General features: G+C 49.3%; 5 protein-coding genes across 8 annotated transcripts; all 5 read left to right on the top strand.

Annotated features, from left to right (window-relative positions):
- Window positions 1-51616: 51616 nt before the first annotated feature.
- LOC146766352 (axonemal central pair apparatus protein HYDIN-like) lies at window positions 51617-129839 on the top strand. Its single transcript, XM_085589338.1, is given in 52 exon segments — window positions 51617-51640; window positions 52743-52820; window positions 54512-54529; window positions 55523-55872; window positions 57477-57610; window positions 57946-58170; window positions 61113-61241; window positions 62257-62317; window positions 62413-62528; window positions 62657-62790; window positions 63310-63435; window positions 66145-66264; window positions 68033-68167; window positions 69600-69799; window positions 72880-73004; window positions 74285-74493; window positions 76943-76953; window positions 77273-77456; window positions 78566-78665; window positions 80232-80395; window positions 81221-81441; window positions 83359-83426; window positions 93085-93356; window positions 96330-96568; window positions 97731-97983; window positions 98533-98676; window positions 100196-100336; window positions 100823-101139; window positions 103915-104329; window positions 105841-106023; window positions 111657-111747; window positions 112360-112481; window positions 112569-112760; window positions 113119-113271; window positions 114323-114398; window positions 115935-116108; window positions 117198-117337; window positions 119469-119488; window positions 120230-120399; window positions 120544-121151; window positions 121633-121791; window positions 122197-122248; window positions 122511-122724; window positions 122786-123082; window positions 124335-124494; window positions 124600-124768; window positions 124771-124849; window positions 124929-125127; window positions 125823-125922; window positions 126470-126569; window positions 127052-127220; window positions 127497-129839. Coding segments are annotated over 52 exon segments (8736 nt in total). The 3' UTR covers window positions 127893-129839.
- Window positions 106653-111739, top strand: LOC146766355 (axonemal central pair apparatus protein HYDIN-like). Of its 2 annotated transcripts, XM_085589385.1 has the most exons (3): window positions 106653-108537; window positions 109055-109230; window positions 111611-111725. In XM_085589385.1, the coding sequence occupies exons 1-3, from the start codon at window positions 108327-108329 to the stop codon at window positions 111614-111616; spliced, it is 393 nt and encodes a 130-aa protein (XP_085445511.1). In that variant the 5' UTR covers window positions 106653-108326; the 3' UTR covers window positions 111617-111725. The 2 variants fall into 2 exon arrangements, with proteins under 2 accessions (XP_085445511.1, XP_085445510.1); XM_085589384.1 differs by having other exon boundaries at window positions 109055-111739.
- On the top strand, window positions 111767-116418 carry LOC146766354 (uncharacterized). 3 transcript variants are annotated; one of them, XM_085589383.1, is made up of 4 exons: window positions 111767-112760; window positions 113119-114487; window positions 114900-115014; window positions 115481-116418. In XM_085589383.1, exons 2-4 carry the CDS (start codon window positions 114440-114442, stop codon window positions 115843-115845), a joined length of 528 nt encoding a protein of 175 aa, XP_085445509.1. In that variant the 5' UTR covers window positions 111767-112760; window positions 113119-114439; the 3' UTR covers window positions 115846-116418. The 3 variants fall into 3 exon arrangements, with proteins under 3 accessions (XP_085445509.1, XP_085445507.1, XP_085445508.1); XM_085589381.1 differs by having other exon boundaries at window positions 113119-114562; XM_085589382.1 differs by having other exon boundaries at window positions 111767-114562.
- Window positions 116587-119442, top strand: LOC146766353 (axonemal central pair apparatus protein HYDIN-like). Its single transcript, XM_085589380.1, has 3 exons — window positions 116587-117900; window positions 118177-118381; window positions 118875-119442. Exons 1-3 carry the CDS (start codon window positions 117616-117618, stop codon window positions 119018-119020), a joined length of 636 nt encoding a protein of 211 aa, XP_085445506.1. The 5' UTR covers window positions 116587-117615; the 3' UTR covers window positions 119021-119442.
- Window positions 129840-130798: 959 nt separating the features above from the next.
- LOC146766351 (uncharacterized) lies at window positions 130799-138643 on the top strand. Its single transcript, XM_085589337.1, has 7 exons — window positions 130799-132508; window positions 133098-133346; window positions 133689-133831; window positions 135869-136029; window positions 136527-136650; window positions 136846-137561; window positions 137977-138643. Exons 1-7 carry the CDS (start codon window positions 132310-132312, stop codon window positions 138236-138238), a joined length of 1854 nt encoding a protein of 617 aa, XP_085445463.1. The 5' UTR covers window positions 130799-132309; the 3' UTR covers window positions 138239-138643.
- The last annotated feature ends 1703 nt before the right edge of the window (window positions 138644-140346 follow it).

Raw genomic sequence — 140346 nt, 5'->3', positions numbered from 1 at the left:
TTCATTTGATCTTTGTGTGGTTTTTCTTTCCTTCTTTAGTTTTTTCTTTTGTAGTAGTAGTTTAATACAGTTTTTGTCTATTATTAAGCTTGGGCCTGCTTTGCTCTGTTCTAGACTCCACTTCACAGCATTCAAGGGAGGGATCACATTTTCATGGGGGCACTGGCATTGTGCCAGTGTCAAACCATGACATTGGAGAATAAGTTAAACAACACAGCACAAAACTCTTGCAGCTATCAGCTATGATTATATCCTTTCTTCATTAGGGGTGAGAGCCAATAATACGTAGCAGATGAGATTAATCCAATGGATTAACGGCCCGCACAAGGGAAAACAAGATATTAAGTATTCACCAAGTTCCTTTTATGGTTGTCAGACTGACCTTAAAAATGTTACCTGTCAAAATGAATGTGTCCTGAAGCATATGAAGATATTTTGTTACACTTCCAGAGAGGGATTAACACACATTTTTGAGGAGCCTGAGAAACACCTTCAAGTGACCATAGATGGTAAATTAAGGTCCCATTCAGGGGCTATGAAGGAAGCCCTTCCTTCCGTGGATGCTTCCTTCCAGTGCCTGCTGCTTCTGAGCCAGCAGAAACCCCTTTTTGAGCAAAACAGGCATTTCCTGCATATAACCTGTGTCCTCCTCTTCCTTTTACAGGGCATGCACTGAGCATGAGGACATCTGCTCCTGTTACCTTTCAACAAGGCAGAAATGTCACATTCTGTGAGTTTAACTCAGCTCAGGCTGGGGCTAAACATTATCTTGGCAACACAATGACCCGCTTCATGAAAGGAAGCTGAAACACTTTCATAATATTGTAGCTAATGACATTTCATCTGACTGTTTCTGCATTTAATTTTTCAGTTACAGATGCAATTTTGTTTACTAGGGTGAGGGTAGGAGTCATCATTTTTAAACTAGGTTCATATTTCTGAAGAGCAGAGCTCTTACATGGTGCTGAACTAGTGATTTTGTTAATATTCCATTTCCAGAGTTTCTTGTTCTTGTTCAGGTTATGCTTTGGAGCACAACCTGAAAAAATCCTTATAAGTAGCTTTAAAAACTTTTAAGTACCAATGTAAACATGGTGAGAAACTCCCTGGGATTTTTTCCAGACAAAATATTTTCTTTGGAGATAAATACAGGAAATTTTCCGATAGAATATATGCATGTGTGTGTCTGTACATTGCACCTTGCCTGTATCAGGGGGAAAGAGGCCGCAGTAAAGGGAGTGTTTATAGAGAGCCAATAAATAAGGGTAATTTCAAAGCAACGATTCATTACATTGATATCCAGCAATAATACAATACCATGAGCAATGGGTAGTCCTTAATTGCTGTCAGTCGTTAGCAACAGGTGTCCAGTGGAGGAGTTCTTAAGTTTCCCATAAAATGCCAGTGGAAGGAAGCCCATGGCCCAGTCCCATACAGGCTGCACTGATAGCCCTTGATGGTCCCACTTGCAGAAATCAGAGGTGAAAGCTCATCAGCAAGAAAAGCTGGAAATGAAGGAGGATTTTTTTGTTTTTTGCGGCCTGCAGTTTTTCATCTGTCCTTAGTGGTTTCTTTTTCCCACAGCATCTTGTCACAGTTCTTTTCACTTTGTAGTCTTGGAATTCTGGTTTTTGCCAGGCATGCTTCTCCCTTACTCCGCAGGATCACTTTGGTTTGATGAGACACTTTCTGCATTTTCTGCAGGATAAATTTGGTTTTCCTGGACATCCTTCCTGCCTGCTCTTCATGCTTTGTCTTCTGTGCCAATTTTACTGCTTGCGGATGTTTTCCTCTACACTATTTGTGCAGTTGTACCCTAAATCTCTGGATGCCCAATTTGCAGTATATGTGTACAAACATACATGTGTATTCATTGATTGAGTTATTTGTTAGCTGTGTTACATAAAAGGTTGGTTGCTTGGTATTGTTATTCTGATTGTCACTGTGTTACAAGAGCCTTACTGACTCCCCATGGTTCAGTTGTTTTAGTTTTCTGAGGTCTAGGTTGGAGACAAACTAATCTTACTGATATTTTAGTCTGGTTTTATTCTAGGGACTCATCATGCCTGTAGTCTGAGACTTTGGAAAAGTCTGCCTTTTGTTTCTTCCAGTTAATATTTTGTTACTTGATACTTACTGGACAGAAAGAAAAAATGTTAGATCTTTTTTGTCTTGCTGTTCAGTTAGAATGCCCTTATTTCCTGTCTCTCTTAACCTTTCCGTGTTTTGCTCCACCCTCACTATGCCTAAAAACATCCCTTCAGTGTCTGGATTGTGTAGATTCTAAGTGGAATCAGTGAGATTTTTTTTTCCAGTAATGCTTTGGAATTAGGCCCCCAGCCTTTTTATTTTGCTTACATTACCTCCTTCCTTTAGACGAAATTCTCTGCTCAAGAATCTTTAAAGTGTAATTAGGGTCAACTTGTGCCAAAGCTGTATTTGAACAGTTAAATTGTGCACGCATACAGGTCTGTAGGTGCGTGTATATGAATAGAGACAGGGAGTTTGTAATGGTCTAGACCTACACACACCTATATTTACAAACACTGCAGAAATCCCACTGTTCCACGACTGGTTCCTAGTGCTTCCCTGTCACCGTAATTCAGTTGCATCACGTGCCATAAGCTTTTCCTCCACAGAGTTTTAGGTCACCTGCATACTTGGTCGAGGCACAGTACAGCTCTTTCCAGTCTTCATAAATATTAATTATGTTAATTAAATATTAAATCAAATAGTAAATCATAATTAAAGGTGAAATATTAAACATTTACGGAAGGAGATCCAGTGTTGGTGACTCTGAGAGCACATACGCAGACATTTCCTTCTAGTTAATGTTGTGCCATTTATAATTGTTAGGTAATGGTCCAGCAGCCAATGATGTGTTTCAGACAGCTATCTTCATGTTCAAGTGACATCATTCTTTCTCCTTGAAAGAGATTTGTTGAGCTATATTGAAAGCACTGACAACATTTCTGCAGCAAATTTCTGGTTTGGAGAACGATGATTGCAGCACACAAGACCTGAGAATTATTCTGCTCAAAGCTGAGCTTCCTCTGCAGTTCAAAGGCTGCTGGCCCTGGAACTTGGATTTGGAGTAGTTTAGAACATAGTGAAGGAATGTTGTATTTTAACCTAATCATCGCTGGGAAGGGGGAAACTCCCACCTGATTAAACTTTCTGCTCCTGGAATTTCATCCTACTTGTGGCACTGGAGTTGGTATTTTTATTGACAAACTGTCATGAATTTACATTTGAACATGTAAGTTATAGTAGGATGGGAAAAAGTCAGGTCAGTAATGCCCGTACTGTTTATTTTTTCTCTATTTATGCTGTTTGTTTTGAAGTGTTATAATTTTCACATATTTAACTGATTTTCAAATATTCAACAAACCTGTCAGATTATTTTCACTAAATCACCATTCTGAAGAAAAGTGTAAAGAATTCACACAGTTCCAGCATTAGAATCATAGTGTTTGACAAGATATCCTACCTCTTTTATGAGGAGACAGATCTCAAAAGAGGAATTTATTAAGGATCCTTCCTTATAAAATGTTTCAGCAACTGCATTAATTTGTCGTGTTCCTGTGAACAGGTATTGGGAAAAACCCCATAATTACACTTGTGTTCACCATTTGAATTGCAATTTTTATGCCTTAGGTGGCTGTTTCAGAACCTGTTTCCCAATAGTACATTGTAATCAGTTTAATGCATGTTAAAATCTCATTGTTTATTTGGGTACACTTATCAGCTGATGAAATTGCCGCTCATTGAAATTCAGTTGTGAAGTTAGCCATCTTCATCTGCAATCAAGCTGTACAAGTCTTGTTAAAATATTTTATTTTTAGTAAAAACATCTGAGAAGAAATAAACATTAAAAAAAAATATAAGTGGACAAGAGTGTTACAAAGTAGAAATTTTATGAACCTTGTGCCACACTATTAAAAGTGATATTTTTGATATCTCCTTTTATGCTTGCTTTTCCAAACATATATGCTCCAAATTGGACCATTGAATATTTGTTTGTTCCTGTAACTTCTATTACATCTTATTATTTTCCTTCAGTACACTGTTGCTCACTAAGAAATAGTCAAGTTCCCTTTTTTAGAATCATTGCTGTATGCAAGTGAAGGAAGGTGGGGAAAAAAGCTTTAAAAAAAAAAATAGTCTTGTTTAATGAAAGAGCTGCATGCTAATAACTGCTTGGTTAGGGATATAAATGTATTTTTATGTAAGATATATAGATATAGATATCTATAAACCTACAGAAGCAGAACTACTGAAATACGAAGGGATCCTTTGCACCAGAAGTTCTGCTGTATGCTCTAGAATTTCCTTGGGGTTTTACCCTCCATCTCATGAGCTGTTAGAGACAGCAGTAATAGGGGCACCAGGAAGTGCCTCCGGGGCTCTCGGGCTACGTGGATGGCTGATTTCAGGTGCTCTGGGCCTGCCTGGGGCAGAGCCAGGGCCAGGGGCCATGGCCAGGCTGTGCCGTTGGGTTCCGTGCTCAGCGGCATCACCGTTGGCAACCACGGAAGGGTCCCCGGGAGCTCCAGGGACAGCGGCCGGTACCGTTGGCTCTCACTGCGTCTCGAGGCAGCGGCGAGTGCAGCAGGCGAGAGGAAGGCTCTGCTGGACAAGGGTTGGGGCGGCAGGATCGGCAGCCATGGTGAGTTTTGGGGCAGGGGTGAGGGTGCAGGGGCCACCTTGGGCAGAGCAGGGGCCACCACGGGGCTGCAGGGATGTGGCCTGACCTTCCCCTTGAGCTCCCTCTCCCATGCATTCCCAGGGCCCTGCATGTCCTGCCCCTTAGCCCAGGAGCCATCTCCCTCCCAGCCCTGCTGAGCCCCTTCTGTCCCTCTTCCTCCAGACCATCGGTGGAACTCTCACCAAGATCGTGGTGATGCTGGGCGCCTTCTCGTTCCTGTGTAGGAGGGATGACCAGACCGTGAAGGTCACCGAGGAGCTCCTGCGCCAGCACGAGGAGCAGCGCAAGCAGGAGATGGCCATGCTGCAGGAGATGGGGAAGAGGATCCAGGAGGTGCCCGAGATCACCGAGGACAGCCTGTTTCTCTGGGCCATTGAGCAGTGGTGGTTCTGGCCCTCTGTGGAGATTCTCCTGGTGCTCTTTTCTATCTACAGGTTGCCCAAGCAGGACAGGTCTGCCAAAGACAGCTCAGCCTGTGGAGGAGCTCCAGCGGTGCCCACAAGGAAGAGAAGGATGACGAGGAGGAAGAGGATGCGTGCCGTAGCCGACTTCTTTGACAAGCTGGATCAAGTCAGCCTTCCAGATGCGCGTCTGGAGTCGAAGGACGGCAGAAGTCTGAGGAGGGTTTGGAAGGGATGGTCAACACATCTTCCAAGCCCTTCCCACAAGCGATTTTGGGACAGAGTTGCAGCCAGGGAACACAGTAATATTCATTCTTAGGCTGTATGTTTGTATGTTCCCAATACCAGATTATATTTTAGACGGTTAAGAAGTTTTCATTTTAGGTATAGCGTATAAGAATAGTATTTCAATTGTTCATAAATAGGAAGTAGTGCTATTGAAGCAGCAACTGTAATGCTATATAAATATGCATAGAGTTCAATCTAAGGAATAGAGTAGTAATCATTGTTAGATTATATAGGTTACCTTTCCAAATCCACATTGTATTTTAAATGTTTAAGAGTTTTCATTTTAAGTATAGACTGTAAGTGTATTATATAAAATATCTTACTAATATAGGAAATAATAAAATTGTTTATAAATAGGATGTAGAATGTGCTGTGCTATCCACTAAAATTCTTGTTCATTGTAATGTCCCTAGTACTTTACTCAATTAAACCTTTGTTTTGTTTCAATGTTTGCAAGTTGTAGTTTTTAAAGATGTTAGAATCTGTAAATAAATACATTTGCCTTGTTTCACAAGTGTCGTACTTGATGGAATTTTGTCCCGTACCCCAGCGGTGTAAGACATTTTTGTAGGAAACAAAGGAAGCAATACAATTTCTTCCTTGCAGCGACAGCTGGTTTATTGGAAGAGGTGTTCAGCAGTAGCACGCAGAGCCCGTTGTCACGGAGCCGCCCCTCACGCCGTGAAGGGATGCGCTCTCCAAGGGCCCGAGGCTGCGCTCTCCCACCTTTCCCTCGGGCCGGCAGAGCCGCGGCAGCACGAGGCGCGCACTTGTCCGGCTCCTGCCTGAGAGGGGCCGGCTCCGGGCACGTTTCCGACGGCAGCAGCGGCGGCAGCGGCCCGGGAAGCCGCGTTCCCTCAGGCCAGGTGTCGGAGGGTGCCTTTGCCGAGGCCTGCGGGCAGCACGGGCCCGGAGCTGGCTGGGGCCCGTCTGGGGAGAGCGTTTGAGGCCGCGCAGCCCGGCGGCTCCGGAACGGCCGCGCGGCAGCGGCGGAGGCGGCGCGGGGCGGGAGAGGCGGCGGAGGCCGCGCTGAGCCCGCGCCGGCACCGCCGCGGCTCCGGGCGGGCGGGGAGGCTCCCGGCGAGGGGCCGCAGCTCCCGGGCAGTGCCCGAGATTCCCACCTGCGGCCAGAGCTGCTCCACGAGCTCCCGCCCTGCCGGGCTTCTCTTCTGGGCAAAGGCTGAGCCCAGCGGGGTTTGGCCGCCGCTCCCCCTCTGCCTCCCCACAGGCGGGGCCATCGCGGGAGGGGCTTGGGCCGGGCTTGTTCTCCTGGATCCGGGCAGGCCGCCGCGTTCAGCAGCTTTGTACCTGCTGATTATCGTTATTTAATGCCTACTGCTCTTTCCTTTCCTTTTTATTTTCTATTTTTTTTTTTGTTTTGTTTTTTGTTATTTTTCCCTTGTGCCTACTCACATTCGCCTCTCCTTGTTGATGAAAAAAGATTGGATAAAATTAAAAGGGGAGCAAACCTCTTTTGGAGTGTCCGATTCTTAAATTAAAGCAAGAGAGTAGATGAAATAATTTGTACTTTTCCCAAGTCCTGCAGTGAAGTCACAGAGTGCTAATATTGAAATGAATGTCTGCTTCTAGCACTAGAAACAGTTTTGGACTTGATATTATAAAATTGTGAGCAACTGCCCCCAGAGTGCAATGAAGATGAATGTAAGGTTATAAATAAATATTACAGTATTCCTAGGTATTAATGCCAATCATGAGCAGGACTGTTGGATCAGAATCAGGTTGCACAAAAAGCATTTGCAGCTTCTGCTGGATTTTGGTTAGGACCATCTGCTGGTTTGGCTGGTGAGAAATGCAAATTGATGAATTTGGGTAGGAATTTTTCATAGCCTTTTTTCATGATGGGTAGAAGCTAGATCGTCATGTATAACGTTTGGGGAGGATTGGAGCAAACCTTTTCCACTTTGATGTCCTTTTTTTCCCCCTGTACTATATAATGCCCAACTTCTGCTTATCCTTTCTATGTTAAATGCATTATGTGCTTCTGAGCTATTTTTTAGTTTTGGCTGTTGTGGTTTGACACGGAAAGAGAATTTTTTCCAGAAGGAAGAGGTCAATTTAGATATTGACCAATTAAAGGTGGACACGCCTCTGAGAACACAGAGGGTTAAAAGCAGAATTCCCAGGGGAACTCGCTCTCTTTGGTTCCGGTCAGCGTGCAGTGTGGGCTCTCCCCTGCCCAGCAACGAGCTGGGCGGGGCAGGGGAAAGCCCCATGGCCTGATAAAGGTAAGGCCGAAGGGTGGAAGGACTGGAACCGGGCTGGCCCCCGCAGATGGAAGGGTGGAAGAAATCTGGGATGTCTCCATTCCCCCCCAGCGGGAAGACAGCGGCAGTTTGTCAGCAATTCCACCGCGAGGAAGGAGGAGCGGGGTGGGGGGGGAAGCTGCAAGGTGCCCAGTCGCGTGGGAGTTGCTGGATGTCTGGGCATCGAGCCGTCCTGGGAGTTTGGACTTTTAACCCTTCCTTGAGAAATGAAAGCTTTGTGAATTTTCCTTTCCCCTCCTCGAATTGAAAGAGAGGAAAGAGGGACACCTTGGACCCTGGGATGTTAGAAGGAGGAATTCTAGATGGAAGGGGGACAAGGAGTGGCTTTGGCTGGACTTTTCCGTGTTAGCCACAACCTGAACCAATCTTCTCCTCCAAGAGGGACTGTGTTTTGGGAGGATGCCAGTGAGTCAAGAGACCTGCTTCAGCTGGGAAAAAAGACAAAATTGGAGTGAACAGAGAAAAGGTTAGGGGGTTTGTGGTGGCACCCCCTTGTCCTGGAAAGGAAAGAGAAGAGAAGAAGATCTCTGTTCTTGAGCCCTCGGCCCCAGGGGAAAATGGGGGGGACTGTGGTCCCAAACAATGAAAAACTGAACTGTTGTTTTCTCCCCTCTTGGCAGGGCATCCTTGAAAGGAAAAATCCTAAAAGCAGTCGGTCCATCCATGCATTTGGCGGTGAGAGCACTGTGCATGGAAAGGAGAAGGGTCACCATGGCAAACTTTTCCTCCGGGCGGTGCCATGTGTGACATGGAAGCACAGGATGTGGAGCTGTGTTTCCTTGGGGGGTCTGTGGCACAGGAGAGACTCTGTTCCCTCGATGGACTGAGTATTGATTGTTTGGGGGGTGGAAACATGATTGGGGTCAAGGATGAAAATTGGGAACAGTACAAGGTTAGGCAGGAGCAGGGGAAGGGACGCCCAGGCGAGTACCGCTGTTGCCGAGAAGATAATTCACCTCGCGGCTTGAAGCACCCGAGTCGGCGAGCGAGGCAGAGGGGAAAAAGCCAGGTCCCCCCCCAATGGAATAATGCTAAAATGCTCCAACTATTGCCAACCGAGTACTAGGTTCCCCCAGATGACCAGTCTGATTGCTTCTGAAACACCAAAAAGGCAACAAACCCAAAAAGGGAAAACAGGATATTATGCAGTAAAAACAAGGTCAGGACCCCACCCTTATTGGCAGATTATAAGTATTTTAATGCTTTGTATCATACATAAAGGGGAGGGTTCCTCGGCTCTGCACCAGCCCTTTAAGTGGACGCTAACCAGAATAAATGGCAGGGTAATTCGGAGTCAGATAACATCCGGACCCCCTAGTTTCACCCCACAGTTATGTGAACTAGCCCCTGTAGAGCCCTGTTTTAATACCGCAGGATTTTACATGTGTCCAGCATCAAACCCAGGGAAAGGGTATTGCAATTACCCTGGAGAATATTTCTGTGGGTACTGGGGGTGTGAAACAATAACCTCAGACTGGAAAGCAGCAGGAGATAAATTTCTTAAAGTATCATGGGGACCCTATGGGTGTACACCTCCACAAAAAGATTCTAGTGGCGCCTTCTTGGGCGGGTGGAAAGGGACTTGCCAATTTGTGCATTTAAACATAACTGAGCCCATAGACCCAGGATGGATGGTGGGAAGATCATGGGGCTTTCGATACTGGGAACCTGGAAAAGACAGAGGGAGCGTATTTACCATAAAAAAAAAGGGCCTGTACCAGCAGACACACAGGCAGTGGGCTCTAATCCTGTAATAGTTGGGGATTTAACAGCTAGGAACCTGATAACGGATAACCAAACTACAACTCCTACAACACCGCCAAGTGGGGATTCCCAGTTTAACACTCTCTGGAAGTTAGTTGAGGGAGTATATAAAGTCTTAAATGCTACTCAGCCAGAATTAACAGAACACTGTTGGCTCTGCTTTGATATTAGGCCTCCATTTTACGAAGCTGTAGGGATATCTGAAAAGGCGAGACGTCTTAACGGTAGCAATCCCCCACAATGTAATTGGAAAGATTCCCGGGGTAAAGGAATGACTTTGGCTTCAATAACAGGAAGGGGACAATGTATTGGCAGAGTACCCACACACCTGGAGTATTTATGTGAGACTGTTACTAAAGCTAAACGGGAAGATACTCCAGCTAAATGGCTAGTTCCTGCTAAAAACACCAAGTGGATCTGCTCAAAAGGAGAATTCACCCCCTGTATTTCCCTAGAAATATTTAACAAAACCTCTTTCTATTGTATACAGGTAGCTGTGATTCCCAAAATTATCTATCACCCCAACGAATATATGTATAATGTAAAAAACATCCCAGAACACCACATAGGAAAACTAGAGCCTTTCACCGCACTTACAGTGGCAGTTTTAATGCTTGCAGGGGGAGCAGGTATCGGTACGGGAGTAGCCTCCCTAGTAAAACAAACAAAGGAGTTTAATTCCCTGAGAATTGCTGTAGATGAGGATTTGGAATGTATAGAACAATCAATATCAGCATTGGAAAAATCAGTAAGGTCTTTATCAGAAGTAGTTCTGCAGAATAGAAGAGGACTAGATCTGCTATTCTTACAACAGGGAGGACTGTGTGTGGCTCTCCGGGAAGAATGTTGTGTGTATGCAGATCACACTGGGGTGGTACGAGACACCATGACAAAACTAAAAGCAGGACTTGAGAAAAGGAAAAGGGAAAGAGAGGCCCAGCAGAGCTGGTATGAGACCTGGTTTAATCACTCCCCTTGGTTAACTACCTTGCTATCTACAATTGCGGGTCCTTTAATATTATTAGTGTTAGGATTAACATTTGGCCCATGTATATTCAACAAGGTAATTGAAATAGTAAAAAGAAGATTGGAAGCAGCACACCTGATGCTAATCAAAGCCAAATATGAAACTCTCCCTGGAGATCCTGAAGTAGAAGAGACTTTGATTCTAGCCCACCAAGAAATAAAACGATTTGATGAACAAAATGATAAATGAGAAAATGGGGGACTGTGAAAAACTGCATTGACTTGTTTGTTCATCAAAAGTATGAAATTAGGATAAAAGGGGTTGGGGGGGGGGGGGCGGTCAGGGCATGGAATTTGCAGGCTTGGGCAAGGCTGGTAACCACAAACAAAGATTGTGAAAGATCTTGCAGGACTGGCTGGAACTGATAACCGCAGCGGAAGGAGACCCACCACCCCGACTTGTGAAACCAATTGCTGCTGGAACTGATAACCACAGTGGAAGGAAACCCATCACCCCCACTTGTGCTGGCTAAAAAGGGACTGAAGAGAAGGAAAGGTTGTCAGCTTTTGGTGGAGCCAGACTCCCCAGCTGCACCTAGCGCTGTTTGCTTGCTATCTCTTGCTGTAATTAATAAAATTATTAATTGATCTTAAAAGGCTGAATCAAATTATTTGCCTCAATTTATAACAACATGGAGCCCAAAGGGAGCGACCCAGAACGGGACTGGGGCAGTTCCAGGCCCGGCTGGAGGAAGGAGGTGTTCCTGTGGCATTCCCATGCCAGAGCCGGTGCAGGAGGGGCACGGTCAAGACGAGGGCATTCCTTCCCACATCCCCAGGATGACACAGACAGAGAGGGGGCGAATCCAGGCTGTGTATGCATTTGCAAGAGTGATGGCGAACACAGGAGTAGCTGAGAATGAGGGCGCTGGGGTCGGAGAGGCAAATGCCAGGCAAGAGCTCAGCACAGCGGACACCGGGCGTGAGCGAGGAGGGGGCGAGCAAGAAAGAGGCGCAGCCATGCCGAGGCAGGCGGAAGCGGGGCGTGACTGCACCAGAGACGCTCCTCTCCACACCCTCACGCCAGTGCAGACTGGGCCTGAACAGAGCCAGGGCAGGGATTCCCTTTGGTCACCGCCTCTCCACAGCGGGTGCGAGCGACGCACCGCCCATTTCCTTCCATCAGCGGCGGCGGGAAAACAAGAGAACTGCGTCGTGGCAGCGGCAGAGCAGCGATGCTGGGATTTTTCCACAGCATCGGTGAGTCTGCAGTCGCATGGTTCAGCTGCAGCGCACATCCAAAAATTAACAACAAATACACAGCAGTGCCCAGAAACCACAGCAGCCAAAGCAAACAACTTTTTACAAGCGCAGTCATTGCATCAAATACCCTGCGGCAACGCTGAGGGATTGGACCTCAGCATTCACCCTGAAATGAGATTCAATCAGTCGCCTTTTGAAACCAGTGCAACACAAGGCCTTTCCCAAACTTCTCCAATGTTTCTAACATCAACCCCAGACCCTTCAGTTAGGTTGACACGACCTGGCCAGCAGCCACACTCAGCAGGTGGGGCCGACAGCGTCATCCAATGACAGAACAGCCAAATCACAATGGTTGTTTCATATCATTAATAATGAACATATTTCCAGAGACACTCATCTGCCACATTTTCAGGAATAACACCAACGGAAAGACATGCGGAACTCATTACACTTCTTCTCAAGAGCAACAACAACCTGTGTCATCTGAGATTCCACCAGAATCTTTTCCATTTACAAGAGACTTTTTGCTACAATCTTTCCTCTGGTTAACAGGCTGTGCTCTGGAACTGTGTTTGCATTTGGCAATGCATTTTTCCCAATTGTTCCTTCCAGCAGAAGGTAGCCATACCCTTCCCATATCATATGTAAATATTCCTTCTTCATCAGCACCCAGGCTACCTGCTGGACCGACAGCAATTTCAGCTGTGGTTTCCCCTGACTGTGCTGCACAGGGACTGTGTGCTTTAAGTAGTTTTAGCAGGCTTTGGTGGAAGCTCCTCTCAGACCCTCACATTTCACAGAAGAAAAGTCAATTTGCCTTTTGACCTCAGATTTGCCAGGGAAAGAATCAAAGCCACTCAGCTGCCTCAGCTTAGACAGCAGGTCTGTGCTGCATTCCTGACCTCAGCTCCTACAACAAGACCTCTGGGATTAAGTAACCCTCAATTCACCACCAGCCAACTGAACCGGTTTCCTTGCAGATACGGTGTAAAAATGCATTGCCCTCTCCAGTTCAGCCAACAGGAGAAACACTGATTTTTCTTCTGAGACTGACAGGACAGCACAGGCTGTCCACAGCACAGCTGACATGAGGCATCTCATGAGAGGACCACTGGAAAGCCACGTGCCTGTGGCCTCCCAGAGAATGGGTCTATTTGGCTGACAGTGGTGAGTAAGCATTTCAGAAGCTGCTTGTGCTCAGGAGGGTGCAAGCCAGCTACTAACATGTTCCAGCACCCTGGAGGAAATCTGGGACAGAGAAAGCTCAAAGGCTGCATGCTGCTTAAAACATAAGAAGCAACAGCAAACCCCACACATCCTGCCCATTTCCAGTCAGGGCTGCAGGGCAGTAGCTGTGATGCTCTGGTTCCTTTTGTTGCTCTTTCCCAGCCCTGTTATCATCCAAAGGTGTTTTGAACTGCCTTACCTCTGGGTGCTCAGCTGGAAATGAGCTGCCCAGTTACTGACATTGCAAACCAGCAGAGTCTTCTGGCTGCTGTACTTGGTTGGAAACACTGGGAAGTCCAGCTGGTCAGGGAAGTCCAAGATAGCTTGGGCACCAATGGCTCAAATTGGCACAGTGAAGTCTTCCCTTTTGGTGGTGCAGAGAAGCTGGTGGAAATAATCCTGCAATAAAATAAACTGTATAAGCACAGAGCATTTATGCCCATCTTTTGCATGGGCAAAGAGTATCTCCCAGTTCCAGATCCAGAGCAACTCCAACAAAACCAGCAGAGGTCCTCAAAACACAGGCCAGATGCCCTGAATCCAGCCTTACAGGTTCATGTTCCCCTGAAGTCACCAATCTCTTGGGACCTCCAGACTCACCTTGTTCTGCCCAGGGGTGAAAAGGATGCAGACAGTTGTATAGTAGCCCGGTGTTGGGGCGTAAAGGCCCACTGGTGAAGGGCCGAAAGGCCCAGTGGTGAAAGGGTTACAGCCCTCCCTTGGAGAGCCAGTCCTTAAGCCACTGACTTCCAGTTATGGTGAGAAGTGCTCACACCCAAAGTGCCTTGCACCTTACGTGGTAATTCTTTGTTACTCATTGGCTCAGCTTCTCTCATCCCACCTCCTAAGTTAGACCTGATTCACTACTGTGTTTTCCCCACCCGTGCCTTTCCCTATAAATACCCCATTCCCTTTGTGCTCGGGGAGCTGGCTGTCAGTGGCCCTTCACAGAGGTGCCCCTGCACTCAGTAAAGGCTTTCTCTGTGGAAGGCCACACAATGCTGTAGTCTCTTACTCCTCGTCGCCCCACAAAGAGCTGAAAATCACCAGCCGGGCTGGAACACGTGCCTGTGCAGCTGGGCAGTCCTTTTCAGGACAGCTTCTTCAGGGATTGGCGCGGCACTCCACCGTCAAACCCCGCCGTGGCAGCCCAGTGGCACCTTGCGATATACACCACTGGGGCCCACCAGCCAGAAACAAGGTGAGTTCTCCAAGGTGACCTTCACCAGCTGAGGAACTTGCGAGAAAGACCTGGTATGATGGTTTTGCCACTTGTGGAGACAGGTGGACATGCTCTGTTGCCATCCTTTGTGGAGTTGTGTTTTTATACTTTATTGTATTTCTTACTGTGTTTCAATTTTAAAATGGTTTGTCCCTTTGTACCCCCTGTGCCCCTTTGGTTTGTCCCTAGTTTTCCCTCCTCTCCTCATGTGTCCATCACCCTAAAAGTGCCAAGTCATTCCCCTGTCTCCACCCAGGTGCCTTGTCCGTCACTCGATGTCCCTTCCCTTACATCTGGAAGCTTCCATCCAGGGCGTTGGGTGACTGGATGAGGGCCTGGGGCCCCTCCCCTGTTCCTCTCTCATTGGATACCCTGTTTGTCAGTTCGTACAAGAGCCACGCCCTATTGTTCTCCCGTTGGCTAGTCGTTTCCCCTCCCTCTCCGTATTAATCTGTGGTTTGCACCTCTCTGGTGCTCTTGTCAGCAGGCTATGTTCGGGTGCAGTTGGGCTGTTTGGAGCTTCAATAAAGCTTTGGATTTCTACCCCTGTCAAGAGACTCTCCGTCATTCGCCAGTGGGGTCAGCTACGCCTCGGGAACCACGGAGGCACTCCCTAAAGCCCATCTGGGTCCAGCAGGGAGTGCTTCTTGCTGCCCTACTCACCCTTTGACTGAGTGGATTTGGGATCTTTGGTTGGGGTGAGGATGTGGCAATCCTTAACCACCCTTCTCTGCTCTCCTCTTCCAGCATAGTGTTAAGCCTCCACATCCTGGCACTTACCTTGTCCCTGTTCCTCAGAACCACCAGCACTTCACAGACCTCACCAGGAGTGTAGTTCCGAAACACCACCTCGGGTGGGCAAGGTTGAAATGAGCTCTGCTCTGGGTCAGGTGCCGAGAGCTGCAAGGAGAGGAAAGAGAGAGCAGGGAGAGCTGGTCAGCTGCTGGGAGGAAGGTTCACGAAGGAAAATCTTACACTGATCCCCAGTGAAGTACAGACTCTGGGTGAGTACATCTGCCCAGCCCACACTGGGCAAACAGCAGCTGATCAAACACTCCTGGACCACACTGAGCAGGCTCAAGCCAAGCTGCTCTTTCGGCACCCTCCTCAATGATCACGTCAAACAGCAAGGGCAGGGAAAGGCTACCTTGTGATGGGAGATCTCATGCTTGTCTTGAGGCTGGACAATCTGAGGCAGACTCAGCTTCTTAGCTCTGGCCAGCCTCTGCTTGGTAGTGAGAGACATCTTCTGGAAGGCAGAGGAAGTCAGCCTCAAAAAAAACCAAACCAAACCAAACCAAACCAAACCAAACCAAACCAAACCAGCAAGAGCCTCAGAAATGCCCTTGTTCCTAGAGGCTTTTCTTGTTCACTTGCCACTGATGAGTAATTTTATGATCACAGGCACTAAGACAGTCCTGGAAGCCCTGGAAGTTATCTGCTGAAATACTTAGCATCAGTAAATTGATAATACAGAGTGGAATACAAATGCTCCAACCACATGGCTCTGTCCTATTAGCTTGTTTGTGATCTGATGTGACATGTTTGGGGTTTTCTGCTCTTTGGTCAATTGTTTCCTCTTATGTTTCACTGGATTGAGGCAGTTGTTGCAGATAGGTTTTATGGGTAATTTTTTTTCTCCATAGGGAGAGTAGAAAAGAATACAGCAGCATGCTTAGTTGGTTTATTAAAATCAATGAGTTAGAAAGTAGTAAGCAGCTATGGAACTGAGGAAAAGAGAATATTAATAGACCATGACAAAACACTGTGGATGTGACAGCCTGGTCAGAGAGCAAGAAAACTAGATAAATTTCCCCACAATTGGTCTGAGAGACTTTAGGGAGTTAAAGAGAAACAATGATAGCTTATTATCATAAACAAGCTGCAGGTGGTGTTTTCCTACTCTCTGTTTCCTTGTTTTCCTCAAAGATGGTTTATAAGAAAGGCATCTTGTTAATTAGCCAATCAGGCAAAATGTATTGATTAATTGACCAACCAAGTCTATCTGTATTGGAACAAGGTATAAAAAGAGGATCCAAAGTAAAGACACACTCTTTGTGCAAGCCAGCCTTCTGGAGAGTCTGTGTCATTTCTCACTCGGAAGCGAAATCTGGTGACCAAGCCACGTGTCATCGGTCTGCCCTTAGTGGATCGCGGGACGGACGAAGAGACGCCCTGGAGCCCCGCCAGAACTCTGCCAAGACCCTGCGGCACCCACGTAGCCTGCCTCCATCTGGACACCCTCTGTTCCTCCAGAGAGGTGACAACCTTTCCCTGCATCCTACTAGAATGGACTGGGGTTGCGGTTTTGCCCTGATAGCTTGGAAGCGCAGATGGGAATGAATTCCCCAGCAAAGCAAACAGTCCATACTTTTTGCTGGAGGTTGCGGGCCAGTGTTTTCATGATAGGGAGTCAGGCTTCTAAAGAAGAATGAGGAATTGTTTCTGTGTGGAATGACATGATTTCCTTAATGGGAGTTTCTGTGTCGAATGATTCGCTCTGCACTCTGTTAGCCTGGGCCAAATCTCATGACTTTCCACTAGATGTGGAAAGTCCACATCTCACCTTCCATGCTTGTGGGAGGCATTGGGCCACCAGCTCTTGGAAGAAATTTCTAAAGGGAATTCCACCATGCCTCGACTTATGCTTGTATGGGGACTCCTCTCCCATGTCTTCCAAGGCCACACCCAGGGGGACAACAAGTCGGAAATTGGGACCTTGGAGGGTGAAGATGCCGCCTATGGGGGCACCAACACCCTGGGGGAAGGATTGCCAGACTGAGTGACTGCCGGCTTTTTTTTGGCTCCATATGGACTGACAGGGGACGTGGGGACCCACTGTGGAACCTATCTCTTGCCTAGAAATTATGTTCCGTGGCATATCCTTATCCCTACGACTCTGAGAGGCCGATGTCTCCTCCTCCCACAAAACCAACACCACCGAGAGCCATAGCTGCATCTTGGCTGCACCCAGGAGACAGCCCCTCCCCATTTGCACCACTTTTAGCCCCTTCATCACCACTGGCAGCACCAAAACTATTGCTGCTGTGGCTGGTGGGTCGGTCTTCTCCTGCCCTGCAAAACCAGCTGGCGAGCCGCTGCGACAGCTGGCTCCGCTCATGCCTGCCTCCATTTGGCAGGGGGCAGGGGGGTGGTCTTGTGCTTCCCAGAAGCTTCTTGGCCCTGCCGGCCAGTCCCACCTTTGCCCCCCCCACACAGTGGGGACCTACCCTTTCACGGCTGGCAGGGCTGTTATTCCTGACTCAAATTCCTTCTGCCACATCGCAGGTGAGGGTGGAGCCATCTCCATCGTTGGTGGCTGTCATGACTGTGGGTCTCAGATTCAGTCAAAGAGAGAAATGGAGAGTTTCTAACCAGGCAGAAGCCTGGGAAAGAGTTGGAGAAGAATGTAAATAATTTTTATGTCTCTTGTTCACATTGTTTATAGTGAAGTTCTATCACTGTGTGTCAGGCACTCTGCACCAATGGGGTGAGTTGTTTCCATTTCAGGACCAATGGAATTTGTCATAACAGAGCTCTGTATAAAAGAGCGGTTTATTTTGAATAAACGAGAGTTTCACTCTCAGCAGCCTTCTGAGTCAGTCTTCTCATTCCCGTCCTGCCTCAACAGTGACACATGACCACACTGGTCACTCTGTGATCTCCCTTCTTTTCAGCCTCAGAGCCTGCGCAGATGTCCCTTCCATGCCCATTGTCAGCACCTGCTGGTGGGTTTTTGTTCCAGCTGACGTCACAACCCTGCTGGCTTCCCCCTCCTTTTCCATGGTGCCTGCAGATGACAGCAGTTGTCATTGCAACATCAGCACTATCTCTCCGAGTGGTAAATTACACAACAGGAGCTGTGTCCCCTTTTGCCCCCCACCTTTAACTGCGGAACAACTGCCTTCTCCTCCTCCCTGTGTGGTGGCTGACTTGGTTGACTTAATGCCTTTTGCATCTTTGCCATGGCAGCGCACAGCGTCGCTGGCCATGGCTGTGTTGCCCACTGCTGCGCCTCCAGCCGGGTCATCTGCAGCTGGGCCCCCAGCCACCCCCACGTCTGGGCTTGTAACCAGCCCCTCAGCTCCGCAGTCGGCCCCTCAACTTCGGAGCCTTCGGGCAGCCCACCACTCCCTGCTGCCTGCAGGCTGTTCTCCCCATCCCTGCATGGGGACGGTGACAGTGATGAATGCCAACAGCCAGCCCCCCGGCAGGGGTGTGCCCTGGTGGCAGAATGCCAGCACTGACAGGCAGCATCATCGTCCCCAAGTAATCTCTGGACTTTGCCCCCCTGTTGGGTGACCGTATGACCCGAGAACCCTTGATGCTTTTGGGAAGCAGTTAAGACGCGAGCTTCAGAAACTGGGGGTGGCGACCTGTTGGACAGGGTGGGGATGCTGAAGTGTGAAGCTGACAGCACACTATGTCCGACAGAAGGAGCCACGTATGCCTGTCAGGCAGTTAATCTAGCATCAGTGGAGGAGACACAGGTGGTTCAGGAAGACAGTTCTGCCACAGGGAGAGGTTCACGCTTATCCCATGTATAAAGCTGTCCCAAACTCTGGACACGCTGACAGGCATGATGTGATTGCCTGGCGGGTGATCCAAGATCTGCAAGACAAGGTTGCAGAATATGGCCTTGGCTTTGTTATGCACATTCTCAAGAGTGCTAAACACAGACCTGTTTGCTTCATTTGATATTAGACGTATAGCTCAGGCACTGTTCCAGCCTGTGCAGTTTAGGGTTTTTCTAGATAACTGGGAGCAGGCTGCTGAAAGGGTTGCAGCAGGCTACAGGCATTTGCCTCAAGGAGGATCCTAGGTTTTGTGTGGGGGTGGACACTCTCCACGGAGAACAGGCCTTTTCCAATCCTGATTTTCAGGCTACCTGGTGCCACCATGCCCACCTGAAGCCCCCTGGCTTTGCCTGACCAGCTCGGGCATGGCTGGCTGCAGGTGACACTCTCCTGTGCCTTCACGAGGTTCAGGGAGCAGCTAAGGCTGAGCGCTAACGCAGTCAGCCCTGATGAGGAGGAGATGAGGCGATGATCTGTAGAATAAAGGAGCGGACTCACCGTCGAGGTAACAGTCCAGAGTTTATTACAGGGCTCTGAGGAGTCCTGCACTTCAGAGAATACAACTGGTGAAGAGCCCTCAACTAGCTCTTACCACAACTTATAAAGGGGGGGTGTAAACAGGGGGAAGGGATCACCCACCGACCAGTAAGGGGATTTAGGGGACTGGAAGATGGGGGAACAGACAGCTACAGAATCCAATGGGAAAGGTTTAAGGCAGGGACTCCTGGCCCTCACCCAATCACTTGATACCCAGGGTAAAAGTTCTGGAGAAGTGGGATGGTGAGCCAAGTGATGGACAAGGCACCAGGGAGGGGACAGGGGGGTGACTTGGCACTTTTAGGGTGATTGACATTAAGGGAAGAGGCGGGACATTTAGGGTACAACCACTGGGGAAAGCTGAGGGGTAAAGGGACAAACCACATACATAAAACATGGAATGTAAAAACACAATATAACATCCTGGGACTCTGCCGTTCTTGAGCAGAGTCAAAGGGTAGCATTTATTATATTGTTAAGAACTATTGAAATGGCCTCCCCCAAGCCATGATATATATCAATAACTCAAGGAGCAGTTGAACATTTTTTGCCATTTGTCGAGAAGCTTACAGCTGCCCTGGAGAAACACGTTGACGATGATGACTTGAGACAGGTTTTATGCAAGCAGTTAGCTCAGGACAATGCAAACAATAAGTGCCGGAGGATCATAGATGTTCTTCCAGGTGACCCAGGCATGGTTTCAACGCATGTGCCAAAATAGGTGCTGTAGACCAAAAGTGTCTGCTCTGACAGTTGCTTTACATCCAGGCCAGAAATCCTCAGGAGGCGGACAACAGAAGAAGAGCAAAAATAAGGGCAAGAAAAAGCAAGGAATGCACAAGCAAACAGACCCAAGTACCAATTCCTTGTGCTCTAGATGCCTAAAGGCAGGTCATTATGCAAACCAATGTAAGTCTTAATATCATACTAATGGCTAATCTCTGGTAGGCCTGGGGAAATGGGAGGATGAGCACACAGAAGAATTGTGTTCTGACACAAGTGATTCCTCAGGGCATGGCACCGGCTCAGGCCCAGCAGCTCGGAGGCTCTGCCAGGGTAGATGTATGCACTATGACCACGGTCACCTTAGAATCCTATCGTGAACATAAGGTTCCTTTGGACGTGTTTGGACCTTTGGGACAAGGACTGGGTGCACTCCTTGTGGGAAGATCTAGTGTCACCCACCAAGGAATCTTTGTTCACTCAGGTGTCATTGACTCTGGCTTTTCAGGTCAAATTTATGCTACGGTTTCCACTCCCGCTCCCCCCGTCACTATTCCAGCAGGGACTCGGATTGCTCAACTTGTGCATTTTCAGTCGTGTCCCCAGGACTGGCCAGCAGATTCATGGGAATGGTGGCTTCGAATCCACGGGACTGCCACAAGTCTTCTGGTCTGCAGATGTTTCTGCTCAGCAACCACAGATGACGTGTACCCTGATTCTTCTGGGTGGCAGCCCACCTCAGATCCAGCTCCGAGGTTTGCTTGACACAGGGGCAGATGTGACAGTCATCTCCCTCTCTGCATGGCCTCCTAAGTGGCCTTAGGATCCCTTAGGGTTGGCCATCGAAGGGGTGGGAGGTCCAGCACATACCTTGGTAAGCCAGTGGTCTGTGAATGGGCAGAGAGCTGCAGTTCTGCCCTCTGTCACTCCAGCTCTGTCACTCCAGTTCCACTCAGTCTTTGGGGGCAGGATGTATTGGCAGTCTGGGAGGTATAAATTGGGACAGATTTTTAATTGGGGCCACTGCGTTGAATGGCAGAAGATATCTTACACTGCCTTTACGGTGGCTGGTGGACAAACTCATTTGTGTTCACCAGTGGGCCCTGACAAAAGAAAAACTGGTTGCCCTTCATGATTTGGTTCTGGAGCAACTTCAACAGGGATACATTGAGCCTTCTACTAGAATACTCCTATATTTGTGATAAAGAAAAAATCTGGGAAATGGAGGCTCTTATAGGACCTCTGAAAAATTAATGCAGTGATGGAAAGCATGGGGGCACTGTAGCCTAGTATGCTCACCCACCATGATCCCCGTGGGATGGGAGATCTTGATCATGATTTGAACGATTGTTTTTTTTACAAATCCTTTGCATCCTGATGACAAGCCAAAATTTGCCTTCACAGTGCTTTCAATCAACAATGCCAAACCTGTGCAGAGTGTCCTGGGTTGTAAGATAAGCTTGTATTCTATTTGCCATCTGTCGAAGGTTGGGCAGGTTTGTTATCTCTCCCAAAGACAATGGTTTGCCCCGTAGAGGTAATGGTTTGTTTATGCACCATTGACTGACTCACTGCAGGGCTGGTAAATGTAACACCATCCCATTGTGAGGGGTCCCACCCAGAGGGGGAAGCCAAGCACTCTATTATTGTATAAAGGGGTAACTTTTTGGGGAGATGAGGCAGCTCTCTCTTTGTGGGATTCCCAGAGAAGCAGCTCGCTCTCTCTTTACGGGACTCCCAGAGAAGCAGCTCTCTCTGTGGGGGGATTGCCAGAGAAGCAGCTCCTTCAGCGGCACTCGCAGAGAAGCGGCCGGAGCGCGGTGAGGCAGCGGCGGCAGAGCTCAGAGGCAGCTCCGGCGCAGAGGAAGACTGACCCGACTGCCACCAGATCTTCAGAAAAAAACTATACCCTTAAAAAGATCACCACTGCAGCTGCAATTCATCAGCCACTGCAAGAGGAGCAGCTATCATTTCCACAGGACTGCTACCACCACCCCGAATCCTCAGGTTGTGGACTTTTTCACTAGTTTTGTTTGTACTGATTGCATTTGCCTTTTTAAATTGTTATCTAGTTTTCTCCTAGTAAAGAATTGTTACTCCCATTCCCATATCTTTGCCTGAGAGCCTTTTAATTTAAAGATCCTGGTAATTCAGAGGGAGGGGGGTTTGCCTTCTCCATTGCACAGGAGGCTTTGCCCTCTTTCACAGACTCCTGTCTTGTCAAACCAAGACAGATTTTGGCGCATCAATGTGGGGCACAAGGGCATTGAGAGGGAAGAAGGATTAACAATTCTTAAGTAATTTGGTTTTGTTTTTTGTTGTTGTTGTGTGTAGAAACATCTTAAGCATCACCATGTGGTCTAGTTTACCTTGGTTTGGGTGGCATGTGATCGTAGCTATACTTTTCCCATTTGCAGACCCTTATCTAAAAATGGGTCCTATAACTAAGGCTACGGTGTCTGTTATCAAGTTTGGCTTCTGGGTTAATTGGGTGAGGAATTCATGGATCTTTAATTTCCTCTGGAAGGCAGGTACATGGATTCATAGCTATCACACATTAACTGTATGTTTTTGGGGTTACTTTAATAACGGTACCTACTGCGAGGAAATAGCACCTGGGCAAACTTTCTCCCAACCTTTTACCCATCTTTTTGGGTCTGCTCCACCAGTTCTCAAAGGGTTAAGATCCTTTCTAAGTGCTAATGATACCATACAATGGGTGGTGTTGCTGATAGTCCTGTTATATTTAGCATTCAGAGATAAGGGAAGATTAACCTGGATAACTACCCTCACACCTACACCAGAGACTCGAGATGCTGCTGCTCCAGAGCCTGACCCTGCCCCACAGCCCACCTCAGAAATGAACCGCCCAGATTGGGTGAGGGTTCTGGTTAAGGAGATACGAGAGATGCTGAAGGAGTGCATTTCCCCAGCTGGTGAGAAACCGGCCCTTTGCCTTGAGGAGGGACAGTCTAATAGTACAGCTGTGGAACCCACAGATGTTACAACTGTCCAGGTTCCAGCTGAACCACAAAGGCAGTCACGGTCAGCAGCAGTTGCCCCGGTAGAAACAAGGAAGTCTAAGGTGAAAGCAGAGCACCCTGCAGATAGGGACAGGAATGGAGGAACCTCACAACCCACAGGGGACCCAGAGATTGCTATCATCACCAAGTCCCTGACGTACGAAAGTCTTCGTAATCTGCATAAAGACATTGTGCGACGAGGGCGTTGGGCTTATGCTACCTGGCTACTCCGGGTTTGGGATCTTATGGGTACAGGCGTGCAGCTGGACGGTGGTGAGGCAAGGAACTTGGGACCCTTGACCCAGGACTCGGGTATAAATCAGGTTTTTGTAAGGGAACCAGGGTCCCTTTCTCTCTGGGAGCGGCTCTTAATGAGTGTCAGGGAGAGGTTTGTCCACAGAGATAGAATGCAAGAGCACCATCATAGAATGCGCTGGAAGACCCTCGAGGAAGGGATCCAACAGCTGAGGGAAGTGGCAGTATTGGAGGTACTCTTTGGGAGGGATGGACGACACAATAATGACCCTGACAAGGTCAGGTGTACGGGACAAATGCTGTGGAGTCTGGCAAATCTTGGGCCATTTCAATACACCACCTTCATTGCAACAATCAATGCTGACGCTCACCGGGAGACAGTGGGTTCTGTTGCCAACAAACTTAGGAATTATGAGAGTATGATTAATGGTCCAATGCAAGCTCATATCTCAGCTGTGATTAAGGAGTTTAAAGAGGAGATGAGGGAGGAGATAAGGAAGGTTAATACAGCACCCGTGAGAGTCACAGGCCCCAGAATCAGCGCCCAACAATCCCCAGCTAGAGAGAGAGGATACACCCCAAGGGCTAATCTGTGGTTCTTCCTGCGTGACCATGGGGAAGACATGGGGAGGTGGGATGGGAAACCCACTTCTGTCCTGGCAGCACGGGTCCGTCAACTTAAGAAGGGAAACTCTAACTGGGGGAGTTCCACCAAAGTGAAGGTAGCCTCAACATCCCATGACCAAGCTTGTGGGTACGATCTGTCAGACCCCCTTGAAGGGACCTCTAGTATGTATGCCCAGGAAAGGAATGATAACCAGTGTTAGAGGGGCCCTGTCTCTAGCCGGGGAGAGGCACGGGAAAACCGGATCTTCTGGACAGTGTGGATCCGATGGCCTGGCACATCAGAGCCACAAAAATATGATGCTTTAGTTGATACTGGTGCACAGTGTACTCTGATACCATCGGGACATGTGGGGGCAGAGCCTGTTTCCATTGCTGGTGTGACAGGGGGATCACAACAATTGACTCTGGTGGAAGCCGAGGTGAGCCTGACTGGGAAGGAGTGGAAGAAACATCCTATAGTGACTGGCCCAGATGCTCCGTGTATCCTAGGCATAGACTTCCTCCGGAACGGATATTACAAAGACCCAAAGGGACTCAGGTGGGCTTTTGGAATAGCCGCTGTAGAGGCAGAAGACATTAAGCAATTGAACACCTTGCCTGGACTGTCAGAAAACCCCTCTGCAGTAGGACTCCTAAGGGTGGAAGAACAACGTGTGCCAATTGCGACCTCGACAGTGCACCGCCGGCAGTATCGGACGGATCGAGATGCCGTGATCCCCATCCACAAAATGATTCGGGAGCTGGAGAGCCAAGGGGTGGTCAGCAAAACCCACTCACCCTTCAACAGCCCCATCTGGCCTGTGCGCAAATCTGACAAAGAATGGAGATTGACTGTGGACTATCGTGGCTTAAATGAAGTGACTCCACCGCTGAGCGCTGCTGTGCCGGATATGCTGGAACTCCAGTATGAGCTGGAGTCCAAGGCAGCAAAATGGTATGCCACCATTGATATTGCTAATGCATTTTTCTCCATTCCTCTGGCAGCAGAATGCAGGCCTCAGTTCGCTTTCACCTGGAGGGGCGTGCAGTACACCTGGAACCGACTGCCCCAGGGGTGGAAACACAGCCCCACCATCTGCCATGGACTGATCCAGACTGCACTAGAAAAGGGTGAGGCTCCAGAACACCTGCAATACATTGATGACATCATTGTGTGGGGGAGTACAGCGGCAGAAGTGTTTGAGAAAGGTGAGAGGATCATCCAGATACTACTAGAAGCTGGCTTCGCCATCAAGAAGAGCAAAGTCAAGGGACCTGCCCGAGAGATCCAGTTCCTGGGAGTGAAATGGCAGGACGGACAGCACCAGATTCCCACTGAGGTCATCAACAAGATCACAGCTATGTCCCCACCAACCAGCAAAAAGGAAACGCAAGCTTTCCTGGGTGCCATAGGTTTCTGGAGAATGCACATTCCTGAGTATAGCCAGATTGTGAGCCCTCTTTATCTGGTTACCTGAAAGAAGAATGATTTCCACTGGGGCCCTGAGCAGCAACAAGCCTTCACCCAGATCAAGCAGGAGATCGCTCATGCTGTAGCCCTTGGACCGGTCAGGGCGGGACCAGAGGTCAAGAATGTGCTCTACTCTGCAGCCGGGAACCATGGGTTGTCCTGGAGCCTTTGGCAGAAAGTCCCTGGGGAGACTCGAGGCCGACCACTGGGATTCTGGAGCCGAAGTTACAGAGGGTCTGAAGCCAACTACACTCCCACAGAGAAGGAAATCTTGGCTGCCTTTGAAGGAGTTCAAGCCGCCTTGGAGGTAATTGGCACAGAAACACAACTCCTCCTGGCACCCCGACTACCGGTGCTGGGGTGGATGTTTAAAGGAAAAGTTCCCTCTACCCACCATGCCACTGATGCCACATGGAGCAAATGGATTGCCCTCATCACTCAGCGTGCCCGTATTGGAAACCTGAATCACCCTGGGATTTTGGAGATAATTACGAACTGGCCAGAAGGTGAAAACTTTGGTCTGACTGATGATGAGGAGCAGGTACAAGTGGCAAGGGCTGAAGAAGCTCTACCATACAACCAACTACCAGCAGAGGAGACCTGCTACGCTCTTTTCACTGACGGTTCCTGTCGCATTGTAGGGATGAACCGGAAGTGGAAAGCAGCCGTATGGAGCCCCACACGCCAAGTTGCACAAGCTACCGAAGGAGAAGGTGGATCGAGCCAACTCACTGAACTCAAGGCCGTTAAGCTGGCTCTGGACATTGCTGAAAGGGAGAAGTGGCCAAAGCTCTACCTTTATACTGATTCGTGGATGGTAGGCAATGCTCTGTGGGGCTGGCTGGGAAGGTGCGGGAAGGCCAACTGGCAATGTAGAGGAAAGCCAATCTGGGCTGCTGATATATGGAAAGACATTGCCTCTCGGGTGGAAAAGCTAACGGTGAAAGTCCGTCATGTAGATGCCCATGTCCCCAAAAGTCGGGCTAATGAGGAGCACCGAAACAACGAGCAGGTAGATCAGGCAGCAAAAATAGAGGTGTCAAAGATAGACTTAGGTTGGCACCATAAGGGGGAGTTGTTCCTGGCTCAATGGGCTCATGATGCCTCAGGTCATCAGGGCAGAGATGCCACCTACAAGTGGGCACGAGACCGAGGGGTGGATCTAACCATGGACAGTGTTTCCCAGGTTATCCATGACTGTGAGACGTGTGCTGCCATCAAACAGGCCAGGAGAGTGAAGCCCCTATGGTATGGTGGGTGGTGGTCCAAGTACAAGTATGGGGAGGCCTGGCAGATTGACTATATCACACTGCCCCAGACACGCCAAGGCAAGCGCTACGTGCTGATCATGGTAGAAGCCACCACTGGATGGCTGGAGACTTTCCCTGTACCTCATGCCACTGCCCGGAACACCATCTTAGGCTTGGAAAAGCAAGTCCTGTGGAGACACGGCCCCCCTGAGAGAATTGAGTCTGACAACGGCACCCATTTCAAGAACAGCCTTATGAACACCTGGGCTAGAGAACATGGTATCGAATGGATATATCATATTCCCTATCATGCTCCAGCTGCCGGCAAAGTTGAACGGTGCAACGGACTCCTTAAGACTGCCCTGAAGGCACTTGGTGGGGGAACATTTAGAAACTGGGAAATTAACCTGGCAAAAGCAACCTGGATGGTCAACACCCGAGGGTCTGTCAATCGAGCTGGCCCTGCCCAGTCAGAACCCTTACACACAGTAGATGGAGATAAGGTCCCTGTAGTACATATGAAAGGTATTTTAAGGAAAACTTTGGATTAATCCCACCTCAGGCAAAGACCAACCCATTCGTGGGATTGTCTTTGCTCAATGACCTGGTTACACTTGGTGGGTAATGCAGAAAGATAGGGAGACCCGCTGTGTACCACAGGGAAACTTGGTCTTAAGTGAGAACTGGGTGTAAGATTTCATGGTGTGCAGATGGAAATAGAATAAGGGGTGGATAATGTCCTGAGTTGTAAGATAAGCTTGTATTCTATTTGCCATCTGTCGAAGGTTGGGCAGGTTTGTTATCTCTCCCAAAGACAATGGTTTGCCCCGTAGAGGCAATGGTTTGTTTATGCACCATTGACTGACTCACTGCAGGGCTGGTAAATGTAACACCATCCCATTGTGAGATGTCCCACCCAGAGGGGGAAGCCAAGCACTCTTTTATTGTATAAAGGGGTAACTTTTTGGGGAGACGAGGCAGCTCTCTCTTTGCGGGATTCCCAGAGAAGCAGCTCTCTCTTTGGGGGATTGCCAGAGAAGAAGCTCCTTCAGCGGCACTCGCAGAGAAGCAGCCGGAGCGCGGTGAGGCAGCGGCAGCAGAGCTCAGAGGCAGCTCCGGCGCAGAGGAAGACCGACCCGACTGCCACCAGATCTTCAGAAAAAAACTATACCCTTAAAAAGATCACCACTGCAGCTGCAATTCATCAGCCACTGCAAGAGGAGCAGCTATCATTTCCACAGGACTGCTACCAACACCCCGAATCCTCAGGTTGTGGACTTTTTCACTAGTTTTGTTTGTATTGATTGCATTTGCCTTTTTAAATTGTTATCTAGTTTTCTCCTAGTAAAGAATTGTTACTCCCATTCCCATATCTTTGCCTGAGAGCCTTTTAATTTAAAGATCCTGGTAATTCAGAGGGAGGGGGGTTTGCCTTCTCCATTGCACAGGAGGCTTTGCCCTCTTTCACAGACTCCTGTCTTGTCAAACCAAGACACAGAGATATCAATGGAAAGTTTTGCCACAGAGCTGTCAAAATAGCCTATTTGTCAATGGTATGTGGCTCAGGCCTTGTCTGGGGTCCGCAAGCAGTTTCCTGACACGTGTTGTTATCATTACATAGATGACATTCTGGCGGCAGCACCCACCCAGGATGAGTTGCTGCAAATGGCTCCAGAGTAGGTTCAACAGCACCCTCCTTGGAGATATCTGTGAGTCAGAATTTTTGACCAAACTATCCAGCATCAGAATGTGCAATTCTTGGATTCTATTAATATCTTGAATGATGCCCAGAAACTGATGGGTGTCATCAGTTGTTTGCATCCCTACTTGGGACTAACCAATAAACAACTGTCCCCACTGTATGATACTCTAAAGGGGGACCCTGACCTGAGATCACCTCAGGAATTGACTCCTGAGGAGCAATGAGTGCTTGGGGAGGTTCAAAAGGCTGTTTCCTCCCGTTGTCGAGTTCATTGACTTGACCTTTCTATTGATATCACTGTCATTATTACCAATCCAGATTTTTATCCTATGGGGTATCATTGGCCAATTGAGTGACAAATGGTTTGATCCTTTGCACATTTTGGAACAGGTCTTCTTGCCCCATCAACTAAAAAAGACCACACCCTCATTATTTGAGCTGATCACTCATTTGATAATCAAATGCTGTCAACGGTGTTTGCAATTAATGGCAGCTGATCCCACAACAATCATTCTGCCGGTAAAATGAGAAGACTTTGAATGGAGCTTTGCTAACAGGGCTTCTTTGCAAAGTGTGCTTGTAAGAGGTCATCTGAAGCCTCCTTCATTCTCCTTTTGCCTTCCGATTGCCACGAGTAGGAGCCCCTTCCCCCACTGCAGTTCCAACTTGGAGGAGATGACAATGCAGGTGCAGCCACTGTACCGTCACGCTTGCTGTTCCAAACAAGGCCTGACAAGGACTTGGCAAGGAGTTGGCAAGGAATTGGCAAAGACCTGACATGGACCCAGCATGGGGCAGCCTGCTGCAATGCCTGCTTCACTCTCCACCTTTAAGCCAAATGAACTTTTGGGGTGACTCTGGTGGTCTCTCACTGAAGACCCCTCATCTACCTTGTTACCTCATGACAGACCGAGATTGATGACCCTCCTCCTGAGGACTGAGACTGAGACCCCTACCACAGGGAATGAGGGAAATGGTAGTGTGACCACTATTGACATGACCTGTTCTTGTCCAGTAACTCCAATGGACTTATTCTTCATTGTGTTCGTCCTGCCTTGGTGGTTTCAGTGGACTCACCTGTTCCCCCGCAGCAATTTCAATAGACTCTCATTGTCCTGTATGTTCTCCCCTTTTTCCTTGGTGGACTATAACTAAACCAGTAGGTTGAGCAGGACTTTGGAGACTCTCCCTGACACAACAAGATGGATCCCCATCCCTCCGGACCAGTGAGGATCTTGCCTGTGTTGGTAGCTATTTCCATCCCCCTCTTTTCTCTCTCTTTATGCTTTTATCTCCTTTCTGACCCCACTATCACATTTATTGTTCTGGCTCCTAATAAAAGTGCATTTGTTGTGATTAAACTGATAGTCCCCTGCTGTTTGCCTTTTTGCACTTTTGGGATCGGTTAACGAACTATCACGACACCCCGCAACAAGCAGATCATGACAGTGCTGCAAAACTTTTCAGGGCAGATCTCCTATCATATGCCCAGTCACAAGTTGTTGAAGTTGGCAAAAAAGACCAATCTGTTGTTGCGGCCAAAACGCAGCTGGGTGCCAGTGCAAGGGCCCATTGTCTTCACTGATGGTTCTGGAAAAACAGTCAAAGGCATTGTTACCTGGAAGGATGAATCTGGATGGCAAATGCTGGAGGGCCATGAGCTTGGCCCAACTGGTTGAGTTAAAAGCCGTTGCCATGGCACTCCAGAAATTTTCTCACGTGCCTCTGAACTTGGCCACTGATTCTGCCTGTTTTGCAGACAGAACCAAGCGTTTGGATTGTTCACTTCTGAAGGAAGTAAATAATGCAGTTGTGTTTCAGTTATTGAGAACTGTGTGGAGTGCTTTTCAGGCCTGAGTTCATTCATATTACATCTTGCACATTCGGAGTCACACCAAGTTGCCACATTTCGTAACAGAAGGTAATGCCAGGGCTGACAGGCTGGCTAACCCTGAGTAGGTAGCGCCTCAGCTGACAAGATTGTGCAAGCCAAAGCATCGCATGACTTTTTCCATCAAAGTGCACATACCTTGCAGAAACAATTTCACTTAATGCCAGCTGAGGCTCGTGACATTGTCAGTTCTTGTGCTAATTGTCATGGACTTGCTGCACCTTTACCAGCAGGGATGAACCCCAGAGACATAAAGGCCTTGCAGCTTTGGCCAACAGATGTTACTCACAGCCCTGAATTTGGCTGACTTAAGTATGTGCACGTGTCTATCAACACCTTCTCTGCCATGTGGGCCTCTGCTCACACTGGAGAAAAGGGTCACAATGTGACTGCCCATTGGAGGATGGCTTTTGCAATCTTGGGAATATCTTCTTCTGTGAAAACTGACAATGGCCCTGCCTATGTCTCACAGAAGATGCAGCAGTTTTTACGTTTATGGGGAGTGTCACACAAACTTGGTATTCTGCACTCTCCAACGGGCCAGGCCATTGTTGAAAGTGCTTGAAGCATGTTCTGTTCAAACAAAAATGGGGAATGCCTGGGGAAACCCCACATAGTCAATTCGAAAAAGCTTTATATACAATCAATCATCTTACAGTGCCACAGAATTCAGAGAATCCTGTTAGTCTAAATAATTTTCTCTCATTGCACTCTTCAGGTGAGATGCAGCTACCTTGAGTGAAAATCCAGATATGGTACCTAGTCACTAGTAAGTGGGAGGGCCTGTACGACATTATCACCTGGGGACGCAGGTATGCATGTGTTTCCACAGATACTGGAGTACACTGGGTACCTGCGAGGTGTGTCCACCCTGATTTGCTACACCAAAACCAGAATATGGCCAACAGGCAACCTCTGAACAATGATCGAGATGTTTGTCAATCATCAATCACATGGCCCCTCCACGAGTGGGGAGTGAACATTCCATCCTTTGTTTCTAAAAAGGACTGTTGACAGGCTAAGACTGTCAGTTCTTTGAACAAATTAATGATAAGTTGTTACTGTATTAGATTTAGTATTGAGATTGTATTAGAATAGGTAATATATTTTAAGATTAATAGTGTATTTCTTGTAAGAGGGAATCCCAAGATTTGATCTGTCCAACCATTTCAAAATGGTGTCCGATTGAGGTTCTGATTGGTAATTATCAACTGATAGAGGAACCTCTGGAGCTGTGTTTCTTTTGCTTTCTGAAAGGATCCTCACAGAGGATTACAAACACTGCCTCCTCCTTTAAACACAAAGTGGGACCTGTGGATGTGAGAGCCTGGTCAGAAAGCAAGAAAACTAGGTAAATTTTCCCAGAATCGGTCTGAGAGTCTTTAGGGAGTTGAAGAGAAACAATGATAGCTTATTATCATAAACAAGCTGCAGGTGGTGTTTTCCTGCTCTCTGTTTCCTTGTGTTTCTCAAAGATGGTTTATAAGAAAGGCATCTTGTTAATTAGCCAATCAGGCAAAATGTATTGATTAATTGACCAACAAAGTCTATCTGTATCAGAACAATGTATAAAGAGAGGACCCATAGTAAAGATTCGCACTTTGTGCAAGCCAGCCTTCTGGAGAGTCTGTGTCATTTCTCACTCAATAGGGACAAAACACTCCACAGAAAACACAATTATGCTAAAGAGTATCCTTCTCCTTTCTGCAAAAGGCCCATCACAGAGGGCATAACCAGGGTGGCACAGAAAGCTGCATCAAGAGCTTGTGGTGGGAAGGAGAATTCTTTGTTGAAAGGGACTTGTAATGTCTATGGAAATTCTGTGCAGTGACAGAGCTCTTGTAAGAGGTGCAAATTGGTACAATGCCTTCAGGTTTAAATTCAAGCTACAAGAATCCCTGCTCCCAGAGCAGCTACCTTTCTGTCACTGCTCTTGGACTGAAGCTTCAGAAATAGGCAAAACAGACCTTATCTTTGAAAACCTAAAAGCTCGTTTTGGGTTCCTCAAGCAGATTCAGGAACCACCTGAATTATACATGTAACTACTTAATATGAAAAGACAAGTGCCTCAAAAAGGCAAAACAGCTTGGTAATTTGTAGAACATAAATTTGATCAAAAAGAAAATGTGTTAATAGATCGTTCTGAAGATGACATTCACAATTTTCCTGGTGATATTGTGCACTGTACTGTAACAGTGGGTAACAATTGGACATGGCCAGTAGAATAACTGTATATGCTTTTCAAACTTATTCTTAGTATTCATTGAATTATTCATTGAATTCTCATCCTTTTGTACACTTGAGCTCTGCTGTAAATTTCAGAGACACTTTTTCACAAGCTTCTAACAAGTTACTCTGGATCCATAATTACTGAGACCAAACTGAGTCAAAATGCCAAGTGGGATTACTCTTTCTCAAAGCCTGGAGTCACACAGAATGAAGCAGTACTTAAATCCTTATGTGCATCCCATACACATAACAGTTCTGTTACTGATCATGTGCAGTAATTTTTTTACTTTTGCTACAAATGAAAGAATAAGCTACAAATAATATCTTGAACCTGTGTAAATTAAAGGATGGCTTTGCAATACTCTAAAATATTCCAAGGGCACCCAATGCTGGTGCAGTAATACAAGAGAACTGTAAATATGTATTATAGTTATTATTCATATTAGGTAAAAATGGCTCAACTCAGATTTACAAAGCAGGAAACAACTCATGGAGAGTTGAAATGATGGAGCTGGGACAATGTATCCAGTCTGCTTTTTGTGAGACATGCTCTAAAGCAGTGGCAGTAGCAATGTACTCATCTCCTGTAACTTTTCTCCTTGTGATCTACTATCCATCTCTCCAGATTTTCTGCTCTTTTTTTTCTTTATTTCTTCAGCTGAGTACCAAAAGAAAACACAGAACTGCAATGTTTCTACCAAAATGATATATATTTTTTTCAAACTAAAAAATACTCAGAGCTTTTAGAAAACACAACAGAAATCATAGAAAGTATAAACAGTACAAGATACTGAACGATATTTTTACATCATTCTACATTAGCCAAAAAATGGATAGTAGGGCTTGAGGAACAAGGATATAAATTAAGTTTTGTTAAAAGGGCTTTTTTTGGTCTCTGTGACAACTGTCATCACCATGATGTAAATACTTCACAGTCTATTTAAATATTCCTATGTTGTATTATTTCACGATCAGCTATGATTTATTTAATTTCTGTTGTGCCCATCACTGAATTATCTGAGCACAATCTCCAAACAAGACAAATGGTAAAGTAGCAAAGGGCTGCAATAACTGAGCAGCCAACAGGATAAGCCATATTGGCTTTGCTGAATCCTCTGTGAGTGCTTTCCTTCCTTTTCCTCTTTGGTTTAAAATGCAATACATTTTCATTACTTCTGATGACTCATTTCTGAAAGAAAAAGGCAGTAGCTGTTTTTGGCAGGGTAAGTTGCATTTACAAATTGGATCACCTTGTTGGCAGTAGAACTGCATTTTTTCTTATAAAAGCTGCTCATCAGCTTGAGTGGGGAGAAGGCGCAAAGGATGAGAGAGGCTGGTGGAGCTCTGATGGTCTGAGGATCCAATGGTGCAAAGAGCTGGAAGGTGAAATACCTTTCAATGAGTTCAGGGTCATTAGGGAAAGGGAGTGTGTGCCTGAAAGCTCAGTTCTGTCAGCCATATTCACCTAGTAAAAGGTTTTTTTCCTGCACCAGTGTGTGTGGCCAATGCCAAGGGATGGCAGCTCTTTCTGTTGTGGGGGCATTGCAGCCTCCAACTGCAAAGTACGCAAATGAGCTGCACTGAAATGTGTTCTCCAGTTTTGGGGCTGATCCTGGTTAACATCTTTATTGATGAACTGGGGGTGGGGATTGAGAGCACTCTCAGTAAATTTGCAGATGCTCAGTTGGTGGGAGTGTGGATCTGCTGGAGGACACAAAGACTCTGCAGTGAGACTTGGACAGACTCGATCAATGGGCCAAGGACAAGGGCGTGAGTTTCCACAAGGCCAAGTGGCACATCCTGCAGGTCACCAGCCGCCTCAGTGTGAGCCAAAGTGTGCCCAAGGGGGCAAGAGGCCAATGGCACCGGCCTGTCTCAGCAGCAGGGTGGGCAGCAGGACCAGGGCAGTGCCTGCCCCTCTGCGCTGGGCACCACTGAGGCTGCACCTCGAGTGCTGTGCCCAGCCTTGGGCCCTGGTGGAAAAGGACATTGAGGGGCTGAGCGTGTCCAGAGAAGGGCAGCAGGGCTCACAAAGGGACTAGAAAACATGTCCCATGAGGAGTAGCTGAGGGAGCTGGTTTGTTCAGTCTGGAGAAGAGCGAGGGACCTCACCGCTCCCTCCCACTCCCTGACAGGAGCGTGCAGTGGGGGGAGGCCACTCTCTCCTGCTGGGCCTGCAGTGAGAACCAGAGGAAGTGGCCTCACATTGAGAGGAAATTCAGGTTAGATTTCACAAAAACAATTTTTCACTGTTCAGGCGTTCAGGCCTGGGAATAGGCTGCCCAGGGAGGTGGTGGAGTTGCCATCCCCGGAGGTGCTAAACAGGCCTCTGGATCTGACACTGGGAAATGGTTTTGGGTTTGCAGTGGCAGTGCTGGGCTGAGGTTGAACTGGATGATCTTAAAGATCTCTTTCAGCCCTGCCGGTTCTGCAATTCCGAGCGCTTCCCGCCTGGCTGAGGGGAATGCTCAGAGCTGTCCCAGCCCGGAGGCGCTCGGGCGGCGCTGCGGCTGCGGCGCCTCCTGAGGGGCCGGGCCGGGGGCTGCCCTCAGCCCCGCGGGATCCCAGCCCTCAGCCCGGCGGGGCCTCCGCTGTGCTCCAGCCTGGAGAGCCCGCTCCTCAGCCCGGGGATCCCAGCCCTCAGCCCGGCGGGGCCTCCACTGTCCCTCATCACGCAGATCCCAGCCCTCATCCCGCAGATCCCACTCCTCATCCCACAGATCCCACCCCTCATCGTGCAGATCCTAGCCCTCATCCCGGCCATCCCAGCCCTCATCCCGCAGATCCCAGCCCTCATCCCGCAGATCCCACCCCTCATCCCGCAGATCCCAGCCCTCAGCCCGCAGATCCCACCCCTCATCCCGCAGATCCCAGCCCTCATCCCGCAGATCCCACCCCTCATCGCGCAGATCCCAGCCCTCATCCCGGCCATCCCAGCCCTCATCCCGCAGATCCCAGCCCTCATCCCGCAGATCCCACCCCTCATCCCGCAGATCCCAGCCCTCAGCCGGGCAGCGCTCGGCACTGAGCGCTCGCCTCGCCTCGGGGTCTGCCCCGAGCCGCCCGCGCCGCCGGGTCGCAGGTACCTGAGCTGTGCCCATTTCCCCCCTCGGGACTCCCCAGCCCTCTCACAGAAGAATGCAGCTGCTGTTTCATCTTTAGACTGTTGCCTCCCCCCACACCCCCCTTTTTATTTTCAATCTTCTATATGTTCTTTCCCTTTTGTATTTGGGCTGATCTGGAGTGGTTGCTAAGACTTCAGAGTGGAGCTCTGATAATGAGCTGTAAATCACACACGGCTCATCTGAGGGAGGAGGGTGCGAGGGAGCTGAAATAGGCCAGGACATTCCCGAGTCCTGTTGCACAGCGCAGCGTCCTCACGGCCTCCGCTGCTGCTGTGGGGTTTGGTTTCCACAGGACGCCAACAACCCGCACTTCTCCCCTCTGGGGTTTGGTCCCTGGGTTTCGAAGGACAAGTCCCGCCGAGGCTGGCTGGTCTACTGACCGTGCCAGCCATGTGCTCTAGGGCTACTGAGCACACAGACTGACAGATCTGCACTTCTCCAGGAGTGGTTTCTGCGGTTTGAAGCGATGTTACTGGGTTATTTTGCATAACTGATGGAGAAGAGTTTTATATGCAACATTTGTGCGATGTTTGTTGAAGCAAATTTACTTTCTTGTCTTTCTACCTAGCCCTGTGATGCAGCAACAGAGGGTGAGCTATTTGCATCTAATTAATGTAGGCTGGCTTATAAATACTATTTTGTGTACTTTCTGTATGTTGCAAAAGTAAAAACGATCCAGGTGAGGCCAGGATGTGTCCTTGTATACATTCAATTTTAAACCCTTTGTGCTTCCTAAATTGTATAATTGTATAAACATGTATTAAATTAAACTCTTCTGAAATGCAATTAGCTCCAGAGTGAACTCATTTTTACAGCCTTCCTTTTGTTTGGGTGGTTTTTGTTTTTTCTTAGGCTGGTGGGGTGGTGGCAGTAGGACAGAAAGAGGTGAGGAAGGCTTGCAAGCTTTTCCTTGATGTGGCAGGGTTGGATTTGCAGGAAAATGAAATGCATGTCTGTTCTCACTTCTGAAAGGCTGCGGGGAGATGAACTCTCTCAATTCTATGGGGGTGATCAGTAACTCTGAAGAGAAAGCAGGGCTGGCTGTCTTCTTTAAGATGACAACGATTCTGCTTTGAGCCTTTGCTCCACTTTGAGAAGGAAAACAAATCCATTCTTAAGCTGGATTCAGCATTGATTTAAAGTTCCTACCTGAACTAAGTAATTTTTTGAGAAATTGTAATAGGTTACTGTGATGCTTGCATCAACCTTCTGTGTTTGGGACTTGGGGCATGTTATGTATAGTAAATATAATTCGCGCCATTCCTTGTATGAAATATGTAATATTGGATGCTTGTTAAATCATGCCCGTTGTATTAGTTCCTCCCCCCTTCCCCCCCCTTTTTGTAGGTGAGACTTGAGTGTATACTGGAAACTGATTTACAAGTAAACAGATGTGGCTCGGCCGGGAGATGGGCCGTTGTCTGCTGATCGTCTGTGCTGATCGTCCAAGATGGATATCATGGAAATACTCAGACAGATCCATGTGAAAGAAGCCTTCCCGTAAACGCCCAACATTGAATTTTTCTCCTCATCACCAAAAAGAAATCCTTATTAACATATGGACTCCGAATAGAAGAAAGGACTGATTGCTAAAACCTTGGCCTCAGGCAGAATTTTCCCTATAAAAACCGCCTGTGCCAGGATGGAGGTGTGTGGGCATAGGGGAAAACCTCTGCTGAGGCTGACTCCTTGTTGCACACCCAGGGTCGACCCTGGGCTCGGCTCTGTCCTTTCTGTGTGGCTGGCTAGATAGAATTTGACCGCTAATAAAATTATTTTTATTTTTTAATCTGGCTAAAATAAACTCTCGTTTATAACAATCTTGGTGACCCCGACATGATCTGGTTTGGGGGTATCCAGGAGTTCCCCTATCCTTGATCCGGGCGGTGCCCCGCTGATTTCAGCGGCCGGACAGGACTGAGAAACTCCACGGGACCAACCAGATTCCGAAAACAGCCGAAAAGCCACGTTAAGGAAAGGGTATAAACGGGCCCAGAGCTCTCGGAACTCGGAGCTAAATTTCCGAGGCTGCAGCAGGAAACTTTCACTCGTAAAATCAACATGCACGAAGAATCCACGCGGGAAAAGGAGCCGTGAGTATCGCGTGGTTGAGTGGGGCGTGAGTGGGTGTGTGTGAGACGTGACATAGTCATGGCGCGAGAGCGGACCCCAACGAGCCGCAGTTCCACTAGCCCGAGAGGGAGGTGGTTGGCCACGGGGGAAGCGAAAGTATTTCAGTATACTCACAACATGCATACGACCTGAAACTCAGGGAGTTACGGGGATCCACCCACGGACGGGTCGGGGGAGGGAAGGTACGTTCTCGTGGATTCGAGAAACTGGTAAACCTCACTGGCCCCGGGCTCGGGGAGCCCGACAAAAAGGTAAAAGAGAGCTCACTGTTCTTCCAACTGAAAACCCACGGATCGGTTCGCTGTGCAGTAACTAGGTTGGCAAGGTTCGGTCAGGAACAGACCGGTTTAAACACTTGGTGTCCTGGGTTGTAAGATAAGCTTGTATTCCATTTGCCATCTGTCGAAGGCGAACCGGTTGGACAGGTTTTTGTTATCTCTCTCAAAGACAATGGTTTGTCCTGTAGAGGCAATGGTTTGTTTATACACCATTGACTGATTTAATGAAGGGCTGAAAAAATGTAACACCGTGAGGGGTCCCACCCAGAGGGGGGAAGCAGCTCTCTCTTCTTCTTCGCGGGACTCCGAGAGAAGCAGCTCTCTCTCTCTGCGCGGGATTCCCGGGGAAAGCAGCTCTCTCTCGCTCTCTCTTCGGCGGCACTCGCAGCGAAGCAGCCGGCGCGCAGAGGCGACGGCAGCGGAGCTCAGAGGCAACCCCGGCGCAGAGGAAGACCGGCCCCCACTGCCACCAGATCTTCAGAGGAAAATTATACCCTTCTAAAGATCACCACTTCAGCTGCAACTCATCAACTATTGCAAGGGAAAGCAATTGTCCCAGCAAAACTGACACTGGCATTCCTCAGGTTCTAGACTTTTTCTTTCACTGGTTTTGTTTGTACCGATTGCATTTGCCTTTTTTTAAATTGTTGTCCAGTTTTCTCCTAGTAAAGAATTGTTACTCCCACTCCCATATCTTTGCCTGAGAGCTTTTTAATTTAAAGATCCTGGTAATTCAGAGGGAGGGGGGTTTGCCGTTCTCCATTGTACAGGAGGCTTTGCCCTCTTTCACAGACTCCTGTCTTGTCTAACCAAGACAGAATTTGGCGCCCAACGTGGGGCCCGAGGGCATTGAGAGGGAAAAAGGATTAACAGTTCTTAAGTAATTTGGTTTTGTTGTGTGTAAAAACATCTTCAGCATCACCATGTGGTCTAGTTTACCTTGGTTTGGGTGGCATGTGATCGTAGCTATACTTTTCCCATTTGCAGACCCTTATCTAAAAATGGGTCCTATAACTAAGGCTACGGTGTCTGTTATCAAGTTTGGCTTCTGGGTTAATTGGGTGAGGAATTCATGGATCTTTAATTTCCTCTGGAAGGCAGGTACATGGATTCATAGCTATCACACGTTAACTGTATGTTTTTGGGGTTACTTTAATAACGGTACCTACTGCGAGGAAATAGCACCTGGGCAAACTTTCTCTCAACCTTTTAACCATCTTTTTGGGTCTGCTCCACCAGTTCTCAAAGGGTTAAGATCCTTTATAAGTGCTAATGATACCATACAATGGGTGGTGTTGCTGATAGTCCTGTTATATTTAGCATTCAGAGATAAGGGAAGATTAACCTGGATAACTACCCTCACACCTACACCACAGACTCGAGATGCTGCTGCTCCAGAGCCTGACCCTGCCCCACAGCCCACCTCAGAAATGAACCGCCCAGATTGGGTGAGGGTTCTGGTTAAGGAGATACGAGAGATGCTGAAGGAGTGCATTTCCCCAGCTGGTGAGAAACCGGCCCTTTGCCTTGAGGAGGGACAGTCTAATAGTACAGCTGTGGAACCCACTAATGTTACAACTGTCCAGGTTCCAGCTGAACCACAAAGGCAGTCACGGTCAGCAGCAGTGGCCCCGGTAGAAACAAGGAAGTCTAAGGTGAAAGCAGAGCACCCTGCAGATAGGGACAGGAATGGAGGAACCTCACAACCCACAGGGGACCCAGAGATTGCTATCATCACCGAGTCCCTGACGTACGAAAGTCTTCGCAATCTGCATAAAGACATTGTGCGACGAGGGCGTGAGGCTTATGCTACCTGGCTACTCCGGGTTTGGGATCTTATGGGTACAGGCGTGCAGCTGGACGGTGGTGAGGCAAGGAACTTGGGACCCTTGACCCAGGACTCAGGTATAAATCAGGTTTTTGTAAGGGAACCAGGGTCCCTTTCTCTCTGGGAGCGGCTCTTAATGAGTGTCAGGGAGAGGTTTATCCACAGAGAGAGAATGCAAGAGCACCATCATAGAATGCGCTGGAAGACCCTCGAGGAAGGGATCCAACAGCTGAGAGAAGTGGCAGTATTGGAGGTACTCTTTGGGAGGGATGGACGACACAATAATGATCCTGACAAGGTCAGGTGTACGGGACAAATGCTGTGGAGTCTGGCAAATCTTGGGCCATCTCAATACGCCACCTTCATTGCAATGATCAATGCTGACACCCACCGGGAGACAATAGGTTCTGTTGCCAACAAACTTAGGAATTATGAGAGTATGATTAATGGCCCAATGCAGGCTCATATCTCAGCTGTGATTAAGGAGTTTAAAGAGGAGATGAGGGAGGAAATAAGGAAGGTTAATACAGCACCCGTGAGAGTCACAGGCCCCAGAATCAGCACCCAACAATCCCCAGCTAGAGAGAGAGGGTACACCCCAAGGGCTAATCTGTGGTTCTTCCTGCGTGACCATGGGGAAGACATGGGGAGGTGGGATGGGAAACCCACTTCTGTCCTGGCAGCACGGGTCCGTCAACTCAAGGAGGGAAACTCTAACCGGGGGAGTTCCACCAAAGTGAAGGTAGCCTCAACCTCCCGTGACCAAGCTTGTGGGTACGATCTGTCAGACCCCCTTGAAGGGACCTCTAGTATGTATGCCCAGGGAAGGAATGATAACCAGTGTTAGAGGGGCCCTGTCTCTAGCCAGGGAGAGGCACGGGAAAACCGGATCTTCTGGACAGTGTGGATCCGATGGCCTGGCACATCAGAGCCACAAAGATATGATGCTTTAGTTGATACTGGTGCACAGTGTACTCTGATACCATCGGGACATGTGGGGGCAGAGCCTGTTTCCATTGCTGGTGTGACAGGGGGATCACAACAATTGACTCTGGTGGAAGCTGAGGTGAGCCTGACTGGGAAGGAGTGGAAGAAACACCCTATAGTGACTGGCCCAGATGCTCCGTGTATCCTAGGCATAGACTTCCTCCGGAACGGATATTACAAAGACCCAAAGGGACTCAGGTGGGCTTTTGGAATAGCCGCTGTAGAGGCAGAAGACATTAAGCAATTGAACACCTTGCCTGGACTGTCAGAAAACCCCTCTGCAGTAGGACTCCTAAGGGTGGAAGAACAACGCGTGCCAATTGCGACCTCGACAGTGCACCGCCGGCAGTATCGGACGGATCGAGATGCCGTGATCCCCATCCACAAAATGATTCGGGAGCTGGAGAGCCAAGGGGTGGTCAGCAAAACCCACTCACCCTTCAACAGCCCCATCTGGCCTGTGCGCAAATCTGACAAAGAATGGAGATTGACTGTGGACTATCGTGGCTTAAATGAAGTGACTCCACCGCTGAGCGCTGCTGTGCCGGACATGCTGGAACTCCAGTACGAGCTGGAGTCCAAGGCAGCAAAGTGGTATGCCACCATTGATATTGCTAATGCGTTTTTCTCCATTCCTCTGGCAGCAGAATGCAGGCCTCAGTTCGCTTTCACCTGGAGGGGCGTGCAGTACACCTGGAACCGACTGCCCCAGGGGTGGAAACACAGCCCCACCATCTGCCATGGACTGATCCAGGCTGCACTAGAAAAGGGTGAGGCTCCAGAACACCTGCAATACATTGATGACATCATTGTGTGGGGGAGCACAGCGGCAGAAGTGTTTGAGAAAGGTGAGAGGATCATCCAGATACTACTAGAAGCTGGCTTTGCCATCAAGAAGAGTAAAGTCAAGGGACCTGCCCGAGAGATCCAGTTCCTGGGAGTGAAATGGCAAGATGGACGGCGCCAGATTCCCACTGAGGTCATCAACAAGATCACAGCTATGTCCCCACCAACCAGCAAAAAGGAAACACAAGCTTTCCTAGGTGCCATAGGTTTCTGGAGAATGCACATTCCTGAGTATAGCCAGATTGTGAGCCCTCTTTATCTGGTTACCCGAAAGAAGAATGATTTCCACTGGGGCCCTGAGCAGCAACAAGCCTTCACCCAGATCAAGCAGGAGATCGCTCATGCTGTAGCCCTTGGCCCAGTCAGAACGGGACCAGAGGTCAAGAATGTGCTCTACTCTGCAGCCGGGAACCATGGGTTGTCTTGGAGCCTTTGGCAGAAAGTGCCTGGGGAGACTCGAGGCCGACCACTGGGATTCTGGAGCCGAAGTTACAGAGGGTCTGAAGCCAACTACACTCCCACAGAGAAGGAAATCTTGGCTGCCTTTGAAGGAGTTCAAGCCGCCTCGGAGGTAATTGGCACAGAAACACAACTCCTCCTGGCACCCCGACTACCGGTGCTGGGGTGGATGTTTAAAGGAAAGGTTCCCTCTACCCACCATGCCACTGACGCCACATGGAGCAAATGGATTGCCCTCATCACTCAACGCGCCCGTATTGGAAACCTGAATCGCCCTGGGATTTTGGAGATAATTACGAACTGGCCAGAAGGTGAAAACTTTGGTCTCACTGATGATGAGGAGCAAGTACAAGTGGCAAGGGCTGAAGAAGCTCCACCATACAACCAACTACCAGCAGAGGAGACCTGCTACGCTCTTTTCACTGACGGTTCCTGTCACATCGTAGGGATGAACCGGAAGTGGAAAGCAGCCGTATGGAGCCCCACACGCCAAGTTGCACAAGCTACCGAAGGAGAAGGTGGATCGAGCCAAGTCGCTGAACTCAAGGCCGTTCAGCTGGCTCTGGACATTGCTGAAAGAGAGAAGTGGCCAAAGCTCTACCTTTATACTGATTCATGGATGGTAGCCAATGCTCTGTGGGGCTGGCTGGGAAGGTGGAGGAAGGCCAACTGGCAACGTAAAGGAAAGCCAATCTGGGCTGCTGATATATGGAAAGACATTGCCTCTCGGGTGGAAAAGCTGACGGTGAAAGTCCGTCATGTAGATGCCCATGTCCCAAAAGTCGGGCTAATGAGGAGCACCGGAACAACGAGCAGGTAGATCAGGCAGCAAAAATAGAAGTGTCAAAGATAGACTTAGATTGGCACCATAAGGGGGAGTTGTTCCTGGCTCGATGGGCTCATGATGCCTCAGGTCATCAGGGCAGAGATGCCACCTACAAGTGGGCACGAGACCGAGGGGTGGATCTAACCATGGACAGTGTTTCCCAGGTTATCCATGACTGTGAGACATGTGCTGCCATCAAACAGGCCAAGAGAGTGAAGCCCCTATGGTATGGTGGGCGGTGGTCCAAGTACAAGTATGGGGAGGCCTGGCAGATTGACTACATCACACTGCCCCAGACACGCCAAGGCAAGCGCTACGTGTTGACCATGGTAGAAGCCACCACTGGATGGCTGGAGACTTTCCCTGTACCTCATGCCACTGCCCGGAACACCATCTTAGGCTTGGAAAAACAAGTCCTGTGGAGACACGGCACCCCTGAGAGAATTGAGTCTGACAACGGCACCCATTTCAAGAACAGCCTTATCAACACCTGGGCCAGAGAACATGGTATCGAATGGATATATCATATTCCCTATCATGCTCCAGCTGCCGGCAAAGTTGAACGGTGCAACGGACTCCTTAAGACTACCCTGAAGGCACAAGGTGGGGGAACATTTAGAAACTGGGAAATTAACCTGGCAAAAGCAACCTGGATGGTCAACACCCGGGGGTCTGTCAATCGAGCTGGCCCTGCTCAGTCAGAACCCTTACACGCAGTAGATGGAGATAAGGTCCCTGTAGTACATATGAAAGGTATTTTAGGGAAAACTGTTTGGATTAATCCCACCTCAGGCAAAGACCAACCCATTCGTGGGATTGTCTTTGCTCAAGGACCTGGTTACACTTGGTGGGTAATGCAGGAAGATGGGGAGACCCGCTGTGTACCACAGGGAAACTTGGTCTTAAGTGAGAACTGGGTGTAAGATTTCATGGTGTGCAGATGGAAATAGAATAAGGGGTGGATAATGTCCTGGGTTGTAAGATAAGCTTGTATTCCATTTGCCATCTGTCGAAGGCGAACCGGTTGGACAGGTTTTTGTTATCTCTCTCAAAGACAATGGTTTGTCCTGTAGAGGCAATGGTTTGTTTATACACCATTGACTGATTTAATGAAGGGCTGAAAAAATGTAACACCGTGAGGGGTCCCACCCAGAGGGGGGAAGCAGCTCTCTCTTCTTCTTCGCGGGACTCCGAGAGAAGCAGCTCTCTCTCTCTGCGCGGGATTCCCGGGGAAAGCAGCTCTCTCTCGCTCTCTCTTCGGCGGCACTCGCAGCGAAGCAGCCGGCGCGCAGAGGCGACGGCAGCGGAGCTCAGAGGCAACCCCGGCGCAGAGGAAGACCGGCCCCCACTGCCACCAGATCTTCAGAGGAAAATTATACCCTTCTAAAGATCACCACTTCAGCTGCAACTCATCAACTATTGCAAGGGAAAGCAATTGTCCCAGCAAAACTGACACTGGCATTCCTCAGGTTCTAGACTTTTTCTTTCACTGGTTTTGTTTGTACCGATTGCATTTGCCTTTTTTTAAATTGTTGTCCAGTTTTCTCCTAGTAAAGAATTGTTACTCCCACTCCCATATCTTTGCCTGAGAGCTTTTTAATTTAAAGATCCTGGTAATTCAGAGGGAGGGGGGTTTGCCGTTCTCCATTGTACAGGAGGCTTTGCCCTCTTTCACAGACTCCTGTCTTGTCTAACCAAGACACTTGGTAAGACTCGGTCCAGGACAGGACCAAAATACACATTTTAGCACGCGGATTGCTGACTTCTTGGAACGGCTGGCAGACACTGACTTGGAATACGGTAAGGAAAACTTTAATATGGGACAAAAAAACAGTAAGGTGCAGGGGGTTCCAAAAGGAAAAAATCCTAAACCAGGAAAGGGTAAACACCTGACAGCAAGAAAAGGTAAGCACTCAAAACCAAGGAGAGGGGAAACAGAGGAATTCCCTGAGATTCCGAGAGAAAGTCCCCTGGGGTGGATGTTAGAACACTGGGAGGACTGCTCTGTGAGACGGAAAAGGTCCAAAGAAAAAATGGTACACTATTGTGTAGAAGTATGGGGAAATATGGAAATTGGAAAATACCAATACTGGCCCGTTTTTGGTACCTTCAAAAATAAGCTCTGCCAAGCACTCTCGGACCACTTGTACGAGGAGGAGGAGTGGGACGATGAGGAATTGGACTATGCCAGGCTATGGGAGTATGCCAGTGCATGACTGTTCCCTATTAAGACCTCTGGTAAAAGGGTAAGCTCGGAAAAAACCTGGGAACCCCTAGAAAACCTGCCCCCCCCATACCAGGTTCCCCCAGCTCAAGCACGGGTCCCGGCAGCTCCCCCATCAGCGCCCCCGGCTCAGCCTGCACCGCCACATAATGTACAAGTCCCGATGCAGGTGCTCTGGGACCTTCTCAGCCCCCAAACCTCCCTTCCACACAGCACGGGGACACACACACACACGCACACACACACACACCACAACGGGGAAAACACATCTCCTCCTGCCAGTAGGACCCGGCAGAAAACGAGGAGAGAAAGGGACAGACCTAATCTATACCCTTTAAGGGAAGTCCCCACAGCTCCCGGAATCATCGGGTTTGTAAATGTTCCCATCGACACCGGGGATGTAAGGGCTTTCAAAAAGGAAATGGGGAAATTAATGGATGACCCTTTGGGTGTGGCGGAGAGGTTAGATGAATTTTTGGGAAATAGTATATATTCATATGATGACATCTCGGCTATATTAAGATCTTTGTTTAATGCTGAAGAACGAGCTATGATAAGGCAGGCTGCCATAAAGGATTGGGAATTCAGAAACCCCCAGGGTGGGAGCGGGGTGGAAAAGTGGCCAGAACAAAGACCGTCATGGAACGCTCAGGCGGAGGCAGACCGAGCAAAAATGATCGGATTAAGGAACATGGTAATACAAGGTATTCGGGGAGCAGTCCCCAAGGGACAAAACATTAGCAAGGCATTAGGGGAATGCCAGGGGAAGGATGAAACTCCTACTGAGTGGCTGGAGAGGCTCAGGAAAAGCCTTCAAATGTATTCTGGTACAGACCCTGAATCCCCCGTGGGGGCGGTCCTTTTAAAAGCACAATTCGTGGCTAAATCATGGGAAGACATTCGGAGGAAGTTAGAAAAAATAGATAATTGGCAAGAAAGAAGTTTACAACAACTATTGAGTGAAGCACAAAAGGTATATATGAGGAGGGATGAGGAAAAACAAAAGACACAAGCCAGGGTGTTGGTGGCAGCAGTAAGGGAAGCACAAGCACAAACGGCTGGGACGTCATCTCCAGCCCCGGGGCACCAGGGAAAGCCGGTGCACACACAAAAGACAAAGAAACGGGTAAGTGCTCCTGAATGTTTTTACTGTAAAAAGAAAGGACACCTCAAGAGGGATTGTAAGAAACGAATAAAGGATGAAATAGTCTTTCAAGAGGAATAGAGGTGTCAGGGGCTTTACAATCTGGGGCCAAGGACATCTAGAGAGCCCTTGATAAAATTAAAGGTTGGACCCCAAAAACAAGAACTAACCTTTTTAGTTGACTCTGGAGCAGAAAAAACCACAGTCAAACAACTACCTCCTGGGTGCATCAAAGGTAAAGATTTTATGACTGTGATCGGGGCAAAAGGAGAACCTTTTCAGGTCCCTATCCTAAAAAATGTAGAAATAGAATCGGATAATAAAATCTGTGTTGGAGATATTTTATTAGTGGAAGAAACAGAATACAATTTACTGGGAAGGGATTTTATGGTAACATTAGGAATAAGTATAATTGCAAAAGACTCACAACTCACAGTAAGTTTATACAACCTAACTACCGAAGATGAAAATAAAATTGATCCCAGGGTCTGGCACACTCCCGAGGAAGCTGGAAAATTAGACATGGAACCAATCCACATTGAAATTGAGAGACCAGAAGACCCCATATGTAAAGCAATATCCCATCCCTCTAGAGGGAAGAAAAGGATTAAAACAAATAATCGAAGATTTAATAAAAAGAGGCACCTTAGAGCCTTGCATGTCAAGACATAATTCACCTATCTTGGCAGTTCAAAAATCAGATGGTAATTATCGGCTAGTACAAGACTTAAGAGCAGTAAATCAAAGAACAGAAACCCTATTTCCCACGGTCTCTAATCCATATACTTTGCTGAACAATGTGTCCCCGGATGATAAATGGTATAGTGTGATCGACCTAAAAGATGCCTTCTGGACTTGTCCTCTAGCTGAGGAAAGTCGTGATTATTTTGCCTTCCAATGGGAGGATCCAGACACCCACAGAAAACAACAACTAAGATGGACTTCCCTCCCTCAAGGGTTTGTAGACTCACCAAATCTTTTCGGTCAGGCCCTTGAAAAGGTGCTCAGTGAATTTGTGCCAGTCCCCGGGACCAAACTATTGCAATATGTAGATGACTTATTGGTAGCCGGCTCTAAGGAGGAAGAAGTCAGGGCTGGAACCATAACTTTATTAAACTTCCTGGGAGGACAAGGGTTAAAGGTTTCAAAGTCTAAATTAAAATTCACTGAACCTGAAGTAAAATATTTGGGGCACTGGCTGACAAAAGGGAAAAAGAAATTAGATCCAGACCGGGTGGCAGGAATAATTGCATTACCCTCCCCTAAGACAAAAAGAGAAATCAGGCAATTGCTGGGACTTTTGGGCATTGCAGACAATAGATCGAAAGATACAGTGAAATGGTAAGGTTTTTATATGACAAACTTACCACAGACAGACTTAAGTGGACTGAAAAAGACGAAGAGAGTTACCAAGGATTAAAAGAGACCCGCATAGCTGTGGAAAAATGACGGGAGACAAGTCCATTCTATAATGTCAACAAGTCTCAGTTTATTTCAAGCACACATGTATAGTTATACCCGTTATAATGAAGCTTATGCATATTGCAAAATTTAAGCTCATCCTTGGTGTATGAAAAACAGGTCAATCCTGCCTTTGGAGCTTTCTAAGCTTGCTTTGTTTTCCCTTACATTTATCTTTTTGCTGAACATTCTACTGTTGGGAACCAGCTTAGCCAAGGACATAAGATATTATTGCTACATCTGCTATTGCTGCACTGTGCAATTTTCAGCTACTGCTTCACTAACTGCACGTAGTCATGTCCTTTCTCACGAAGCCATTCATCCACAAAACTCTCCATATTTCCCCCGTTTTTGTTTTGGACCATTAAGTTAGTTGTCCACATCTTTTGAACCATGCGTTCTACCAGCTTCTGAAGACAGTTAAACAGGCAGGGCAAAATCAGCAAGAGTAGGAAAACAACAATCAAGATTCCTACTGCATACATGATAAAAGTTCTTAGCCAAGGACCGATCCCTAAACCTTTAAGCCATTCTTCTATCCCCAGACCATCTTCTTCTTTTAATTGATGAAGGCCCTGTTGTAGTTCTTTAATCTTAGCATGTATTGATACAGAATGATCAGAGAGATTCATGCAACACATTCCTTCAAATTCCTCACATCCATGTCCCTGGGCTAACAACAAAAAATCAATTGCTGCTCTGTTCTGTAGTACAGCATGCTTTACACTTTGTACATCCATAGCAAGCATAGCTAAAACCTCTGATGTTTTGTTAAGTTCATCTTTAGTCCAGCATCCCAATTGTTCAGCTAACACCATAGCCTTTTTGGCAGCTCCTCCTGGTAACAGGGTTGCCACTATTACCTGTTTTAAAGTACTCCAAAATTGAGGTTGTCCAACCTGATCACATTCTAAGTCATGCACATCACGTCTCTTCCTTGTCTTCCCTAGCCTGTCCCATTGCATTAGCAATGATATATTAGGATGGAACAGCGCTAGCTTTCCTAGGTAACAGGGTCCCCCTTGTGGTTTTACTGGTATTCCATTCCAAGCTCTATCTCCACAGATCAAAAATACACCCTTTGGCAACCTTAAGGGTTTCGTTATCTTGGAACCATCACAGTTAGAATATAACTGTGATGCTACCCTACCTGAGTCCAGTGAAGAGTCCAGAGAAGCCCATTTGTTTCTTGGGTTATTTACACTCTGCAAATTCAATGGAACAAAGCTAAACCATCCTCCTGTTGAAACATTCCCTAAACTAGCATTAGCACTTCCAAAGAGATCTAATTCTTCTGGTGGAGATTGCAATGTTTCTTTAAGTGACAGTACCAACAAACATTGCCTATAGCCATCTCGTTGAGCTTCTGTGTAACCAATATTCTTGTCTGGCCCTTTCACCTTTGCAAGATTTTTGCAAAGCATCTGATTCCTTATTAATCCACAAAATTCTTCTGGTCTCCAGACAGGAACACCTGTTAGGCAGGTACGAAATGGATTTGTCACTCCTCCCAAGCTAAGGCATAGCGAACTTTGATTAGTCATGTTAGCCAAGGTTACCCAAATATTTTCTCTGGGCTGATTAAATTGTATTAGTCCGTGACAAAGATTAGTCAAAAGAACAAGATAAATTATCCACCTTATCGCCCTCATGATTTCTTTTGCTTGAATTTTAATTTTAATGTCTGCGCATATTTAATAAGCTTATCTAATTCTATGTCTGGATTTCCTACTACTGGTTTTCCTAAATAAGATCTTATAGATACCTTCACTTGCTTTTGACACCTTGTTGATAAAACTTTTGAATTTGCTTGCTTAATTAATCTATCACAAGCGTGTTCTGCTTCCCACCTATAAAAAGCTAATATCTTTTGTTCTGGTGCTTCAAATAACTGTAAAGCTATAGCAACTCCTAAGCCTGTGTCTCGTATTAAATCTTTCTGCCAAGAATCTCCTCGTTTTCGAAAGTCACAATGTTTACACCAAAAAAGTCGTTTTAAAAATACTTGATCTTCCCAGTATGTTTTTCCACAACCCCCACAAACAAAAGCAATCCAACTGTTACAATTAAAATTCCCACAACTAAGACACTCAGGATTCTTTGGTCCTGGAATATGAACAGTCTGTAAAGCCTCAATAGCTGTAACAATTGCCGTAAAAGTTAACTCTGAAGGCAAAAATTGATCAATCACTGGGGAAAGTCCTCTTATCTCTTGAAGAATAGGTCCCACTGTGCGAATCAGCTTCTCTTCAATTCTCCTCTGGTCCTGATCCGTCAGGCGAGCTAAGAGACGACTCATCCAGAGCTGGTTTGGTCCACTTTGCTGGCACCCAGAGTGAACCTGTAGGGGTGGAAACACAAAGATATCCCCTTCCCCAATATAGGACCTTTGCTGGGTTCTGCCGAATACCTGTTTTAGGGTCCCTATACCTGACCCATACTTCTTTGCCCTTTTTGCTTATTTCTTTTTGTCCATAATGTACCATTGCAGGTGGTGCCTCTGAATCCCCAAATACACACAAATGATTAAGAACAAAGAGCACTTTCATTAATCTTTCCTGAACATCTCCAATCTCTCTATGTTTTTCCAGATATCTCTTCAAAGTTCCATTTGCCCTTTCTACAATTGCTTGTCCAGTGGGAGAATGTGCTATTCCTGTAATGTGCTTAATTCCCCATGATTTTAAAAATCTATTCACCCTGCCACCAATGTATGCAGGACCATTGTCTGTCTTAATCTGCTTTGGCACTCCCATTACTGCAAAACAACTACACAAATGCCTTATAACATGTAATGCTTTTTCTCCAGCTTGAGCTGTTGCCCAGATGTATTTACTATATGTATCTATAGTAACATGAACATATTTCAAGCGACCAAAACTATTTACATGAGTAACATCCATCTGCCAGAGTTCATTAGATGAAAGACCTCGTGGGTTAACTCCCCATCCCATGCCATGACCCCCATTATGATGACTACAGGTAGGACAAGCTCTCACTATAGCAGTAGCATTCCAAACTCCCGTTGTAACCCTTTTGCATTCTGATGAAACATAGAATGTGCCTCCATAGCAAGCATTTGCCCTGATAAAGGAGAAGTTTGAGTCACTGTGACGAGCTTATCTGCCCGGGCATTACCCTCTCCTAAGCCAATTTCCCATTTGTGACTTCTTATATGAATGATAGCATAAGGATGTTCTTGGATTTTTACTGCTTTTTGAAGTTGTATGAACAGTTCAAATAGTCTCTGATTTTGTACTTCCTTGATAGCAGCATCCTCTATTCTTTCCACAACACCAACTACATACAAGGAATCTGTAACAATATTCAAAGGCCCCTTCAGGACTGTTAGAGCCCAAACCACAGCTGCTAACTCCAAGGTCTGAAGGGTATCTGAGTCATTTGCAGTGAGAATTTCATGATTCCAAACTCCCTGCTCCTGCCATGTAATTGCTGCTGTTCTTGACCTCTTCCCTGCATCTGTGTATGCTGTTATTGCACCAGGAATTGGCTCCTTTTCTCTCTGTGGCCGAACCATCCAACTCAATTTTCCAATCCACTGTAATGGAGGATTTTTTAATACTTTCAGTTATGACAGCACCTCCTATTCCTAGCAGAGCTTCCTGCAGTTCTTCACTATTGAACAAATACCATTGTAAAGAGTCCTTTTTCATTGGAATCTGTATTAATTCAGGCTCTCGCCCATCAACCTGCAAAATTCTCGCACGACCTCGTTTTATCAAAGCTGCTAACAGTTCAATTTTTTGAATTAAAGTCTTTGTTTGCTGAAGTGGAGGGGATAGCCATTCCAACACCCTTATCTCCCCCGTTTTTGTGTCTAGCTGGGTTAAAGCTCCCAGCAAATGTTTTTCACCACACCATATAGTGAGATTAAGCGGGATTCCCAGTATTCGCCGATGTACACGACCCTGAACCACACAGTCTGTAATTTGCTGAAGAGTTCTTTTCTGCTGAGGATTAAGGGTCACTGGTGCTGTTGGGTCTGTGCCCTTCAATAAGGGTCTAAGAGAATCTAACAGTTCATTTGGAAGGCCCACTATAGGTTTAAGCCATTGTAAATCACCTAGTAATTTCTGAGCATCATTTAAAGTAACAATCTGTGTTTTCAGTTCTAATTTCTGAGGCGTTACCAAGCTTTGAGACAATGTCCATCCCAAGTATTTCCAAGGAGAAGTTAACTGTATTTTCTCTGGGGCCACAACAAGCTGAAAACGTCCCAGCAAGTTTTGTACATGTTTAACCTGTTGACTCGTAAATGATTTAGGCTGAGCAATCAAAATATCATCCATATAGTGATAACTGATAGCTTGTGGCCACTGTTGCCTCAATGGTTGTAATGCAGAATCTACGTAAAGCTGACATAAAGTAGGGCTGTTATGCATACCCTGAGGCAAAACCGTCCATTCAAATCTTTGATCTGGACCTTCTCTGTTCAGAGCTGGCAAAGTAGATGCAAAGCGCTTTGTATCCCTGTCATGCAAAGCTATTGTAAAAAAGCAATCTTTGAGATCTATTATCAATAGAGGCCATCCTTCAGGTAACATTGCTGGATTAGGCAGACCTGACTGTAGTGCACCCATTGGCTCCATCTGTTTATTAACCTCCCGCAAGTCATGTAACAAGCGATATTTCCCTGACTTTTTCTTTATTACAAAGATAGGGGTATTCCAAGGACTTGTAGACAATTTCAGATGCCCTTGTTGATATTGTTCAATGACCAAGGCATGAGCATGTTGCAGACTTTCCCTTTTTAAAGGCCATTGCTTTACCCATATAGGCTCATCACTTTTCCAAATTATGGGAATCGGGAAAGTCCAAGCAATGGCTATTATCCCAAAGGGTGCTCATTTGTCAGGACAACCCCTAACTGTGTTAAAATGTCTCGCCCAACTAGGCATTGCACCGTAGGTGGTAACTGAACAACAGAAAATATTGCCTTTATGACTTTACCATCTATTGAGACAGTAAGAGGTGGCGAGCGACTTGCAAGAGTTAAACCTCCAACTCCTGTTACTGCTGTAGCAGCTGGCTGTAAGGGCCAATGTGCAGGCCAACACTGGTGCAATAATACTTGAATCAGCACCCGTGTCCAGCAAACCTGTAAGCATGCATTTTTGTCCCTTATACTCCAACAAAACCTCTTTTCTTGGTCTGTCATTCAGATCCAAAGTTAATAGAGTCAAGCCTCCTGTAGATCCAAATCCATCTCCTCCACGGCTTTTCCGTGAGGATACAGCCTTAGTAACTTGCTCCAGAGGAACCAATTGAACGATCCTTTGTCCTTTATTAATCCCAATAGGAGGAAATGGAGTATGAACCATAATCATAATTTCACCAGTATAGTCTGCATCAATGACACCAGGCAGCACAAATAATCCAAGCATAGAGGCCGATGATCTTCCCAATAACAAAGCTCCCATTGTCCTGCCCTCTATTATAATAGGTCCATTAACTCCAGTGGGGACCTTCTGTGGCTGTGGTGTCATTAAAGTCACTTCTACTGCAGCTGCCAAGTCCATCCCGAGGCTCTCTCTTGTGGCTGGACGCAAGATGTCCTGTTGGAAAGGCTGGAGCAGCTATTTGTGTCGGAGCGCGGCTGCTCTTGTTCGCGCTGTTTCGGGCGTTTCCCGGTCTCCTCTTACAGGCAGCAATGTTATGAGTATCCGATTTGCACTTAGGACACCATATTCCAGCAGCAGAGCATTCTCGCCGAACGTGTCCTGTCCCTCCACATCGGAAACATCTCATACGGCTGCCGTAAACATTTCCCTGGGTTGCTACTGACGCTTGGAGGGGTGCAAGAGCATCTAACACTTGTGTCTGTGAAGCTTTTGCCTGCTCTTTTAATCCCTCCCCCAGCTCTTTAATAGCCTCAACTAAAAATGCCTGCTGCCCCATTGGTATAGTAGCCATCCTCTCTAGTGCATCTTCTATAGTCCAATTAGCTCCTAATGTGTTTAACACACTTCTTGTAGAAGCATTACAATTTTGCAAAGCACACTGCTTCAACAATGATCCATGCATAAACTCAGGCACTCCAGCTCTCTCTATTGCTGCCGCTGCCTTATCAATAAACGCTCCAAAAGTCTCATCCCTTCCTTGTTTAATTCCCATATACGCTGGCAAACCTCCCGGGTCTTTCACCTTATCTATAGCCCTTCGAGCCAGTCGCATTGCCTCTCGACACTTCTCAGGTCCTAGCATAGCTTGTGCCTCAGTGCGAAAATATGGTCCTAAGCCCATCAATTCATCTACAGTTACTCCATGAAGAGGATCTCCAGGCTGCCTTTGTATAGCTACAGCTTCATTAACTTCTGCCTGCCAGTGTGCACCAAACAAAAGCCTCTGATGCGGCGAGAAAATAAGCTTAGCAAGACTTCTACAATCTCCTGGTAGCAATATATTAGTACTCCAAACATAATCCAATATCTGCCTAGCCGGTTCACTAGTAACTCCAAATTGACTCACTGTAGCTCGCAACTGTGACAACAACTTCCAATCTAACGGTGTAATCTGAGCTGTTAACCCTCCGCCTGCCTGCTGCTGAAAAATTACAGGACAAGCCAGTTCCGCTGCTAATTCCAAAGCCTGCCCATCTCCTTTGTCCAGCTCCTCTCTTGCCAAAGTCGCCCAAACTTCCCTCCGTTCCCTGGCCAGAGCCTCCGTTAGGTCAGACTCTGCCCTAGGGGTCGGCTTACTGACAGACAAACTTTGACAAACTGTCGATTTCTGTTCTGAGGGGGCTGGAGGAGCCGTGGGCTCACAACGTGACTCTGTTTCTGTGTCCTCAGAAACAGGTCGCAATGGAGGTAACTCCACTGTAGACACAGCAGGTGGCATGGAAACACCAGGCAACCAATCCTCCCTGCTAAAACCTCTATTTTTCTCTAGTGCTGAAGTTCTCTGCTCGGCAGCTTTCTTTTCTGACTGATGTTGTAATAACTCATTGTGAACTACCTTCCACCACTTTCCCAACTTTTTAGCTGTCTTATCATCATCTAAAACTTCCTCCCACACTTTATCCCCGAACTTATGCCACTCAGACAACTCATGTACTGTATGAGGATTTACAAAGAACCCCTTAGAATACCCATATGTTAATAACCCTGGCAGATCTTTTTGCAAATCAATGCCTTTAATCTGCCTTCTCTGCAAGAATGCAGTAAATAAATCATATGCTGCTTGCCTCTCCATACCTATATTGTCAGCGCTGTTGCAGCCCTCCGAGGCCGTCGGCAGCACGTATCGGCCAGGCTTGCCTCTGCAGTCACCTGGGGCACGGTGCACTCTATTTCAGTTCAGCACTTTTGCCGTCCTGGCTGCATCAGGACCCGAACCCTTTTTCGTCACTCCACCGTGGTGCCTATCACGTCGATCGGGTCACCATTTTGTGGAAAAATGACGGGAGACAAATCCATTCTATAATGTCAACAAGTCTCAGTTTATTTCAAGCACACATGTATAGTTATACCCGTTATAATGAAGCTTATGCATATTGCAAAATTTAAGCTCATCATTGGTGTATGAAAAACAGGTCAATCCCGCCTTTGGAGCTTTCTAAGCTTGCTTTGTTTTCCCTTACATTTATCTTTTTGCTGAACATTCTACTGTTGGGAACCAGCTTAGCCAAGGACATAAGATATTATTGCTACATCTGCTATTGCTGCACTGTGCAATTTTCAGCTACTGCTTCACTAACTGCACGTAGTCATGTCCTTTCTCACGAAGCCATTCATCCACAAAACTCTCCATACATAGCAGCTCCAGTACTAAGTCTCCCTGACATAAAAAGGCCCTTTCAGCTCTTTGTGGCTGTTAGTAACCACACTGCCCACGGGGTTCTGACCCAGGACTGGGCAGGGGCCAAGAAACCAGTCGGATATCTATCCAAGCGCCTGGACCCTGTCAGCAGGGGGTGGCCCACTTGCTTACAAGCAATTGTGGCAGTAGCAATATTAGTGGAAGAAGCCAAAAAGGTAATGTTCGGGGCTTCATTAACCATCTACTCCCCCCATAATGTAAGAAGCATCTTGCAGCAAAAAGCTGACAAGTGGCTGACAGATGCCAGGCTTCTGAAATATGAAGCCATCCTAATCCACTCCCAGGACCTGGAGCTAAAGACTACCCCGGCACAAAATCCTGCCCAATTCCTGTTTGGGGCAGTCCCAGGGGACCCCCTCCATAACTGTGCTGAGATAGTAGAATTACAGACCAAAATATGACCAGATTTGGAAGAAGAAGAACTCGAAGAATGGGAAAAATGGTTTGTGGACGGTTCTGCAAAAATTGTGGAAGGTAAAAGAAAGTCAGGATATGCAGTCATAGACGGGAAGACTGGAAGGGTGGTAGAATCCGGGCCCCTGAGTGCAGGGTGGTCGGCTCAGGCCTGTGAGCTGTATGCAGTATACAGGGCTCTGCTGGGACTTGAAGGGAAAAAGGGAACAATTTTCACTGACTCCAAATACGCATTTGGGGTAGTACACACCTTTGGAAAAATATGGGAAGAAAGGGGTCTGCTAAACACACGGGGAAAAGGGCTAATTCATGAAGAAATAATTAGACAAATCCTAAGAGCCATCAGGGGACCAGAAGCTACTGCTGTGGTCCATGTAAAGGGACATCAAACTGGGATGCAATTCAGGACTCGAGGAAACAATTTAGCCGACAAAGAGGCAAAGAGTGCTGCTTTGTTAAAACTGAGTACCCCAGAACTTGGGAAAGGAAAAGCTCAAGAATAATTCCCCCACCACCCCTCTGAAAAAGAGATAAAGGCTTATCAAGAGATGGGGGGACGGTTAGAAGAAGGTAAGTGGAAGCTATCAGACGGGCGGGAATTGTTATCAAAGGAATACACCAGGAAAATTTTAAAAAGATTACATCAACAAACACACTGGGGAGCCCGAGCTCTGGCAGAACAATTCCTAAGATTCTTTGGCTGTAGAGGTATTTATGAATTGGCTAAACAAGAGGTACAGGGGTGTATAATTTGCAGAAAAATAAATCGAGCAAACTCCCAAAAGTTAACAATGGGGAGTCGCCCAGCAGCTTACCGGCCCTTTGAAAGGGTCCAGGTAGATTTCACTGATCTACCTAAGGTCGGGAGATACAAATTCCTATTAGTCATAGTGGACAAACTAACCCACTGGGTAGAGGCTTTCCCAAGCTCTCGGGCTACAGCCCAAACAGTGTCAAGAATCTTATTGGAAGAAATTATACCACGATATGGGTTAGTAAGCTACATTGATTCAGACCAGGGAACACATTTCACATCAAAAATTATTAAGCAATTGGCATATGCTTTAGGCATTCGGTGGGAATACCACACCCCGTGGCACCCCCAGAGCTCAGGACAAGTTGAGAGGATGAATCAAACACTAAAAGCCCAATTAGCCAAACTGATGTTAGAAACAAGAATGTCATGGACAAAATGCCTCCCGTTGGCCTTATTAAATATAAGGACTATGCCTCACTCTGAAACAGGACTTTCACCTTTTGAAATGTTATATGGGATGCCTTATACCCACGGTATGCCTGTAGGGCATCCGAGATTAGAGGATACACAAATACAACCATACCTAATAGCATTAAATAAGAATCTTGAAGAATTGCGAAAGCAGGGGGTGATCATGCAGCACAGTCCTCTTAGCTTCTCGATACATAAAATACAACCTGGGGACAAAGTGCTTGTAAAAGCATGGAGGGAATCTCCATTAACGCCTCATTGGGAGGGACCCTTCATTGTTCTTTTGACCACAGATACTGCTATACGAACTGCAGAAAAGGGGTGGACACACGCATCAAGGATAAAGAAAGTCGAACTCCAGGATCAAGCACCAGAGTGGAAAATCACCTCCCGCCCTGGAGATCTGAAGATAACCCTGCATGGCAAAGTAACTGACTGAAAACATCCCAATCAAACTTTCTGGGCCAGAGTGTAACTATTATCCTTTTTGTATGCTTCCCCTATGAATACTGTTAGACTGCTCCAACTAAGTGGGTTATGTGGGAGTGCTTTGAGCAGGAGTTAGAGCTGACTATCCGTTTTCTGGTAATAGCCACAAGGCTGAGATTGTTTCAAATTAAATTCAATAATCTGATGTTTTCCCATATTAGAACGGATTAAGGGAAAAATTACTTGGAAAATTAAAATTATTATTGTTGAGTCTCATAGGTTGAACAACACACAGGCTCTGCTGAACTACACCAGGGAGGCATTTCTAAACAGGTATGCAGCTCAGCCTGAACATGAAACCACAGACGAAGATTCCTGCTGCCAAGAAGATGGTTTGCCCCGCCGCTGGAAGCACCCCAGTGGGCGCCGGGAATGGCAGAGGGATCCTAGCAGTGGGAGTAGTCTTAGTGAGCCTGAGCCTAGCCACATGCCTCAAGGGGGAACTTAGAGATAAATACCCAGAGAAGTTATCCCTCACCTCATGGAACTGCAGCAGGGGTAAGCCTGATAAACCGTGTCTTGAGACAAACACTCAACAAGGGGTATACAAATTCAAGGGAAAATCAAAAACATACCGTGAAAACGGACAGTCAGCTCATCAACTGCATCGAAGGAGCACAGGGGAAATCTCAATTCCGGTTTGTAATGAATGTAACAGTACTGTATGGGTTGGGGGAAGACAGGAGTCTATCTTTGTTGCTTATTTCCAAGCTAACCCAGTGTGTTACAATCCGAATAAAATTAGTATGTGTATAATGGGGGGAAAGTCCTCACAGCAGGGCGGCTGAGGCTTTAGCAAAATTTGAAAGGCGAATAAAGGGAAAAGAACAAAACTACAAAAATTACCAAGATATCCCAAATGTAGACTAAAAGCCAGTCTCAAGAATGAACAGAGGTAGAAATTAGGGCGCAAATTAATTAATCAATATAAAAGGTGGGGGATTGTTATGTATAGTAAATATAATTCGCGCCATTCCTTGTATGAAATATGTAATATTGGATGCTTGTTAAATCATGCCCGTTGTATTAGTTCCTCCCCCCTTCCCCCGCCTTTTTGTAGGTGAGACTTGAGTGTATACTGGAAACTGATTTACAAGTAAACAGATGTGGCTTGGCCGGGAGATGGGCCGTTGTCTGCTGATCGTCTGTGCTGATCGTCCAAGATGGATATCATGGAAATACTCAGACAGATCCATGTGAAAGAAGCCTTCCCGTAAACGCCCAACATTGAATTTTTCTCCTCATCACCAAAAAGAAATCCTTATTAACATATGGACTCCGAATAGAAGAAAGGACTGATTGCTAAAACCTTGGCCTCAGGCAGAATTTTCCCTATAAAAACCGCCTGTGCCAGGATGGAGGTGTGTGGGCATAGGGGAAAACCTCTGCTGAGGCTGACTCCTTGTTGCACACCCAGGGTCGACCCCGGGCTCGGCTCTGTCCTTTCTGTGTGGCTGGCTAGATAGAATTTGACCGCTAATAAAATTATTTTTATTTTTTAATCTGGCTAAAATAAACTCTCGTTTATAACAGGGCATGTTTGAGGGAGCATCTTTCTGCCTCCAAAGCTGAATGTCACTCTGCTGCTCTGCTCTCAGAGGCTGCCACGTTGGGTTTGTGTAGAATCAACGCTGTGGGGTTTTGTGGGTTACATGGTTCGTGTAATGTGACAATGTCTTTGGTGAGTTTAATGAGTTCTCACTGTAAGGAACATGTCTCTGTGCTCATAGCCTTTGGTTTGATCAGTCCTGGCAGAACAATGCTGATGGTTTAGTGGCTCCTTGAGCAGCAGGAGGCTGAGTGTTTTCTAGTGTTCACGCCCTAAGTAACATTACTTGGTCTTAGTGCCAGTTGTTGGCTGATGGCAAAGTTGGCCACTCTTGTAAGGAAAATTGGATCAGCTTTGTTGTGATCAGTGACACAGAGCAGGGGATATTCTTTCCTGACAGTGCCCCTCCATGGTAACATGGAATGACCTGATTTCTGCAGAATGTCCACTTTCAGATGATAACCTGGTAGTTAGAAATGCAGGGTTCTTATAAAATAATGTGATTCCAAAGGAAAACTTTGCCATACAAGAATACTTGAAACTGTGTGTGTGAGATGCCAGAGTAAAAGCAGAAAACTGGAAAAAGTGCATTTTAGAAGAATGATGTCATTTATACTGCATATATCATCATTATTAACATAACACTGCTAATGTGAACAAAACTGAAAACACTTTTTCCTTGCTGTTGTAGAACAAGAACAGAGATAAAACAAAAATGAACACTCAAAATGTGCAGATAAATCAGTGTGGTAAGATAACCTAATATAAGTTGTCATTATAGTCTGCATCAGTTTTACAAAGTTTTAGTAGACTGTGATAGGCCTGTTGTGGGGTGGTGAGCAGTTGGGAAAATGTGCTTTTTCCTAGTTGCCACATTTTGGATACTGTGTTGGATATGCAAAGGGTAAATCAAATGACAAACCTACATATACAGTAAAGCACACCCCCATAAAGTCTTTTTTTATTTGCTAATATTTATCCACATTGTTATTGTATTTTAACTTCTCTAAGAACCCCCAAACCTTGTAAGGGTTTACAGACTAAGAAGCAGATTTTCCAAGTCTGTTTACCCGCCTAGGGTTGTATGAGGATATTTTCTGTTATGTCTCCAACTACCTGACTGAGGGCTCTGCTGCTGTGGTGCATGATTTATGTCTCCTGTAACTAAGTACCATGGAGCAGCCTTGTGCTCTTGGGCTCTTTCCTTACTACTCCATAGATTTTCAACTGTATTTGCACTCTGAATATTTTAATGGCTGTGTATTATTTACACTTAATGCACCTTGCAATTGTGAATTTACTATTTAGTAGTTGACATCTGACTTACTAAGAGTTACTAGTAAATAAAGGCCAGAAATGTTAAAAGGAGGCTGTTACTCTGCAAAGGAAATCATGCTCAACTAACAAACTATAGACAGAAATATTTCTTGGTTTGTTGTTTGTGGCTGAATAGAAGTGATGTAGCTCCGTTTTGACTCCCTTTTCCCCTATTTTTGAAATACATGTGCACACTACATTTGGGACAGGTTTGTTGTAGTACTGACTAGATTAACATATAGAAGATATAACAATTTTAATGAAGGTTTTTGTGTTTGCTCCTAGACATGAAAACTGATATTTACTGCTTGAATGCCTTAAATATCAGATGGACTGCCCTCTGTCTCAGAAGGAGGCTTTGATCACTATCTATTCCATTTGCCAACAAAACAGTAAGGAAGGCTTTTCCTTAGAAACAATGCAGTCATTTGTGTTCACCATGTATGCTAAGAAACTGGTGGGCACTGTAAAAATGTCCAAAGGACATAAGGTTGGAGACGTTGGAAAATCTTAGAAGCCTTTCATTTTGCAGAGAAACAAAAGCAAAAGTTTCTGTTCTTTTTTCCTCTTGTAGGTGAAGTGAGTGAATACTTTCGAGAAATTGGTGGTTTGATGTTTATAAATGACCTTGCCAAGTTGAGTGCTCATTGCATCGTAAAGGAAGCAGCTTTGTTTACATTGGGGATTATTATAGAGAGTAATGGTAATACAAATAATAAAAAATAGTATTGTTTGTATTTCTGAGTGCACCACAGCCCCTGTCATTACTTGTGCTCATGCTTTGTCTCCATTTTCTTTTGGTCTCACAAAATGAGACTACAAGATTGTCAGTTGGAGCAAGGGCAATGAAGGTGTGCCAGTTGCCCTGTCCATCCCCAGATTTGATCAGTACCTTGTTGACTTGTGCACACAGGGTGTCTTCAAGTTTCCAGACACCTGCACTCCCCCTCTCCCTCAGCAGCAAGTGTTCAATGGCTGCAGGATTGTTGCAAAGCTTGCCAGGGTCCTGGTTGGTGTAGAGCTCACTGTGGGGGGAAGCCCTCAGTCACTTCATAGTCCTGCCTGCCTCCACTCCCCACATACTGGCCACAAGTGAGACATAAAAGTTTAGGATTATGAGTGGCTTACATAGGACTTAATGGTTTTCACTTTCTGTTTTCAGTGTATTGCCAACAGACTTTGTGTACTTCTGCATTGTTTGAAGACCTCATTTTATTTTTAATGAAAAAGGATTCTGGTGTGAACTTGAAAAGAATGTCTGTTTATGTCATCTTAGTACTGGTTTCAAATAATAGTAAGTTGGGTTTTTTTCTGTGTTACAACAGCACTCCTTTTCTGTTTTCCATTCTGCAGTACAAAATTTGGAACATTCAATAAGTAATGTTTTGGTGAAGTTAGTTTATAAAGATGAATGTTTGCATGTACCTGAACCTGAATTGTTGCAGTAGGTCATTGCTCACTGGGATTTCCTTAAACAGCAGAACGTGGTTTAGTTCTAAAAATATAGTTTGCCAATGCAAACCCATAATTTCTGAGAGTGTATAGAAAGAGAGAGACATAGAAAGGTTGTTTACCATTATGTTGATATGATTTTGTATTTCCTTCTGGGGAGGATATGTGCTTAGGAAAGGGAATGTATGTATGTAAACTAAACTTGATGTTAAGATTTTGTCTGCAATTGCAATTGTCTCTGGAGTCTTGTGTGTATTCTCTTTTAGAAAATGGGCAAACCTATGTCAGAGATACAGGCTGCATCAGCCTGCTGCTGCAGTTATTCAGGTAAAGAGGGTTGAAATTCAAACAGACAAATAATGGACTGGTTGGCAGCTATGTTTCCTTGACTCTCTGGGACTTGTTTGCATTGTCCTTAACAGAACAACTCTCTCCACCTCTGAGAAGAATGTGTCAGATGAAAACACTGATCCCTGCTATCAGCTCTGGTCCTCGGTGTGCAGCACTCTCTGTGCCTGTGTCAACAACCCCCAGAACGGTACGTGTTGCTCTGAACATTGTGAAAGAACTTCAAAGATATTCTCCTGTGGAGTTGTGTTATTATAAGTTTTATTATATAATGGTTTGCTCCTCTGTACCCCCATGTTCTATTTGGTTTACCCCCAGTTTTCCCGCCCTACCCCACGTGTCAATCCTCCCCTAAAGTGCCTACCCACTCCCTTGCCCCCTCCCAGGCGCCCTGTCAGTCACTCGGCATCCCCTCCCGGACACCTAGAAGCTTCTACCCTGGGTGCCGGGTGGTTGGACAGGGGTCTGGGGACCCCTCCTACGTCTGCCCCTCATTGGATCCCATACACATCACCCCACACCAGAGCCACTCCTCACCCCATCCCCATTGGTCAGCCGGTTCCCCTCCCTCCCCGGTTATAAGGCGCTGCAAGCACCTGTCAGCTGCTCTTGGCAGCAGGATTGTTCGGGTGTTGTTAGCTCCGGTTGGGCTGCAATAAATCTTGGCTATACCCCTGCCAGGAGCCTCTCTTCTCTCATCGCCGCGGGGTCCAGCAGCGCTCGGAAGACCCACGGAGCATTCTCCAAAGCCCCTGGGGGTCCAGCGGAGGGTGCTTCATTTGCCCCTCTCGCCCCACCGGACAGCTAGCCGGGGCAGGATCGGGGGGGAGCGCGGCAGCCCGGCGCCCAACTTGGGCTCCCCCCGCAGCGACGGACCCCACGGCAGAGGACCTTCTGAGTCTCCCCGACTCGAGGATTACAACCTCTTTTGGCTGTCGGGCTGCCCCGGTGGGAGCAGACCCTCGTGTTAGAGGGTGGCGCTCCCGGGGACAGGACCGGCAGCTCCGGACAGCACCCCCGGAGTCGGCTTCCTCCCGCGGCTGGATCTACTCCCGGGATTTTTTCGTTTCTGCCCCGACCTCACCGGACCCTCTTCGGTAAGTAAGGGGACCCCCGGGGCTTAGCCCTGTCCATTTTGGGTGTTTCTTTCTCCCCGGGGTCCGGGGAAAAGATTCCTTTGGTGGGTGGGCATTTCTTTCTCCCGGGGTTTTGGGGAAAGATCCCACTTTCTTTTTTGGTGCTTCCTTTCCCGGGGTGTGGGGAGCATTTAGGACAATTTGGCTAAGCTGTCAGGGCAGTTTTCTGTTTTTAGTTGGGTTTTTTCCCGGTGGTTGATTTTTGTGGCACACTTTTCCACTTGACAGCATGGGTGCTAAGCTGTCTGCGCCGGAGAAGAGATTGTTTTCCCAAGTTGTGGGTATCCTTGTTGTTGGGAAAAAAAAGTTTAAAAAATCGGACATTAAGAAGTCTGTCCGATGGCTGTCTCAGACCTTCCCTGAAATTTCGGCAGGTAAATTATATCAAGTCTCCTTTTTGGGACCAAGTGGGGAGGGAGATCCTTCGGCAGTCGGATCTCTCTCTCTCTAAATTTACTCACCTGGCTTTCCAAATTAGAGATATTATTAAAAATAATTATGAAGGTCTGCCACAAGCATCTGCAGACAAACCCATCCCCAGTTCTAAAAATCCTACCCCTCTTTCCTCTCCCTCTCTCCCAAGGTCGGGTGTTCTCAGCTCGCAGGCAGATTCTGGCCCCTCTGTGAATTCCCTGGACCCCCGACAGGACAGTGCTGGCACTGTCCCGAATCCTCCCTGTACCCCTTCTTCCCCACTATGTTCCACCCCATGCCGAAAGCATTCTGTTGGGTTTAAGCTGCCCCAGATACATAGGAATCCCTTCTCCCCTACTCCCTTAACCCCGAATCCCCAAAATGGCTTCCCTTCTCCCTCCTTCCCGAGGGCACAAAATGGCGGCCCGAGGACACAAAATGGCGGCGACCGCGTGGCTTTTCCCGCCAATTTTGCCTCCTCTTCCCATCCCCCCTCCTCCCGAAACCCCTTCCGGACATTGTCCAACCCCTTCCTTTCCCGAGATTTCTCCGCCCCTCCCTCGTCTCCGCCCCCTAACTCCTCCTCTAATGAATTATGCAGCACCCCGCCCCTCGGCTCCACCCCCGGGGAGGGGAGTTGCCCACACGCCACTCCCCTGATCCAGACCCCGCCCCTTCCGGCTCCTCCCCTGGTTCCCACGACCCAACTTCCGGTTCCCACGCTTTGGGTTCCGGGGCGGGGGGGAGCGTGGGAACTCCGGGCTGCCCCATTCCCTGCCTGCCTTCTCGGCTGCACCGGTCACCTTTACACCTCGGCGGGGGGGCGGGCTCCTCACACAGTGGTCCTCCATCCCACAGCAGACAAGCAAGGATCTCTGCAAATCCCGAAAATAATTCGGCTGCGAAAGTGAATATTTTAGAGGCATGTTGAAAGCAACCCTCTCCTCGGCCGAGTATGTTCCTGCTGCCTAATTACCCAAGCAGAGCTTTTAATTTGGGAATCCGAATGGAAGGGGGAAATCAGGGAGGTGTTGCCAGACTTATAGGCTGATGCAGAGATCTTGCGGGATGTGGATGGTGCAATTTTGTCCGTGGACCACCTGTGCGGGGAGGGGGATTGGCAATTGGGAACCAAGCAGGCAGATAAAGTAATGTCTCTGCTCCAGAAGCATTTGCTACTGTTGTGTCATTCCAGACATGCCTCTACAATGGCATTAAATAAGATAGCAATAATTACAAGAAAGCGCCCTCTTAAAGCACATGGAAAAAGAAGATAACCAACTGTACCAACAAAACCACTGAATCTTATCCTCATTCAGCATTTACCTCATTTGTCTTTTTATTCTTGTCATTCCCTCTGTTTGAAATGCACCATCTTTTAAGCACAATTAAGCGGGACAAAATCATCCAAGCAAAAGAAAACTGTTTATTAGTACCGATTCAGCTGAGCTGGGCGTGTCTCCCATCCGCTGGAGACAAGCAAACACACCTTTGGAGAAAATGGCAATCTTTCTATCCCCTCTGTACCCAGCTGGGGCGGTCCCTGTCCCCTTTACTATTGGATGGGTACTCAGGAGCTTCCATTCTCTACTGACCACCAACTTTCCTGTTCCCTCCCCGCTCATCCTACTTCCTTTTGGTCAGGTCTTCAACCCTGTTCTCACTGCAACACCCAACCTGAGCAGATCCAAACCATAAACAACACATAGAACCAACAAATTCCATTCTTTTGCTTAATAACTTTTTGGCTTTAGCAAGATATCGCCTCATCTCTCACACTTCCTTTGGTACTGTTTACTTCTTACTGATGTCTAAGTTCTAGAGCAAAAAAGATACTTGCAGTTGTGTGGGCCTTGGTTTCCCTGTCTCAGAGTAAAGGACATCTCAGAATTGTTTCCCATGGAGACTCCTGTAAACCCATGGGTTTTTCTACTCCATGAGTGTCGCAGAGCTCTGTGACCACCTGGGCACAGGGCTGTGCTTAAGGTAAGTGCTACCTGGCATTCTGGAGAAGGAAACCTGGAGAAATACATGCCAAAAGAGCAGCTTGCCTTGCTTGCCTTGAACCTGCTCTGTGTTGCCCAGCAGTTCTTGATCAGCTCAGAGCTCAGTAGGTGAGCTACTGTTTGCCCAGTGTGGGCTGGGCAGACGTGTTTACCCAGAGCCTGGACTTCACTGGGGGTCAGTGTAAGATTCTCCTTCGTGAACCTTCTTCCCAGCAGCTGAACCTCTCTGTGTTCTCTCTTTCCTCTCCAGCTGCCATCAGCTCCCCTGAAACAGAGCTTGTTTCAGGTTTCCCCACCAGAGATGTTATTTCAGAACTTCGTTACCCATGAGGCCTGTGAAATGGTGGTGTCTCTCATTAATAACAGCAAGGTAAGTGCTGGGGTGTGAAGGTTTAACATTGTGCTGGAAGAGGAGGGTGGTGTAATTCCCCTAGTGTACAGCAAAGCAAGTTACCTACTGCAGGAGATATAGAAGAAAATATCTCAGCACCTTTGTTCTGCAAGATGGAGCTGAGACATTTCCTGTGCAGGGAATTGTCCCCTGATTTTGGCCATGTATTGATGGTATTTATTCCAAAGGAGTTTCCTTCTCTTGAAAGCTCTGGATTGATAGGAATGTTGAGTACTGTGCAGTTCTTACCTGCTCTCATGCTTTGCTTTGAGTCTGTACCACATCCTGTGTCTCCTTGGGTAATCTTGGCTCCTAAAATTTGTAGGAATCCCTGCCTTTCTCAGCCTGTTTGTCTCCCTTTGTGCAGCTCACAGTCAAAGCTCAGGGGCTGTAACTTCTCCACTTTATGCTAGAATCACTTATCATTAATGGCTTTGGCACTGCAGGGAATGCATTCTGAAACAGCCCTGGAATGAGACTGATACAGCAGAAGTAGGAGGAGGCCTTTAGGTGCCATTTCAGGCTCCTACCAAACTTCATCCAGCTCTGCTCAGGTTTTCCAAAAGCAACATGGTGCTCTGCTGTTCCTTTGGAGAACCACAGCACATCCAAAGCCATGTGCTCCTGGAGGTTTTCTGTTCACTTGAAGAAATTGTGATTGTTTTGTAGTTTGCCAAGAGAGTTGAGAGAGAAAAAGTTGAAAAATGTCAGCAGTTGTCTTCCACTGTAAAAGGACAACTGAGACCATTTGAATTCCAGTCAAGGAAACAGTTTCTCAAATAAGGCTTGTACCAAGAGTGGCCTGGTGGGAAGAGACAGGAGGGAATCAAAAGCATCTGGTTCAGACTTTTGGAGAGCATTTTGGTGCTCAGGGGTTGATATCTGTGCTAGAAAATGCATGTATGCTGTGTCTGTCTATCCTAGAGGGCAGAACCTGGCTTGCTGGCTGCAGGCAGGAATGCCCAACAGCCCAGCTTGCCTGCACAGGCAGCAAGAACCCCTAGAAAGCCAAGATTGGCTTTAAATGCTGGAACCACAATGTCAGTCACTGCTGGTCATCTTTCTCCAGGCATAAAATGCCTTTGAAGCCCATAGTTGATAGGCACAGTCTGTGTTTCTGTCACTTTTGGCAAGTTGATTGCTGTCATAATTTTTTGATTCTTCCTTGCTGCTTTACTGCCCATTTAAATTCTCTTTGTCGTCACCTTGGTTTAGGAATTGTCTTGCTGTGTTCCTTCCTTTGCTTTTATTCTCAGTAAGGGCACAGTGTTTGGTCTCCTCTCTTGCTGGTCTGTCTGCTTGTCTGTATCCCCAGAGCTGCCCTACCCAAACCTGATCTGGTAGAAGAGATTTTCTTCCTTCCCACAGGATAATGTGCTGTTTTACTTTCAGGCAGCACCTTCCCCCTCTGGAACATGACTGCATGGCTGTGTGCTGGCAGAAGCCAGCAGGTTTTTTGATCTTGTTGAATATGCAGATGACTTGGTTCAGGTGCTGTGTCTCTATCCTAGTGCTGACCTGCTTGGCCCTTCCTTCCCACCAGGCACTGCCCTACTGCCCCTGGCCAAAATGCTGGACCCAGACAGAAAGGACTCAAGTTCACCCCTGTGAATTACGTGCCTGTACCTCCACAGCTGAAAGTGGTTTGGAAAAGGAGTCAAGGAGGGATGTCACAAGGGCACGGACAGGTCTTGTCTCATCCTGTTTCCACAAGTGGTAAAATCATTGTTTCATATCTTTCCTGCAGTTTCCTCAGCTGGTGAAGATCTACATGGAGAGCTCACCTTATTTCCAGCTCATGTGCTCCAACAACGTGTACCGTGTTGTGACGCCGGGTGTGCCTGCCCATGTGCGCATCCGCTTCACCCCTGACGAGAACAAGGTGAGACTGGAGGAGCCAAAACAGAATTATCTCCAAAGTCATTGTTCCCTGCACCCTGGGTACATCCCATTCCATGCTGTGAGCTTGGCTCCCGGCCATGGGCAAGCAGCTTGCTGCCAGTCACACCTTGGCATGTGCTGTCAGGCACTGCATCCAGGCCTGAGAGGCTCTGCTTCCCCTCCCTGCACATTCCTGAGCATTCCCAAGGGAAGGTGCATAGGGAACAGTATGAAAATGACAAAGGGGTGTTGACAGATGTTCAGTCATTTCTAGGTACAGTGAAAAGACCTTAATTATTATGGAAAATACTAGAGGAATTAAGAGGTCAGAGAGCTTTCCTCCTTCCTGACTGGCAGCAGCTTCTCTGCCTCACCCGGGGCTGGAGCAAAGATGATGCTTTTTCACACCCTCTGTTCTCCAGCCTTGCAGCTGTGCTGTCCCAGAGCACAGCTGACCATGATACAGCTGCAGGGCCAGGGCAGAGGATGTGCTGGGCCTGTGAGCCCGGCCTGGCACAGGCACACTGGGCTCTAGGTGCCCTTAGTCAGCAGGAGGCTGGTGAGCTGCAGGGGACTTGGACACCTGCCTGAAAGAGCTCGTGTAGGGCAGGTACAACCTGCAGGCAGTCCCGTGAGCCCAGAGCCTGTGGCAGTGACGCTGCTGTGGCTCTGTCTTCATGCCTGTCACTGTGGTGGCTCTGTCAACTGGCACCCATTCCCTGCCAAACCTGCTTTTATGAGGATGTTTGAACACCAGTGCTGGGGCCCTGGCAAGTCTGATCTCAGTGCTGTGATCCAGAGGCTTGTTCATACAGAAGGGTTTAGGACATGGCATGGAAGGGAGGAAGCCTTGCAGGGAAACAAAGAGAGGCTCTTTCCAACAGCATCCTTCAACCTCTTAGCACTGTTCTTCTCCTGACTTGGTTGGAGAGGCAAAGTTAGAAGGGAGTTCTGAGCCAACTAATGTTTCTACACCAGGTCAGAGGTGCAGGAGCTCTTTGGGTGCAGGAGCTCTTTGGGTGCAGCTGTTTTCTCATCTTCCTTTTGCTGCTTAGAGTCAGTTTAACACTTTGTCCTGTTCTCAGACAGCAGGAATATAGAAACCTAAAGAGGAATGTCCTGTGTTCCCTAGCTCCATGTTCCTTAGAAGGGACTTAGGAATTATTTAACATTATTAAAATTTAGAGTAAAACTTATGGTGGCCTAGGGTATTTCTCTGTATGATCCAAGTGACACAAGAGCTTAATGCCACAGAGATCGGTTTTGCAAAGTGCCCTGGTGCCTTTAAAATGTGACATATTAGTAGGACTTAGTGTTCATTTTAGGGTGGGATAGGTAAATGGATGCCATTGATGAGTTAAAGGAAATGGTTTTTCTTCTGCCATGGGGATGGCACTAAATATCCTGTGCTGAGCTAGTTTCTTTTCCTGCAGGATTATTTCCACGAGCTTGTGTGCAGCAGTGCAAGGGAAAGGATAGTTGTGCCAATTCGGGCAGTTGGTGCCCGAGCTATCTTGGACTTCCCTGACCAGCTGGACTTCCCGGTGTGTCCGGTCAAGTACAGCAGCCAGAAGACTCTGCTGATTCGCAATGTCAGCAACCAGGCAGCTCGTTACCAGCTGAGCACCCAGAGGTGAGGGAGTCCAAAACACCTTTGGATGATAACAGGGCTGGGAAAGAGCAACAAAAGGAACCAGAGCATCGCAGCTGCTGCCCTGCAGCCTGGCTGGAAATGGGCAGGATGAATGGCATCTGCTCTTGCTTTCAGTGTTCTTAGCAGGATGCAGCCTTTGAGCTTTCTCTGTCCCAGATTTCCTCCAGGGTGCTGGAACATGTTAGTAGCTGGCTTGCACCCACCTGAGCGCAAGCAGCTTCTGAAATGCTTACTCACCACTGTCAGCCAAATAGACCCGTTCTCTGGGAGGCCACAGGCACGTGGCTTTCCAGTGGTCCCTGCATCAGATGCCCAGCTTGAGCTGTGCTGCAGGCATCTGGTGCATTCCTATTACTTAAAGCTGATCTGATTTCCCTTGTCAGCTGAGGACATCAGTCACCTCTTCTGTTCCATGATAAACCTTTGAAAGCCAGTTTAAAATTTCAAACAGATGATTTAAATCTCTGAATATGGTTGAGCCCCCTTTCACTGAGATTTATTTTTAAATATTCTGAAGTTCCTCTGTTTCTGCTGTTTTTTCTTTTTTGTTTTGTGTTAAATGTTTGCCAGAAGATCATGCATTCTTCATTGGGAACTTCCATGAAGGTCGAGCTCCTCTAATGCCTATCAATATACCACATGCTCATAGCTACATGCACAGGTGTCTAGGAAATAAGAGATATTTGGGGAATATGTGAAAAGCAGTTGAGCTGATTTAGAAGTTAAAAGTATAGAATAACTTGCTGGAGGGGATCTCTGGAAATCATCTGAGCAGACACACTGCTCAAAGCAAGAGCAGTGTCTGGGGATTGCAAGGTGCCATTGGGAGATCTGGACCCGTCTTTAGATGCTGTACAAGGAAACAAAGATAAAAATGGACCTAGTTAAAAGGCAGAAGAAAGCAACCTGTTAAAACCCCCTCCATACCTTATCTTTTTCTGCCTTTTGGGTACAGCAGTGATTCATTGAAAGGGCAGATCTAACAGGATGAGAACTGTCTTAAGGGAAAGCTCACAATTTACAGATAAAAGGCCAAAATTGAGCCTACCAGCCCCATCTCTTGGCAGTGGTTTTCATTTGGTTATTTCAGTGTCAGGGATGTCTTCTTCACAGCTCTTCTATCTGTGGGCTCGGGGAACAGCTTAATGATGTTGGCTGAAATTCAGAGAAGTTAAGTTTAGCTGTAGAGCTTGTGTCCTTGGGTCTTGGGGAGCCATGTCTGTGTGAGAGATGACTGCTACAGCAGTAACAGAGGAGTCTGCTGGGTACAGCCCAGGGTGGGATGTAGGAGATGCAGAGGCTGATTTGCACTCAGTTTTTCAGTCCTGAAACTGAATCCTGAACTTGGCTGGATACTCTTCTCCTGATAATTTGAAAATAAGAAGACACCTTCTTTCTCAGGCAACCCCTGAAGTCACCCCTTGGAGTGTTATTCCCATCCTGCCATCTGAGGGCACGAGCATGTAACATGTGGCAGCAGTGGGAAGGGAATGGCATGGAATGGAATGGCATGGAATGGAATGTAGTGCTGGAGTGTGGCCAGGGATTCCCTTAACTGGCAGCTTCTCTGTTCTGGTGAAATTCCTGGCAAAAGAATAGGAAAAAATCCCGTGCCTTGCCCACACCAGGCACTGATCGCCCCAAGCCCCAGCAGAGACCTGCAGCAGTCCTGGCATCACCCCTGGGGCAGATGCAGGAGCACGTACACTGGTCTGGCTTTAGGGAGGGTGGGGCCTTGTCTTTCCTCCCTTCCCTCCAAAGTCTCACATCCAGCACATAAACATTGCTGGCCCAAGGCTTCCCCATCAGCCAGTAGTGATGTTCTCACTAGTGGTAATGGGAATAGGTCAGGCCCATCATTGCAGCAATAGATCCTTAATGAGCAGAACCTGAAGCAAAGTTCATCAGCTGTCACTACTGACATGAAGTTCAGTTTGCCAGATGTTCCTTTTGTTTTTGTGTGTGATGCATTCATCACCCAACTCCCCAGAACGCACATTTTAAGTGACAGATTGGCCACCAGCAAAGCCCCAAGGCCTGGAACTTTTGTTTTATCAGTGGGGCTGTAGAAGAGCACAAAGCCCAGCAGCTGCTGGGCAGAAGCACATTTCCCCTGAGCTCTCCCTGAGCATCAAAGCATGGAGTCCTGTGTTTGTCAGGCAAGAGCTGTTTACCTGGTGACCAATCCTAATTGCTCCTGTTAAATCCAAAGTGCACCAACACATAGCACAGAGTTTCTTTGCTGGGCCAAGCAAACAGTTACCAGCATGCATGACAACCCAGAGTGCCAGACTGCACTGCTAGTAAATACACCAAAACTTCCTGTTCCATTTCCTTGATGTGCTGCTGCTAATGGTGATTCATTTAGCTGGGATTAGATCCTTCAGTCTGCAAATGGCATCCTCCTTTTGGGTTTCCATGTCACTGTGTTGCTCTAATCTGCATTTGCACTCTTTCAGAGCTTTGATTGCTCCTTTTCTTAGCTTTCATCGAAATGCTGATAAAATGTGCCCTTTTTAGGCTAAATCAGCACATTTTCAAGGTAAAATAAACCAAAGAACCACACTGCAAATTGAGCAGTAATTATTCCTTGGTCTTCAAGGAGAAGTTCCCTCTCCCTGTCTGATTCCTAGGCTGTAATCTCACAGGACAGGTAGTGCCCTAACATTTGCATCTCTTGAGATGAGGTTTATAGGCAGCAGGTAAAGAGAAATTCCTGAGGCAGTCAGTGTCAAGTTGTGCATGCAGATAGTTCTGAACCCTCTCTGTGCTTTTCACAAACCATGATGGGATTGCTGGCAGTCGGACCCTTGAGTCTCATTGCAGAGGGCTGAGTATGGGGGTCATGAAGTAATTTTATCCCACAGGATCTTGTGAGGGCTGGATCTTCTTAGAGGTGGGTCAGTGGCTGTTTCTGATTCAGTCTTTTCTGTCTGTTTTCTGCTGACTGTGGTTGGTTTTCTCCCTGCTTGCCCAAGTGAACTGAAGTGAGCTGCACTGCAGAAGGAATCTCATCCCCAGGTGTGCCCCCAGTCCTGATCCCTCTCTCTGTGTTGCAGTCCTTTCTCCGTGGTTCCAACCACAGGAATTCTGGGCGCTGGTGACAGCATGCAGGTGACAGTGAGATTTCACCCGCTGAAGACTGGTGACCATTCCGGGTCCCTGGTAGTGTGCTGCAACACAGGTGAGTGCTGGGCCCTGCACGGGGCATGGGACAGTTCTGCACCATCACTCCCTGTTGTCCCATCCCCCTCCATTGCCTCTAGAGGTCCCTCCCCTGTTCAGCTTTGCCCCAGAGAAAACTGAGAACTCCTTGGTGTTTAGGGAGTTGACAAAGTGGATCCCCTCTAACAGGGGTTTTTGGGAGTTGCTGAGTGGAAGAAGGAGGATCCCTAATTCTCCCCTGTCATGTGGTTATGCCTGGGTGAAGTTTTATTTTATTCCTGGGCAATGTGAGGTGTGAGGTTTCCATCAGACTCTCTCCCATAACAATGTGTTGCTTGCACACCTCTGTCCCATATGGTGCTTCTTCTCCACTGGCATGTCACAGACCCTTTTTCTTGTCACCCTCTACATATATATGTAGTTTTTGTCTAATAACATTTTCAAGCCCTCAAGTTCCTGATTGGTGACAAATCAAGACAGATTTTTCCTCATCTCCATTTCCTAGGCCATTCATGCTGTTGCAAACCTCTCACATCTATCTCCCATTTGATTTCTAGACTGAGGAATCCCATTCAGTGATCATACAGAAGCTGCTCTGTACTTACTAATCTTTCCCTTGTCCCTTTTTTATTCAATTTGCAATGCTCCAGCTTGGTTTTTGAGATCAGAACAATATAAAATATTTCAAGACTGATGTGGCTGTGGGTTTGGACAGGGAGATGATAATGATTTTCATGGTGTTCATTTTGTAGTGGTTTGTCATATTACAGAGCTGGGCTGCTTGTTTCCTCACCTGTGTCCCCTCCTGCTGTGGGCTGTCACTTCATTGGTTCCTCTGGGCCTCCTTTTGCTGCCCACATGCCCCCAGGTGCATTTATTTCTCAGTGTGTTTGTAGAGATTTGGCCCCTAGGTGACAGTATGTACACAGTGAGATTGGTCCGTGTGCTCCGATGACCCACTCAGATCACCAGGATTTCTGCATCAAAGTCCTTCAGGTGATGCTGAGGAGCCCTGTTCAGTCCTGGCCTGCCCAGGGTCTCCCCTGAGCATCCCATGAGACTCATGTCTCTCCTGATCCCTTGGATCCCTTATTGCTGACCAGCAAAGAGTTTAAGGAGGTGCCCAGGACATCCTCACTCTGTACACCCAGAGCTGTCAGGATGTGCTAAACGTACTGATACACAGAACTGCTCATTCAGCTAAAAACTGTGACACCTTCTTCTGCGACCTGTGGTTTGCTCTGTTCCTTCTTTCTGGCAGCCAGGAAGCTGAGCAAAGACTCCTTTGCTTTGTTCCAGGTGAAGAAAGTATCCAGACAAACCTCCATGGACAAGCTGTAGATCTCAAGATTGGATTGAGCACAAATTCCGTGGACGTTGGCAAGACTTTCATTGGCATGTCAAACCACACAACCGTGTTCATTGAAAACAGGAGTAACATCACAGCCCACTTCCAGTGGAAGACTTTGCCTACTGAGGAATACGAGAACGAAGAGAAGAGGAGGTTGGTTTGAAAGATGCATTTCAGTGAGAGACATGGCCCAAGACTGAAACTGGCGTGTGGCCGCAGGGGGGTGTTGGTGTTTTTGAATGGTTTAGGCCAAGTAAACCATCCCTGGCCCTAGGGTGTGTGTCCCTGGGCTTCAGGAGCTCAGCACTGAGCATTCCAGTTCCATTTATACTCCAGCCAAGGATGGCATTTTGGGAAGGAAAGGTTGATTGCAATGACTGGATTTCCTCAGGTTCTAATTGGGCTTTTGCCTCTCTAATCTTCTTCCTACATGACACAGCAATATCCTTAAACACTTCCTGAGTTGCCAGCCCCTCTTTTCAAAGGTGATGCACCCTCTTTTGTTCCCTTAGAAGCTCCATGCCCATCCAGGCTGGTTGTCTTCCCCATCAGCTCATCTTTCAGCACACAGGGACAGTTTGTTCCTGTGCCTTCAAGACTTCTTTCTTGAAGTCCATCCATCCATCCTGGACCCCTTTGTTTTTAAGGGCTGTTTCCCAAGGTACTCTCCAAATCCATCTCTTGAACAGGCTGAATCTGCCCTCCAGAAGTCCAGAGTGGAAGTTTTGTTGATGCCTGTCCTTATTTCACTGAATATTGAGAACTCTATTCTTTCACGGTCACTGTATGGTGAACAGATGAAGTTCATTTAGTCATTAGGGAATCTCCTGGTGATATCCAGTACCTGGACCCCAGGGAGGCAGCACGCTGCCCTGTGGAATGGATCCAGTTGATCTGCAGGGCCCTCAGCTCCCCTTAGAAGGGAGTCACCTACTACCACTACCCTTCTTCTTAATACTTGAGGCTGTGATGTGTCTGACAGACAAGTGCAACTGGGAGACTCTCCAGACAGAATTTTTTCTTTAGTGTCATCTGCCAGACACTCGAGAGCCAGGGCCTCATACCTATTCTCTCAGGGCACCTGGGAAGGTGATGGGCATCAGGACAGAATTTTATTACCTCCCCAGTAGAGACCCATTTCCATTCCCCACTTTCTCTTAGGTCTCCTCTTGCCTGATCACAAGAAGGGCAGGACTTCTGCTGAGCTTCTCTCAGGATTGGACAGGTGTAACTCCACCAGTTTATTTCTGTTTCGCTCTTCCTGATGCTCCTCAGCCTTTCCACTTCTTAAGTTCTGACACTGGACAGAGCAGATCGTTCTCCTGCTGACACCACACACAGGTGTCTTTCACACTGTTCTCTGATATCAGTACCAGGGTCAGACCTCCCTGCAGCCAGGGGCCTGGACAGCTGCGTCCTTCTTGGGGGGTTCAGTATGAGTTAGTACATTCCTGCTGGCAGCAGCAGCAGCAGCAATGACTTTCCATCGTTTGTAAGCCGTTTCTGGAGAAAAAAAAAAGGCAGGAAGAAGAAAGAAAAAAGGGGGAAAAAAAAGGCAAGCACCTCAAAACCAGCTAAAAGACACAACCCACTACACAAGGAGGGTGGGTGGCTGCACTCTTTCTGCTCAGCCACGCCAAAGCTGAAAAAACGCTGTGCCAAAACTGCTGTGCCAAAACTGCCGTGGCAAGCCCCTGGTTGCTGCGGGCCAGGTTGCTCGCACTCCCCGGAGCTATTTCACTTTGCCTGCAATGGACCAGGAGATTGACCCTCGCCTGCTTGAATGGCTGGCGAGAGGGTCCTTTGGTGCCCTGGGCTTCTTGGTTTTCCTCTGTTCTCGATCTCCTTTCCTCCTTCTCTATCTCCTTAGTGTCTGATTTCCATACAAGCTCTGCATGTTAAAAGAAAATCCTTCTCTGGCTACTTCCCTGGGCTGTTATTTTCATGTTTTTCCCACTTGCCTGCCTCAGCCTGGACCCCAGGTGAGCCACTCTCCCCTCAGAAGCAACTATGTTTACCCAGAGTAAACTTCAACTTGGCTTTGGTTCTGTGGGGTTTGTTCCAATTACATGTGTTTTCATGCCAGTTTGTGTCCTAGAGTGCCACCAGGACATTTTGTTCTTCCTTACTTCTGGTCTTAGGGATGGTTTTAGCTCCAGGGCCACTGTCCTGCTGTCAGAGAAGCTTTTGAGATCTCAGAGCAGAGAGGACTTTTTATGAGAGGAGATAGTGCAGGACCCTTTCCCTCTCAGGACATTCTACTAGCATGCACTGGGATGGGACCCAAACAGCTCTGGATCATGAAAAGGCCTCTCCAGGAGTTTGCTGTTTCCTCCTGCACAACAAAGTCCCTTCCCCTTTCAGAGCCTCTGTTTTCATGCATATTGCATCTAAAACCTTGACTGTCACTGAAGGGATGAGGTGCCTGAATTCATCCATTTCCTTTGGAAGTGCTCTGGGATGCTCTTGTGAAAGCAGAGTAGGGAATAGGGCAGGTCCAAAATGGCAGAAACAAAGAGTGATGCTGGTAACATGTAGCTGCAGCCCAGCTTCACCTCCCCTTCTGAGGGAAGTCCTGCTCCATGATTTTGATCTGCCTCCCCCAGGCAGCTCAGTGGTAGGAAAAGCTAACTGAGGTGGCTGCTGGATTCTCCCTCAGCTGTGGCAGAGGCTTTGAGCCAGGAGGTTCTCTTGAGGGATACTGGCTTTGGAAACCTCTCCTGAGCTCGCAAGTGTGGAGTAAAACGACCTGCTGTGCCAGTGAACAGCAAGTTCTCCTCTGATCCATGTGGGACCCCCATGGCTTGGGGTCAGCCCTTGCTGGGGAGCTGCTGCTGCTCCTCCCCAAGTGCTTTCCCTCCTGCACTCACACTTCTCTCTGCAAATACGTGGCTTATTAAATGATCTGCTGGCCTTTTCTCTCCCTGTGGCTGCAGGCAGTACTTGCTCAGGCGCCGAAAAGCGGTGTGCCTGGAAAACTTCATGGAGGAGAGAAAAATGGAGAAGGGCTCTTGTAAAGATCATACTTCCCTCATGAGGAGTGTGGTCCAAGAGGAGATGGCAAAGATACAAGAAGACCCCATGCTGTTCTCCAGTGCCATTTTTTGCATTGAGCCATTGGTGATAGCTGAGAACCTCATTTTCCTCCTCTTCCTCCTCCCCGTTTTCCTCTTCTTTCTCCCACCCACCCTATCCCTGGCCCCTCAGCAGATCCTCAGCTGGCTGGGTGTGCTGAGAAGGAGGACATCAAGTTTCTGGTGCGGCTGCAGAGCTCCCTGCTGGAAGCATTTCTGCCCTGCAGGCTCAAGGCAGGGCTGGGAGCCTGACAGAGCCGAGCTCTGCTGCCAGGGCTCGAGCTCAAGGGTGCTCTGTGCTGTCATTGCAGTGTCCACAGGGAGCAGTTCTTGTAGGCAGGGGCTCCCCCGACACGTGGTGCGTGGGGCTCAGCAGAGGCTGTTGCAGCTCTGCCAGTTCACATACTGACCTCAAGCTTGCAATGGTTCGCTGGAGGCCAAATTCAGCCCAAGGTTAATTCTAGAAATGCCAATTCCCATCCCCATGTCGTGCAGTATTTCTGAGTGTCCCTTCCAGTGTCATCTGAGAGCATGGACACAAGGGTGGAAGGTTGAAATGGGCCTTTTGAGTTCTCTTGCACACAGGGACAGAAAACCTTTTCCTTTTCTGTTTGTGCAAGCAAACTGCCAAGTCCTCCCACCAACCCGAGCCCTGATTCTGAGTACTGGCATTGTGAGAGATGATGAATGCCTGGTGTCTGCACAGTGCAAAATCCCTTCTCATTTTGGAGTAAACCCCAGAATAAGCCCAACCTCTGCATTCTTTCAAAACGGGTTAAACTAACATTTTTATTTCCAAGGAAGGGGGGATCATGTTCTCTTCTTGGTTACTCCTATGGCCTCTGTTGGCCTCCTATGGCCATCTAAGGCCAAGAGCCACCAGTGCACAGTGGCAGTTGCATCCATCCCACTGTAGGTGACAGCAGCATGATGTGACCAAGAGCTTGTGTCAGAGCAGTAGGAATATTGTAGAGAGTGGGAGCTGATCAGCTGAGCACTGAGAGCTTCCAGCGGTGTGCTGAGCTGGGTTTGGAGTGCTTCCTTGTGTTGTTCACTCATCGCTGATGCTCTAAATAAAGGCTTACAGGACTGTGGTTGAAAACAAGAAATGTGAAGTTTGAAGATAAGTGTTTTGCTGTCCCTTTTCTGTTCTAGGAGGGAGAAATTCAGCCATATAGTTGGGCTGAAATCAAGGTGACCTTCAAACCCTTAGAGGCACTGGAATACCAAATTATGGCTTACTGCAACATCTCAGGTACAGCTCCTTTCCCCTGCTGCTCTCAGCCACAGTGAAGCCACGGTGCAAGCCTGAGCCCACTGGGCTCCCCTGTAACTGCTGGGAAGAGTCCCTGGCCAGCAGGGCAGTGCTGGCATATCCCCACTGGCCCTGCAGCTTCCAGGGAGTCTCCTGTGCAAGGCCAGGGCTCAGAATCCTGTGTCTGGGTTACTGATCCCAGAACAACCCAGGCAGTGCAGGGAGAGGTTTTCCTGCCATGGCTTTGCCAGCATATTCCCTCAAAGGCCAAAGAGCTGCAGAGCACAACAGCTTTAGTGAACAGGCACTGAGCCCCTCTAGGCCACTGACCTCCAGGATGGGTCCATTTGCCATGGCTCCATCATCAGTTGGTAGGAGCTGAGTTAGAAATGGGCTCCCTGACCCTGGATCGCTCCCACTGCCCAGGCACCACCAGACCAGAGTGGGTGAGCCCAGGGTGTTTGTAGAAGGAGCACCCTTGGCCAGCACCTGCTTCTGTCCCTGTGTGGGAATTGTCACCTTGCAGCTCAGTCTGTGGAAGTAGAACACAATGCTGAGTGCCAGAAGTTGAGGATTTTGGCAACAAAGTTGTGTGCCACTGGGCCAGGTAGTTTGGTAATTGCCAAACTCTTGATGAGCTTTGTGCCTGCACTGAATGGATTTCTGAGCTCCTCTAAGTGCATGGGAAGGAAACCACAGAATCACAGTATGGTAAGGATGGAAGGGACCTTAAAGGTCATCTAGTCCCAAGGGCCCTGCCATGGGCAGGGACACCTCCCCCTAAACCAGGTCACTCCAAGCCCCATCCAGCCTGGCTCTGAACACTTTCGGGGCTGGAACCTCCACAACACTCCTGGGCAATATGCTTCAGTGTCTCACCACCCACACAGTAAAAAATTTCTTCCCAATATCTAACTTCCTAATATCTAATATTCCTAATATCTTCCTAATATCTAATAACCTAAATTTCCTTTCTTTCAATTTGTACCCATTACACCTTGGCCTATGACTACAGGACTTCAGAAACGTTTTTGACGCAGCAGACTGGTGGCTAAAATTGGAAACTAGCCCAAGGAATGGGTTAGAAATTGCAAGTCAGCCCCAAGGGATATCTCCTGAGGGAAGAGAAGGGTCCATATTTTCTCCTGCAGCATCAGGAGCTGGTTGCATCCAGCTCAGAGTCGGGGACTAGCACCTGAGGCAGCCTGGAAAATGCAGTGTAACAGATGGAATTATTGTACTGAAATGGACATCTCTCCCCAGGCCGTGAGAGCAGGCTGCCCCTGCACCTCAGAGGGGAAGGCCAAGGACCCTTGGTTGAACTCAGTTGTCCTTCAGGGAACCTTGGGAACATGCTTGCAACAACCCCCACATCTGTGAGGTGAGCAGCAGGGCTTGGGATGGATCCTGATGGCTCCTGAGGCAGCAGCAAGGCTGGTGGAGCTGTGGAATTCCTGCCAACCTGGGCAGTTGTGAGCAGGGAATATTTGATATAATGGTCAAATCTGGCGGGGTCAGAAAAGTGTGTCAGTCGCTCATGAAGCCCCAGTCCCTGCTTTTGGGCAGCCTTCCTTAGGGATCAGCTGGGAGGCTTCCTGCAAAACAACCCCTTGGCACATGAGAGCAACAGCGGGTCAGACAGCTGCACCTTCAGAGGCTTTTGTGGCAGTGCCAGACACAAGGCACCTTTGTACTGGGCTGTTGAGAAGCAGCTGGAACAAACTGGCTGCGTTTGGACTCCAGTCCACTGCAAACAGCTTCCAGTCAAGTGTCTGCTGCTCATTCCTGGAAGCCACAGGAAAGCCATCCAGCCTCCTGGCTCAGTGCTGGCCCTTGCAAAGGGCTTGGGAATTCTTCCCCTTGCTGACCAATCCCTCACCACGCTTTGGCCTTAGTGTATTTCTGACTCTAGAAAGAGAAACGTGTTCTTGGGAATAAAGCAAAGGATTTTTCTACCTATTTTCCTCCCCTGACAATGGTATCAAGTTTACAAAAAAATCATGAGAGAGCAACTGAAAGAGGTAGAAAATGAAGCACTGCCTCATGGCGGACACTTTCAAAAGCCTGGCTGGGGAAGGCAAAGACACACAGATTTTTCTTACCAAAAGATGGTGCTGTCTATATATTTAGACACTGATGCCTCCTAATCAATGTATTGTTTTCATGGTGTGAGAAAAGGTGAATGAGTAGATGGTACTGTTGAAGCTGTGCTCGCTGGGGCAGCAGCAGCAGCTCTGTGGTAATTCACTACGCAGCTGCAGTCACCCCATGTTGCTGTCAGGGCCAGGTCTGAATGAGCTTGGTGGTGCTGACCAGAGGTGACTGCTCTGTGTCCATGGGATAACCCCAGGGTTCCAGCAGTTATGTGGAGTTACCACAGCTTTGCATGAAAACCTAAAGGCAGACCTTGTCCTGTTGTATCTTTTAACTTCTGCCATTCAGCAGCACATAGCACCTTCTGCCATTTCTGGGTCTTAATTGCATCATTAGAAAACAACTCTCACAAAAAGGCAAGATTCCATGTATATTTCCATTTTGCTTTCTTGCTGCTGCAGGTGAAGCTGATTAACCAAGGAGCTATTAATGCTCCCTTCACCTGTATTCCTTCAACTACAAATGTGGGCTTCTTCAAGTTTGCACCTGAGGAGGGCATCATTACACCAGGCGAGATCCAAACTATTCAGATCTTCTTCAGCGCCACCGTGCTGGGGAGGTTTGAGGAAGAAGTCCGGTTCAGTGTGGCTGGATCTCCTGTGCCTGCAATCCTGACCATCAAGTAAGGACTGTGGGAGCTTGGTGGGCACATCTGGGACATCCCCCACCTTCCTCATTTGGGGGCTGAGTAGAGAAAAAAGGTGTTTCCTGAGGTCTTAATCTCTGCTCTGATCCTGGCATTGCTTTAGTGTGAGGATGCTTCCTGTCCTGTGTGGTACCCAGGAGCTGGAATGACTCTTCCCTGCAGGGATCTCCCTCTGCCTTGGGCCATGGCAGGCAGTGGGATGGATCAGCTTTGGGCAGTAGCTGCTCTGGGATGTCCCGCTGAACAGCCAGCAAGGCCCCCAGGGCTTTGGAGGTGGGCCAGCCTGGGTGATTCTGCACCAGCAGCAGTGTTTGTAAAAACTTGTGTTAATAATCCATCCCAGATGGGCAGCAGCAGCAGCCTCACCTCACCTCTCACAGCCATGCTGTGGGGCACGAGCCGTGCTCTCAGCTCCTGTGCAGAGAGTGCCCTGGTAGCTCCTTTCCACAGCCAGGAAAGGGCTGATGTGGGAGACAGGGAACTGTGCAGCAGGAACTGTGCCAAGGACAGGGGCGTCATCCCATGGGCTGGTGCCAAGGCAAGAGATAATCCTGGCCCAGCAAAAGGGAGAAGGGCTGATAGCAGGGGAGGCAGAGCTCAGTCCTCAGCACCACAGCAGCATGAGGGCTTGTCCCTGCTAGCCTGACCCATGTGCTGCTAGGATCATGTAGGGTAAGCCAGGAGAGTTGATGCTGGCTGCTCTGGAGCTTTGGAGCTGGGCTGCTGCTCTTGGGAGGCACTGGGTCAAGGCAGTAAAGAAATTAAAGCAATCTGCAGTCAATTATACCAATGAGATAAGGGAGATGGAAAAAAAAGAACAAGAAAGTTACTACTTAGCAAGAGAAAAGTGGTGAGTAAGTCTGCCTATAGTAGAGAAACAATCATGCTAGCTTTGTTTTTGGAGGAAAAGTGATGCTTTTTTATTTTGGAAATCAAGAGGGAACCTTTGACCATCACATAATTGATGCTCCTCTGTCCCTCCCCCAGATTGCTCATGGGATTTTATTACATAAGCAGCTTTCTCCTTGAGCAAGGGCAGGTGTCTCTTGTTGAGAGGTGTAGAGCAGAGCCAGTGGCAGTCCTATGAACACAATAGGAGGCACAGTTCACTGGTCCTTGATTTTTAACCAGAAGGCAGAGTGGGCATTGATTGGCATCTGCCATGAAATAAACTCGTGAGTGTTGTGCAGCTTCAAGTGCTGATTTTCAGTTGGTGACTTTTGGAGTCTGTCTGCTGAGGTCAAGGACAGGTGAGGTGCTGTGCTAGATGCAGGACACCCTTGTTTGGTTGTTGAAGCTATTGCTCTTGGCTGTGCCAGCTGGTGCACTGCTGACAAGCTGCTCCTTTCCTCTAGGATTCATCTGTCCACTGCGTAGAACTGTTGCTGCTCTTTTCAGAGGATGTTTGGGGCTCCCCTGGATTCATGTCTCTAAACTGTCTGTAATAATTGCATGGGTCAAACTCTCCTGAGAAAGCTCCTCCATGGGAGCAGCAGTTCCAGCTCAGAAGTAGCAAAGCAGGGAACCTGTGGCTGGAAAGGCTGGTTACAGAAGTTTGTGGAGGCACCTTTATGTCCCTCACTTTACAGATGGGGAAACTGAGGCACAGGGCAATGTCTGGGTGTGTGTTCAGGGTCCTTCATGGGGCCACCAGCAACCATGGGGCTTTTCCTGCCTGCCCTGAGCCCAAAGCCCCATCAGTGGCTGTTGGCTGCTGGCCACTTGGCTTTAGCTGCCTCCTGTCCACAGGGGCCCTGTGCCGAGTACATGGTGGTGTGTTGATTTGAGCCCCGCAGTGCCCTGACACCAGGTTTTATGCCCCCAAGCCACAACACTGGACCTTTGCAATTCCCTTTAACCAAGCCATGTCCTCCTCTGTCCTCGCCACTGCAGGGGCAATGTCACTCGACCAACTTTACACTTCGACCTCGATGAGCTCAGCTTCGGGGACATCTCCTTTGGTGAGTGTTCCCTGGGCTGGGACACAGCGTGAGGGATCTGTGTGTTCCACAATGGAGCACTTGAACATCCAAAGCATCCCTCGCTCTTGTTCTGCCACAGCAGCCTCTTCAGGGTGTGAACTCCAGGGCTGGTGCCTCAGGTAGCATTCTGCCATTGTGAGATCAAATAGAACCAAGGCATAGAAAGTCAGTATTTTCTGGTGTCTCTGTCCTGCTTTAAAAGGCAGATGTCTGCCAAAGAAGGTGGGAATCCTCCTGGAATGGAAAGATGACCCCCTCCCCCCAAATTATTATACCTCTGAAATTACAGGGCTCACAGACAAAAACATGGGAAAAGGAATAGCAGTTCTTTACTAGAATATATCAGCACAAACAACAACACAATAAGCAGAAGTTTCCAACCTGTCAAACAGTGTTTTTCTCCTTTGGTGTAATTATGATCACAGCAGGAGGAGGTGAAGGCTCTGGCAGGGCAGTGATCCCCTCCCAGCCGGCACTGGCAGGGAAGGAAGGAAGGAAGGAAATGGGAAATGCTCCTTTTGCAAACTCACGGGCAGAGGGAATCTGGGCACTGCCCAGCAGCAGCAGGCAGGAGCGGGGAAGGCAGGCAGGCTGGATCCCAGCGCTGAGCCGCAGTCCCGGGCCAAGCACACAACCTCCCGCAGCAGCAGCAGCCGACCTTCCATCCCGAGCGGGAGGAAGGGAAGCTCCGCTCCCTGCCGAACCTCGGCTCCGGCCTCACAGCCGCCCACGGCATCACGCCACAACTCCCAAAAACTCAGAACGGAGAAGCCCACCCCCAGAGCCAAAACCCCCCAAGACCCCTATCCCCCCTCTTCACTACAAAGCCTAAACCCGTAATAATGATTTTCATTAACTTTTTAAGAAAACTAATTGCCTTTCCTGAGCTGCTTCTTCTCCACCCTGCATCACCACTGAGGCACTTGTTAAGTTGCCTTTTGAATAAATGAAACAAGAAAGGCAACAGGTAGAAATATGGTTCTGAAACAAGAGCTTCATCCTGCTTAGTCCGATTTAATTCCTAAAGTCTCTTTAGCTAAGGTAGCTGTTGTATCTTTACTTCTTTTTAACTGCTGGCTGTTGTCTGCATGTGGTGACCTCAGTCTCATTTGAGGTTTTGACATCTATGTTTGTCCTTTTTGTGCCTCCCTTGCCTCCCTGCTGGAGTCATTGCTGGAGCTGGCAGTGGTCACTGTTGATGGGCACAGAGAAGCTCTGGGCTGTACCTGCAGTTGTTTTTTCTCCCCATCTGTGTTCCAATGAGTCTGGGTGAGCAGGCCCAGGGAGAAGCCTCCTCCCCACAGGGCTGGCCAGCCCAGCCAGATGTCCACTGCAGAGCAGGTCGTGGCTGCTGTCCAGGCTCTGCAGGGCATCCCCACCATGCCTGGCTGGATCTGACTTTCCAGTACAGAAAGCAAATCTCAGAGCTAAAGTGGGGTAAGCCCTTGCAGGCAGCAATCACGGTGAGCAGCACGGGTGTGATGTCCCCGTTTGTTGGGTGAGGTGGGCCATGGTTCCCAATTGCTAATCTCAAAGCAAGGCTCGGGTTTGCCCCCAGCTGAATGGGCTCTGAGCTGTCAAGTACTCAGTCTGTTTGGCCCAAACCAAGAGCTGCCTTAAGGGTCCTGCAAAGGAGAACTGCGTTAGGGTGCTTTGGATCACGTTCTAGTTCCTGACAGCATCCTCACTTTCTTTTGCTGTAGCCTCTTCTCAATGACGACTCACTGTTTATAGATCTTGAAAAGGGTGGGAGTGTTGGTAGCCTTAACAGGGAATTTTACAGCTTGAATTCTCAGAGTAAATCCTCGGTCTGGGTGCAGACCCATCACTGAGAAATAACTGGTGCTGGTTTGAGGCAGGTGAGGGAGCTCTTCCCCATCACAAAGAGAGAAGCTTGCAGTATTCAGCAGGGCTAGGAGTAGGCATTTTCAAGGCTGCAGTTTGGAATCAGTGTCAAAGGCAATTAAGTGATGATGAATTCTTCCTGCAGCTTCTCGGTGAGCTGTAGTTCAGACAATAAAGAGCTAAACTCCAGTCACACTTTCATCCTACCGGGATATTCACCCCAAGGGTTATGTCATAATTGGTGCCTAAATGGATATTTGTGTCCTTTCCTAGGCTTTCCCTACACCCAGAGCTGTCGCTTGACTAACACCTCCTCGGTGCCAGTGACGTTCAAGCTCCGCGTGTTGGATGATGGCACCCAGCCCGCTGTGAACGTCTTTGATCAGATACACAGCGACAGTGACCCGTCCTGGAGGGAGGGAATTCGTTTTTATGTGGAGCCAAAGGAGTTTACAATGAATCCCAGCCAAGGGACCATCCTGCCCCAGGGACACCAGGATATCGAGGTATGGGAAGAGCCCAGCCACAGATGCTTCAGCACCAGGGCTGAAGCTTCCCTGGAGTGTGGGAGGGCTTTAGCTCTGGTGCCAGCTTTGAGCACTTGGAGCCCTGTGTGAGTGAGAGATCTGCACTGGTGAAAGGCCTCTGCTGGCTGGCTTCCTTGGGATGTTCCTCAAGGAGCACCCTGTTGTTTCCAAAATCACAAGCTGAGATCACATACCATATGGTCAAGTACTGAAGCCATTCTTGTGCTTTTTGAGAGAGATTTCTTTGACTGCAAGTGGGCAGAGGGAGGATGAGGACAGAAGGTGGCTGTTAGAGGAATGTCATTGTAAAAAGCAGTTTGCTTCTCGGTCTCATTTCCCTTCTCCTGGGGAGCAGAATGATTTGTGCTCACTGCAGGGAACTCCAGTGGAGACAAAAAAATGCAGCCATGAACTGCCCAGCACCTGCTGGGCCCCACTTTGCCCTCAGCTTCCTGCTGTAGAGCTGAACTCATTCTGTTCAAGTCAGATTTCCTCTGCATTTATGTCATTGCAGTCAGATGAAAAATTGGCCTCTTAATTTGAATACAGTGGTCCATAGAGCTTCAGTCTAATGTTTTAATTTGGCTGACCTATGCCCTGATACCAAGGTGTGTTTAACAAATCTGGTCTTGCCAGAAGACTTTTGCTACTCTGAGACTGTGCTCTACACATGGGCCAGCAGAAGAATAAAGGCAAAATCTGCCCTTTCCTTACCATGAAACAAGAGCTGGAGGATATCACACGTGGGTAATGAGCTTTTGTAAGGAAGAATTCACTGCTCTTCTCTTCCACCAAGTGACCCTGTGTTCCAACACAGTGATGGAATTCTGTCGGAGAATGCTGGTGGACCTGGAGGGTGTTGGCGAGGGAGTGGCATCACTGGTCATCACAGCCAGGTACCAGCCCTTCCCTGGCCTCCCCCAGCCGCTGCCTTGCACGGGGTTTGCTGGCTGCAGCTCCCAAGGAGAAGTGCTGTCTAATGACCTCCTGTTGTGCCTAGCTGGACATGAGAACAGCGGTGCTTGGACATCAGCCTGTGCTGAAAAGCACCCCTGCTCACTGCCCAGCACGGCTCTGGGCCCTTTCCTAAAGGGACCAGGAATGATAAATTTTATTGGTCTGGGTTTTGGTGCTTGAGCTGGAGCAAATTTCCTGAGGCCTCCTCTCCTTCTTCCTGCAAGAGGTGGAGTTGTGCTGGTTGTGACCACCCTGCACTGGTTTGGGACACACAAAGCAGCCTGCTGAGAGTCAGGGTCTGGTTCTGTCAATGAGGGCACATGGCAGGGGGAAGTGGCTCACAGAAAGAGTGGTGAGGGCAAGGTCTTAGGAGGGGAAAACAGCCCTTGATGAGGCAGGTCAGCTCTAGTTTTCCTCCTTCCTCTGCTTCCTGTTTTGAGCTTTAATGTTCTCAGACTCGACCCAAAAGTCGTTCTTGCTGCAGCAGAATTCCATCCTGCTATGCTGCTCTGGCTGTCATTTAATGACAGGAGGGATGCAGTTCCCTGGTGCTGTTCCCTGTTCCAGGCAGAGCCAGTCAGTGCCTGGGCTGCCATTTTGTCAAGCAAGTGCAACTGGGGGCAGTCAGTGCATGGAGCTGTGGAGTGAGGGACCGAGGGAGCTGTAGGACCTGGGAGGGGAGATCACCCACTCTGCAGGGCAGGGGGTGTCTCATACCCTCCAAGGCTGGGGCAAACAGCTGAGTTCTCAAGCAGGGCAGCAGCACCGTGGGAGAGAAGAGAATAATTTTTACTGAGATGCTAGAGTTGTGTGTTCCTTGAGCCCTAGTGAGCACTGATCCTTGTTGAGAAGGCTTCCCCAGAGATCACTGGGACTGTTACAGGAGTCCTTGCAAGCCCCCTTGGGTAAAGGAGGAGCTGAGGCAGCCCCTGCGGAACAAAGTGCTCTGCCTGGGGCAGTTGGCAGCCTCTGGCGCTGCCGCTCAGGGTTTGCCTCTCCCTTACAAGACATGTTTGACCAGGAAGACTTTGAAGGCAATTTACCACTGTAGGGTTGTTAAATGTCCGTTTGACAGTGACAAATGTGTTATGCTCCATTTCACAATCTTTGGGGGTAAACATTCTCCATTCTCTCAGTGTCTCATTGCCCGGGGTCATCTTTTGCCCAGGTGTCTCGTTCCTGAGCTGCACGTGTACCCCCAAGTCCTGCTGTATGATGAGTGCCGGCCGAAGGTGCCATACCAGAGGAAGTTCCTCATTGCAAATAGCACCAATCTTCTTGGCTGCTACGGGCTTATTCCCCAGGTTTGGCATCGCATCCAACTCCTCCTCTCCTCCTCCTCCTCTCAAATATTACTGAGGAGATATTAGGGTAAAAAAGGGTTTGGATAAGGCCTTGCTGGTTTCTGTTCTGTCTTAAAGATCTGCTGAGAACAGGATCCTACCTGAATGTAAACTTCAGGATGTAGTTTAACTTCCTGAGGATAGTTGATGTTCCAGTCTTCAGGGTGTTTTCTTGTGGGCGATATTAGAGGGTTGTGAAAAGCTGCTGCATCCACAGACACCAGTGCCTGTGCTGGCAGCCTCCTTGCAGGAACCCCTGAGAATGCTAAGCCTACAATTCTTGCATCTTGTTTGTGCCTTTTACCTTTGTCCTGGGGATGTTTAAAAATGTGTGTAAGTTGCTGTTGCGGTGGATGTTAAGGAGTGTAAAATTTCTTCAGAGGTCCCTCTGAAGCTGCATTTGATTCTGTCCCTGCCAGGAACACAAGGAGGACTCTCCTGTGTTCTACTCCAGCCACAAACCCTGTGGGATTGTCCAGCCTCACAGCATTGCAGAGATTCCAGTTACAATTGAAGTCCAAACAGTGGGCAAGCATCTTATCGGCGTGTTTGGGGATGAGAGAAACCCACTGGTGAGTGCAAGGGGAGATGTGTGCCTTTGTGCAACTGCTCCTGGCAGGGTGCAAGGGTACAGGGATTCTCCTGGGGAAAACAGGCACAGGCTGCTGAGGAGGACAGGAGGGATCGGTGGCACAAACAGCTCACACCTTAGAGGTGGTAATCTCAGTGTCTGACACAGAAGGTAGTTCATCTAAGCAGCAATCAAGGATAATTTTAGTTAATTGTTCTTTAAAATGCTATTAACTTTGGAAACACCTGTTTTTAAATGTCATCTCTCTGAGCACAAAAGAGGATGTCAGACTTCTGGGAACCTTGAGCTTTCTGTAAAAGAAAAGAAAGCTGGCATTTGAAGAGTGGTTGCGAGGACTTAAACTTACATGTTTTAATATAAGACATGGAAATGATGGTGCCAAACATCTGAACCTGGGCCATTGTGGCACTGCATGTAAATCAGCAGAAAGGACAGGCAGTGCAGGCTGTGCCAGGGAGCCTGAAGTTTGACAAAACAGTTGCTTTCAACTATCAGGCTGCTTACCTTAAAGAGGAGGGTTTCTCCCCACCAGAATAACCAGTTGTTTAACTGTCAGCCTGGTCTTAACTTGAGATTTCTTGCAAAGATTTTGCCTGTCGACCAACAATTTGTAGTTTAAAAGGTTCTCTTACTTTAATCCTTTTAAATTTGGAGGTGAATATATATTTTTTTCCCCCAAAAAGCCCAGCATTTCAGGTGAAGAGTGGTAGCTGTCCCTAAAGAAATAACTTGAGTGGAGTTGAGCTGGTTAAGCTTTTTTAGCTTTCCCTGTTGTGGTTTGTTTTGTTTTTTTCAGGGTTTTTGGTGGGTTTTTTGTTTTTTGTTTTTTGGTTTTTTTTTAATCTTTCTTGCCTGCTTCCTGGAATAGAGATCAGAATTACGGAGCTCTGGACAGCTGGCAAAAATCTACCCAAGTCCAAGGCTGATAGTGTTTGGCAGGATCCCAGCACTACAGCCTACTTCTCAAAATTTTACCCTCTTCAACAAAGGTCTCATCCCTAAAGACTTCAGGATAGACATTGTAAGCATCTGTGGGGCTGTTTTCCAGGGAAATAGACTGGTCAGTAGCAGCCATGACTTGGTTTTTAAATGTAAGATTTCCATATTGCCCTGTGTGAGAGGAGGCAAGATACTCCAATATTCTATCTGAGCGAGGCAAGAGGAACCTGGCTCTGGAGTGGTGTTAGCTGGGGCACCCCTCAATGAAATCAGTTGCAGAGATATTGGAGCAGAATCTAGTCTGGATTGTGTTGACAAGTTCTCCCTTAATTTTATCTTTTGTCTTCAGCTCTGATATCAAGAGAAACCTGTGGTCCTTTGCTCCCCAGAGAACATGGATTTCCCCATGGTTTCCCTGTTCCATCTTCACTTGCTTTGTGCCAGACTGCTGTTCATAGTAGAGAGCAGGGTGCGGGGTCTGTCCTCAGACTGCTCGTGGGGAGGCATTTTTCACACCTCCTGTGGGTCAGGCTAGCTGGGCTGTCCACACAAAGACATGTGGGGCTGTGCACCCCTGCAGTCTGTGATCTCTGTGCCATTGAAGAGCATCTTTGGGCACCAGCTGCAGAGAAAGGCAGTTTAATATTGGAGGCTGCAGAGGGCAGAAGGAGCTGGGGCTGCTCCCCTGGCAGGGGGAGCAGAGCTGGTGCAGCCAGGAAGGCCTTGTAGGCTGGGCCTGCGGCTGGGTGGGATGTTTGCTGGATGGGGAGATCCATGAGGGGCTTGAGGTTTGTTTTTCTTCATGCTGGGTGTGTTGGACTTGTGGGGTTGGTTAAAACCTGATACTAAGGACTTGTTTGTGGCTGTGGGTAAAGCATTAGGCCATGTGGGAGAGTCCAGCCACAGCCTCCTGGGCCAAGGAGGGGCATGGATTTTCCTCTTGCTGCTATTCCCGCCGTTTGGGGGATAAATGTAACCTCAAAGTGAGGGATTTTTCCAGGACAGCTTTCTCTAACTCCGCAATAGAATTCTGCTTTCAGCCTCTGCAGGGAGCAATGCACCTTGGCTGGGTGGTCATGGTGTGTAAAGGATGGGTTTCACATGCTGGTAGCAGGGAGCTGTGTCTGCACAGCTGTGCTGGTGCAAGGCCTTTCCTCCCTTCTTTGGGCAGCTTCCAGCTCTTTTACCCAATCTGTGAAATCCATGAAAAACCAGATGACAAGAGTTTTAGGGAACAGTGAGCCGTGCCCACAGAGCACATGTCCACTTTTCTTTCTGCTTCCTGTTTTCCTGCTCTGCTCTTACCATTTGGAGGTGACTTTTCCAAAGCAGAGGGTACTGGGGCACCTCTCTACAGCTGATGATTGGTGGGAAGTGAGGGCTTCGGTCATTTAGGGGATGTTGAGAAGCACTGATGGCCCCTTGGGAAAGAATAGTTTGGTGCTGGGGATTTGCACAACTGGTTTTACAGAGATATTCTTCAGGCTCTCAGCATTATCCTCCAGCTGTGTGGTTTCTGGAGTGGGATTGGAGCAGTCCTGGCTTCCTCTGGCCTTGAGCCTTTGTGAGAAGCCAGGAGAGAGAAAGCAGCTTTCCTTGGCACACACTCCAGAGAAAGACTGGGGAAGGAACACTCTCCTGAGGATAAGCATCCCTTGGGTGTAGTAGATAGGGACAGGCGAACGGAAGATTTCGGGATGTGACGGAAAGTAAGACCCCCATCCCCCTCTCACCCTGCAACGTGTTATCCATTACCCCAAAGAATGTAACCACACCTAACCCAGTAGTCTTCCACTCCTGACTAACCCTAGAGACCCTGCCAACCCCCCCTGACGTAGCAGCGTCCCCTAAGACTATTTAAACCCATGAGATGAGATAATAAACGCTTTCGACCATCCACCACATTGGTGTCCTGCGTGTGTCGTTAGACCGAGTGGCCCAGGGGAGACTGGGCTGCCGTGCTGTTCCTTACAACCAGGTCACCGTTGTCTTCATGAAGGCAACATAACTGGTGCTGAAGCCCGGGAATAATTCGCTCGGGTAGCGGGTGTCACCTGGACAAGAGCAGCAGCCAGACCGGTGAAACCGTGTTCTCAGCGAGGGAGATGTCCCAGGACCCGCGGTCGTCATGGATGCCATCGCCAGGGTCGTAAGTGAGGTTCATAAGCAATGGGGCATTGAGTGTAAGCTCAAAGACTTTTATCTTGCTATCGCAAGGCTGCTTGAGCTTGGGGCAATTGAACGCCCTGTGAATGTTTTGCATCCGGAGATATGGGAAAAACGCACAGCCGTGCTGGCCGATGACACGAAATCCTTAGGCAGTGGCAGAAGCCTTAAGGCATGGGGCAAAGTAGAGAAAGCCCTGTGCGGAGCAATAGAAGAGCAGGAGACATGGAGCATAGCGCGTATGTGTTTATTAGTTACACCCAAGCTAGGCGTAGGAGCGGCAACGCAAACCGGCCCTCAGGGCGATCCGCCCGGGAGCGGGGATCCGGGGGGGCCTGGCGCGTCGCCCCCCACCCCGGCCCGGGGCCCGGGACCCCCCGCGGAAACCTCCCAAAAATCCGCGGCTTCCCCACCCGCCCCACCACTGCCGGTCAGTGACCCGCTGCCGGAGGTGCAGCAGCGCGCAGAGTTCTTTTGGCGGGGACTGGCGGGGGAAGCCAGAGGCGCGGAGGCCGCGGCTCGGGAGGAGATCCTACCCACGCCGCCCCCGTATCCCTTTGAAAATGGCGCCGGCAGCCAAGGGGAGGGGCGGGGCGCGGGCAGTCTCGGCACGAAGAGCCCAGAGGCGCGGAGTTCTGCTAATGCGCGTGTGCGGGAGAAAGAGGAGGAGAGCGGCAGAGGGCTCGGAGCCGATCGGCAGCCGCGCCTGACGCCACTACCATGTAAGGGAGAAACCCCCCCCTGCAGGAGGCAGGGCGAGCCCGGGGGGCGGCAGCGGCGCCACCCCCGGGGGGAGGAGCGGGGTCGGAGCCGCACAAAACGGCACCGAGCCCCGGAAGTGCGCTGGCATTCGACTTCCGACTCTGAGTCCAGCAGCAGCTCCGGCAGCTCAGAAGAGCTGCCAGGAGCCAGCTGCGACTCTAAGACGAAGAGAATAGAGCCAACACAATTTAAAACCGAACCAAGTAAAGCTTTAAGCCGCACCAAAAAGCAGCCACAATACGAACCAGCCCAGTTTACTGACTGGGGAGAAATAAAAATAGCCTGTGCCGAGTGGTCCCCAGCGGCTGCCGTACAAACCTTCCCGGTGAGGATCACCGGCCCGGAAGGGAACCAGCAGAGGGTATATGGCCCGGTAAACCCAAAAGATGTACAGTCAATTGTCAAAGCCATTGCAGAAAAAGGAATCAATTCGGCCATGGTCTCCACATTAATCGATGGTCTTTTTAGTAATGACAACCTGCCTCCCTTTGATATCAAACGAATAGGTCGCATGATACTTGATGGTGCCGGAATGATTGTGTTTAGACAGGAATGGGAGGATAATTGTACAAAGCTGTTCGCCCAAGCATCTGGCGCGAGGCAGCCACTACACGGATCGACGTTATCCAGGCTTATGGGAAAGCATGATGATATGATCACGCCTCAGCAACAAGCCATGCAGATGCAGGCTGAGGAGCTCAGGGCGACCACTCGGGCTGCTAGGGAGGCTATTCGTGCAGCCTCCCGGGTCGTGGCCAAGCCGTCGCCGTGGTCCACCGTGAGGCAGGCAGAGCGAAAGCTTCACACAGTTCGTAGATCGCCTGCAGGCAGCGATAGACTCCTCTACCCTGCCGGCAGAGGCAAAGGGCCCCGTGGTATCTGACTGCTTGCGCCAGCAGTGCAACTCTGTCACCAAAGATATCTTACATTCCCTGCCAGCCGGAGCCAGCCTGGCTGACATGATCAGACATGTAGTAAGGGAAGAGCACCTGACACCCATTCAGGCAGCCGTCCACACCCTGACCAGTGCCATGGCATGTTTCAAGTGTGGTGAGGCAGGTCACATCGCGGTGAGCTGTCGCCAGCCGGCACGGCAGCCCGCCGCGGCACCTCCACCCCAAGCACGCCCGAGAGGAGCCTGTTGGAGCTGCGGGAGGAAGGGGCACCTCGCCAAGGAATGCAGGTCCCAGCCCCAGGGAAACGGGAGAGGGATGGGGCGTGCGGGCCGCACTCGGCTCCTCCCGCCGCGAATGCAATGCGGCCCATCTATGCCAACCCCCAGTGGGACGGGGTGCCCTTATACCCCATACCCACACAGGAGGCAGCCAGCTTGGTACCCTCGCCAGCGAATTTCGCAACACAGCCTGCGGTACCTTCGTACCCACTACCACCGCAAGCAGCGCCCGTGCCGCAGGGTCAGCAGGGGATGCCCCAGAACGGGACCCCTGGGTGGCCCTGGCCATGAAAATAGGGAAGGAGCCTCCGAAGCTGGGCGGGACGTGCCGTCTTTATGGCAGTCAGGACCCCCATGTCATAGGGCTTCAGTTTTGGGCAGACACAGGAGCAGACTGCTCGATTTTTCCCCAAGCACTGTGGCCCCAACACTGGGAATGCAAAGAAGTCCCCCCAGTGAACGGAGCGGGAGGGCCATCCCGAGCTTGGAAAAGCACCCAATTAGTAGCCATAATGCTTCATACAAAAAAGGGACCAGAACAAACAGTAGCAATCCACCCCTATATTTTGCAAAACTCTCCACCCCTGATAGGAAGGGACATCCTTGCTATATTAGGAGTCAGGATTACAAATTTATATTAAGGGCCACTGCCGTACACCCACTGCTGCCAATCAAACTGACTTGGAAATCACCAGACCCCGTATGGGTTGAGCAGTGGCCCCTGTCAAAGCCTCGAATGGCAGCCTTGCTGGATCTGGTCAACCTCGAGCTGCAAAAGGGTCACATAGAACCCTCCACCAGCCCGTGGAACACCCCTGTGTTTGTATGCTAGAAGCTACCTTTCTAACCCTAAACGAAACCAAACCGAACCTGACTAACTCCTGTTGGCTTTGTTATGATGTTAAACCCCCTTTCTACGAAGGCATTGCTTTAAACACCCCCTTCAGTTACTCCACAGCTAGTGCCCCCCACCAGTGCAGATGGGACACTCCCCCGCAGAGGAATCACCCTGAGTCAAATCACAAGACGGGGCAAATGTTTAACAATGCAACCTTAGCAAAGCAGAAAGGCAACTTCTACACCGCAGTTGTCAAGCCCAACAGAAAAACCAATAAGTGGGTGGTCCCATCCGCGTCTGGGATGTGGGTTTGCCAGCGATCCGGAGTGAGTCCTTGTGTGTTCCTTGCCAAATTTAATGACTCTATTGACTTCTGTGTCCAAGTTCTGATTGTTCCTAGGGTCCTGTACCACTCAGATGAAGAAGTGTACCACCTTTTCGAAGAACCTGACAGACTCCACAAAAGAGAAATAATCACAGGTATAACTATCGCAATGCTGCTCGGCCTGGGAGCAGCTGGTACAGCCACTGGTGTCTCAGCCATCGCAACCCAACAGCACGGACTCTCTCAGCTGCAAATGACATTTGATGAAGACCTGCAGAAGATCGAGAAATCTATGTCCTATCTAGAAAAATCAGTCTCTTCGCTTTCAGAAGTAATTTTACAGAATAAGCGAGGACTAGACCTCTTGTTCATGCAACAAGGAGGACTGTGTGCAGCTTTGAAAGAGGAATGCTGCTTTTATGCAGATCATACGGGAGTCGTTAAAGACTCCATGGCAGAACTCCGAGATAGACTGGCTCAGAGAGACGGGGAAACCCAGCAGAGTTGGTTCGAATCCTGGTTCAATCAATCACCTTGGCTCACCACTTTAATTTCCGCCCTGGTAGGTCTGCTAGCAATACTGCTTTTAGCTGTTATTACCATAGGACCATGCCTGCTGAACAAGCTGGTCTCGTTTGTTCAAGCCCGTCTAGAACAGGCGAACATTCTGTTCGTGGGCCAGCAACAAATGCTGTAAACCAAAAACTGCGAACACAGTCAGTTGCAAAAGCCTTCGAAACTCACCTTGCGAGAGTTACTCAGGTTTACCAAACCCCTTTTTCCTTACCAAGTAACAAGTTTGTACCTCACTCCAGTGCCTATATCTACGACTACCTCATTTTATTTATGAAAAGGAGGGGGGAGATGTAGTAGATAGGGACAGGCGAACGGAAGATTTTGGGATGTGACGGAAAGAAAGACCCCCATCCCCCTCTCACCCTGCAACATGTTATCCATTACCCCAAAGAATGTAACCACACCTAACCCAGTAGTCTTCCACTCCTAACTAACCCTAGAGACCCTACCAACCCCTCCTGACGTAGCAGAGTCCCCCAAGACTATTTAAACCCGTGAGATAAGATAAACTCTTTTGACCGTCCACCACATTGGTGTCCTGCGTGTGTTGTTAGCCCGAGTGGCCCAGGAGAGACTGGGCTGCCGTGCTGTTCCTTGAAACCAGGTCACCGTTGTCTTCCATGAAGGCAACACTTGGGTTGGGCAGAACTGGGTTAATTAGGTGAGTCCGTTAAAGGAGGGGAAAAGACAAGTTGTAGGAGTTCTGCTGTTGCCCAATACTCTATTTTAGGGATTTTAAGTCTTTATGATTTTTATCATCCCCTCTTTAGTCTTTTTTTCCACAAGACACCAGGGTGTATGGTTCCCATCCTAAATGCATATTATGCTTGTCTTACAGCCTTGCAAACCCCATTGTTACACCATTGAACCCAGAGAAGGAGTGATCCCTGCTAGGGGTCAGGTGCCTGTGACTGTCACAGCAACCCTGGATGACACTGGACTCTTCGCTAACACTATCCAGCTGTTCACTGGGGACAGCCTTTGGACTGCCTGTCGGCTGGTGGCTTTGGGCACTGGCAGCACAATTGTCATAGACAAACCATTTGCCCCAGAGCTCAACCTGGGATGCCAATTCAGGTAGGAGATCTCTCCACTCCCACCTCTGCTCCTGTCTCAACAAAGAGCAGTTTTGCTGTAGTCCTTCAGGCAAGGTCTTCAGTGTCCAAAGCCCTGACTCCCTGAAGGCAGAGAGGTTCCTTTAGAAACATGTGATGGCCAGTTGAGAGTTGTTGGACACCCTCAAAAGCCACTGTCAGAGAAACAAGTCGCTAAATTGCCATTGAATTTTCTTTAGTTCTAGTGTCTTGATTATTACTTGATCAAGTGAGGACATAAATGTCTGTCAGCAGGACAGTGAGTAATGATCAAGTGATGATGGCAGGCTCACAAAAGGTTCCTGAAATGGTGCCCAGATGAGGTGGTCTCTCCTTGTGGCTGAGGGACCAAGGGAAGATGGCATCACACCAAAATGGCATGCAGGGGCCCCGGGAACAAAGAGACAGGAGGGTGACAGTTCCCACCGGGAAGGCAGGAACCCACAGAGCAGCCCCAGAGGCAGATGGAAACTCTCTGGTTTGTGTGGGGTCTGCACCGCTGCTTCCTCACGCTGTTCATGGGCTCTGCTGCTGCCCTGCTCTGCCCAGGACCTCGCTCAATTTTTCACTGCCAGCAGAGTTTGCAAAGTTCACTTCCAAACAGTTTCTTATTGCAAAATGAAGTTTCTACAGATGGCTACCAGTGCAAAACCAAGGCTGCTACCAACGAGAGAGAGGCCCTGCTTCCCTGGTTTCCTCTCCTGGAGCAGGCAGACAATTTTTATCAGCTTGCTGGGATCATCCAGAAACTGCCTCTGAGCTGGCTTTTGGGAATGCCTGCAATCATATCCCCACACACAAAGTCCCCAAGTGCAGGATCTCAAAACTCAGTTACAGTTTTGGGCACAGATTAATACAAAATACAGCAACAGTATGAATCACCCCAGAACAAACATTTTGGAGGAAAACACCAGGTCCTGTTAGCCTTGCCTGGAAAATGCTACATTACCATTATAAACATATTTCTCTTTGCAATAATGACATCAGAAGGGCAGCTTATCAGATACTATTTCTGGTCCACATTAAGAGCTGGAAATGAAGACCTTCTCCAAGCTATTAACACCTCAGGTTGCTCACTGGGAGCAATCTGATGACCAGGGAAATAGCTATTCCCATAATATTTTCCATCCTGCCTTCTATTCTAGCTTCCTTCCCTGTATTCATCGGTTCAAAGTGACAAACAGGGGCCACCATTTCTATCAGCTCTTCTGGAGCGTGGGATGCTACAGCCCACCTGAGGAGGGGGGCCAGGGCATCTCAGCCCTCAGTAGCCCCAAAGATGATTCCCAGAGCCCCAAATGTGCCGCCCCCATGTTTGCGCTGGAGCCACCGTTGATGAAACTGCAGCCAGGCGAGTCTGCGGACCTGGTGCTGCGAGGCTTCTCCCGCGTCGCACAGGTGAGGTGCCCCCAGGGGCTGAGCCTGGGCAACCATCAGATCCCCTCTCCTGGGCTTGCTCCACAGTCCCTCGACGTTAGCCTGGGGAAATGAGCAGGGGCCTTCAAGAAACTGGTTTAAGACCACACGTTTTTGTGGCAGCACCAGTTGCTTTCCCTGCTGGCCACCCCCAGACCAGCTGAGACTTTATTGTGATTCCACAGCTACCAGAACCCAGTGCTGATACCAAAGTAGGGCTGGAAGGAAATACTGCTCTTTTGGGGCAAACAGCATTGCATGCTTAGTCAGCAAAGAAGGGCAGAGAAATAAATTACACTTAGACTAGGAGCCCAAAAAGAAAGTGAATTAAACAAGTGCCAAGTGGTTATTGGGGTGCAGTGTTGCAGACAATTGAGCACAGAATAAACAAGCTGCATCGCAGGAAGAAAAAGGGGCAGTGACCGTAACTCTGTGGCAGGAATGAGGCCTATGGTGGGTGCTGAGCCAATGTCGGGCATTTGCAGGGTGCCCTGCCACCACCCACTGGTGACAAGTGACTCTTGCATGCAGGAGGTGCAGGATTATGTGATGTGTGAAGCTGTCAGAGGGATAGCCAGCAGGAGAGAGAAGATAATAGAAACAGTCCTTATCTGCAAATATATTGATCCCTCCATAGAAATATCAGCCAGACAATTTTCTTTCCACGTGGAGAAGGTAAGTTTTGGGATTGCATCCTGGCATTTAACAGCATGGCTGAGGGGGTTGTGTGCTTGTGTTAAAGCTCCTCTTTACCTTTCCTGAGACACTCTGTAAAGTAAGTGACAACGCTTTTAGAGGCGAGACTGGTATTTAACTTCCCCAAAGTAAAATTACAGCTGCACTGCCAAGGGGGATCGTGGCCGCTTCCAGAGAAATGCTAGTTTCTTTGCTCACTGTAAAGGGAGGCTTTTGAGGATCCTCCAAGGCACAGTGATGTCTGTACACCGATGCTGTAAGGAAGCTGGGAAAAATGGAGATTCCTGTGAATTCCTCAGGCTGACAAGGAAAAACCCATCATCTCCTGTGTCTCTTTGCCTTCTTTGCTGTGCATTTCCCTAAGCTGCACCTGCTTCAGAGGACCCCCCATGTTGCTGTTGAGAAGACTGACTTAGAAGGCTGCTGAGAGTGAAACTCTCATTTATTCAAAATACACTGCTCTTTTATACAGAGCTCTGTGAGGACCAGTTCCATTGGTCCTGAAGTGGAAACAACCCACCCCATTGGTGCAGAGTGCCTGACGCACAGTGATAGAACTTCACTATAAACAATGTGAACAACAAGAGAGATAAAGAATTATTTACATTCTTCTCCAACTCTTTCCCAGGCTTCTGCCTGGTTAGAAACTCTCCATTTCTCTCTTTGACTGAATCTGAGACCCACACCCCCAGACATCCTGCAGCTGCAGTGATGATAACACTGAAGCAGAGCAGGTGCCCTTTAGTCTCTGGATTCCAACTCCAGCATCATCTTTCCCTCTCCTGCAAGTTGTCTGAAAAAGAGACAATGTTTCATCCTTTGGTTTCTGCAGTTTCAGGCCTCTCCTCTGGTTCCCAGGCTTCCACTGAAGTACAGAATCCCCCCTGGAACAGGCAGTTCAGATGTAATTAGAAGCTTTTCAGCTCTACCTGATTCTGCCTGGGTTCTGCTTGATGCCACACACACAAACTGATTTATTGCATGCTATGGCACAGCACCTGTTTGATGTCAGCACATCCAGAAGTAGTTTCCCAAAGTCTCTGGTTTCTCTAAACCATGCAAGAAGCCCAGCACAATGCATAGACAGGAAAAAAGAGCCTAGGCTTTTATGAGGCTGCTAGAGCCAATAAGGTTGTGAGAAATGACTGTATGTGAGTGAAGACCATCTAGTGCTGTTCTGCCCAATAGAAGGACAAAACTGGAGACAAATGGTCTGGAGTCACTTTCTGCTTTAGATTTTGTTGAAGCAGCCACCTCCTCTCAGGGACCTATTCCCTCATCTGTACATGGGAGTGTTTCCCTGTCCCCCAGAGGATGCTGTGGTTTCTAAACATGAGAAGTATCTTTAAAGAAAAACCTCCTGGAAAAAAGGGTAATAAATAGAAAGGGTAAATAGGAATGTATGCGTTTCTGGGGCTGAAAAATGTGAGATGCAGCAGAAGCAGGAGGAGGTCTGTGCCTGGTTGAGGCTGTTTTTCCTTGTCTCCTGTTTCCATAGAAACCCAGTGATGACCTGACTCGGCAGTACCAGCCTTTGTCTTTAAAAAACACCTGCCTGCTGCCACTGGACCTTATGCTGGACTTGGAGCAGCCGTTCCTGGTCTGTGATGAGGACCAGCAGCCCCTCCCAGATGGCCAGGTGAGCAGCCCTGGACTCCTGCAGTGGGGTCTGAACAGGAGGGATGTGGTGCCTTTCTGGTGCCTTTCAAGGGAGCTCCTTGGGTCAAGAAGTTCATTCTGCAGCATCAGCAGTGAGCTGGCCTGAGCTGCATCAGCGGAGCTGCTGAAGGAATCAAAATCTTTCCTGAATTGAGAAGATCCGTCCTGCCTTTAAGGCACAGGGAGAAGGGAGCAGGCAACTGGGTGTGGGCAAGCCATGCAGTAAAGGTGTCTCATGGAAAGCATGCCAGCTCTGCCGCAGCCACCCCCTTGTATTGGGGCTGAGCACAGAAATGGCCTGAGGGAGTCCTGGACTAGACTGTGGTGCCTACAGACCCCTGCTGTAAGGAAATGAACCATGAACTGAGAAGCCCAAGCTGGGGTCACTTTGAACATTTACAGTTTTGTGCTGTCAGACCTTGGGACATCATCCCACAGGTGATTAATTACTGTTTGTGTCCTGCAGCCTGTGACAGTGGATGTAGGGGAGACCTGTCATCTCTACATTGCACTTGACCCAGCTTATGACCTGGATTTTAAGAGCTGGAAAAAAGAGAAAGTTCTGAAGATAGGCATGGTCAGGGGCCATCCATTTGTGGAGCATATCGCCCTTTGGGGAGAAGTCCTCTTCCCAAATCTCCAAATCCAGCCCAGCACCCTGGAGTTTGGCTGCATCATGGCTGGCACTGAAGAAGTGCGTTCTCTGGAGATCACCAACTGCAGCCCACTTCCTGTCAAGTATCACTGGTCATTCCATTCGGATAGCCAGGTGAACAAGTTGAGGTGTGTGCACCTTTGTCCTCTCCCTGAAGCTCTTCTTGCTGGTGTCCTGTTTGTACTTGGCAAAGAACAAAGGTGTTGGCCTAGGATCTGGCAAATAACATTGACCAGCCGTGGTCAGGCTGGATGCTCAGGGAATAGGTTTCCAGCAGTTTGGTGCTGTGCAGCCCCCACAGTGGTTTCCCCTGGGAAGGAAAGCTGGGGTGAAAGCTGCTTTCTCAGACCTCTGTGGCCTGAGGCAATGTCCACCTTGATGAAGGGCTCCTAGTGCCAGCTCCCACAGTGCTGCTGAAGGCCCTTTTGGTCCCTCTGCTTTGGGATGGGTCCTCTCTGCAGGAGCTGCTCTCTGCTCCTTGCCTTCCTCCCTTGCATTGTGCTGCAGGATGCCCAGAAAGTCCCAAGACCAGAGAAAGAGCTACTTAGTGCCTGGGCTGATGCTGAACATCTTGTTACCTTCCCTTTCCTTCTTTGTTAGGACAACTCCTTTACTGCCAGGATGATTTCCCTCCCAGGGGTCAGCTTTCAGTGGACACCTTGGATTCTTCACTCCCTTGTTTTGTGGACACTTGTTACTTATTTTGACTTGTCCACCGTGCAACATGTACCTTATGGGTTCTGTTCTGCTTGACATCAGGACTTGCTCATCACATCATCTCCTATCCCTGCCTTCCAGAGAGTTTCTACGTTAGGGTGAAAAATGTCTTCTGGTCACCATGGTCCTGGGAAGTTGCCTCAAACCATTCATTCAACTAAAGACAGTGGAATAGATGATTAGCGGATCTCTTGGAGGTTATGATGAGAGAGCCCCTCATCCAGAAACGAAACCCAGCCTTAGATCACACGCTACAAAGCCAAAGGCAGTGATTCTTTGGGGAGCAGGTCATTACAGGCCCTGAATGCCTGTCTGGGAATGGTGCATCCAGGTCATGTTTGACTGTGTGGGGAGCACTTGCAGCTCATCAGGGTGACAGGCAGGCACGGCTTGACGGTGTCCCTCACATGGCATTAGAAACACAAGCAGAGTTACTCCAGGCACCTGCTTCAATTTAAAATGGGGAATGTGACCTGAGTCACCTGGAGTGTTGGAAAATGTCAATCAACCCCCCCTACACTGTCAGGGAAACATTCCTGATCAATACCTGGTGGAGCTGCAGAGGTTCTGGTGTTGGGCACTGTGGAGGGCTGTGCTGGCTCGTCTGTGGCCGGGTCTGCCCCTCAGTGCCTCAGATCTCACCTTTTTGCTTTCCTCCCACTGTGCTTTTTGCATCCCCACAAGATGTTAATCCCTATCCTCTCTAGTTCCTCAATGTAAGCAATTGCAGCTGCTGTACCACTGCTACCTCAGTGTCATCCCTGGGCTGCCTATAGAGCAGACCCGCTCCAGCCTGGATTGGGAAGGGCTGGATCAAACCATTTCTCAGTTCAACGTGCCAGCACCCTGGTCAGGGGCTGCATCCTGACCAGGAGCTGCCTGTGCAGGTGTTCCTCCCTCCTTCCCACTGCAGGTCCCTGTTCATAGTTATGTTGTTTTCCAGATCTGAGCTTTACCTGCCTACATTCAAACCTCAACCGCCAAAGGAGAAGAGAACCTGTTTGGATTCCTTGGCATCTCAAACAAGACGCTTCAAGATTAGAAATGTGGAGGAGGCAGTCATAGCCCTGAAAGAATCGCAGGGTCTTGCCCAATCTGTAGGAGCAGAGGTAGATTTTCTTGTACACCTAGTGCTTGTGCTGCCTCCCCAGCCTGCCACCAACCAGTCATGCTCGTGCTGACCTCTCTTTTTGCTGCCCTGTTGTCCTGTGCTCTGAAAGTTGGCCAGGCAGCAGGGCCAGTGGCTGGATGTGGGGAGAGGGAGAAATAGGAGAGTTTTTCTTGGAGGAGCACGCTCAGATTCTACAAGCCTGTGTTGAGTGTGGAATTTTTTTGCTTTGTTTTCTTCACAATGTGAGATGAGGCTTTTATCTGTATCATCATGGTAAGACCTCCAGCTTCCTTCCCAGAGCAAGCTGTGATGAGTCCTGATCTCCATGTACCCTTTTCCCAGCCCAGCCAGACTACCTGTTTCCAGGTGTCTGCTCTCACCCAAGAGCTGGTATTACACTGTTGGCCCTGGAGCTGTCTTACAAACTGAGACTTTGCAAAGTGGCCGTCTCTTCCTCCTAGCATAGAAAATGGCTTGTTTTTCAGGTGCCACCACAAACTCGTGCAGGGTATTACACCCCACTAGGGTTGACGGGATTCAGGTGCTCTATGGATGTACCGCACACTTCCCTTGAAGCGCAGGAGGTAAGAGGGAATCCGTCTCACTCATCCATCGCCAGCGTGGCAAGCAGGGCTGTAGCTCCCAGTCCCACTGGTGGCCCCCAGCACTGCACACAGAGGGGCCTCACGTCCCTCCAGGCCCATACAAAGTGCTGCTGAACCAACTGGCTGTTGGAGGGGCTGTGCAGGACATGTTGTAGGACACTCCAGGGACGCTGTGCAGCACCTATAGAGGGCATTGCTCCCCCTGGAGCACATCAGATAGTCCGTAGGAAATTTTTGCAGGACCTTTTGCTGAGGCACCTTGAGAAAGCAGCATTTAAATCAAAAGAGAGGGGAAAAGCCTCATAAGTCAGATTAGCTGGGCCAGAGTCCTTCCCTGAGCTCCAAGAGCTCTCACTCTGAGTCTTCCCCTTTTCTAAAAGCAGTAAGAAATGCTTTTGAAAGGCATTAAAAAGAAAAAGTTGTGCACCAGAGAGAATTTCTGCTACCAGGAGACATCCCAGTTCACTTTAATGTAATGTGTTAATTCATGCATTGATTCCTGAGTATGGGAGAAGATTTTCCCCATGGTCCCTCCATTGGTCAGTGGCACAGATGCAGGAAGAGATTAGGGTGATTGTGGCCGTGTTTGTGCAGTGGCTACAGCTGCACTTTGGTCCAGGATGCTCTTCTGCACCCATTTCCATGCTCAACACCTCAATCTCTCCTGTCCTCCAGGCTTTCAGTATTGTGCCAGTGTCAGGTGTGCTGCAGCCAGGAGGGAGCCAGCAGGTCTCCTTCACCTTCTTTGGCCACCTCAACGCCATCTCCAGTGTCACGGCGCTGTGCCACGTGGAGGGAGGCCCCACCTACGAGGTGATGGTGACTGGGGAGGCCTCACGTGTCAGCTACTCCCTGAGCCTCCGGGAGATCAACTGCGGCTCTCAGGTACCACACGTGTCCCCTGGTGATACAGCCCACCAGAGCCCAGGCTAGCTCTAGAAACTCTGGTGCTGCCAGGTGTGAGGAACTGCCTTGGTGTGGGGCTTTGCCAGAGACAGAATTAGAGCCACATGCTCTGCAGTGCCAGATACAAGCCACAACAGGGACCAGGCGAAGGAGAAAGGAGGAGGCTCTCTGTCTTAAGACTCCACAGGGAAGATGTTATTTCAAGTGAAAGGAGCAATGTAAAAGAGCCCTCCCTGCTGCATGGGTTTTTATACTGTTGCAACTTACGGGGAAGTTGCTAGCAGTTGTCCAGTGGGGAATCTTCAGGGGAGGAGTAAAGGGAGTACATCATTTTTTTGGGGTAGGGCAGGGGGAGGAAGGGTAAAGTCACATGGGCCAAAGGGGCATCCAAGTTTAGGGGAATTCCAAAGGGGTGTTGCAGTTGGGGATTGGCCCAGGCTAAGAAGTGGCACAGGTTTGGGAATAAGGGGTTGGGTTGCCTTGACAGGCAGGGAAAAGAGCTGGAACAAGGGGTGGGGAATGGCATGAAAGACAGCATTGAGGCAGGGTACAAATCAGGGATGAACCAACTTGGGGAGAACATGGAGGTGCAACAGAGCAAATTATTTGACAATAAACTAATAAAATAAACAGGAACTGCAACACCCTGGCACAGCTGCCTTGGGACCACGGCCAGCAGGTTCCTGCCCACCTCGGTCCAGGGCTCCCTTCCCTTCCCAGCCTCTTTGTTGGCCCTGGGGCTTGGAAGTACAACCTTTGAGGGACACATCTGGCATCCAAGCTGGTTTAAAATGGCCATCTCCAACCCTCTCCAAAATGTTGGGAGTGCCTCTTTTTCAGGGTACCTAAGACTGCCTCCTGAGGAAGGCAGGATCCCGGGGGGTGCTCTGAGGGGCATGTTCCTGAGACATGCTTCTGCTGATCCACTCTCAAAGCCTGACCTCCACGAAGATGCTCTTGTCTAAAGCTCTTGCTTAATCCACACAACAGTCAAGGGAAGAAGTTGGGCTTCCAGTCACTGTATTTGGGGAGACTGTCCCAGAATAATCCCCACATCACTCTTTTAACTGAAAGCCCACAGATATTTCCAGCTGCTGGCCCTGTCGGTGTTGCCCTGTGTTGAATCCCTTGTTGCATGTATGTTGCTTGCCAATACTTGCATGCAGGTGCCTTTTCTCCTGCAATGCCTCAGTGCTGTCTCTGTTTCTCCTGGCTGTTGGTGACCCCTCAGAGTGCAGAGGGCCCGTGTCCCCCGGTTCATTTATTGCTGCCCCTCACACGGTTGTTACCACACCACTGTGTGCTGCCAGAGCTCCCTGGTCCTGTGCAAGTGCCCTGTGTCTGGGGGTTCCCCGGGTTCCCAAGTGCCCTTATCTCCTCCCTGGTCCCTGCTCCCATGATGTGTCTGCTTCCAAGGCCAGGAGAGAGGAAGGAGATTCCCAGCAGCAGGCCTGAGTCTGTAACTTCCTGCTCCTGTGCCTTCTCTCCAGATATTTAATGAAATTGGTCACAGCACGGTCACCCTGGTGAACACTGGCAAGATTGAATTCATCTGGACGCTAAATCCCAGCGCTGCAGGCGAGCATCTGCCTGGTGTGTTTCTGGTCAATCCCACCACTGTAAGTAGCACAAGTGACGACCCCAGCCCTGTGCCAGGTGGCCCAGGAGAGTGTTAAAAGGAAAAAAGGGGGTGGGGGGAAGGGGGAAAAAAGTCAGAGGGGAAAACCCCAAACCCAGCCATGAGAGAGACAGAGCTGTAAGCAATTTCTGCCGGGGGCAGAGGAGATCAAACAAGAGCTCTCCTGATAAGACTCCCCCAGGCCTTGGCTGATGGGGGCTCTGCTGTCACAGGGCAGACACTGGCAGGAGGCACAAGTGTGTTGGTCACTGTTCTGCTGTAAGGGAAGTAGAGGAGAATTCTTTTTGATAGATTTCTCAGATGAAAATAAGGCACAAGCGCAGCAAGTGTTATATCTGAAAACTGATTATTGATAAAGAAAGGGTATGGTCCCGACCAGAAGGGGATAGAAAAGAGAGCAGGGAGAGAAAATGAGCAACGGAGACAGCAACAGAGGACAGGGACGGAGCGCTACCGCCAGAATGCTGGGCCACTCTGTTGGGTCCTGCTCGGCAGATGGAGGAAGTGTGCTGCCAGCAGCACCGAGCGTGCGGTGCAGGGGCTCCATCTGCAGCGGCAGCAGGAGCGGCTGTCCCGGGGCTGCGGCCGGGCCGGGCTCAGCAGCTGCGGCTTGGCACCGGGCACTGGGCACTTGTCACCGGGCACTTGTCACCGGGCACTTGTCACCGGGCACTTGTCATGGTCGGGGCGCGGCGGCTGCTCCCTCGGAGAGACAGCGGAGCACTGGGTTGCCGTGGCGAGCGGGGAAGCGGCGACAGCAGCGTAGACAGACGGGGAAGAGATGGCTCTGCAGGGAGCCGGACCCTCCAGGTGCTCTCAGCCCAACAAAAAAACAAAAAATGGTGGGGAAAGCCTGGCAGTGTTAACTGCTTTGATATGGTAAGATTCCTCCCATAACTCACCCCTTTTAGGAAGATGGTTAAACGGGCAAAGTTGTTAGAAGATTGGTCAGACAGGCAAAAATTTCCTGGGCTTTGGGGTCTGCCTGCCTCCACGGGGGAGGTCTCTTGCAGCCCCCTAGACAAAGCCTGCCTGCATTGTCTCCCAGCAATCTCCTTTACACATGGGATGTGTTAAGGCTCTCAGCACATCTACAGCCCCTATAGTAATTTTTCACCCCACATCAGAACGTGTATTTATAACATACGTTGTGGCATAATTAAAAGTGCAATTGGTTGCTCACAGTCACTCTGGGGACTCCAACGGCTGAGATCTCGGGTTGTGTTGGCACTGGAGTGTTTCTGAGGGTCACCTTACCGTGCCTGTGTGATCACATATCCCTTAAGTAGGCTTGCTGGTCTCTGCCTCCTCCAGCTTTGTTGCTGTGCAGCGGCTTTTTGGGCCAGGGAGCAGCAGGGCTGGAAGAGCGGGGAGAAAAATTAACAGCATCCCACTGCTATCCAAGCTTCTCAGTCCTGCCTGGATGCCTTTGAGGCGAAGCAGCACTCCTGCCTTTGTCCCTCCTTGCAGTGGGAAGAGGAAGCCAATTGCTTTCCCATTTCTTCATGCCTGTCTCCTACAAGGGAGGAGAGGAGCTGCTGGCCCTGCTCAGTGCGGGGACTTCCCCAGTGGCAGCAGAAGAGCCTTTTTTGATGAGGTGGGCTCTTGCTGGCAGAGGGCAAACCCCATTAGCAGCAGAGCTGTGCTCACATCAGGCTGTGCTGGGGCTGCAGCCTTATGAGCCCTGGGGAGGACACACGGCACCCTAGGGTCAGAGGCTCGACTTTTTGGGCACAAGGAAGGTAGAAGGTGTGAGAAACGAAGGCCACTCCTTAGTTAAAATTTAAAGAAAATTTAATAAGAGACAGTAGGGGACAAAGTCAACAAAGGAGAAGTAACAGCGCTGGGTGTTTGGCTTGGGTGCTTAGGCACAGCCAGAGGCACCCAGGCAACACAGCAACACCCCTTATATACCCTGGGTATTGCATCAGCCTAATCCATACCTACAAATGCTTGTACATATTGAAATATTTTAACATAGTTCCTCCTCTGTCCTGCCTTTTTGGAGCATGTGCAGATGTCCTGGTCCCAGTCATTTGTTACCTTTCAGCACATTCAACAGGTTTCCATTCCTTCACTGGTTAAACGTTATTATTACAAGAGCTCTTCACTAATATTTATATCACAACACAACATTCACATTTAAAGAACTCTAAACCTTAGCAAAACTTCTTTTACAAAAGTCAACATTATAAAACGCATGGTATTTATTCTAACAGTTGCGAAAGCCAACACTGTAATGTATTTGTCACAAAGGTGATGTGGTCTGATGGCTTCTTCTAGATGAGAACCTGTCTCCTCAGCCTGTCTGTCCCCTGAGCCATCCCCATCACTCTGATGCATTCCCTCCCTCTTCTCCTGTCCCTGCAGGGCTCCATTGCACCTGGTGAGAAGCAAGTGCTGAAATTCTCCTACGTGCCAGGATTACCAGGAGCCTTCAAGAGGACTTACCAGCTTAAAGTGGGTGACCTGGACCCAGAAAATATCCTCCTGAAAGGAGAAGCGTCCTGTCCCATGATCAGCGTGAACCTGCCCTGGAACATCATAGGTGGGCACTGCCTGTCTGGCCCCAGGAAGGGCTCCTCTGGTTTTGTTCCCTACCATATGCCCGTAGGGCAGTTCATGCTCACCTCTACCGAGCCTGGAGGGCTGCAGGACTCCCAGACTAAGTCAAGCCCCCTGGTTGCTTCATGAGTCTTGAGCAGAGGATGCCGTGTGGGCTTTGTCCCGGGAACCAACCTGCAGAGCTTGCCAGCACATCTGGCAGGGTCCTGAAGGATGATGGCTAGACTGAAGGGCTTGGGAAAGCTGTAAGAGAGGCTGGCAGGGCTTCTGGCAGGGTTGGAATTCTGTGACGTTGCAGGGGATGAGATGCTCCTTGGGGGGTGGGAGATGGGTGGGAGCAAACATGAGGATTCAGAGAGCAGCAGCAGCATCCACTTCCCATAGATTGCTTCAGGGATTTCTTTTTGGAAGAAACCAGTGCTGGGAGGCAGGGACTTCCCAGCTGAAATGGGACTGGCACTTTGCCCACACTTCTCTTTGTGGATATTTTCTTCCTTCAGGAAATGAAAAACATGAGAAGCCACTGAAACAGCTTGTAAAACCCCTGCATCAGTACAGTCGGAGGAGTATATCAGCTGTTCGGAAGAAGTCTCAGACCCTGATGACTGAGACCTTGAAGACTCTGAATCCAAAGACTCGGGACCTGAAGCCCCGTTATCTTGGCTCTGGCACTGTAGTAAGAACAGCTACAGCCTTGTTTGGCACATGCGACCCTCCCCATGTCACCTGAGCCCCTTGCAGCCCACAGCAGCTCCCTGCTGCACCTGGGACCTCCCTGCCCACTTACAACCATTTGTCACCTCAGCATTGCCCTTAGGGCTGCCACTCTGCTCATGGCCTCTTCTGGGGCTGCAACAGCTCTACCCCAGGGAGAGATCAAAGGATGGAGTTCAGATGGTGCTCTGAAGGAAATGCAGGTCATTTCTGGGGAGTTTCTTGGTCCCGACCCAAGCCCTGCTAGATTTACAGACCTGAACAGCGGCTGCCTGATTGTGCCCTGGGGCTGTGCTGGTGGTGCTCATTTCCAAGAGGCACCAGCTTCATTCTGGTTCCTTTTCAAAGCAGTTTTTGTCCAAGCTGCCTTGGTACTAGCTGTGGGCAGGCAAGCACCTGGAGCTGTGGAAGGTTCCTGGCTGGTCTGTCTGCCTGTGGCCACAGGGCAGGTGTCGGTGGGGTGGTGCCTTCCCGAGAGCGAGCTCTCTGGTCAGTGCGGATAGCTCCCACAAACCACCAGATGCTCTGAGGGCTAGATGTGGTAATAATGGCAGACCAGTAAAAGGGAGAGAGGCTTGCTGCTTGAAGAGGGTCCAACTCTGTTTATTGGAGGGTCCAGGCGAAGCGAGGTAAAGAGATCAGGTAGCAGGGTGGCAGGTTGAAGAGGCTCAGAGGCAGCAAGCCCTGAGTGAAGGAGGGTCCAGGGTATATAACTGGGAAAGGATAGGCGGGGTAACTGTGGAAAGAAACCAGCCAGAGAAAGGGTAATGGGAGGAGCAGGGATGGGGTGATTGGAAAGCAACCAATGGAGGAACAAGGGATGAATGACAAGTAATAGGGACCAATGAATGAACACAGAACATTGAACTTTCTGGAACAGGGGATTGAACTACAACTTGATGGACAGAACAGTATTTGCATCTGAAACAAGGAACTATGGGAAAAAGGTTCATTCTCTCTCCCTAAACTACACAGTTGTTTCCTCCCAAGGCATTTCTGCCTCATAACTTCCCATCCAACATCCTATATCTGCCTGACCAGATCAGTTTTCCTAACAGTGTCTGGGCAGGCAAAGATGCTGGAGTTGTGTCCCTGGAGATGAGGTCCTGGCTAAGAGAGCAGGAGGTGTCACAGACACTGAGCAGCCAGCCAGGAGGACCCCCACACCCCCTCTCAACAAGAGCAGGGAGGGATCCTTTCTCAGGTGCAAGCTGGGCCTTGGGAAGGACCTTTGCTAATCGGCCACTGTCTTCCCTTTCCTTAGCCAAGCTCTCAGCTACAGATAGACATGATGAGGACGCTGATAGAGAAGGCTGATCTGGAGCTGCAGCAAAAGCTCACATACTATCCCCCGAAGAGCAGGTTCCCTGACAAGGAGCTGTGCCAGAGTCTTGTCAAGTGAGTAGGGACTCCCATCCCCAGGTGCCCCATGGGGAACACCCAGCCATGTCCCCTTCTCCTGAGAGCTCCTTGTGTCTGCAGAGCTGGGAATAGCCTGGACTTCAGAAAGAGTCTGGTCCCGGTGGCTGTGACACGCTACATGGGAACAGCAGAGTGTCCTCCCTTCCCCAGCACCACGCTGAGCTTTGGACTGCTCAGCTCCCCACAGGTGTTGGGGTTCTGTCCCTAGAGCTGGGGGACCCAGTGCAGACCTTCAAGCCCTTCCAGACAGCATAAATTCTGTTCCTGCTGATTAGCTCTGAAAGAGACAGCTCCCAGCTGATGTCTTGGTGCCAACTAACAGAGCACACTAAACAAAAGGAGAAGGGAACTGCACATGTCAGCAAATCCTTTAAAACCCAAAATCAGATGGCTTGAACCCTGGTGGGGTGGCAGGGCTTATCCAGGTAACTTGGTCCCTCTCTTTGCACCATCGTGATGCAGCACAAGCACAGGAGGCTTCAATTCAGGAAGAAGATGCTCTGCAGAACAGATCATGTGATCTGGTTGCAGAGCAATGAAGATTTCCTGTGGAGGCAAATCTTGTTCCTAGGCCCCAAAGCAATGTCAGGCTCAGGCTATATACCAGGCTAGGCAGTTTCATTGAGACCAGTGGAGACCCAGTGTACTCACACTGGCTTTTCATGGCAGAGCAGCTGTGGCCAGTGTCCATTTTAAACTAATTTTATTTTCAGGTACCATTAGAAGTTGATAAAACCTAGGACCTGCACTCCTCCTGACTTCCCAAAGTCATTGCCAGGTGGTCAGGCCATGGGTTTCATGGGCTTGAGCTGAGTTTTTACAGCAGTGAATAGAGAAATAGCCACTGTCTTTGTATCCTCCATCCACTTGGATGTGTAGCCAGGCTGTGGTTTAAGGACTGTCCTTACTCCTCCTTGCAGAGTTGAGCTGCCCGAGTATGTCCTGGACATGGGCCCTGTCCATAAGGGTCACATTGAGAGAAGCACTCTGGAGATCACCAACCCAGGGCAGATCCCAGTGTCCTTCCAGGTTGATGTATCTGTCCTGCCAGACACAGGTAAGCATGTAGAGACACTTCATGAAGCTTGAAGGAGGTGTCTCAGACAGATTAGCTTAAGCCACTGAACCTGGGGAGGTTTCTGAGCTTTTTCTTCTCAGTGGCCCTGCTGGGAGCTTTAGAGGCAGAACTCTCATGCCCAGGGACTTGGTCTGCCTTGTGACTGCCCAAATGCTTCTGTGCAGGGGCCAGATGGGCTCATCACCCTGGTCACCTCTCAGCATCTTCTGCCCTTGGCTCCCACGAGCAGCAAGTTTCTTTGGGCACTCTATGGGCTAGTTTTGTCATCCAGTGGGGTCTGCTGTTTTTGGAAGTGCTTTGTTTGGAGTTCACACTGTCGCAGCTCCTGTATTCAGCCTTTATTGAGGAAACAGCCTGTGAGATCCTCTGGTGGATCAAAAGAGGCCTTGAGGCAAGGCTGCACTTCCATCACACAGTGGCTCACTGCATCTGAGGTGTGTTCAGTGCAGTCTGAAGTTTTTGTCCAGGTCACAGCACAGTGTGGGGCTTTCCCCAGACCTCTCAGCCAGGACGCCTGTAAGGCCTTAACATGCTTATGACACATTTTGTGTTTCTCATGCATCTCAGCTGCTCTGTTTTCACCTCTTCAAGGTTTCAGTGTGGACCTGAACCACGTGCAGGGCCTGGCCCCCAACCACACCGTGGTGCTTGAAGTGCGCTTTGAAAGTGCCCACCAGCCCCAGGGTGACGTGGATGTGCTGCTGCCCATAGAGGTACCACAGCTCTTGGGGCAGCCAGCAGGCTGGGCACAGCAGCAGATGTCACTTGGACCCTCCACTGAATTCTCTGTCCTTCTCCAGGTGACAAACGGCCCCACATATAACATCCGCCTCCATGCCACCGTGTCTGAACTGTCGCTCGAACTCTCCAAGAACAGACTGCACTTCTCTGACATCCTCATTGGGCAGTGCCAGGTTGAGACCATCCAACTCCACAACTGGTTCCGAGTACCCTGCAAATGGTTCATTACTGGCACCAAGCCTGTTCTGAAGGTAAAGCACAGGCGACATTGAACACGTAACTTCTTGGTTGTGTTTTCTTTCTGTCTCTTGCCCTTTCTGCTCCTGTGGCTGCCTGAGCATTTGGGTCTACAGTGCATTTGAGGAAGCTTCTGAGGGTCTGGATCCAGGCTGGTTTGCCTGGACCTGTTCCATTAGCTGATGCTTTGCTTTTCTGCCATCTTTGCCCATTCCTCCTCCTCTGACGACAGTAGTTCCCTGTCTGCCTGCCCTGTCTACAGGTTTGAATTCCAGCTCTAGGCTTTGGGGCCACACTTGCTTTGGCTGTGGGTGCACCATATCAGTGTCTCAGAGCACGAGGAGACCTCACACAATTGATTTCTGTGCCCAGAACAATCACCTCAAATACACGACACCAGCCGTACCTCAGAAGCAGCGGGTGCTGGAGGATGAGCCCTGTCCCTTTGAAGTGAAGCCCTCCAAAGGAATCCTTGGTGCAGGAAAGTGGCGGAACTTGCAGATCCGGTTTACACCCAAGGAGGAGGTGAGATTGGCAGGTGTCAGCCCAGGAGGCCTGTCAGGGCTGTCTGGAAATGAGGGCTTGGTGCAGAGGGTGTGGTATGAGCTCTGCCTTCACAGGGAGCTTTCTGCCAGGCCCATACTCAGCGTGGCTCAGTTCACCCCACAGAGCATTCCCATGAGATGTGCTTTGAAATGCCCACAGGGACCTTGCACAGAGAGCATCAGGGCTGCCTCTCAGCATATGGGGGCAATGTGCCCAACTCTCCTCAGCCTCCCCCTTGCCTGGCTGTATTTGCAGCTGCAACACTCAGTACAGAGCAGCTGCCCACTTGCAGAGGATAATCCTGGAATGGCCAGTCAAGGCTCATCCTACTGCAGGACTGACAGACAAAACAGCCACCACACACCTTCCTGGGCATGGTGGGACAGTCACCTGTAGTGGTGTGCTGCCAGCAGTGCCTGGGGCTCTGGCCTGTCTGTACACTCCCATGCATCTGGGGATTCAACTTGAAGGATGGAGCATTCCCAAAAGTAGTTTGCCTGTGGCCGCTGGGTCTTGGAAACTGGTAGTGTGTAACAGCATGGACACAAGTGCTTCTGTGCTCACAGACAGTCCTAGGGATCTTTTAATTGCTCAAGAGATGTAACCATCTTTTGTCTGGCTTGGACCAGAGCCAAACACTAAGCAGAGATGTTGACCCTTATTTCTGGCCAGTGAGAGCTGATTTGCCTCTCTCCTGGAGCTGATGTTTGCCTGATGCAGCAGTGCCAGGACAGTGTCTGGACACTGTAACCCCGAGGGCCCTTCCCATGAGCATTGCACTCCTGCATGACTAGGGGAAAATGTCTGACAGTCCATTGTACATGCATCTGCTACCAAATACCCAGATACAGTGCACACCAGGATTCATCCCAGTTACTCAGACCAGGACACAGATGCTGTAGTCCCTAGCAGAAGTAAATATCTGGTTTCCATTCACCTTGGAGGGACTGATAACACCCTGACCTTGGGGCAGGAGTTGTATTTAGGGTCCTGTCACCTGGATGAGTTTTCTCCACTTTTCTCTTTTCAGAGGTCTTACAGGAATGAGCTGGAGTTAAACATTTGTGGGAGCAGCAATCACTTAAAGCTGCACCTCTCAGGACAAGGTCTGGAGCCACGGTTGGAGTTCAACCCCCCAGCACTAAAGATGGGATGGGTGCTGGTGGACAGCGATGGGGTGGAGGCCACAGCAGTGGTGAGGAACCCATGCGACTTCCCCATTGAGTTTTGCTCCCTGGATTTTGATGAGCAGTACCTTGAGGAGAAGAAGGTGAGAAGGCAGGTCTGGTCCCCATGTACGTGCTGCCCAAGCTTCACAGCACTCCAGCATTCCCAGGCTTGTGCCGGGGAGATGGAGGCAATCCCCAGGGCAAAGGCAACTCTGCTGACATACCTTGGGAGGACTTAAATAGTTTTTGTTATTGGGAGGAAGGGAGAAGACAGAAATCGGGTTTGTTGAGTCTGTGTGATCAAAAGGCAAGAAAAGGAATCTTGTGTGTGGTTTCTCTTCCTTACACACACAGATCCTGCGGATGGCAGTGGGGTCTGAGTATCAAAAGAGCTTTTTAATGCCTCCATGTGCTGTGGGTAAGACTCTGCCTCCACAGGTGCTAAAAGACCATGAAACAGAGAAGAGAACAAAGGCCCAGCAGGCAGAGCTCAAGGCCAGGACTAAGACCAAGGCCAGGACTGAGGCTGAGGCCAAGGGCAAGGCAGCACCAGGTCAGAAAAACAGTGAGGGTTTGGCGGTGTCTTTTGACTGTGGTTACAGCTGGGACTCCAGTCCATACACCCGGAACTCTCTGTCACCTTGCTCTCCAGGGAAAGTCCATACTTTTAGCAGCTGTCTGTTCCCCAGATGGCAGAGGAGCTGTTGGGTGAAGGGCTGTGGCATCCTCTACCAACCCTGTGTGTAGCCAAAGCAAACTCCTATCTGCCTGCCACAGACTGGGGAAATAATCAGGATATTCCCTTGTGTCCCTTAGCCACAAAGACTAGGATTGTATGAGTTCTTCAGCCAGTAGGACCAAGTCTAATATCAGTGGCTCTTTGATATTTGCACCTTCCTAGCAACAAAAGAACAAGAACATGTTGCTTTCACCAAGTTTCCTTTCCTGGGATCTGAGGGGATGGGGAGGATGATGAGGATCAAAGGTAGGCCGGAGGCTGACCTGGTTTTGCACTGCAGCACATCACAGGACTCTCACGTTCTGTCCTGAGTCCATGGTGAAAGGCACTGGCAGTCCTGTCTCTCGGGCTGTCATGCGCCACCTGAGCATTGATGCATCTTCAGAGAGGCAGCCCAGAGGGATTGTTGTCATCATCCATGGGCCACCCCGGGCAGGTACGTCAGCTGCAGCCCAGGGCTGCAGGGAGAGGGCGGGCAGGAGGAACATATCCTGGTGGGCCATGGTGCTTAAGGCAAAGTCCTCAGCTGAACAGGAGGTGGAGATGATCCTCTTGGCTCTAGAATTCAGAGCTTGTACCCACGCTCTAGCTGCCTCCCCCATGGCCTCCCCTGGAGGGACACTTGATTTCCCACTGCCCTTTTAACTTTGAAATCTTGTTGGAGATTTTTCCAGGGCCTGTCCCTGCAATGCCTCCTGTGCCAGTGTCACCAAGCATCTCCCTCTCTCTCTCAGGAAAGACGGAGATAGCAGCAGGCCTGTGTCAGTACTATGATGCTGCTTACATATCCATTGACACCGTGGTGAAAGAGGCCATGGCCAACGATGGGAGCCCAGCAGGGCTCAGTGCCCGGGAGCTCTGCACCAACGCTGCCATGGAGCCAAAAGGCAAAGATAAAGGTAATGCTGGTAAGGAGAAATGCTGGACCCAGAGCTTGAGAACCCCACCTTGAATGTCCACTTCTGCTTACTCAGAGCAGCAGTTTTGCAGTCCTTGAGTCTCTTAGGGAACATGGCTGAAGTGCATCTCTGGCTTGTCTAAAAAAAAAAAAAATCAATTTTAAGGGCTCAGTCAGAGGTTCTTCTATAGCCCCTTTTGCTGCCATTCTTGGCATGTGGTTGTTTTTCTAGGGGTGGTGAAGCACACCTGTCTCTTTCCCAAGTATTTTATATTTCCTCAAAGCTGAATTGAGCTTGCTCCTCGTGGGCAGCAGTTCTGCCCTGCACTTCAACAAAGAAAAGTCTTCTGAAGTGGCTCATTAAGCCACAGGAAGACTGACTGTGAGTGCAACCTTGCAAGTGAGAGGAAGGGAAGGACAGCCTCCCAGAGGAATTTCTAATGAGAGACATGCTCCATATGAGCTCTTTTCTCCAGAGATTTACCTATGGCCACTGTCAGGTTACACAGCTCGTTGGGCTGTTCTCCATGTGAGACTGGAGACTTTCATGAAACTTCCTGGGCACTTGGTACCCTGAGCTCTGCAGGGTGAGGCCAAACCTGGCTCGGTGCAGGGGGAAGTTTTGCACTGCTCAGTGTTGAACCTGGCTGGGTTGGGAGCTGGTGGGAAGGAAAAGAATCTGGGTCCCAGCCGGACTTTTCCCATAGGAGGATTTAGCTTCAGTGGAGACAGGTGATGCAAGTGGGGCAGGGCTGCAGGTCTCCACAGGAGAATGCTGGATGGGTGCAGTGTATGGAAAAATTATTCCTGGAGGACGAATCTTTGGTTTGATCTGCAGGGGAACTGCTGTGCAAGCAGCGTCACCTGTGTGCACAGTTGTTAGGAGGGACATAGTGCTGACTTTAAAATCAAGTATGGGATGGTGTGCTTTACCTGCTGGTAAGAAAAGCAGGGAAGGAGGTGCTTCTGGGAAACAGTGCTCCCAGTGCCCAGCAGACTGGGGAAAAAGTGCCATGTTCCTTCCCAGGGTTGTGCCTGTTGTAGGGAAAGGTGCCTGCTTGCTTTCAAAGCCCCTCTGAACCATCTGTCCCCTGTGCAGGTAAAAAGCCTCACCTCACTGCTCAGACCAAGAATAAACAAGCCCCTGGGGAAAAAATCAACAAGAAGGATGCCAGAGGCAAGAACCCTCCGGCACAAAAGAAGGTGCCAGCCAGCAAACCCAACATAAAGGACACCAAGGTAAACATGATCTGCCCTGTTTGATGCCTGGGACCTTTGCATTGTCTTTGAGATGAGCAGGGGCTGCTTACAGTGGAGGCTCTGTGCCAGCCACGGCCTGGTAGGTGGGTCCATAGTGCCACGACTTGGGCTGGGAATGTGCTCTGGCAGACAGCTCCACTGCTTCTCAGTGGTTTGCTGGCAAAGTGCAGTCCTGGCTAGTGTGGCTGCAGGCAGTGAACAAAGTGCTGGGAGGCTGCACTGGGGGCTTGCAACCTTGGGTGTCTGCTGGCCAAGGGATGGGCCCTCCAGGACCATCCCCTGGAGCCCCCAGCCTGCACTGCAGGGCTGTTCTAGTTTGCACTAGGGAGGAACCCCAGCTCCAAGCCCAGCAGTGGGAGTTGTTCAGGGCTTTCCACCGTGGTTTCTTTTCCTTACAATGGTCCACATTGCAGTTCACAGTTTCCACTGCTCCTGCGCCGCAGCAGCTGAACATTACCAGCAGTGGTGGGGAAGAGCTGAACTTCTTGAGCTGTGTGCTGCCCAAGGACCTGCTGGTGGACATCCTCAGTGAGAGGCTGAAGGTGTGTGGGGTGGGGGAAAAGGAGACATTCCTGCTCCAGAGAGATAGCACTGGGGTACAACTCGGAGAGGAGGAGGAGGAGGAGGAGGATGCTGGACTGTGTGCAGGGAGCCCTGGGGGAAGCTGCAGCTGCCCTTATTGGCAGAGCCCACGGACAGGTCCAAGCTGCTCTTAGCTACTGCACTTGGAACAAGGATGGCTGGTGACATCTGGGTTTGCAGTGCAGCTGCGAGCCCCCTGTGTGCAATGGCTGACTTACTCTTCCCTTTATTCACAGGGTAAAGACTGCTACAAGGGAGTGGTCTTTGATGGCTTGGAGACCCTCTTTGCAAGCAGCCTGGAATCTTCTTTGCTCTGTGTACTCAGAGCTGTCAAGAATTGTCATCATATTTACATGGTGAACCTGCATCAGGATTATGCTTCTTGGAAAGCCAAGGAGGAAGCTGAAAGAAAGAGGAAGAAAGCTCAAACAGAGAAGGAAGGTGAGATATCTCCTCTCAAATTATCTCTCTGAAGCCCTCAACCATATCTCTGTGTATCTGGATTTGCAGCAGAGCTTGTAAGAAATGTTTTTATTAATCTTTTTACCTTCTGCCTCAGTGTAACCAGCACTCCTGTTAATCTTTTTACCTTCTGCCTCGGTGTAACCAGCACTCATCTCAGAGCTGCAGGAGATCTGAGGTTTAAAGACTCGCCTTAATCTGTAACATTAAATCTTGGGCACAAGTGCCAGCTGCTGTAGCTCAGTGACAAACGACTGTCCTCAGCCTTGGTGCACTTAAGCCAGGCAAAGCCCAAGAACCACACTGCCCGGCCATAGTTTGGGGGATTGTCTGAATTTTGGAGCAGGGATATGAGCTCCCCAATATCTCCTGGTATGATAGGCTGGGTCAGGAAAGGCTGTGAATCCTTGCAGCTGACACAGAGCATCCAGCTCTGCTTGCAGTCACTCATGGTTTCTCCTCTGGTTTAAAGAACTGCAGCAGAAAAAAGCTATTCAGAGGAACAGAGAACATGTCTTGCAAATGGATGAGGACGAGTATGACACCCTCCCTGAGGAGAAGAAAGCAGAAGTGGATAAAATAATACTGGAAACGAAGACTATACAGATGGAGGGGTGAGTAAGCCGTCCATGGGTTACTGCTCAGGGTCCCTAGAGGGTTTCCAAGGACTCTGAGCTCAGAGGTATTTGATAGCAAAGGCCAGAAGCAACACAAGGATGGCCACTCTCTTAGCTCCCTGGCTCCCAAGAGAGGAAGCACCTTCTTCTGTTGAGCTAGAACATCATCTTCTCTATTTTAGTGGTGAGCCCTCCTGGCTTAGATGCTGCCTGCAGGGAGCTGGGCTCTGGGCTTGCCTTGGCACTGCCTGTAGAAGTCTCTTCAAGTCCATGATGTTGATTTATGCCTTCTTTATCATCTCCCTTCTTCACCAAAACAGTGGGATTGTGCTATGGGCAGGTGTGGGGCACAGGGTCCTGGTCCTGCCACAGATGAAGTCCTTGCAATGCTGAGCTGCCAAGGTTCTCCTTATGGTGGGACACCACCCATAAAAGCTCCCGTCCTTTAGGCTCCCCTTCCGCTGCAGCAGTAGGCAAGCTCTGCTCCAGCAAGGCAGCGCAGCTCAGGACTCACAGGAAAATTGTGGAGCTGGGAGTGGAGGCTGCTTGAAGCAAGCCTGTGTATCAGGGCTCCTTTCAGCCCAGGCTGAAGTTGGTTTCATGGCGAGGTGACAGACAAAGCTGCTTCAAATTGTTTGCATGGCAGATAGCACTGGTTTGCTTGGTCACAGCTGATTCCAGCAGGAAACCTGGCTGACAGGAGCCTGTCTTGCAGGAGAGGATTCCTGCAGCCTTTGCTTTCTGACTGATAGGATTATTCACATGAAGGGGCAGGCTGTGCCCAGGGAGAAGGGGGCTGAATGAGCGGAGGATGAATTGTAGGAGGGATAAGCAGATGTTAGCAATCTGTGTTCTGCTTTAAACTGGGAAATCAAGAGACAAAGAGCGTTTTCAGGCATCAGCACAGAGAGCTGGTGGATCAGCCTTTGGCATTGGGCTGGAGGTGTCTGGGTGTGCCTTAAGAGGGAGGTTGCAGTCGAGACTTTACGATGGCAAGGCGTAGGTTTGGCTGGTCCTGGAGGTCCTCTTCCACCATGGCACTCTCTTGGGATGTTCCCAACCTCTGTGGGTTGAGGAAAATCCACAGAAATGGTCTCATGATTCTGCCTGGCCTCGAGGTCAAGGAATGAATTGCAGGGCCAGCCAGGACTAGTGAGCCCAAGTTTCTGGTGGTGACTCTCCGCAATGTTTTCTATTTTGTTTGCTGAAGGGAGCTGAAGGAGGTGGCTCAAAAGCTTGAGAAGGAGGCAAAAGACTTAGGGGAGGAAGAGAGGCAGAAGGAGGAAGAGAAGCAGAAGGAAAATATACGTATCTCCGTGGGGAAGCAGCCTGAAAAACCACAGAAGGAAGCCAAACCCCCAGAGAAGAAGGAAACCAAAGGCCCAGAGAAGAAGGAAACAAAAATCCTAGAGAAGAAAACCAAATATCCAGAGAAGGAAACAAAAATCCCAGAGAAAAAAGAAACCAAAACCTCAGAGAGGAAGGAAACCAAAATCCCAGAGAGGAAGGAAACCAAAATCCCAGAGAAGAAAGAAACCAAAGCCCAAGAGAGGAAGGAAACCAAAGCCCCAGAAGAGAAGGAAACAAAAATCTCAGAGAAAAAGGAAACCACAGCCTCAGAGAAGGGGGACTCCAAAGCCCCAGAGAAGAGGGACTCCAAAGCCCCACAGAAAAGGGGAACCAAAACCTCTGGGAAGGAGGAAACCAAAGCCCCAGAGAAGGGGGAAGCCAAAATCCTAGGGGACCCAGCTGAGATGGAGAACTTGATCCTGAGGTTTCAGATCTACGAGTCGTCACAGCAGAACATCGCAGAGGTTTTCTCCTCCTGGGACAGAGTTCAGGGTACTATGCAGTTACCTATGATCCAAAAGGGAAACAAGTCCCAGCCTTCAGGTGAAAACAAAGGTCTAAAGAAAACCAGTAAGCCTCAGGAGAAGGTGAAGAAGCCTGAACGTGAACGTGTAGGCCAAAGGAGTCTTCAGTCATCTCAGCTGGGGATGCAAAGTGAAGCTACAGAAGGGGCAGTCAGTGACAAGCATGTTGGGGTGCCATGCCTGGACATCCAGGTCTCAGATCCTAAGGCCATGATCAGGGAGATCCTGAGGGATGGGAAGCTGCCAACAGAAGACCAGGTAAAACCCTGCAAGGCTGAGATCTTGAGCTTGCCGTGGTGGTGGGCCCTGGAGCATTGTGTCCCCCAGGTGATAATGGCACAGAGCCTTGTCCAGGCCCCTGATGATGTTCCACAATGGCTCTGTACCATCTGTGTGGATGGGGAGGTTATCACCATCCCTCAGATGGGCAGGAAGTATGAGTGCTTTGTGTACAAGTGTCCCATCTGTTCAGAGTTTCCCAGCCCGGAAATCATTATAAACAGTCCCAGGACAGGGCAGCTCATAGTCATTGTTTTCTTCCGCTGAGTCACTTGGGAGAGGTTTCTCTCCTGGTCCCACTTGTAGCTCTTGATTCTGCTCTGGAGCTTGCTCACCCCACTGGGCATAACAAAGCACTTATACTTCATATAAGTCAAAAAACCCATTGCCAAAAGCCCAGTGCCTTTGAAGAAGGATGGAGGAGACAGAAGTATAAGCAGGATTTTCTCTTCTGATTTAGATGCTGCAACATCTGGGACTGCGTCCCGACGGCCCTCCCCTTGCCCCTGCTGCTGTGCTCTCCATGGTCAAGTACCCAGAGGAGCGGCTGGGCCGGGCAGAGCGTGTGGAGCCCTTCACCATTGTGGCACCTCGAGGTGCTGCTGTGGAAGACAATCTGGTGGGTGCTCCAGTGGTGCCAGGGCAGGGACCAGGCTGGATGGGGGCATGGGGGACAGGTTGGATGGAAAGAGCATTGTGGAGAGGTAGTGAATATGTGATGGGGCCTCGTGTCTGCAGGTCTCCTTTCTGTCAGGGATGGGACAAAAGAGACAGCTCTGTGGAGACAGAGCAGTTCTGTAAGACAAGAGGTAAAAAATCACTTAAAACCATCAACTTGCTTTGAGGAGAGTCCTGAGTTTGAAGGAGTGTCCTAGGCAAAACACCAATAAGGAAGACCAAGTCCATGGGCAGGTGGACTGACTTATTTATTCTCTCTTCTGTTGGTGAACAAACACTCATTTTGCTTTCCAGGATGGGGATGTCTCAGGGCTCACCTCTCCCTCCCTTTTCTCTCTCCCCTTAGGCCAAGGCCCCAAATGTGAAGGGCAGTTCTGCTGAGGGCCAACCAAAGACAGGTACAGCAGCTAGCAGAGACAGCTCTCTAAAGGAGAAGCAGAGAAGTCCCCAGGATTCCTCTGCAACAAGGTCCAAAAGTATGCTGGAAAGTGCCTCAAACCCCACAGAATTCCTCAGGTGAGGCGCACAGGAGGAAGTGATGCCTCTGCTTCTTTGGTCCTCTGGCCAAACAAGGCCCATCATCCCCAGCTCCACAGTGACCCTGTGCCAGTGCCTCCACGGGATGGCGAGTGCACCCTCCTTGTTTCGTTTGCTCCTCAGCAATGTCTGAAGGCTCCTCTTTAATTGCCAGGCTGAAACGGTACCGGTGGCTAGTGCCTGCCCACGGTGAGGTGAAACTGAGGGTCCACTTCTCCACCAAAAAGCCAGGGAAATTTGAGCAGACACTGAGGTTTGAGCTCGTGCAGACAAAGCACGCGTACGAGCTGCCCTGCTGTGGCACCGGCCTGTACCCCAGCATCAGCCAGGACCCACGGTAAGGCTGGCCCCCGGCAGCCCCCACAGCACAGCTGCCCCTGAACTCACAGCCAGGGCTGACCCCTGGGGCTTCTGCCTGGGCAGATCGTGCTGCCTGAGGTCACCCAGCACCTCCTCCTGTGCTGGAGCTGGCAAGGCAGATGGTGCCTCAGCCACCAGGAAGGGTTTTGGCTTTCTGACTACATTTCCTACTTGGAGCATCTCATAGCTCCTCCTTCCCCACTTTCTCTGCCCAGGCTGGTGTTTCCACAGTGGAGGGAGACCATGGAGGCAGATGACATCATCTTCAAGGAATATGTTGAGAGCACAAAGCAATTCCATTTTGGACCGCTGCTGTGTGGGAAATCAAGAGACTGGTATGTGCTCCCTGCTGGGCTTTGCACTTTTGTGGACACACCTAGGGAGAACAGGCTGTCCTGGTGGCACAATCCAGGGCAGTCCCCAGCAGAGTCCTGGGAGACACATGGGTTTTGAAGGACCACAGATGTGTGAACTTGAGCAGATAAGAGGCAAATGAGCCTTGGAGGAGCTGCTCTGCCTGCCCAGTGGGTGTCTTGGTGGCCGCCTTGGTGGCCAGAGCCACAAGCTGCTGCCAGTCCAAAAGTGATTTGGGGGCAACTTCTGTCCCCCTCCACATCTCAGCTTCACCCCTTAGAAAATGAACTTTATGGTGATTTTTGAAATGCTTTGAGCTCTGCAAGTAGCCTGATCAAGCAATTATTCTGTAGATGGTTTTGTAAACCTTTTATTAATCTGGAATTATTAATAAGATTTTATGGTTGACCTGCCAATGGGTATCAGGAGGAACGTACAGCAGGAATTACATTTTCCTGTAAAAACGTTGCATCCTCACTGCTGGATAAAGTTTGCCTAAACACACTGTCATTGAAGCTATTGTGTATTTCTACTTTTACTGTCACTCTTTTTTTTCCAGTAATATTTCAGGTCTTGTCTCCATAGGAACTCTGGAGGGCTAAGTCTATTTTGACAGCCCAAGGAAATGAAATCAAAATAGTTTAAAATAGCAGACAATCATTAGCCAGATTGATGGATGGTCTGGGATTTGTGTTTGCTTCTTTTACCCTTTCACTCCAAAGTCATTTCCACACCTGAGAGAAGGGTCATTTGTTATATTTTTGCATTTCTCTTGAAAATTGATGCTTTATATTTCTTTCTCAGACTTTGAGCTAACCCATGAAATTCAAACCAGTTTCATGACTTTGATGAAAAAGATTAGCTAAACTCTTTTTCCAAAAGCCTTTCTTTATACCCTGCAGGGAAGGCACACCAAGAAAGAAGGGGAAAGAACCCATGTGCCTGGTGCACTGTTATTTTTCTGGGCACCTTTGAATTTGCATTGTATCAAAAACTCTCAAAGTGGCCTGAGCATCATCAGGCTTCTGGGCTGGAGGCACCAAGTCTGGGGGAAGGCATCAGAGTAAGGCCAGGCTGAGCACACGGCCATGCCCCTGACTGGGATCCATTTCCCTCACTTGTTTGTTAGAGTAGGGTCTTCCAGCACTGCTTCCTCAGGTGCACACGGTGCTCTCCTCTGTGTGTGACAAGGGCAGCAGTCTGCTCTGCAGCCTTTTCCCCTTTTGTGGACAGGTACAAGTGCCAGAACTGTCCCAGCAACTCGGAGAAAATAACCATCCTCAACAACTCCCCCATGAACATAGAGGTCCAGTTCTCCTTTGAGAATGCTGGGAAAGCAGCGACGTTCCACTTGGACTCTCACAGGATGGCGCTGAAACCAAAGGAGAAGCAGGTAGGAGAAGGGCAGGCAGAGCAGGCACCGTAGAAGTGCCCAGGGGCTGCTCCTCCTGCTCACACACAGAGCTCTTTCAATTTCTTCTTGTGGGGCCGTGTCCAGGAGCTGACCATTTGGGCATACCCCACTTCCCCTGGCTTCCTGCAAGACAAACTCATCTGCAGCATTGGGAAGAACCCGGAGCCAGTGGTCTTCAGCCTGTGCTGCCATGGGGTGCACGTGAAGCTGGAGGTCAGCCCCCTGGAGCTGTCTTTTGACAAGCTGCTTCTGCACAGGTCAGTCATCCCACAAGCACTCCAAAACCTGTGACAAAGAGAAAACATTTGACCCTGGTTTCCAGGGCATGGATGGAGCTGCTCCAAGTTGCATTCAGTGGCCAGGCTGGTGTCACCATCCGGCAGCTGACACCAAGTGCCTTCCTGTCTCTGCAGGACTGACAACAGGACCTTGGTCCTGAGAAACAACACCCTGCTGCCCGTGGCCTGGCAGCTCAGTGGGCTGGATGACCTTGCTGAGGACTTCTCCTTGTCACGAGATAACGGCACCATTGATCCCTGCTCAGAGTTTGAAGTGACAGTGCATTTCAAGGCCGGGCAGCCTGGCAGCATTGAGAAGAGCCTCCAATTAGAGGTGAGAGGGGCTGTGCCCTGCCTGGCAGAGCGGGGCACAGTGAGCAGCTGTGTGCTGCTAGGGACAGAGCCAGGAAGAGCTGCACCTGACAGACACAAGGGTGCTGTGACCCCAGCTTCTGCCTCTGCACAGCGTTTGCCAGAATGTGCAGTGCGTCCACATCCCCCCAGATAACCAGACACTGCATCCTGAGCCTGTACCACAACCACCTTGTCCCTGTGAGTGGTTGAAGGTTGCTGTGTGGTTGTACAGACTGCAGCGTGATCTCTACATTCCTCCTGGACGTTCTCTGAAGCTCTTGCATAGTGCAACAAACTCTCCCCCTGGGATTTTGTTCCCCGTGGATTAGGGGCTGCATTTCAGAGAGGGTGCTAGGTGATTGGAGAAGGTTGTCAATGCCACCTGCTCTGAGACACCTCACACTTCTTGTGGTTGTTCTTACATCTCTGTGCCTCTCAAGGATGCTTTAGCAGCAACATTCCCTGCTGTGGGAGTGCAGAGTTGGGCTGACAGGGTTTTTTACTGCAGCAGAATCCCACTGGGGCAGCCCATGAGATAAACAGCAAAGCTTGGGAGTCCTCCAATGCTTGTGAAGCCAGGGAGGCCGTAGGGGAAGCAGCCAGCAGAGACAAGGATTGTCAGGCTGTCTACCAAAAGAATAATTAATGAACAGTGTCTGTTTCTTGCTGCCTTAGGTTTCAGATACAGAAAACATCCTGGGGATTGTTCAGACTGAAAACATCAAAATCTCTGCAGAAGTCTATGACATTCCTCTGAGCATCGACATCCCTGAAGGTCAGTGGATGCCTCCCAAACAAAGCAGTCCAGGTGCACTGCATTACCTTGGGAGGTGGGCAACCAAAGCACGATGGGATGGGATGGGATGGGATGGGATGGGATGGGATGGGATGGGATGGGATGGGATGGGATGGACACATAAAGCACGTACCCTGCAAGGTGCATGGAATAAAGCATTGTCAGCGCACTGACAGCCTTAACTCTCTCCCCTCTGAACTCTGAAGTGTGCAGCTTCATGTGCAGATTGGATTTTGGGGCTTTGAAAGAACAGTGATGTAAACAGGCAGTTGCAACTCCCACAGGCTCAGCACAGCATATAAAGCAATTGGATTTGTGTTTGGAAGCGAGGAAATGGCAGACAAGCTCCTTAGGTACTAAGCCTGCAGATATTTTGAGTGGGAAGAGAAAGGGTAGACAAGTAGCTGGAAAACACTTCCAAGAATGGAAACTTGCTGAAAAGGGTTTTGTGCCAAGACCTCCATGTAGTTTGGGACCTGGTATATTCTGCAACCATGTTTGACTTTGCTCTGTGGGTTTTCTGCAGGTCCAGATGGAAGCTTGGAATTTGGAACCATTAATGTCCTGGATAATGTGAAGAAAGTCCTGAGTCTGAAGAGCAAAGGGGTATACAACATTGAGTACAGGTGAGTCCAGCTGCCTGGTAGTGAGCATTTCCTCAGGCTCCCAAGCCTGTGTTGTCCCTCTGTCAATGGCTAGAACTGTTTCCATGCTGGCTGCCTCATGGTAAATAAAAAACTTGGGCTCTCTGATCTCAATTATTCTACCAGAGAATCCAGCCACAAACCAGCAGTTCTTCACAGCTCAGCTGGAGCCCAAAGGAGAGCCCCAGAAATGTCAGCCACTGAAATGCTGAGATTCATTGCCTTTCTTTGATGGTCACCTCCTTTCTCTTTCTGAGACTCTGTAAAGAGTGAATGAAAAATTTTATCTTAAGGTTTCTTGCAGTAACCTCATGACTGACTGCACTCTGTCAAGATCCAGGATTCCCTGAGCAGAGCTGGACTCTCCCTTTCCTTTTTTTCTGGTCCAATGCAAAGTCCTGGCTGTGCTGGTGGCACCTATATTTTTAACTGCAGAGATCTCCATTCCTTCCCTTTCTCCCCAGTTTCATGCTGAAGGATGCAGGTCCCAGGATGCAAGACTTGGCATCCCACTTCACTGTTGAGCCTCAGTCAGGCATGCTGACTGCCTCCCAGTCTGGTGTGAATATTGAGATGCTCTTCCACCCCACAAGTGAAATTGTCCTCAAGAACAAGCCCATCCTGTACTGCCAGGTGAGCTGCCTGGGCCAGGCTGTGTTATCACACGGTGTTCTGGGAGCATAAACAGGATAGGTGTCTAATGGAAGGAGTGCCTTACTGGAGAATCCTCTCTGCTACATACACAAACAAAGCCTTTCAAAACCATTTGGGAGGCTTCCTAAGTGGAGCTGAGCATCTGACTCTGGAGGAGGTGCTTAAACAGGGAGGGTAAATGGATGGAGGTGGAGGCTGGGACTGGGGTAGAGGCTGGCCTCTTTGCTTTGGTTACCTCCCTTCCCGTGGACACAGGTGATAGATGGCAGCTCAAGGGAAGGAGGCCAGGCTGTCGCCAACATCCCATTGAAGGTGTCAGCAAGAGCCGAGTACAGCAAGTACAGCGTTGAGCCTGCCTCACCCACCGACTTCGGTACCATGATCAAGGGCACCAGGAAGAGCCGGACTCTTGTGCTGAAGAACAAAGGCATGGTCAACTTCAAATTCCACATCCGCCAAGCAGACGAGGCTGCATCTGCATTGGAAAGCAAAAGGTATGAGAAGCCCTGCACCACCCTTCCTGTGAGGAGGCACCACCCCACAGCTGGTATGTGGCAGGCAGCCACAGCTATCATCCATTTGCATCCCTGGCTAGGGGAGAGGGAACAAAAAAATGTCTCAGTATCCCCATGTGTAGTACAAAGCTGGTGATAAAGCTGCTCTGTCCAGCAATGGGTGCTACAGGCTGCTCTCTGGGAGCCATCAGGAGCAAGAAGGCTTTCCTCTGTGAGAAGGAAGGCCAGCTTTGGCCTCAGAGAAAGGCAGGGGAGCTCAGCATGACAGATATCTTTGCTTTCTCCCCTCAGTTCAAAGCAAGGGGAATCTGCTCCATCAGCTACAGAGCTCTCAACAGGAAGGAAATCAAGCTCCTCAACACAGGTGAATGACTCCTGCTCCCCAGTAGTGCTGCTGCAAGGGATGTGAGAAGATGCTGCTGTGCCCAGGCCTGGGGGCTCATCGCCACAGGATGGAACGTGGTCTGCAGGATGGAGTCCAGTATCTGCTCAGTCCCACTGAACGTTCTGTACTCTGGCTCTGACCTGGAGTTGTAGGGTCAACAGAGGGGGGAGCAGGTCCTGTGTTTGGTAGCTGCGAGCCAGCATAGGTCTGTGAACACCACAGAAGCAAAAACATCCCCCACTGAACTCCCAGTCCACAGAGCTCAGACAACATTGCTTTTTCTTCTTCCCAGTCTCTACCTCTCTCCCATCATTTCTCACAGATATTTCTGCTCTCCTATGTTACCTCTGGAGATTGAAGGATCACAGCTACCACCTTCATTCTTTACACTCGGACTCCTTTCTCTCTGCCACTTGGGACAGGCTTGCAGCTCCTCTTGGCTTGTTGCTCTCAGCCTGGAGCTGCCTTTGGGCCATGCAGTCATCCTTCCCTGCCCTGGGACTGGGTGCTTGGGCCCAGCTGGAAGCCAAGGCAGGACATATTCCTTGCTGGGGTGCTGAAGGCACAGCTATTAGCCATCAGCCTCTCCTGGAACTTTCTCTGCAGGATCGCCTCATTCTTGGCATGTTCAAGGTGTCCCCCTGCTCTGGCTCTGTCCATCCGTGGGGCCAGCAGGTGATCAGAGTGGAATGCTTCGCCAGGCAAGAGGGGATATATGAGGAGCAGCTCTACATTGACATCACAGGAAGAGACCCCAAGGACAATCCCCTCGGCATTCCCTTTACCCTGATGGCCGAGTCCTACTTCCCAGGTACCTACTGCCCACAGTCACACCTGCTGCTGATCAGCACCTAAACTTGCTGCTTGGATAGAGAGGCACGCTAGCCCTGGTGTCCCACCTTAAAATCCTCAGAGGTTCCAGCCCTCTTCAAGTCCACCAGTGGACTCATCCCTTCCAGGCTGAGAGGGATGCATGGAAGGATAAAAGGAAAGCAATGCTCTCTAAGACTGAGGTTGACTGAGCTCCATCCTCACAGCCAGCTCCCCCACCCAAGGCTGGGTTTAGCAGTCACCCAGGCAGAAAGGGCTTATCAAGGCTTCTGAGAGGCCAGCAGGGTCATCAGGGAGGCTTCTCCATGCTCACCCCTCTGGTCTGTCCACAGCACTTGTTAAAGATGTCAAGTTAATCTTCAAGGAGTACCCGATCTGCAGCAGCACCAACTTCTGCCACGAGCTGCAGTCATTGAAAGGCGCGGGCCTGTTCATCAGAGATGAGAACAAATTTGTCTTCCACAAGGTTGTGGTTGGGCAAGAGGCTGAAGCTCATTTCAATATTTACAATGCAAGCCGTCTGCCATGTGATGTGGCCCTCTCCATCAAACCCCTGCCTGGAGAGGTAAGAACGGAGGCCAAGGTGGTGGTTGTCCTCTAAAGGCCGTGTGAGAGCCTGTTTTGTTCTCCAGATGCATTGCTTCCTGTGGCCCAGACTAGGCTAGCTCAGTGCAGCTCAAACTGCAGGAGAGAGCAGCAGAGCCAGGGAACAGTTGTGTGGAATTCTGCATGTCTGGGGCAAGGTTTTGGCTCACACCTCTGGGTCTTCAGTGGGAGAAGTGAATCCTTCTAAACCTCTCTTGGAAGCACACTCGGAGACGGGCTGTTATGAACTGACATGTCAGGGCTCAAAGCAGAGCATTTTCTCAGTTACGAATTCACATGCCAGGGCTCAAAGCAGACCATTTTCTCAGGCTCCCTGGCTTTTCCTTCTCTTTGAATGCCAGTTCTAGGTTATTTGCAGGATCTTCCATGCAGTGCCCACCTCCCATATAGGCTGGGGCAGCTGCCAGGACTCAAAACACACAATGCTTTAGCACAAGGTCAGCATGCCCTGGGAGGGAGGGAGCCTGTCCAGGGAAGCAGGAAGGAAGACACTGTCTGGGGCTGTTCTCAGTAATGCATTTATGAATAAAACTGTGTCATGATGAAAGGTATTTTCTCCTAACACTGCTCTCTGGGTTCCCCCAAGGAAAAAAACCCTATCGAAAGCATTTTCAAGGTGGATCCAGTCAAGATGTCCATTGCCGCCTCATCCTATGCTCTTGTGAAGGTGACCTTCACCCCACCAGATGAACAGGACTACGACTGCATTATCAAGGCTTCCCTTGTCATCCCAAAATGGTAACTAACCCTGTGAAATACTGGGGGAGGCCTCACTGACAGCTGCCTCTCCCCTGGGAAGGCACAGACCTCTTGTTAGCTCTAATGCTTTCGGTAGCCTTAGGCAGAGTTCTTGGCATCAGATGATCTAGGAGTAACTCTTAGAGCAGAAAAATGAGGCTGATGATTTATTCTCTGTGAGAAACCATGAAGACAGGGAAATACTCCGTAGCGAATTGGAAGCTACTGAGATGTGCTGCAGCTGAGCTCTGGCCGTTTCCAAGTACAAAGGCTTAGATGAAGCAGTTTCTGTGCCAGCAGGTCAGCAGGCACATTTTGCTCTTTGTTTCCGTACAATTAAATGATCCTCTGATTCCCTGGCATTCATTAAGTGCCGCCGTGCCAAGCTGCAGCCGCCGGGCTTCCCCTGCCCGGCAGAGGCACGGCCAGCTGCGGGGAACGCTCCCCTGGATCTCCAGGAGAGCCGGGGAGCGGCTGAGGCAGAAGTTTCACTGTCTGCCTTGGGTGGCGGAGAGGTGGCATCCGAGGAGATAACAAGGGAGCCGACTCAAGGCTAGGGAAACAATTTCAGGTTTAATCCAGGCTCCGGGGAACCCAGTGCCACGGAGAATCCAGTAGCCAAAAGCGCCCTCGAGGCTTTTGCAACGTCTTAAATAGCGGGGCGGTAGCAGGGGGAAGGGAACGCCCATTGACCCGTGCGGGATTTGGGGCAGTGGAAGGTGAAAGGATAGACAGACACAAAAACCAATGGGGAAACTGAAGGGAGGGAGCCCGGGCCCTCATCCAATCCCTCGAGGCCCAGGGAGCAGATCGGGAGGAAGGCGCTGGGAGCCGAGTGACGGACCAGGGAGCGGGGAGCGGGGAAGTGCCCGAGCGCTGTGAGGGAGATCGGCGCTGAGGGGGCGGCGGGAAAACGCGGGGCGGAGCCGCTGGGAGAAAATGGCGGGTGGAGGGGCGAGCCGCTGCACAACTGTTACAGGAATATAAAAACACACTACAACAATTAAGCTATGCTTTTGCTTGTTGCATGTCTCATCTCACTGCAGCCAGGGGATTTGCCATATCTCATCTGATGCCTCGTTTTTTACCTGCTGCACTGCTTGATTCAATTAAGTGGAATTAGTTTTAACTGTTATTGTGGAAGGCTCTGGCTCTTTGGAGCAGATTCCTCTTGTGAATGGCCCTGAGTGGATTGGGAAGAGGCTGGTGGGGGCTGTGTTGTGCGGTACATGAGCACCAAGCAGGGAAAACACTGTGGGTGGCCCTTGCTGCTTAACTTGCCCGTGAGAAATGGGTTAGTGCCAGCTGAAATTGTTTCTGTGTCTCTCCTGCAGCTCTGTGAGAATTGAACCTCGGATCGTGACCTTCCATATCAGCGGGAAGGGGCTCGAGCCACAGCTGACAGTCGTGTGCCCAAGTGCTCGCAGCAAGAGGGGAAATGCCGTGCTGCGCTTCAAGAGGCTCCAGGTGGGGGATTCAGAGACGCTGCCCCTGGTCGTCCGTAACAATGGCATCGCACCTGTGGAGGTGAGGAGGACCTGCTCGAGGAATGGTCTGGTTTGGGAGCAAGTGCTTGTGGCACAGGGGAAGGGTCCCAAAAAACATGGCACACCTGGGAAGAGGTGTCAGAATTCTTTTTAAGCAAGTGACCGACATCTGTTCTCCAAGAAGAGAGTTCTTGGAAATTTTCTATCCAGTCTTTCTTCTTTTAAGTTGAACACAAGAAAAGTGGTGTTTTCCCCCGTCTCTCAGGTCACCCTCTGTTCTCATGGACATGTGTGATTTCCCACTTCCATTAGATTGTATTTGATCCTAGCTTACTACCTTTTAAGTAAACTTAGTTGTGCTTTAAATACATTCTGCCCATTACTTTCTGTCCTGTTTGGTTCTGTGTCAGTTCTATCCAGATGCTTCTGAACACCCTTTTTTCCTGCTGGTTTGACTTAACTTTTGTGCTAAATGCTGTTTGTAGTGGGAGAGGTGCTGGGCTCTCATGCAGGACCAGCAGCACTGTGGTGTCAGTCTCCCTGTGCCATCCTGTACTCACACCAGTATCATTGTGCTCTGGGTTCCCTTTTCTCAGTTTATGTTATGCCTGGAGGATAAGCATGGAGTGTTCTTCTTGAGAAGCAGGGCCTCCACACTCAGGATATTCCGCACTGGAGATGTGGAAGAGAACTCCGTTGGAAACGGTAAATCCATTAACCATGAAGTGTGATCATGCAAAGAGGGAAAACCTGTGCCCTGCTCTTGGCTTCTCCGAGCAGCAGCCAGATGTTAGGCACAGTTTCTTTTATTGGGCTCTGTCTCCCAAGCTTTTCTTGGGGACTTTTTGCAGGGTCTCCTCCTAGCAAGTTGTAGGAAGTTCTTCTGTTCTTCTAGACATGGTGGGTTGAGTTGTGGGGGGCTGTCACTACCTCAGTGGACCCTCTGAAGTATTTGCTGCATGTGGGACGGTACCAGCCTGAACACACACAGCCCTTGAGCACAGAGACAGCCAGCAGAAGCCAAAAGCACTCTTTGGCTCAGCTTTGCATATGGCTGGAGCTGGCTGGAAGCAAATGGAATGAGGGCTGGGCATCAGCCTGAGGTTAAGCTGCTTAAGTGGTGCTGTGTCTGGAGGTGGCAGTCCTGTGAACAGAGGAAGAGGTTCTGGGGCTACTGGGGGTAGAACCTGTGCTTAGAAGGCAGCTGGTTTCAACCTCTTATTCCTCATCTATCCTGTGGAAATATTTCCTCTGTACAGCTGTATCACTTAATCTGATTTCCATTGCTGTGCAGAGAGCAAGCCCCCAAAGAAGCTTTTCTTCCTTCTGTGTTCTGGGCAATCGACAAAGTTTGATGTCATTTTTAAACCCACTCTGGCTCAACGTCTGGAAGAGAAGATTTGTCTGTTAGTGGGGGACATCTGCATGACCCAAATAGAGCTGGTGGGTGAAGGCCACAGGGATGAATTCACCCTCGGTGGATTAGAGGAAGACATCCAGGAGAGGAATGCTGAGAGCAGTCTGAAGAAAGACATCATTGATGGTAAGAGAGGACAGGCTGCCAAGGTGTAGCAAGGAAGAGGAAAATGTCGGATCATGTGTGTCCTCCCTCTATCCAGGCCTGGGCTGTCACCCACAGGGCTTGGTGGCCTGTGGGCATGGCAGCCATGCGTGCAGAGCAGCGTGTGCTGTGCTGCATGTCGCTGGCTTAGGGACGTGTCAGGGTGTTTCCCTGGAAGTGGTGGGATGGGGAATTGCCTGGGGCACTCCCTCCAGAGGGAGGAAGGCTTGGAGCAAGGAAGCATTGAACATGCAGGTGTCTGCACGTGAGGGGGGCAGGTGGAGCTTCCTGCATGCTGAGATCCCTTGCTCTCCTCCTTTACAGCTGTCAGAGTGAATCACCTCCAGTTTGGGTACTGTCCTGTCAGGAAGCCCTGCCGCAGGACCTTCACCATCACCAACCACACCCGTACAAAGGTCATGCGCTTTGAGTGGGAGACAGACGCCCCATTCCAGTTCTTCCCCAAGGTGAGCGTGGACTGCTCTGCCTTTCCCCATTGCTCAAGCCCTGCCCTGGTGTTCCCAGGAGCTGGCAGGGAGTCCTCACGTACCAGTGATAGCCTGTTCCAGTGCCACGGAGGAGATGCAGCCCCTGGCTTGGCTGGGCCATGGCTGCCAGCCTTGCAGAAAAGGCTTCATGTTATGGGAGGTGGCACCTTCTGTTCATACTTTTGGATATCCAACTTTGTGTACATCCACTCTGAGGTGCAGATTCCTGGCATAGGTGTTCACCACATCAGTCCCTTTTGCTGTCAGTCCTGGCCTACCGTCCGCAGGGGCTGGCCCAGTTCCGGTCCCTTTGCCCCCTGACTGACCTCTCCCAGGCCGCATGGCTTCCCCTCCCGCACCCAGCCCGTGGCTGGGCAGGGGAGGTCTGAGCTCTTCACTGACTGGAACAAAAGAGAGAGTTGCCCTGGAGTTCTCCGCTTTTAACCCCCTGTGTTCTCAGACATGTGTCCAGTGTCTTCAGTGGTCACACCACATGTCAGCATTCAAATCTGACCACTGATTGGTTTGACCCCAACTTCCTGAGAAAACTCACTTCCTTGTCAAACCAGGATACCTTGGCAGGGACCAGGCTTCCAATTTGGTCTTGACTCCCTCTCTGATTCTCCCTAGGTGGGACACCTCCATCCTGGCTGTGCCAAGGGCATCACAGTGATCTTGAAATCAGATGTCCCAGCCACCTTCAGGAGGCACCTTGTGAGCTGCAAGGTGACCAAGATTAACTTTGAGCTGCCACAAAGGAAGGTTCCTGACTGGGATGACCAAATATGCATCGTCACATGGAAGGAAACCACCAAGAAAGACCCGGCAGCCAGCTGGCCTCAAAAAGAAAAGGTTAGAAGCAAAATGGCCAAACAAGCCAACCCAGCTTTTACACAAAGAACCACCATAACACCATCACTGTTGGCTGAGCAGCTCCTGCTTTCTCTGGACATTGGACAGCCGTGAGGTTCACCAGCAGTGCATTCCAGGAGAGAGGTGGAAACACAGTGACTGGATACACTCACACGAGAGGGGGAAGCCTTTTGGCAAGAGACCTTTAGCCACACACAAACTGCATCAGTCTGTGCCACAAGCACGAGTGTTGCAGCCTGTGTTGAATGGGGAACGTTTTCTTAGTTTATCCCATTTTATGGTGTTAGAAATCTCTTCACCTCATTTCGTGTCTTTCTGCAAACAAGGAGTTAAGTCTGCTGCACTCTGCCTCTTCTTTCAAAGCGGAGAGAAATCCACTTCTCCTGCATATGAACCCCAAGTTTTGTCTGCCTGGATACCAGAGAATTTGGTTGTCTCTGTATTGTGTGGGATATCTCATCATGGAGTAGCTCAGGCACCAATGACAGTATGGAGGAGTCCAGAGAAGGATCATCTCCAGAGCTTCTTGCTTTTATTGTCATTATTTCCAAACACACTTATCTTGGGTGATGGTTCTTTCTGAGTTTCTGGACCATTTTAAGGCCTCTATACCATCCTCTTTTCTATCAGAACATGTGAGGGTGGAGACTTTCCTAGTGAGATCTTTCACATCCCAAAATGCACATCCTCAGCTCCCAGCAACGTAGCTGTTGCTCCACACAAGACATCTGGAAAGCACTTTCTCCTAAGACAAGAAGAAAAAGGTGCTTTCTAGAACTCTTCAGTCTTGGGGTTCTCCATCCACAGAACTCCAGCAGGGGAACTGAAACCAAATTTTGAGACCTGCTGGATTTCAAGGGGACCAGGAAAAGAGTCAGTGCCTCTACAAGGTTGAAGTACAGGACTAGAGCACAGCTATAGTCTCCATCGATATATTAACAGCTGTGCTAGTGACTGCTTTGATCCGTGGGTGGAAACAACTACTGTAGCAGAGCAGTCTCAATGTTGTCATCTTTCCAGGGAAGTAAAAGTGAGTGGTCCTTTCTAGTCCCTCCGTGAGGCTGATCTTGGAGGCCAGAAGATTCCTTTCTCAGCCTGACTTTCTGGGCTCTGCTCAGTGATTCCTCCCTTCTCTGTTTGCAGGTGATCGAGATAGCCCCGGAGCCAGCTCACACTGTGGTGGAGGAGAGCAGCCAGGAGTTGGAGGTGTACCTCAGTGCCGTTGTTGCCTACACCCAGTTCAAGCTGAACACGACCGTGGTTCAGTTCAAGGATACCTTGCCCTTCCAGACAAGGACCACCACGTGAGTGCTGGAGGCCAGGCAGGGCCCTGCGAGCAGGAGCTGCCTTTGCCCAGGGCTGGCCCAGTGCCGTGTTCCCAGAACTCTGCCCCAGCCAAAACCAGCACAGGCCCATTTATGTGCACACAAAGCCAAGCAGCTGGTGGTGGTCAAGAGAAGGTTCAGTGCTGCCATACCTTTCTGCTGAGAACAACCATGGATTTGCTTTCACAGCATGTCTGCATCTGCTCAAGAATAAGTTTGCAGTCAAACCAAGACCTAAAGGCCAGAGTAAGCCCCTTAGCTTCAGTGTCCTGGGCATCATGTTGGCCCTTTCCTCTTAAACTTCCAGACTCTGAAATACTTTTTTGGGCCACTCACGACAGCAGTCTAAGCATGGCAGAGTTACCTGGCGAAGAAGATGCTCCTCGGCAGAAAGCAGTACCATCAGACAGTGTTACTGTACTATTTGCTTTATATTTATTGGACATTTTTTGTTACTCCTCCTTCTCGCTTTTCAGTTTCAGGCTATGCAACACGGGGAAGGTAGCCCTGGAATACTCCTGGGAGAAAGCTGCAGATAGTGAAGCGGTGAAGAAGCCATTTGCAACTGGTCAGATGAGTAAGGGCATTTCACTTGGTAGCTGAGGGCCTGGGAGAAGACTGTCACTTCACAACATAAATTGCTTTTTCATCCTTGTCCACATGTCCACTTTCATCAGCAGCTTCCCAGCTGCAGCTGGAGAGTTTTCTCCTTGTCCCCATCTGCCTTTCAGCCCCTTCTGTTCTTGCTCTGCCACTTCTGCTCTGCAAAGGAGCTGAGCCAGGCTCTGGGGAGAGCCATGTGCTGGGTCAGGACTGGGAAGGGGGATGTCATGTCATCTCTTTGAGAAGTCTGAGACTGTGAAAAGCAATGGTGTAACAAATGAGCTGCCCTGCAGCCACTGTCTGTGTGCAGTTCCCCACTCCAGGGCAAATGCAAAGTCACTGTCTAAAACCAACTCTCCTGCTTTGGCACAGGAGTGTGTGCTGCAGGCAGAGACTCTGCTCCCAGACACTCTTATTTCCTGCCAGAAGTACTTGGTCAGGGATGCTCCAAGTGCATCCCAGCTCTCTTCCAGCTACCTGCACAGGAGGCAGAGTTGCTGGGAACACAGGATTTTGTCATTGAAAGGTGTTCTCTTCCTCTATGCAGGTCAGTTCGTCTCTGCTACTTTAAAGCGTTACAGAAAGCTGCTGGATCGTTTTAGGTGGCAGCAGGAGCATCCTTTCCAAATTCACCCTTCTGAGGCCCAGCAGCTGCAGCAGCCTGCCAAGCAGGAGCAGGATTTCAAGCAGGAGCTGCAGCAGCCCGAGGAGCAGGACTGTTCCAAGAGGCTACTCTACTCAAAGCGTGTTGGTTCTGCCCTGGAAATCTTCACAGATTTCACTCATGGCCTGCCATTGTTCTCCATCAACCCCTGCCATGGCATCCTTGCTCCTGGCCAGAAGCAGACCTTTCATGTGCAGTTCTCTCCAAAGTTCACGGGGATGTTTCAGACCACCGTGCTGTGCAGGTGGGAAACGTCGACACACTTGCCATCTCATGCTTCTGATGGGTACCACTGGGCGATCACAGGATGGGACAGGGTGGAAGGGACCACAGTAGGTCATCTGGTCCTACTTCCCTGCTCAAGCAGGTTCATCCCAAAGCACATGGCACAGGGTTTTGTCCAGAGGGCTCTGGAATAATTCCAGTGAGGGACACACCCCACCCTCTCTGGCAGCATGGCACCTGCACAGGAAAGAAGTTCTTCCTCAGGTTCAGGTGGAATTTCCTGTTCCTGTCCTCCATGCAGCGAGTACAGCTGTTAAATCTGCTGCTCACTGCTTGCACAGAGAGAGGATGCAACACTATGTGCTCTGCAAGGAGACAGAAAAGCAGCTGGCCTGGAATGTTTGTCTGGTTAATACCAGTCCCTCTCTTCCTAGGATTCCTAACCTGAATCCGGCTCAGAAGATGGGGCAGGTGATTGTGAAAGGCAGAGCCCAGGAGCAGAATAGTCTTGGTGAAACTTTAGAGGAGACAGAGGAAGACCAGGGACTCAAGAAGGAGGTGCTCTGGAAACCAATACCCAAAGAACACCATTTGTGTCAGCTGGTGCATCCGCCTGGAGCCGGCACCATCGTGCCTCCTGCTGCTGATGGTCTCCCACCTGGAAACCTCTGCAGCTACCCTTCCAAGCTCCAGTGAACACCTCCAGCTTATCTTTTAACTACCTACTTATAACTTTAATTACCTACTGAATAATTTTCAATTAATTGTTAATAAACAATTGTTAATAAATTGTTAATTGTCAGCTTGTTTGATGGATATATGGGCTGAGTCCAATAAGATGGAGTTTATCAAGTCCAAGTGTAGTAGATAGGGACAGGCGAACGGAAGATTTCGGGATGTGACGGAAAGAAAGACCCCCATCCCCCTCTCACCCTGCAACATGTTATCCATTACCCCAATGAATGTAACCACACCTAACCCAGTAGTCTTCCACTCCTAACTAACCCTAGAGACCCTGCCAACCCCCCCTGACGTAGCAGAGTCCCCCAAGACTATTTAAACCCATGAGATAAGATAATAAACGCTTTCGACCGTCCACCACATTGGTGCCTGCATGTGTCGTTAGACCGAGTGGCCCAGGGGAGACTGGGCTGCCGTGCTGTTCCTTACAACCAGGTCGACGTTGTCTTCCATGAAGGCAACATAACTGGTGCTGAAGCCCGGGAATAATTCGCTCGGGTAGCGGGTGTCACCTGGACAAGAGCAGCAGCCAGACCAGTGAGACCGTGTTCTCGGCGAGGGAGACGTCCCAGGACCCGCGGTCGTCATGGATGCCATCGCCAGGGTCGTAAGTGAGGTTCATAAGCAATGGGGCATTGAGTGTAAGCTCAAAGACTTTTATCTTGCTATAGCAAGGCTGCTTGAGCTTGGGGCAATTGAACGCCCTGTGGATGTTTTGCATCCGGAGATATGGGAAAAATGCACAGCTGTGCTGGCCGAGGACACAAAATCCTCAGGCAGTGGCAGAAGCCTTAAGGCATGGGGCAAAGTAGAGAAAGCCCTGCGCAGAGCAATAGAAGAGCAGGAGACATGGAGCGCAGCGCGTACGTGTTTATTATACACCCAAGCTAGGCGTAGGAGCGGCAACGCAAACCGGCCCTGAGGGTGATCCGCCCGGGAGCGGGGATCCGGGGGGGCCCGGCGCGTCGCCCCCCACCCCGGCCCGGGGCCCGGGACCCCCCGCGGAAACCTCCCAAATATCCGCGGCTTCCCCATCCGCCCCACCACTGCCGGTCAGTGACCCGCTGCCGGAGGTGCAGCAGCGCGCAGAGTTCTTTTGGCGGGGACTGGCAGGGGAAGCCAGAGGCGCGGAGGCCGCGGCTCGGGAGGAGATCCTACCCACGCCGCCCCCGTATCCCTTTGAAAATGGCGCCGGCAGCCAAGGGGAGGGGCGGGGCGCGGGCAGTCTCGGCGCGAAGAGCCCAGAGGTGCGGAGTTTTGCTAATGCGCGTGCGCGGGAGAAAGAGGAGGAGAGCGGCAGAGGGCTCGGAGCCGATCGGCAGCCGCGCCTGACGCCACTACCGTGTAAGGGAGAAACCCCCCCCTGCAGGAGGCAGGGCGAGCCCGGGGGGCGGCAGCGGCGCCACCCCCAGGGGGAGGAGCGGGGTCGGAGCCGCACAAAACGGCACCGAGCCCCGGAAGTGCGCTGGCATTTGACTTCCGACTCTGAGTCCAGCAGCAGCTCCGGCAGCTCGGAAGAGCTGTTGGGAGCCGGCTGGGACTCTGAGACGAAGAGAATAGAGCCAACGCAATTTAAAACAAAACCAAGTAAAGCTTTAAGCTGCACCGAAAAGCAGCCACAATACAAACCAGCCCAGTTTACCGACTGGGGAGAAATAAAAATAGCCTGTGCTGAATGGTCCCCAGCGGCTGCCGTACAAGCCTTCCCGGTGAGGATCACCGGCCCGGAAGGGAACCAGCAGAGGGTATATGCCCCGGTAAACCCAAAAGATGTACAGTCAATTGTCAAAGCCATTGCAGAAAAAGGAATCAATTCGGCCATGGTCTCCACATTAATCGATGGCCTTTTTAGTAATGACAACCTGCTTCCCTTTGATATCGAGCGAATAGGTCGCATGATACTTGATGGTGCCAGAATGATTGTGTTTAGACAGGAATGGGAGGATAATTGTACAAAGCTATTAGCCCAAGCATCTGGCGCGAGGCAGCCACTACGTGGATCGACGTTATCCAGGCTTATGGGAAAGCATGATGATATGATCACGCCTCAGCAACAAGCCATG

The sequence above is a fragment of the Lonchura striata genome, chromosome 11 (assembly GCF_050655825.1).
Source record: "Lonchura striata isolate lonStrDom1 chromosome 11, ASM5065582v1, whole genome shotgun sequence".
Lineage (NCBI taxonomy): Eukaryota > Metazoa > Chordata > Aves > Passeriformes > Estrildidae > Lonchura > Lonchura striata.
The sequence above is the reverse complement of the archived record's forward strand: the minus strand, read 5'-3'. Positions and strand labels throughout refer to the sequence as shown.

Excerpts from the sequence above, each read along its gene's own strand:
- LOC146766353 (XM_085589380.1), top strand. The coding sequence starts at position 117,616 with ATGGGCCCTCCAGGACCATCCCCTGGAGCCCCCAGCCTGCACTGCAGG. Across the intron at positions 117,901-118,176 it reads TCCTCAGTGAGAGGCTGAAG|GGTAAAGACTGCTACAAGGG; the intron begins GTGTGTGGGGTG and ends CTTTATTCACAG. Across the intron at positions 118,382-118,874 it reads AGCTCAAACAGAGAAGGAAG|AACTGCAGCAGAAAAAAGCT; the intron begins GTGAGATATCTC and ends TCTGGTTTAAAG.
- LOC146766354 (XM_085589381.1), top strand. The coding sequence starts at position 114,440 with ATGGGATGGGTGCTGGTGGACAGCGATGGGGTGGAGGCCACAGCAGTG. Across the intron at positions 114,563-114,899 it reads AGTACCTTGAGGAGAAGAAG|GTGCTAAAAGACCATGAAAC; the intron begins GTGAGAAGGCAG and ends CTGCCTCCACAG. Across the intron at positions 115,015-115,480 it reads CAAGGGCAAGGCAGCACCAG|CACATCACAGGACTCTCACG; the intron begins GTCAGAAAAACA and ends TTTGCACTGCAG.
- LOC146766355 (XM_085589384.1), top strand. The coding sequence starts at position 108,327 with ATGCATTCCCTCCCTCTTCTCCTGTCCCTGCAGGGCTCCATTGCACCT. Across the intron at positions 108,538-109,054 it reads CCTGCCCTGGAACATCATAG|GAAATGAAAAACATGAGAAG; the intron begins GTGGGCACTGCC and ends TTCTTCCTTCAG.
- LOC146766351 (XM_085589337.1), top strand. The coding sequence starts at position 132,310 with ATGCAGGACCAGCAGCACTGTGGTGTCAGTCTCCCTGTGCCATCCTGT. Across the intron at positions 133,832-135,868 it reads CATTCCAGTTCTTCCCCAAG|GTGATCGAGATAGCCCCGGA; the intron begins GTGAGCGTGGAC and ends CTCTGTTTGCAG. Across the intron at positions 136,030-136,526 it reads TTCCAGACAAGGACCACCAC|TTTCAGGCTATGCAACACGG; the intron begins GTGAGTGCTGGA and ends CTCGCTTTTCAG.